General features: G+C 49.8%; 2 protein-coding genes and 1 long non-coding RNA gene across 4 annotated transcripts; 2 read left to right on the forward strand and 1 right to left on the reverse strand.

Moving 5' to 3' along the window:
* Positions 1-17,718: 17,718 nt before the first annotated feature.
* smim8 (small integral membrane protein 8) lies at positions 17,719-24,144 on the reverse strand. Of its 2 annotated transcripts, none has more exons than XM_072499797.1 (3): positions 24,029-24,144; positions 21,323-21,480; positions 17,719-19,345 (listed from the first exon to the last, which is right to left on the reverse strand). In XM_072499797.1, the coding sequence occupies exons 2-3, from the start codon at positions 21,452-21,454 to the stop codon at positions 19,187-19,189; spliced, it is 291 nt and encodes a 96-aa protein (XP_072355898.1). In that variant the 5' UTR covers positions 21,455-21,480; positions 24,029-24,144; the 3' UTR covers positions 17,719-19,186. The 2 variants fall into 2 exon arrangements, with proteins under 2 accessions (XP_072355898.1, XP_072355899.1); XM_072499798.1 differs by having other exon boundaries at positions 23,930-24,054.
* A 25,358-nt stretch (positions 24,145-49,502) lies between these two features.
* Positions 49,503-54,072, forward strand: LOC140411730 (uncharacterized). Its single transcript, XR_011940971.1, has 3 exons — positions 49,503-49,582; positions 52,458-52,599; positions 52,742-54,072. It is a non-coding gene; the product is annotated as an uncharacterized lncRNA (long non-coding RNA).
* Positions 54,073-63,846: 9,774 nt separating this feature from the next.
* On the forward strand, positions 63,847-109,625 carry gjb7 (gap junction protein beta 7). Its single transcript, XM_072499799.1, has 2 exons — positions 63,847-64,005; positions 105,515-109,625. The coding sequence occupies exon 2, from the start codon at positions 105,541-105,543 to the stop codon at positions 106,297-106,299; it is 759 nt and encodes a 252-aa protein (XP_072355900.1). The 5' UTR covers positions 63,847-64,005; positions 105,515-105,540; the 3' UTR covers positions 106,300-109,625.
* Positions 109,626-144,179: the final 34,554 nt, after the last annotated feature.

Genomic DNA, 144,179 nt, shown 5'->3' on the forward strand with positions numbered 1-144,179 from the left:
TTTACAGCTTTAACAGATTTTTGTTTTTTTGATTTAGGACGTTTCCCTTTTAAATTGGATTTGGGACGTTTCCCTTTTAAATTGGTGCAGTCTGGGGCCTCTGACATCCTGACGCTCGGTATGTAGCACGTAGGAAGCGACTGCGCATGCTCAGATCGCTGTTCCTTTACCGATGGCCGTTTTCTGGACTGCGCATGCGCAGCATCTCGCGCATGCGCAAACGAAACTTCCGGTTCTGCGCACTGCTCGCGCAACTGTGCTAGCGTGATACCTTTAGCAAGATGGCCGCCGACCTCGACCCAGCCTTCTCTCAGGCCCGGGATTTCGGCCTCTGGGAATTCGGGCTCCGGGATCCCAGCCACGAGGTGAGTACTGCAGCTTTTCTTACCTTTATGTGCCGATTGGATTGCGTTTTCTTCACAGTACTTGGAGAATTTGTCCAGGACTGCCTGGTAATCGTACCTTTGCTGCCTCCTGAAGAACCTGAACCTTCTGAATATTTCTCTTGCCCTTGCACCGGCGATGGTGAGGAGAAATTCAATTTTTTCGCTATCATCCAGGTCTTTGAGTTCAGCTGCCACCAGGAACAATTCGAACATTTGTCGGAATCGCCGCCAGTTTTCGCGGAGATCGCCGTAGCACTGGAGCGCCTGCGGAACCGGGAGCTCGTACATCATGCCTGGGCACTGCTGGTTGTCTGTGTACACTGAGGTATGCCGGCAGGTATCGATCCACTCCTGTACCATGTGGTGTTGGGTGCTCTGGTGCACAGATGAGCCAACACAGTTGTATGTGGTACAACTCTATTTTATTATAACTCTTATAATACAGTTCGTTCTGGATACTCTGCACGTGCTGTCTCCCTGAGTGTGTTTGGCAATAGATGTGTCCTGGTTCTCCTCTGCAGCTAATACTGACCACCGGGGGTCGTGTCTGTGCTTTTATATCTTTCTGTCATTGGTTGTGGTGTTGTGTGTTCTGATTTGTCTGTTGGTGTGTCTATCATGATGTGTGTGTTTGAATATCATGACACCTGGGAGGGTGGATGAGCAAGAGATAACATGAAGGGTTGGGGAAACTGGCACGTACGGGTGAGGGCCAGTGTACAAAGCTGTGTAAATATATCATTTTGCCATGTAAATATCTTGCTCTGCGCGATTTCTCTTTTTTTTGTTTTGGGGGGGAGGGGGGTTATTGTTTGTAAGGGAGAAAAATTGTGTTAAAAAACTTTAATAAATATATATTTTTTAAAAACCAATTAATTTTAAAAGTCAAAGTCTGAAAATGAAATCTGAAAAAGAGAAAGAGAGAGAGAGAGCTAATCTTCAGCTTCAAACCAACAAAACAAAAACTAACAAACTACCCACAAAATCCGACCCTACCAATCTACCTAAACCTAATCTACAACAAAAACTTCAAACTAAAAAACTCAAACTCAAAACCTTGAAAACACTCCAAAATGGCGGGCCGAAACTTCTTCAGTTATACCCTTTCATATCTGTCTTAAGTCATCTAATCACACCCCAATACAATCCTAATTGGTTTGGGTTAGACTCAAACACATTGACGGCAAGCCAACCATCTTCAATATGTCACATTACTTCTAATTATTGCGTATCTGCATACTTGTGCACGTTAAGGAATGCGATGGTTTTATGCTGGCTTGGCTATTGTAACAATGGAGACTTCATGTAATCTCTTCATGCATTGCTGGACAATGATTTGCAAAATGTCGAGAAAGTTGGAATCAAATATATATTTGATTCAATGTTTTATAAACTGTCCATTAAAATGTTTCAACCTTATAAGTTATGGAATGTGGTTCACGCTGTAATCACTAATGACCCGAAAAGAGAACAATAGAGCTTTTAAGTTACTGGACTCTTGTCACCTCGTTGCCATGGGATTCAGCCCTTGTCCCTGAGTTAAAAGTGTTTGTTTTACCAGACTTCGGTGTTACTTTAAAACTATGTAAAATGAATTTTCAGAATATGTGTCTCTTCAATCCTTAATTTAAAACTGGGGCTTAATCTTTATGCTTAAACATATCTTTTACCTATATTATTTGTATTAGAAATACCTGGCTTCTACACCCCCCCCCCGCTGATGATTAATTCTCTGCGAAGAAGTCGATGAATGGTTGCCACTTCCGGGTGAACCCTAACAGTGACCCTCTCAAGGCGAACTTAATCTTCTCTAGGCCGAGAAAGCTCGCTATGCCAGTTAGCCAGGTCTTCGACTTCGGGGGCTTTGAGTCCCTCCCAGCTAGCAGTATCCGCCTCCGGGCTGCCAGGGAAGCAAAGGCCAAGACGTCAGCCACTTGGGTCCTCCGAAACCACCAAAATCGCCACCTCTGGACTCATTGCCACCCTTGTTTTCAATACTCTGGACATGACGTCCGCAAACCCGTGCTTAGGACACGCCCAGAACATGTGAACATGGTTCGCTGGTCCTCCCGCACATTTTACACACCTGTTCTCCACCCCAAAGAATCTACTCATCCGGGCTACTGTCATGTGGGCCCAGTGGACCACCTTGAATTTGATCAGGCTGAGCCTGGCTTATGTTGCGGCCGCGTTGACCCATAAGCCATCCTCCATCTCACCACCAAGCTCCTCCTCCCACTTACGCTTCAGCTCCTCGGTCTGCGTCTCCTCCGCCCCCATGAGTTCTTTGTAGATGTCCGAGATGCTCCCCTCCCCCACCTGACCTCTAGACACTACCCTATCCTGGATCCCCCTTAGTGGCAGGAGTGGGAAAGGTGGTACCTGCCTCCGCAGAAAGTCCCGCACCTGTAAATATCTAAAGTCGTTCACCCTTGCCAACCCAAACTTCTCCTCCAGCGCGGTCAAGCTAGGGAAGCTCCTCTCTAAAAGCAAGTCCCCCATCTTCTCAATTCCCACCCTTCGCCAGACTCGAAACCCCCCATCCAAGCTCCCTGGGGCAAACCGGTGATTGTCACATATTGGGGACCAGACCGATGCTCCCAATGCTCCAGTGTACCTCCTCTACTGACCCCAGATTCTCAGGGCCGCCACCAGTACGCGGCTGGTGGAGTACCATGCCGGCGGGAATGGCAGAGGTGCCATAACCAATGCCCCAGACTGCTGCCCCTACACGAAGCTGCCTCCATCCGCTCCCAAACCGACTCCGCCCCCACCATCCACTTCCTTATCATGGCTGTGTTGGCCACCCAGTAATAATTGCTAAAATTCGACAGCGCAAGCCCACCCTCCCCCCGGTTCCGCTTAAGTATCACCTTCTTCACTCGCGGGGACTTACCCGCCCACACAAAGCCCAGGATGATTTTATTGACCCTCTTAAAATAGTACCGCGGAATGAAAATTGGGAGACACTGAAATACGAACATAAATCTCGGTAGGACTGTCATTTTGACCGTCTGCACTCTCACAGCTAACGATAGCGGGAGCGCATCCCATCTCCAAAACTCACCCCTCATCTGTTCAACCAACCGGGACAAGTTCAACTTGTGTGACCGGCCCCAGTCGCGCGCCACTTGTATCCCTAAGCACCTGAAACTGTCCCCTACTAACCTAAACGGCAGCTCCCTCAGCTGACTCTCCTGCCCCTCGCCAGAACTACAAACATCTCACTCTTTGCCATATTCAGTTTATACCCCGAAAACCGGCCAAATTCCCCTAAAATCGCCATAATTTCACCCATCCCTGCCCCTGGATCCAATACGTATAAGAGCAGGTCGTCCGCGTACAGCGAGACTCTATGTTCCACCCCCCCCCCCCCCCCCCCCCCGAACCAGCCCTTTCCAGCCCCTTGAAGCTCTCACAGCAATTGCAAGCAGCTCTCTAGCTAACGTGAACAACAGTGGGGAGAGGGGGCACCCCTGTCTTGTCCCCCGGTACAGTCTAAAATAGTCTGAAGTCATCCTATTTGTCCTTACACTAGCCACTGGTACAACAGCCTGAGCCAGTCGGTAAAGCCCTTACAGAACCCAAATCGTCCCAGCACCTCCCATAAATAGTCCCACTTCACCCTGTCGAAAGCCTTTTCCGCATCCATGGCCACAACTACCTCAACCTCCCCACTCTCCGGGGGCATCATAATCACGTTGAGCAGCCTTCTTATATACTGTCTGCCCTTGACAAACTCGGTTTGATCCTCCATAATCACATCCGGCACACAATCTTCAATCCTGGAGGCCAAACCTTTGGCCAGCAACTTGGCATCCACATTAAACAGGGAGATCGGCCTATATGACCCGCATAGCTCCGGGCTCTTGTCCCGCTTCAATATCAATGAAATAGTGGCCTGTGACATCGTCGGGGGCAGCATCCCTCTGTCCCTTGCCTCATTGAAAGCCTTGACCAGCAATGGCCCTAATATCCCTGAGAACCTTTTATAGAACTCCACCGGGTGCCCGTCCGGCCCCGGGGCTTTACCCGACTGCATTGCCTTCAAGCCCTCAAATATTTCTTCGGCCCTAATCGGGGTCCTTAGCCCATCTACCAGCTCCCTACCCACTCATGGGAAGGTCAGTCCATCCAAAAAGCGTCTCATACCCACCGGCCCCGTGGGGGGTTCCGAGAAATAGAGCTTACTGTAAAAGTCCCTGAATGCCCTGTCGACTCCCCTACCAAGTTCCCATCCCCATCAACCACCTTCGCTATTTCCCTGGCCGCATCCCTCTTCCTAAGCTGCTGTACAAGCATTCTGCTGGCCTTCTCCCCATGTTCGTAAAATGCACCCCTTGCCTTTCTAAGCTGCTCCACTGCCTGACCTGTGGACAACACCCCGAACTCCGTCTGCAGCCTCCGACGTTCCCTTAAGAGCTCCACCACAGGGTCACCGCATACCTCCTGTCTATCTGCAAGATCTCCTTTACCAGTCGGTCCGTTTCTGCCCTATCCGTCCTGTTCCTATGAGCCCGGATCGAGATCAGCTCCCCTCTCACCACTGCCTTCAGCGCCTCCCAGACCACCGCTGCTGAGACTTCCCCCATGTCAAACGGCCACAGGATCAGCAATTCTGGCCCTTAAAGGGGGGCAGCACAGCACTGGAGAGGCCCACACCACTCTAGCTGCTGACCCTGGCGTGAACTGGGCAGCGCGGGGTCTGCGCATGCGCAGTGGCACTGGCGCCAACGTGCAAATGCTCAGTGGCTCCCTTCTCCGCGCCGGCCCCGACGCAACATTGCGTAGGGCTTCAGAGGCCGGCACAAAGGAGGCCCCCCACCCGAGAGTCCGGTCCTTCGATCGGTGGGCCCCGATCATGGGCCAGGCCATAATGGAGTTACGATCCCCCCTCCCCCCTCACAGGCCGCCCCCGGACCCTTCCACGCCGAGGTCCCTGCCGGCTAAGAGCAGATTAGAAAGGCGCCGGCGGGACTCGGGTGTCTTGCAACGGCCGCTCGGCCCATCACGGGCCGAGAATCGGCGGGGCGGCCTCAATTCATGCCAGGCACGAGGGTTCTACGGCCCGGCCCCGGGCTGAGAGAATCCCGCACACTACATCTAGTTATGCGCTCAGAAACGCTAGGTTTGCCAAGGAAGATTTCCCTTAAAGAAACTATGGTGTCGCTGCAAGGGCAGGAGGGGGAAGAGAGGGAGGAATGGAAGGAGAGGGAAGATCACAATCTGTGTTATAGATAAATGTGCAGCTGGGAGGATTGGATAGGTTGGGGCTATTTTCCTTGGAACAGAGAAGGCTGCGAGGTGAGTTAATTGAGATGTACAAGATTATGAGGGAAAGAGAATGAGTGGACAGAATAAAATTGTTTCCTTTTGATGGAGAACCATAGAACCAGGGGACATAACTTCAAGATAAGAAGGTGTAGAGGAGGCATGAGGAAGAATGTTTGTACGCAGAGGGATTGGGAGTCTGGAATTTGCTGTCCAAGTGGTGGTGGAGGCAGAGACCGTAAACTCTTTTAAAACTAAGGATCTACACCTTAAGTGCTCTAAGATATAGTATGGACCAGGTGCAGGAAGGTGGGATTAGAAAGGGCACCTGGTGACCTCAGGCTGGCATGGACACGATGGGCCGAATGGCCTCCTTCTGTGCTGTAACTTTTCTCTGATTCGATGTCAGGCCGATTGTTGAAGATGAAGCATTTTCCATTATGTACTGGAATGCCAATGTTTATAATATCAGAAAACAATCAACAGGTCAGTAAGTGCCTGTGAAAGAGCAAAATTAATGAAATATTAATCATTCATACATTAATAGAGCCATCAACTTCAAATGGTATATACAAAGTATTTACACTTTTGACTGGACGCCCAGGCAGTGCACGGTTCCCAGTCACTGCTGTGTGCAATCAGCATGCCCCTCACTTCACATGCCTTTCCTCACGTGCGTATCACTTTAGTCATACGGTAGGAAGACAATTATGCAAATGGAACCAGCAGAACCTGGCAACTCTGTGCATGGGCAAGTCAAAAAAAGTCTTGTGGGCCGTACTCTGAACCCTGATGGGCCGTAGGTTGCCCACTTTAAAACATTCAGGTTGAAGCTTCACACTGGTACTGGTGCAGATATTGTATGTAGCTATGAACACATCTGCTCTTAGCTCAATGGGTAAAACCACCAACGTTTGTGGTACTGAGTCAGAGATGTGAAAGACTCCTGATTGAAGCCCTAGTTGGCATTGAGTTCAGCCAAGATAGTCGGGGGTCCTCCTGAGGGGCGTGATGCTACCATTATATTAACAGTATCTTTGGCCGTATGTATGTGAAGCTCCAATACTTTGCTATCAAAGCCGCTTTAATAATTGGATCATTTGTTGCAGTAATGTTCGTCAGAGGAGGAACTTTGGCTTGGAAATGAGGGAAACTCCCTAATAGGACCATGAATTTAAAAAAAAATCTTATAGTGCAGAAGGTGGCCAATAGGCTCATCGAGGCTGCACCAACACTTCGAAAGACCACCCTACCTAGGTACAATCCCCCACCCTATTCCTGTAACTCCACCCTGAGGGGCAATTTAGCATGGCCAATTCACCTAACCTGCACCTGCACCTGGGCAGCACATTAGCACAAGTGGTTAGCACTGTGGCTTCACAGTGGTTCGATTCCCTGCTGGGTCACTGTCTGTGCGGAGTCTGCACGGTCTCCCCATGTCTGCGTGAGTTTCCTCCGGGTGCTCCGGTTTCCTCCCACAGTCCAAAGAAGTGCAGGTTAAGTGGATTGGCCATGATAAATTGCCCCTAGTGTCCAAAAAGGTTAGGAGGGGTTGTTGGGTTACGGGGATAGGGTGGAAGTGAGGGCTTAAGTGGGTCGGTGCAGACTCGATGGGCCAAATGGCCTCCTTCTGCACTGAATGTTCTATGTTCTGTCTTTGGACTGCGGGAGGAAACCGGAGCACCTGGAGGAAACCCACGCAGACACGGGGAGAAAGTGCAACACACAGACAGTTACCCAAGTTTGGAATCGAACCTGGATCCCCGGCGCTGTGAGGCTGCAGTACTAACCACTGTTTGGACATTTTGTATTAATAACAGCACCTCAACAGTATGGCACAACATCTTCACAACTGAAGTATCAGTCTGTCTAATTTATAGGCGCAAACTAAAAGCTGACATATCCCCTAGACCTCATCGCCTATATCCTGAAGATTTAAAAGAGGTGACGAATGAGATAATGGGTGCAATGGTTTTGATTTTCTAGAATTTCCTCGATTTTGGAACAATCCCCATGGATTGGTCGCAAACTGGAGGAAGAGAGGAAACTGGGAATTATTGGTTAGTTAGTCTGACATCAGGAGCAAGCAATTATTAGGGATGTGGTAACAAGGGTACTTAGAAAATTCCTAATATGGTTTGGTGAGTCAACACAGATTTTATGAAAGGGAAATAGTGTTTGGCAAATCTGTTAAAAAGATTTTTGAGGATGTAATCAGTAAGGTGGATATGGGAGAAGAAGTGGATTCGGATTTTCAAAAAGCATTCACAAAGGTGTTGTACAAGTGGCTATTACACAAAATGAAGACTCATGGGATAATATATTAGGATTATTTGAGGACTGGTGAATGGCAGAAAACAGTAAGAATTCACAGATCAGTTTGAGGATGGCAGTGCATAATTAGAGAGGTCCTATAAAGATGAATGCTTAGGCCTCAGTTATTTCCAATCTATATCAATAACTTAGAGATGAGAGGACTGAGTTGTTGCTAATTGGCTGCTGTCTCTTAATTTGGCACTGTTTAATTACGTTTGCTCAAGAGTCGCCAGGTATCTTTCGACACCGCTACAAGGTTCAAAACCGAATAATGATCAAAGACTCGATACACCAGTTAGTAAGTTCAAAACCAATGCTAATTTATTTACACACAGTCAAATCTACTCATGCATAAACTACAAACTAAAAAACCACTATTACTAAAGCCTATACTTAGCTTCGGGTGCCCACTCAGTCAGAGGAACAATGGCCGTTGCTTGGTTCTGAGGCTGCTGGGTTGAGCTGTTTACAGGATAGCAACTAGGAGCATCTATCTCGTAGTGTGCGTTGGCTTGGAACTTACTTGGTCTGATGCAGTAACTCGGTGGGTCTCTCTTCGTTGAGAGCCAAGGCCAAAGAAGCAAGATTCTCCCTTGGGGAATACCTTTTATACTAAAAAGGGCTTTGCGCGCTTTTGGGCAGGCCTTGAACTTGGCCTCAATTAATTGGGTCTTTCCCAATCATTCGTATCGATCTTCCTCCAATAGAGGGGTGGTTCCCTGATTGCTGGGCGTGTCCTGGTGACCGTTGGTCTGCTTTGTTTTAGTCTCTTCTGGCGCCGGGATTCTGCCTTAACATTGTGTATCTAAATGTTTCCCTTTTGTCCGCGGAGATGGCTCATTAGTATGTAGATTGTGTAGCAGTTACTGTCCTGTCTGAGAGCTTCAGGTTCTAATCAACAAACAGGCCTTGCACCCGCTTGTTTCTTAGTATTGTCCAATTTTCCCTGCATTCTTTGCGAGTGACCATTTTGAAACCGGGACGTGGCCATCCCAGATGGCTACACTCCCTCCTTGTGTTCCTCAACGCGAAGCGTGAAGGATCACACTACCACGTCGTCTTCATCCTCTGACCAACCGGGGCACCCATACTTAGGCTCTACACTGTCCTATCCTATGCAACACAAGTTTACCTAAACCATTTTAAATACATTCATTATCATAAAACTCTACGGGGCGCTATGACAATATATGCATTACTGAAAAATAAAAAAACTGGAACCGCTAACTATTCTCGATAAACTATCCTCATTCAAACAATCCAAAAAATCTATACATCTTAACCTGTACAAAATAGCAGCACACAAATTTCTCTGGCCTGGCAGTCAGACACAGAGGTTTACATCTCTTTATTCCGCAGACTACATAAAGAAAAATGGATGCACTTTAATCCGTCCCAATGGGTTCGAGGGTCTGGTGAAATCCGAAAATGGGGGACCTAAACCTGTATACTGGGGTGCGAGAGCGATATGCTCTCTTTTGCCATTTCCTAACTCTAAACGTCTGCACGACACTGCAAAATATCGCCAGCACTAAGAGGGCTTCGACTACATATGAGAGTGAGTGCCAGGTGATAAACGTATCACACCAGGTCGGGGTCGGGGTATTGTTAGCTCTCGCTGGGCTAGTTATCTTGGGGTTCCATGTATTGCAGGGGTGGGAATCATTTACGGTTTGTGTGGTAGGGGTTGTGGGGGTAGCGTCCGAGCGCAACTGAAGGGATCCCGCTAAGATCCATGTGAACACGAAGGCTGTCTTCATTTTTGTCGGACTTCTTCTTTGTCTTCCTCTGGGGTTCCTGGGTTTCCGGAGTTCTGTGAACACAAGCATAATTTCTGTTATTATCTTGTTTAAGATCTCGTATGTCTGTCAGTCTGTCTTTTATTGCCAATTTCCCATTATAATTGGTCACCATCTGTGACTCCCTCATTTAAAAAAAAACCCTGAATATTTGGACTAGGCATCTAAGAAAAATACTGCCGTACTGCGAGCCGTCTCGCAGCCTGTGTGATTTACCATCCCAGTGTTTGAGGATGTAAATAGCATAAGGAAGCAACCTGAGCGTTGCCAAAACCAAACAAAAGAATTTTGAACGTAATGAGCCAAAATGGCGTGCGTATGGGCCGCGGCGGGTAAGAAATGGGTGGAGTCCTCGGGTAGGATGGTGATCAATGCCGTATGTGCTCTACCCGAGCATAGCTGACCAGAGGGGGGGTCCTCAGGCAGGGCGGGGACCAATGCCTTTTGTCCACTGCCTGAGCAAATGGCAAGAACGGGTAAGAATGTGGTCGTCGTGGGGGCTTCCTCTCGAATCAGGAGAGTACTATGAGTCGTGTTCTGTCGACAAATTAGTTCCTCTGAACTATTGTCTGGGGACAAACTTGTTCCATAACAGGCGTTGGGCATCAAAGGAGTGGTGATGTGGGGCCATGAAAACTTTTGGGTTTACGAACAACACTTAACGTTAACACTAACGAACAAACATACAACAAAAATGGTGCAGGTTCCATCAGAAAGGACACCGTATCTCTCCATCGGTTCCTTTTTTCTCCATCATCTGGACACCTCACTGCTCAATAGCGAACAGGGTCGCAAAGGGATTTGTTTGGTGGGAGTCAGACTCTAAGTTATCATCTTCTCTCGGCTGCCAAACTCTTGACTGTAGTAACCGTGCTAAAGCTGCTTGGGGCGAATTGGGGTCCATCTCATCATTTCGGATGAGCCTGAACGAATTGTCTCGGTGCCAGAATCGTGTGTCGAGGTTGGAGCTACTATGCTTCAATCCGTAATCGTCGGGCGGTGGGTCTGGGTCTGGGGCTTTGATATAAGTGATCTCAAATGGGTCAGTAGAATCATGCTTGGATTCATTGGGAGTGGGGCCTGGTGCAGGGGTGTAGTCGTAACGTGGTGTGCTGTGGCTATAGTCATCGTGATCGCTATCACTGTTGCTGTCGCTGCTGGTTGAAGGAAGGGAGAGGCGGAGTCGAGCCTCTGGGGGCGGAGTTGAAGTCGTGTCAGAGGGCTGGCTGGAGTGGTTGGGGGAGGGTAGGAATACGTCATCTGTGGGCGGGGCATGATCGTCTGCTGCTGTGTGTGTGGTTCTTCTGCGAGCCGTAAGCCTTGAGTTGGTTTATATGAAACCACGCAGACTTACCATTTGGATAAGTTATTTTGTATACTGAGGGGCTGACTTTGTCCAAAATGGAGTACGGTCCGGAATATTTTGGGGAAAGGAATGAACTGGGGTTGTAAAGGGAAAGCATAACTTGTTCCCCTACTGTAAACTCAGTGGCGTGTACTGTTTTGGTCGAAACAAGTCTTGCTCTGTTTCTTCCTGGTTCCAAGTCTCACTGCTGCTGCAAGTTGGGCTGCCTTTATGTTCTGTATAAGTTGTCTAACCGCATTTTCATGTGTGAGGGCTGTAACTGCGGGGCTGGCCAAATCCAGTCCTAATAAATACTCAGTGCCTTTCATAGGGCGTCCGGTCACGAGGGTGCGGGGGGTGTATCCTGTGGACGTGGATACCGTGTTTCTTAAAAACATTAAAGCAAATGGGAGTACTGAATCCCAGGTGCTGTTATTCTGCTGTACCATTTTCCTGAGGGTGGCTTTCAATGTCCTATTCATTCGTTCTACTTGACTGGGAGTGGTTTGCAATGTGAAACTTTTGTCGAATGCCGAAAATCGTGAGGACGTTTTTCATTACACGTCTGGTGAAATAGGAGCCTTGATCGGACTCTATACTGCGTGGGAGGCCCCATCTTGTAAAGATGTGGTGTGTTAATATTTTAGCCATTGTCTTGGACTTATTAGTTCATGATGGAAATGCTTCCACCCATTTTGTGAAGGTGCCTATGACCACCAACACATACTTGTAACCATTTCTGCAAGGGGGTAGGGGTCCTATATAATCTATCTTGAGATTTGTCCAGGGTCCATTAATGGGGCGGGTATGACTAAGTTGAGCCTTTTTCACATATCTGTCCGGATTGTTCTGGGCACAGATTAAGCAATTCTCAATGTAGTGCGTTACATCGATTTTTAAATCAGGCCACCAACAAAGCGGTCTGAGGTGGGCTAGGGTGGGTTCAATTCCTTGGTGTCCATGATTGTCATGGAACTGACAAATGATCTGGTTCCTGTCCTGGCTGGGAACTATATAAATGCCATCCTTTAAAATCACACCGTCGTGTGTGGTGAATGCGTTTCTGTATTTATCATATGGGGCTGGGAAGGTTCCCTTTAAAACTTCCCTGAGTTTCTTGTCCTCTTTCTGTGACTTCGCTAAATCCTGAATATTGGTCTGTGAGACCTGAACTGCGTGTACTGGGGTGCTTTCGGGGGGGTTCCAAAAATAACCATGCCTGGAGCCTGCCTTCACTAGGGCATCTGCTTTAACGTTACCAGGGGGTGATGACTGCGAACCTTAATTATTCCGTATTTCCTATCCTTTGCTGTCTCTAACATATGGCGGAGTAATGGGGCTGAGGGTTTACCGTAGGTGGAAGCAAATCCTCTTGTTTCCCACAGGGGTAGGAATTCCGTCAAACTATTACATACATATAAGCTATCTGAATAGATGTCTGCTGGGGTCGGGAACGAGTCGGGGTGGTCTACAATGTATGCAATCGCTGCCAGCTCTGCTGCCTGCGAGCCTAAGTGTCCTGGCAACTTTAATGAAATTTCACCTAGGGCGCATCCCTGCACGTCCTCTACGTATATACCGCAGCCGGTAATTCTCTTTCCACTTAACACTGTGGAGGAGCCATCCACATAAATCTTCAGGGGTGCGCACGTGTCTGTGGGCTGGGGCCTCTGGGGTGTACTACCTGTTTTCCTGGGAGGTGTTTTGGGAATAAATGGGCCTGTGTTCTGTTTAGTGGTGATGATCTCTCATTCATGAGGGGTGCCTGCATACTGTAAATTATCGGCAAGGAAGGTGTGGGTCTTGGTTCTTTTTACTGTGATGTCCTGTCCCTGTAAAAGGGTCCAACGGGCTGCGTGAATTTGGCTGACTGTGCCATCTTTAAGTCGGCCGTCGAACAATAGTTGTGTCGGTGTGTGTTCTGTGAGGATGGTGATGGGGTTGACTCCTGTAATGTAGGCAAAGTATTGTACTGCCCAAAAAACTGCGAGCAGTGCCTTTTACAGGCAGCAAATCCTTGCTCTACGGGGTCTAACACGCGTGAGGTGTATGCTACATGAAAATGCGGTTAGACAACTAATTGGTCATGGCGTTCCTGGAGGAGCACGGCCGAAAGGTTTCGGTCGGTGCTTGCAACTTCGATTGCGTATGGGGAAAGGGGATCTGGGACCTGTAGTGCGAGGGCTGTTCTGAGGGCTCTTTTTAAAGTGTCCACGGCATCTGTATGCTGTGGAAGCCATTCCCAATGTGCCTGCTTCTTGAGAAGTTCAGATAGGGGCGCTGCTTTAGTGGCGAAACCGTCAATATGGTTTCGGCAGTAGCCAACCAGTCCTAAAAATGACCGGAGGGCTGAGACATTGTGGGGAAGGGGAAATTTGACGATCGAGTCAATTCTCTTTTGCTCGATCTTGCGTTTACCATGAGTGATCACTGTTCCCAAGTAAATCACTTTTTCTTTCAGAATCTGGGCCTTCTTGGGGTTGACTTTACAACCAATTTCTTTTAGGAGTCCTAGGAGTTCGGCGAGAAGCGAAATGTGCTCTCCCTTTGTGTCTGTCTGTAGTAACAAGTCGTCTACATACTGGACCAGACAATCGGGACAGGAAAATTTTGCTAATCCATCTGCCAGCTGTTGGTGGAAAATGGAGTTGTGGAAGCCTTGTGGAAGGCACGTCCACGTGTATTGTTGCCCTGGGAATGTAAAGGCGAATTTGTACTGCAAGCTTTAGCCAATGGAATGGACCAAAAGCCATTACTAATGTCCAAAACCGAAATTTCTTTTGACTGGAGTCCCTGTTTGAGCATGGTCTCGGGACTCGTGGCTACGGTGGGGGCTGCTGCTGCGGTTACTTTGTTCAGTTCCCGGTAATCAATGGCCATGATCCATCCGGTTTCCTGATGGGCCAAATCGGTGCGTTGTTTGTGGAGGCTACTGATCTGAGTATGCCTTGATCCAACAAACTCTCTATTACTTGGAGATTTCTCCCTCTGCTTCCTGGGGAAATCCGTACTGCTTCTGGGGTTTAGGGTCGGGACCTGTAATGTTCACAAAGCCAGCCAAATTGCCACAGTCGTGTTTGTGCTGTGCAAATGCTGCTTTATGTTCCTGCAGGGCTGCCCTAACCCGCTTGTCTACATTAATGGCTCAAGGGTCGAACCCGAAGTCTCCCACTGAGCTAATCCTGTTTACATACTCTCCTACTGTGAGCGTGGCGGGGGCTCGTGCTGCCTTTGCCATTTTCCAAACACACTTGTTAACTGGGTCAAAAGAAAGGTTATGGGAACTCATGAAATCGATCCCAATGATATGTTCTGCTGTCTGCGGCAGATCAACCAAAACTACGGGGTGCTCAGTTGTGATGTTCCCTATCTGTATTGCTACAGGGGCTATGATGTGTCCCTGTTGTAAATGGCCTGTAAAACTGCTGAGTGTGAGGGTGTCTGTTGTGGGCCACGTGTCTCGCTGAAACATCGTGGAGGAATTGAGTGTGGTGCGGGACCCTCCTGTGTCCCAAAGAAATTCCACGGGCTGTCCCCGGACTTTGCCTGCTACTACCAGTCTATCGGACTTGTCACAGACCCAAGTTGGGGAGCCCGAACACCGTCAGTCGGTGCCGTTCATGTCTGCATTCTTTGAACGGGCACTAACGCTATGGATTGGCTTTGCCCTATTCCTGTTTAGGGTGCCATCTGTTGGTTTCTCTGCTGCTTCTGGGGCGCGTTGCACTCTCGTGCAAAGTGTCTTAGCTGTCCACAGTTGTAGCATTCCTGAGCTTTGGGCTGGGGTTGGCTGTTCCTGCCCTCATTTACCCATGCGGGGTACTGGTGTGCTTTAACTGGGTTCATCTCTGCCTGCTCTTCATCGGGAGTTATACATGCGGTTTTGCCTGCAATTGATTGTTCCCAAGCGCGGGACAATCTGTTCAAAACCTCTTTTTCATTGTGGGTCTCATCTGAGGGGCCATAATTTGCGCAGGCTTTTCGACCTGCTTCTGTGGCGTGGGAAACTAGAATTTGGGTCCATTTGGTGATATTATCTGGGAACAAATGGGCGCGGGCTAACTCTCCAAAACCTGCGGTGAAGTGAATCCACAAGCGTCCAGCAAACGCTGTAGGGTGCTCTGTCTTCTTTTGCCTACACTTATTTAGGCCTTCTACGGGGTCTCCTCTGTTAAAGCCGATCGCATCAAGGATCGCTGTGTGCATGTCTTGGAGTGTGCCTCCTCCTACATTCTGTAGGTTGGGAAGGGCTGCCATGACTGAAGGGTCAAGGCTTGAAACTGGGAGCTTCACTTGCTCCTTTTCGTCCAGGCCGTACATGGTAGCCTGTAGATGGTAGACTTTCGCAAACAATTGGTGGGGGGTGTGAAGTGGGAAGGAACAGTGTAAACTTTCCACACGCGTCCCGTAATTGGGTCATGTTTAACGGGGTTGTGTAAAGGAAATCTGCTTCTCCTTCTGCTGTGGCCCTGCGGTGTGTGGTTACAGGGTTCATGGGGGTGTGTTCTGCCTGTTCGGTTGGGGGTTGGGCCGCTTTCCTTTTCTGGGGTTTTTCCTGCGTACATGTCCCATGTACGTATCTTTGGGCAGTCTTGTTCAACTCCTGCCACGATTGCCATCGGCTTGCGAGCTTTCCCCAAGCTCTTCTTGTGGATCTCTGACAGGTTCTCCCACCAAGTATGTCCTATACTCCCGGGTCCTGTTTCCTCATTATTGCAGAATTCACTCCAAAGGGGCCATCCTTTCCCTTTGAGATATTTCCTGATCACATCTTCCCAAACGGGACACTGTTTTACTCTACTGATTGCTGCGACCTCGAATTCCTGGGGGTTCATAAGGCATTCCATTGCCTTCATTGCCATTTTCTCTATCTAGGTTCTCTACTGAATTTGGAACAGGGGGAGATAAAAATGGTGATGTAAACACGGGTACGGCTTATGTTAATTTCCGGCCTAGAAAACTCCCGACAGTTTTACGCAACAAAATCTCTCAGGTTGACCTTATATCCCTGTTAGTACGCATGCATTTACACACTTCCGAATCTCAGAGGCTTGGTCAGTACTGTTCTTACGCTTGTGGTCTTTCTGTTTCCAATTGGATTCTCAATTCAAATTTGAGTTCTCTCAGAGTGGTTAAGTCACTTCTAAGTTGAGTCCCGTCAGATGTCCCCTATAATGTTGCTAATTGGCTGTTGTCTCTTAATTTGGCTTGATTTAATTACATTTGCTCAAGAGTCGCCAGGTATCTTTCGACGCCACCACAAGGTTCAGAACCGAATACTGATCAATGACTCGATACACCAGTTAGTAAGTTCAAAAGCAATGCTCATTTATTTACAGTCAAATCTACTCATGCACAAATTCTACAAACTAAACTACCACTTACTAAAGCCTATACTTAGCTTCGGGTGCCCACTCAGTCAGAGGAACAATGGCCGTAAGTCGTTTCTGAGGCTGCTGGGTTGAGCTGTTTACAGGATAGCAACTAGGAGTGTCTATCTCGTAGTGTGCGTTGGCTTGGAACTTGGTTTGATGCAGCAACTCGGCGGGTCTCTCTTCGCTGAGAGCCAAGGCCAAAGAAGCAAGATTCTCCCTTGGGGAATACCTTTTATACTAAGGGCTTCGCGCACTTTTAGGTGGGCCTTGAACTTGGCCTCAATTAATTGGGTCTTTCCCAATTATTCGTATCGATCTTCCTCCAATAGAGGGGTGGTTCCCTGATTCCTGGGCGTGTCCTGGTGACCGTTGGGTCGGCTTTGTTTTAGTCTCTTCTGGCGCCGGGGATTCTGCCTTAACATTGTGTATCTAAATGTTTCCCTTTTGTCTGCGGAGATGGCTCATTAGTATGTAGATTGCTTCGCAGTTTCTGTCCTGTCTGAGAGCTTAAGGTTCTAATCAACAGACAGGCCTAACACCCGCTTGTTTCTTAGTATTGTCCAATTTTCCCTGCATTCTTTACCAGTGTCCATTTTGTAACTGGGACGTGGCCATCCCAGATGGCTACAGAGTGTAATATCTCCAAAATAGCTGATGGCACAGCATTAAATGGGAAAGTGAGTGTGATAGTGATACAAAATATAGACAGGATAAGAGAGTGAACAACACTATGGTTGATGGAATATTGTGAGAATAAGTGTGAAGTTATCCACTTTGGTCGGTACATTAGAAAAGCAGAATATATTTTAAATGAAGATTGGAAAATGTCTGTGTTCAAACGGATCGGGGTTCCCCGGAGCATGAGTCGCAGAAAGTAATTTTGGAATTGGATGCCCTCAAAGAATAATCAACCTGTCACCCAATAGAAATTCTTTTGTGGCTTCGTCGTAAACCCTTCAGGCCTATTGATCACCATTCTGAAACTCCCACTGGGCAAAGTCCAATGCCAGGAGTGAAAATTTGTATGAATTGCCTGTATAATACCTGTTGTGAAAGAACCAACAAGTGAATTTAAGCCCTGCTCCCAGTCACGTGGAAATCCAAGTGAGTCAGTACTGGATAATGTGCTCCGAGTGTATCCTTCTCCATATTCACAATTTTACATAGTTCTTTGTAATAGCACAACAGCATTTTCAAGAAATCCTGAACTTTGAAAGAAACCAGAATTATGAAACAAAATGTAACTTTTATTTTACACTATCTTGAGCATAAATAGCCCAAACCAAGCAGCTTCAGCTTGTTCAGAACTTGGCCAGGTCTCACACAGCAGGTCTAGCTGAAGTGGTGAACCACATTTTCTCCCTTCAGATGCTAATTGACCTGGTTTGCATTTTCATAATTTTGTGTTTATTAGCAGCAAGTGAGAAATTCTTGATTGGAACCCGACTATACCCCTCTTTATTGTTATATCAGACACAGCAAACATGGACTTATACAACAGGAAAAAAAAAAAGACTGTCAACAAATTTCACAGAGAATATAAAAAGGCAGAAGCCTCAGAAAAGTACTGGATGGAAATTGGGAGGTAGCCTAAAAATGTCATTATTACTGGATGACCATCCAGGAGCAAATCTTTACCAGTTTGTCTCCCACCTGTTAGATTTTTTTTGTTTTGTTTTTAAATTTAGAGCACTCAAGTAATTTTTTTTACCAATTAAGGAGCAATTTAGCATGGCGAGTCCACCTACCCTGCACATCTTTGGGTTATGAAGGTGAGCCCCACACAGATACGGGGAGAATGTGCAAACTCCACACGGGGCCGGGATCAAACCCGGGTCCTCGGCATGAAGGCAGTGCTAACCACTGCGCCGCCCCCCGCTGTCTATTAAATTAAAAAAAAAAGTTATTCCTTTCTCAAAGTCAAATTGAATCCAATTCGTCGTCCCCACAAGAGGGACATACAAGATCCAAGCTGACAAGAACAGGCATTGCAATAAGGGGATTTGGGATTTTGGGAAGGCAGGAGAATGAGGATGAGAAAATATCAGCCGTGATTGAATGACGGAGCAGACTCGATGGGCCGAGTGGCCTAATTCTGCTCCTATGTCTCATGATGGTCTTGAACCTACGCTTAATCTTGTAGCTTTTCATAATGGCCGGAGTGAGGTAGTCTGCTCAATTACTAGAAACACCACCCCTGTTTGATCAGAGTGGCACAGACTATAAAACAGTTGTTACTCCCTGTGGTAAACCTCTTACGTATCCAAACCTTCTCCATAAAATAATGACACATTCTACTACTTTGATGACAGGGAAAAGGGATTCGCACACTGGGTAGAAGGCACATAGGGTAAGTGGCGTCATAGGAGGAAGCTTATTTAAATACTATTCAAATGCTCTTTTTGTGCCACATAGTAATTTGTACATGGCTCCCTAGGTGGATGCTGCAGCTGAATGTTGAATTAGTCATGCATTCCTAGGGAAGGCAAATATATATTTGGGAATCTGAGTACTCAAAGAGTTAACTTTCAAGGTAAATTATGCTCACCATCATGGAGATATTGAGGTCTCTCATCTCACTCCATACATTCTCAGAAATGTTTCGTAGCTACATAATATTAATAACAAAAATTGCTGCAAATACTTTTGCAGTTTCATGATTGCAGTATTGCTTGTCATGATTCATCTGGTATTTCATTCCCACTTTGATGTTTTCCGTCTTGTGTATCTTGTTCCTTCACTGTCGATTGCTTCATACAACTCTGCCTTGTTTTCTGATGTGGCGTTCAAATAAGCAATGTAACCCACACACAGTGTTATGGTCAGTAGTCCAAAAGCCATCACAGGTTTATTCTGTCGCAAGAACACAAAGACAGAAATTAAATTTGACAAATAAAGTTGATTTCTCTTCTGTTGTGTGAAGAAACAATATTTTGACTCCTTTCCCTTATTGGAGCGTTTTATAGGATGATTCGCAAAATGCGATGTCTCAAAATCCAATGTCTTGTTTCCAAACTGACAAATCTGTGCTCATAAAACTGTAAGAAAGTAGAACATTCCTGGCACCCAGGGCTGGATTCACGATTCAGGAGATAGGAATGGAAACAGTTTCTGGGTCCCGAACTTTCCCCCACCGGTAGGAAACAGTCAGTCTTCATGATCGTCATGGAGGTGCCCCCTTAACTGGCATGGAGACAGGTTACCTGTCCAATTAAAGGCAATGTGTGGGTTCTCAAAGTTGCAGGGCTAATCAGAAGGCTTCCGACATGAGAGGAAAAGCAGGCTGCAGTAAAGGGTAAGTAACTGGGAGGGGGCTTCAAGATGGAAGCACCCTCTCAGCAACATCTTTCAAAGTTTAAATAAAAAACAGAAAAAGTAGCCAGACCACCACTATGCAAGATCCCAGTCAGCCTCCTTTAGCCGTGGTTAACAAGGATGTGGAGATGCCGGCATTGGACAGGGCTGAGCATAGTAAGAAGTCTTACAACACCAGGTTAAAGTCCAACAGGTTTGTTTCAAACATTAGATTTCAGAGCACTGCTCCTTAGGTGAAAGGAGCTGTGCTCCGAAAGCTAGTGTTTGAAACAAACCTGTTGGACTTTAACCTGGTGTTGCAAGACTTCTTACTGTGGTTAACAAGGTTCTTAATGAGCCAAATTTGCTACCTGCCTCCTTTAATCACATTTTGGTTTGATATTTGTAAGTTTAATCTGTGATTCACTTTTTGTTTAAGGCAGTTTCCCTTTAAGGGACTGTCCCTTTACCTTGTCCCTCAGTTTATTTGATTTAGTTTACTTGGTTATTTGTACTCATCAAAATATTTGGAGGAGGGGAGCCCTGCTTATTCCAAACCCACTTCCACAAAATGGTAGGCACTGGGATTCATCTGTCTCCATTCCCAACCTTGGTGGGATCCAAAGATTCAGTCTCCCGTGTCAGAAATAGCGCAAGTTAGTTACAAGATCTTTCTTCTCTGCAACAACAATGTCCCTCAATCCCTAAATTAGAAGACTCATTTCTATATCAAAGAGGATTTTTCTACTTCCAATATCAGGTATCAACAAATAGCAAGTGGCTTCATACTGTGAAGCTGTAATCATCAAGGAATGGTTTACATTTTCTCATACTCATTTTATGCTGTCTCTTACAAACACTGCGAGGAGATCTACACATATCATTTGTTTAGATTGGGTTCCAAGAAACAGAGGTGAAATGGTAATGTGTCAACCTGTCAGGTCGGCGCAACATCGAGGGCCGATGGGCCTGTACTGCGTTGTAATGTTCTCTGTTCTATTAAGGGAATAGTGTAGATGGGCTTTAGAGTGGTTTCACAGGTCGGCGCAACATCGAGGGCCAAAGGGCCTGTACTGCGCTGTAATGTTCTATGTTACACTCTTTCATTTAAGCTTGTATACAGGCCATACTCCCTGCCTATGCCGTTTTGATTAGCAACAGGAGATATAATTGCAATAGAGGATAACCATGTTCACTGCCTAACAGCGCAGAAAGAGGCTGAAACTGGACAAAGTGCCACGTGTTCTGGTGCTGGAGTAGGGTTAGGAAGAAGGTTGCAAATAGAGAAGCCTCTGCTTCAAACTTCCTTGAACCCACAATGCGAGAGCCAGGAGTTCGATTGACTTTGCTTCTCTGCCATTCCTCCAGAATATTACAGAAACATAGAAAATAGGAGGAGGCCATTCAGCCCTTTGAGCCTGCTCCGCCATTCAATATGATCATGGCTGATCATCCAACTTAATAGCCTAATCTCGCTTTCCCCCCCATAACTGTTTAAAAACAGCACTGTTCAAATCTAAGTGGCAATTCCCTTACAGGTTTAATGAAGAGCTCGGGGTTAACTGCACGAAAAAGGCTGGTGGTTCGGATTCCTCTCAGTCCGGGACTTTTGTAACCAGCACTCTTTGGAGGCTCCGCCTTTGCATCAGTCGTGTCGGGTGAAGACATAGCTGACCACTGTCCAATTTACGAACCTGTGCACAATAGAGTAAACACCATTTAACAACTTACTTTTATATAGCGCCTTTAATATTATAAAACATCCCAAGGTGCTTCAAAAGAGCATTATAAAACAAAATATGATAGAGCCACATTAAAGGGTAGATGACCATAAGCTGGGTGAAAGGGGAAGATTTTAAGGAGTATTTGAAAGGAGGACAGCAAGGCAGTAAGGCACGGAGAGGGAATTCCAAAACTTAGGGCCAAGATAGCTGAAGGTGCAGCCTCCATTGGTGGAGCGATTAAAATCAGGGATGCACAAAGACCAGAATTAGAGGAGCGCAGATATCTCAGTCGGTTATAGGACAACAGGAGATAATAATCTTTATTATTGTCACAAGTAGGCTTACATTAACACTGCAATGAAGTTACTGTGAAAATCCCCTAGTCGCCACACTCTGGCGCCTGTCCGGGAACACTGAGGGAGTATTCAGAATGTCCAATTCACCTAACAAGCACGTCTTTCGGGACTTGTGGGAGGAAACCGGAGCACCCGGAGGAAATCCATGCAGACATGGGGAAAACGTGTTGACTCCGCACTGTGCTAACCACTGTGCTATTGGCAAGGTCATGGAGAGGTAAAAACAAGGTTGAGATTTTAAAATCAAGGTGTTGCATGACTGCCAGCCAATGTAGGTCAGCGAGCACAGGGATGATAGAAGGGGGCTTGGTTTGAATTAAGACACAGTCAGCAGAGTTTTGGATGACCTCGTTCATAGAGGGTAGAATATGGAAGGCCTGTCAGGGGTGCTTGGAATAGCCGAGTCTTGACGTAACAAAGGCATGGAATGAGGGTTTTAGGAACATATAAACTGAGACTGGGGCAAAGTTAGCTGATGTCACGGAGGTCGAAATCTGTGGTCTTAAGTGATGGTGCGAATGTGAGGTCAGAAGCTCATATCGGGGTCAAATATGACCAAAGGTTGCAAACAGACTGGTTTAATCTCAGACTGTAGACAGGGAGAGGGATGAAGTTAGTAGCTACGGAACAGAGTTTTAAGCAGGCACCCAAGATGATGGCTTCAGTCTTTCTAAAAAATGATAGCTTCAATCTTTCCAATGATTAATTGGAGGAAATTTCAGCTCACTCAGAATTGGATGTCAGATAAGCAGCCTGATAATTTAGCAACACTGGGGGAATCTATAGAGGTAGTGCTAAAAAAGAACAGAGTGTAGTCAGTATATACTAAAACTAACACTCTGCCTTCAGTCGACGATGCCAAGGAGCAGCATGTGGATGAGAAACAGGGGGGGGGGGGGGGGGGAATGACCAAGGGTCAGTCCTTGGGGGACACCTTAATAGGTATAACATTTTGCGCATATTGTGACAATTTTCAGCAATACCCTTTGTAACTAAAGCTTTTTGGCATAGTGGTTAGCATTGCTGCCTCACAGCGTCAGTGACCCCAGTTCGATTCCGGCCTTGGGTGACTGTGTGGTTTGCACGTTCTCCCAGTGTCTGCGCGAGTTTCCTCTGGGTGCTCGGGTTTCCTCCCACAGTGCAAAGATGTGCAGGTTAGGTGGATGGGCCATGCTAAATTGCCCCTTAGTGTTCCAAGGTTAGGCGGGGCTGCGGGGGAGTGAGCCTCGGTCGGGTGCTCTTTCAGAGGGTCGGCACAGACTCGAGCCGAATGACCTCCTTCTGCACTGTAGGAATTCTGTGATTTCCTAATCGCTTGTGATACCTTTACGTTAACTTTGTGATTCATACACAAAGGGCACCCAGATTTCTCTGAACAACATTTCCCAGTCCCTCACCATTTAAAAAATATTTGAGTATTGCTGATGACAAACATTGCCTTGCACTTCATCAGAACAATTCACAAGAATACCAAATGTCAAATTTGCACTGCGTGAGAAGAGGATGCTGATTGGTTGGCAAGTGGGCCCCTATTGGTAGGGGCATTATGCTGAAGACTATCAAACAACTAAGAATAATATTTGGTTTCTCTATTTAAGAGAAAGGAAAAGCGCAAAGAATTGAACGGATGGAAAAAGAAAGTAGTGTAGAGGAAGAAAGGCAAACAAGAGAATGAAGTGCATGGAAGGAGAGGAGAAAATAAAAAAAGTGAAGAGTAGAAATCACAGGGAAAAGAAAAGTGATGGGCCAAGACGAACTGAAGGAAAACTTTTAAAAAAAATAACGGGAGGAGAGAAGAGTTCAATTCCTTCCAGATGGGGTTAGGGAAGGGTAACACCAGCATTTTGGAAAAGGAAGCACAACTGGCTTTTTCTGTTCTGAAGTGCCTGGCCTGCCCCAAACATTCAAATAAGGGGCAAACCAATAATACAAACAGAAATGGCTGGAAACACTTTGTAAAGTCAACATCTCGTGGGGATAATAACTGGATAAAGAGCCCTTCAAAAGTCATGTATTGTCAAGAGACGGTATAAAAGTGCTTTTGAAGATAAATCTGTTTTCACCTCACATCCACAGTAATCAAGTGAGTAAAATAAAGCGCTTCCTTAGGATTTCTTTAGGGTTCTGCGATGTTTAAAAAAAATCACAACCGAATAATTAACCTGTATATTTTCAGGATCAAAGCTGTCTATAATGTTTATTCCCGCAAGCTTCACTCGTCCTCAACGGGTCTCAGCAGCAACAACACAATCCAACGTCTCTCCAGACCTACCTTCCTTCCTGCTAACAAGCTCTCGGAAATCCAAGCTGAACCCGCACTCTGCAACTCCAGACACGCATCCAGCGCCACCATATGGCTGGCGGTCAACACAACTCTCTTCACCACTCAGAGAAGAAACAGGACATCACTTCACCCTCAAGACCTCTGCAATCTGAGAGAAATCTCTTTCTGGGTGGGCTTTCCCTTCACATTCTGGTGCTGAAAAAAGATTAGTTGTCACAGTAGTCCGGCTATTTAAACACTGCAACAGAAACAGTTGAAATGATCACTGAAACAATTTTCGCCACAGATAGTCATAGTCATAGATGTTTACAGCATGGAAACAGACCCTTCGGCCCAGCTTGTCCATGCCGCCCAATTTCTATCACTAAGCTAGTCCCACTTACCCGCATTTGGCCCATATCCCTCTATACCCACCCTGCCCATGTAACTGTCTAACTGCTTTTTAAAGAAAAACATTGTACCTCTACAACTGCCTCTGGCAGCCTGTTCCAGATGCTCACCGCCATCTGTGTGAAGAAATTTCCCCTCTGTCCTCTTTTGTATCTCTCCCCTCTCACCTTAAACCTATGCTCTCTAATTCTAGACTCCTCTACCTTTGGGAAAAGATGTTGACTATCTACCTTCTCGATGCTCCTCATTATTTTATAGACCTCTGTGAGATCACCTCTAGGCCTCCTACACTGTTATGCCACAACTTTCAGGTTGATCTGAAACTATTTCAGGTTGGTCTGTGTGCATTAATGTCGTATTACACAAGCTATCACTACTCAAGCTGGTAGATCTGAAATCCAGGAGATCATCCCACCACAGTTTGGATTCACGCATAGTAAAATGTGAAAATAAAAATTCAAACATTTGGTTTATTTCAACCAGCTAGGGGCTGGATTAGGACAGGGCTAAATCGCTGGCTTTTAAAGCAGACCAAGGCAGGCCAGCAGCACGGTTCAATTCCCGTACCAGCCTCCCCGAACAGGTGCTGGAATGTGGCGACTAGGGGCTTTTCACAGTAACTTCATTTGAAGCCTACTTGTGCCAATAAGCGATTTTCATTTTATTTTACATTTCATTTCATTTCATCATATCACCCAGTTTTCCCCTCAATTCCTCTTCAAATTCTAAAAAGAATACTGACGCAATTTTTTCTATCCACTCCGATCCTATTTTATCTTTCCTTATTCTTTTCTCTGTTAAACATACAAACATATACATTAGGATCAGGGATAGACTACTTCACTCCCTCAAACCTGCTCCACTATTCAATAAGATCATGGTTAATCTCATTGTAACCTCAATTTCAAATTCCCGCCAATAACCGATAACCGTTCACTCCCTTGCTTATCAATAAGCTATCCACCTCCGCCTTAAAAATACTCAAAGACTCTGCATCCACCATCTTTTGAGGAAGAAAGTTCCAAAGACTCACGATCCTCTGAGAGAAACAAAACCATCCCACCTGTCTCTAATGAGTGACCCCTTATTTGTAAACAATAATCCCTAGTTCTAGATTCTCCGACAAGAGGAAATATCTGCTCCATATCCACCCTGTCAACATCTCTCAGGATCTTAAAAGTTTCAATCAAGTAACCTCTTACTCTTCTAAACTCCAACGGGTCCAAGCCTAGCCTGTCTAATCGTTTCTCAGATGACAACCCTCCCATTCCAGTTTAGTAAACCTTCTCTGAACTGCTTCCAATGTATTTACATCCATCCTTAAATAAGGAGACAAATACTGTACCCAGTACCCCAGATGTGGACTCACCAGTGCCCTATACAACTGAAGCAGAACCTCCCTACTTTTGTAAACAATTTCCCTCATAATAAACAATAACATTCTATTAGCTTTCCTAATTACGTACTGTATCTGCATACGAGCCTGTTGTGACCCATGCACCAGGACATCAAGATTCCTCTGAATCTCAAAGTTCTGCAATCTCTCATCATTACCATCAGGAGCATAGAGACACAGAGAGATCTGGGCCTGCAGGTCCACAGATCCTTAAAAGTGGCAGCAGAGACTTCCAGTTGTGGCTATGCAGAGTTAAGTCGCATGTTCGGCAGCTCCCGCTAGAAACGGACTTTTGGGCTCTTTTTAGGGCCCCCAATGGTACTTTTTCGATGATTCCCAGTATGGGAAGGGGACAGCAATATTCCCCCAGCACTGTATGGATTGGACCAGGAGTGGAGCAGTGAAAAAAGTGGAATTGGAACAGAGAAAGATGCGAGGGAGGAAGACCAAGATGGCGGCGGGCGGAGAGCAGGCAGCGTGGGCGCAGTGGTCACAGGAGCAGCAGGAGTTTCTCCAGCGCTGCTTCACGGAGCTGAAGGCAAGCTGCTTGAGACTCAGACGGCCCAAGGGGCGGCGATCCGGGAGGTCCGGCAAAAGGTCTCGGAGACTGAGGACAAGATCTTGGGCCTGGCGGTGAAGGTGGAGGCGCACGAGGGGCTCCATAAGAAATGGCAGGCGAAGTTCGAGGACATGGAGAACCGGTCGAGAAGAAGGAATCTGCGGAATCTGGGTTTCCCGGAGGGGCTGGAAGGATCGGATGTTGGAACCTACGTGGTCACCATGTTGAACACGCTGATGGGCGCGGGGGCTTTCCAGTGCTGGCGAGGAGGCCCAGGCCCAGCGAGCCGCCGCGGGCGGTGCGGGTGCAGTTTTACCGTTTCGTGGTGTCTTAAGGTGGGCCAAGAAAGAGCGGAGCAGCAGGTGGGAGAACGCAGAGGTCCGGATTTATCAGGACTGGAGCGCGGAGGTGGCTAAGAAGAGGGCCGGATACAATCGGGCTAAGGCGGTGCTACATCGGAGAGGGGTGAAGTTCGGCATGTTGCAGCTGGCGCGACTATGGGTCCTACAGGGACCGTCACCATTACTTTGAGACGCCGGAGGAGGCGTGGACATTTATTCAGGCCGAAAAGCTGGACTCGGATTGAGGGTTGGGAACGAGGGGATGCTGAGGGGGGATGGTTGGGACTGTTGTGTCGTGTTTTGGGGGGATTGTGCGGTTGGTTGGGCAATGTTTCTTCTCTGTCTGTTGGGTGGGTTCGTGGGGGGGGGGCAGGTAAAAGCCTGTGGGCGTCGGTAGCTGGAAATGGAGATGGGGCCCCCTGGAGTGGGGGGGGGGGGGGGTTGCGGGGGGTGGGGGGGGGGAGGCCCGAGCCGGGGGAATTGGGACTGGGCCTGGAAAGGGAGCTGCGCCAGAGGAGGCGGGGCCGGGTGGGTGGAAAGCGTGGGCTTTTTCCCGCGCTAAGGGTAGAAAGGGGTGGGGCCAGTGCTGGAAAGCGCGGGCTTTTTCCCACGCTGAGTGTGGAAGGGGGTTGGGTCGGAGGGGAGGGGAGAGCCCATTGACAGAGAGGAGGGGGGAGGGAAGACTCCCACACCGGGGGTGTCGATCGAGCGGCGGGAGTGGCCGGGGTCAGCAGGACCTGGTTGACTCACGTGAGTGTAATGGGGAGAGCAATGCTGCTAGGGGGAGACCTAGCTGGGGGGAGGGGGGGGAGCGGAACCGGGTTGCTGCTGGAATGGGCAAGGGGGAGCTGGTGTCTGTAGAGGAGGTTGGGGCGGGAGTCTGCCCTGGGGGAACGGGAAGTGCGGGGGGGCGCGGGCACATGGCTGGCCTAGGATTATGGCTAATCGGCGGGGAGGGGTTGGTGGTGGTTGGGGGGGGGGGGCTGTGGGGGGGGGGGGGGGGCAGCCCCCTGATCCGGCTGATAACCTGGAATGTAAGAGGCCTGAACGGGCCGGTCAAACGGGCCCGTGTGTTCGCGCACCTGAAGGGGCTGAAGGCAGATAGAACATAGAACAATACAGCGCAGTACAGGCCCTTCGGCCCACGATGTTGCACCGAAACAAAAGCCATCTAACCTACACTATGCCATTATCATCCATATGTTTATCCAATAAACTTTTAAATGCCCTCAATGTTGGCGAGTTCACTACTGTAGCAGGTAGGGCATTCCACGGCCTCACTACTCTTTGCGTAAAGAACCTACCTCTGACCTCTGTCCTATATCTATTACCCCTCAGTTTAAAGCTATGTCCCCTAGTGCCAGCCATTTCCATCCGCGGGAGAAGGCTCTCACTGTCCACCCTATCCAACCCCCTGATCATTTTGAATGCCTCTATTAAGTCTCCTCTTAACCTTCTTCTCTCCAACGAAAACAACCTCAAGTCCATCAGCCTTTCCTCATAAGATTTTCCCTCCATACCAGGCAACATCCTGGTAAATCTCCTCTGCACCCGCTCCAAAGCCTCCACGTCCTTCCTATAATGCGGTGACCAGAACTGTACGCAATACTCCAAATGGGGCCGTACCAGAGTTCTGTACAGCTGCAACATGACCTCCTGACTCCGGAACTCAATCCCTCTACCAATAAAGGCCAACACTCCATAGGCCTTCTTCACAACCCTATCAACCTGGGTGGCAACTTTCAGGGATCTATGTACATGGACACCTAGATCCCTCTGCTCATCCACACTTTCAAGAACTTTACCATTAGCCAAATATTCCGCATTCCTGTTATTCCTTCCAAAGTGAATCACCTCACACTTCTCTACATTAAACTCCATTTGCCACCTCTCAGCCCAGCTCTGCAGCTTATCTATATCCCTCTGTAACCTGCTACATCCTTCCACACTATCGACAACACCACCGACTTTAGTATCGTCTGCAAATTTACTCACCCACCCTTCTGCGCCTTCCTCTAGGTCATTGATAAAAATGACAAACAGCAACGGCCCCAGAACAGATCCTTGTGGTACTCCACTTGTGACTGAACTCCAATCTGAACATTTCCCATCAACCACCACCCTCTGTCTTCTTTCAGCTAGCCAATTTCTGATCCACATCCCTAAATCACCCTCAATCCCCAGCCTCCGTATTTTCTGCAATAGCCTACCGTGGGGAACCTTATCAAACGCTTTGCTGAAATCCATATACACCACATCAACTGCTCTACCCTCGTCTACCTGTTCAGTCACCTTCTCAAAGAACTCGATAAGGTTTGTGAGGCATGACCTACCCTTCACAAATCCATGCTGACTATCCCTGATCATATTATTCCTATCTAGATGATTATAAATCTTGTCTCTTATAATCCCCTCCAAGACTTTACCCACTACAGACGTGAGGCTCACCGGTCTATAGTTGCCGGGGTTGTCTCTGCTCCCCTTTTTGAACAAAGGGACCACATTTGCTATCCTCCAGTCCTCTGGCACTATTCCTGTAGCCAATGATGACATAAAATTCAAAGCCAAAGGTCCAGCAATCTCTTCCCTGGCCTCCCGGAGAATCCTAGGATAAATCCCATCAGGTCCCGGGGACTTATCTATTTTCAACCTGTCCAGAATTGCCAACACCTCTTCCCTACGTACCTCAATGCCATCTATTCTATTAGCCTGGGGCTCAGCATTCTCCTCCACAACATTATCTTTTTCCTGAGTGAATACTGATGAAAAATATTCATTTAGTATCTCGCCTATCTCTTCAGACTCCACACACAACTTCCCATCCCTGTCCTTGACTGGTCCTACTCTTTCCCTAGTCATTCGCTTATTCCTGACATACCTATAGAAAGCTTTTGGGTTTTCCTTGATCCTTCCTGCCAAATACTTCTCATGTCCCCTCCTTGCTCGTCTCAGCTCTCTCTTTAGATCCTTCCTCGCTACCTTGTAACTATCCATCGCCCCAACTGAAACTTCACACCTCATCTCAGAGGTGTCATGCTCCAGGAAACGCATCTGCGGGTGGCACATCAGGTAAGGCTAAGAAAGGGGTGGGTAGGGCAGGTGTTCCATTTGGGGTTGGATGCAAAAAATCGGCGGGTGGCGATTTTGGTGGGAAAGCGGGTGTCGTTTGACATCGTGGCAGACAACGGAGGTAGATATGTGATGGTGTGTGGTTAGCTGCAGGGGGTGCGGGTGGTCTTGGTAAATGTATACGCCCCGAATTGGGACGATGCGGGGTTCATGCGATGCATGTTGGGTCAGATCCCGGACTTGGAGACAGGGGGCTTGATAATGGGGGGGACTTCAACACGGTGCTGGATCCGGCATTGGATCGCTCCAGGTCTAGGATGGGCAGGAGGCCGGCAGCGGCCAAGGTGCTGAGGGGGTTCATGGACCAGATGGGAGGAGTGGATCTGTGGAGGTTTGCGAGGCCGGGGGCCAGGGAATTCTCATTCTTCTCCCATGTTCATAAGGCCTACTCTCGGATTGACTTTTTTGTAATGAGCAGGGCCCTGATTCCGAGGGTGGAGGACACGGCATATTCGGCGATAGCTATCACTGACCATGCCCCGCATTGGGTGGACCTCGAGCTGGGGGAGGAGAGGGACCAGCGCCCGCTGTGGCGTTTGGAGGTGGGGTTGTTGGTGGATGAGGAAGGGAGCGGGCGGGTCCAGGGGTGTATAGAATGGTATAGAGGCCAATGATAATGGGGAGGTGCAGGTAAGGGTGGTCTGGGAGGCGCTGAAGGCGGTGATCAGGGGTGAGTTGATCTCCATTAGGGCCCACAGAGAGGGGAAGGAGAGGAGAGAGAGGGAGAAGCTAGTGGGGGAGACGGTAAGGGTGGATAGGAGGTATTCAGAGGCCCCGGAGGAGGGACTACTCAAGGAGCGACGAAGCCTCCAGGCCGAGTTCGACCTGTTGACCACCAGGAAGGCGGAGATGCAGTGGAGGAAGGCGTAAGGGGGGTGTACGAGTACGGAGAGAAGGCTAGCCGGATGCTGGGACACCAGCTTCGGAAGCGGGAGGCAGCGAGGGAGATCGGGGGAGTTAGGGATGGAGGGGGGAGCATGGTGCGAAGTGCGGTGGGTATTAATGGGGTCTTCAGGGACTTTTACGAGGGACTGTATCGGTCTGAGCCCCCATCGGAGGAGGGGGGGATGGGTCGCTTTCTGGACCGGCTGAGGTCCCCGAGGGTAGAGGAAGGGCAGGTGGCGGGGCTGGGGGCGCCGGTTGGGTTGGAGGAACTGGTCAAGGGACTGGGGAGTATGCAGGTGAGGAAGGCACCGGGGCCAGATTGGTTCCCGGTGGAATTCTACAGGAAGTACATGGACCTGTTGGGCCCGCTGCTGGTAAGGACTTTCAACGAGGCGAGGGAGGGGGGGTCCTGCCCCCGACAATGTCTAGGGCGCTGATTTCTCTAATTCTGAAGCGGGACAAGGACCCTGTACAGTGCGGATCGTATAGGCCGATTTCACTCCTTAATGCGGATGCGAAACTGCTAGCAAAGGTATTGGCCATGAGGATTGAGGACTGTGATCCGGGGGTCATACACGAGGATCAGACAGGTTTTGTGAAAGGGAGGCAGTTGAATACCAACGTACGTAGGCTCCTGAATGTAATTACGATGCCGGCGATGGAAGGAGAGGTGGAGATAGTGATGGCTATGGACGCGGAGAAGGCCTTTGATAGGGTGGAGTGGGGGTACCTGTGGGAGGTGTTGAGGAGGTTTGGGTTCGGGAAGGGGTTTGTCAGCTGGGTGAGGTTGCTGTACGAGGCCCCGGTGGCGAGTGTGGCCACGAACAGGAGGAGGTCGGAATATTTACGGCTATACCGAGGGACGAGGCAGGGGTGTCCTCTATCCCCCCTGCTCTTTGCGCTGGCGATTGAGCCCCTGGCCATGGCTTTGAGGCCATGGCTTGCGGTCCCGGTGGGGGGAATGCCGGAGGTGATGCGGATCCTTAGGGAGTTTGGGGATTTCTCGGGTATAAGCTCAACATGGGGAAGAGCGAGCTGTTCGTGGTGCACCCGGGAGACCAGGAAAGGGGGATTGGTGAGCTTCTGCTAAAACAGGCAGAAAGAAGTTTTAGAAACCTGTAGGTTCAGGTGACTGGGAGCTGGGGGGCCCTGCATAAGCTCAACTTAACGAGGCTGGTGGAGCAAATGGAGGAGGAGTTCAAAAGGTGGGATATGCTGCCGCTCTCCCTGGTAGGTAAGGTGCAGTCGGTTAAAATGACGGTGCATCTGAGGTTTTTGTTTTTGTTTCAGTGCCTCCCAATCCTGATCCCTAAGGCCTTCTTTCAGCGGGTTAACAGGAGTATTATGGGGTTCGTATGGGCGAAGAAGACCCCGAGGGTGAGAAGGGTGTTCTTGGAGCGGAGCAGGGACATGGGGGGGGGTGGGGGGTGGGGGGGGGGGGGGGTGGGGGGGGGTTAGCGTTGCCAAATTTATGTGGGTATTACTGGGCTGCCAACATGGCGATGATACATAAGTGGGTAATAGAGGGGGAGGGGGCAGCGTGGAAGAGGCTGGAGATGGCGTCCTGTGTGGGCACGAGCCTGGGGGCGCTGGTGACGGCACCACTGCCGCTTCCTCCAACGAGGTACACCAGGAGCCCGGTGGTAGCGGCGACCCTCAAAATCTGGGGGCAATGGAGATGTCACGGGGGGAGGTGGGGGCTTTGGTGTGGTCCCCTCTACGGGAGAACCATCGGTTTGTCCCGGGGAAAATGAATGGGGGGTTCCTGAGTTGGCACAGGGCAGATATTTGGAGGATGGGGGACCTGTTCATAGACATCAGCTGGTGACGACAGCGGTGTCGTCACCAGCACCAGCATGAGCATGGCCTCAAGCTAAACAAATCCAAGTGCTGCTTTGGGACATCCACGCTGAAGTTCCTGGGTGATCAGATATCGAAACACGGTGTACGCCCGGAGGCAATGGAAGTCCCCGAGGACAAGAAAGCAGTACTGCGCTTCCTTAGAGTGGTAAACTTTCTCGGCAAATTCACCCCGAATTTGGCCACACACACAATGTCCCTAAGAAAACTGATCAAGAAATCAACCGCCTTCGAGTGGAAGACGGAACACCAGACAGAGTGTTTGGAGCTGAAGGCCAAACTCACCACTGCACCCGTCCTCGCATTCTTTGACCCAGATCGAGAAACTAAGATCTCGACCGATGCGAGTCAGGATGGCATTGGAGCGGTACTGCTACAGAAAAACGACACATCATCATGGGTCCCAGTAGCATACGCATCACGGGCAATCACACCGACTGAGACCAGGTACGCGCAGATTGAAAAGGAGTGTTTAGGTCTTCTCACCGGCATCCTCAAATTCCATGACTACATCTACGGCCTGCCAACATTTACCGTTGAAACAGATCACGCACCTCTGGTCCACATCATCCAAAAGAACCTGAACGACATGACGCCCCGATTGCAGAGAATTCTGCTCAAACTCAAGAGGTACGATTTCAATCTTGTGTGCATGCCTGGCAAAGAGCTCATCATCGCCGATGCATTGTCCCACTCCGTCACCTCAATGAGTGAGCCACTTGAGATCATCCAGCACATTGAATCGCAGGTACAAAGGTGCGCAAGCAACCTCCCGGCAACAGACGAAAAACTCGTTCTCATCAGAGAAGAGACAGCCAAAGACCCCCTGCTGCAGCGAGTCATCCACAACCTCAACAATGGGTAGCCGAAAGGGCAATGCCCTCAATTCTGTGTTGTTCCTTGTGTCTTAATAACACTCGTGGTCTTGAAGTTGAAGTAGGTGCTTTATTGTGAGTTTGTTTTCTCTTCAGTGCTTAACTTAAATTACATTTGAGCTGCCTGTCTGTGTCTTGCTACCATCTCCCGTTCCTGTGAAGTGTGTCCTGACTTCCTGTTCGTGTGTTTTTATACCTCCTGTGCTCCCTCTAGTGATTGCTCAGTTGTATTGCATCTACATTGACCCCTTGCTTAATATACACAGATATACAGATCACCACATCCCCCCTTTTTTCTTTACATATTTTCTACACAGTGTTAAAGAAAATTGCACAAAACAGTTAGATTACTTATGATATGTATATCTGTACAAGTGATGATGATATTGGATATTTTACAAAGCCAATTAATATTTATGAGTCCAATCTTAATAAAAACATTTATGAGTCCAAACTTGATGAATTTGTTCATTGAGTTTTTTCTTTTTCGTTGTTGACGTGGTGATATTGAGATTGCAACTCAGTTGTGAATGTTGTCGGTGTTCTTGTTTTTTAAGTAACCAACAAGTCATCCCGAGGTGTTTGAGTGGTCGAACCACTGATGTTGAGTGATATGGACGTTTTTCTGTGCTTGTAGTATCGATTTGAAAATGAAAAATCTGCCTTGAAAGCTGGTGTGCTTGCTTGTTCTGGAGCAGATGTGAATTTGTGCGATTCGTTGTCATGCCATGGCATGTTTGTAGTCTCGTCATTGTTTTGCAGTGTGCTGTGGCATTGTCCTTCATGTGCAGCGTTGTACTATTTTGTACAGGTTGTTTCATTGTTGTTGGTTCTGTCGTTTCTGTCTTTGCTGTTTTCATTGTCATTCTTGTTGTTTCTGTTGTTTTTGTCGTTGTTCTTGTCGTATTTCTTGTTGTGCTTGTTGTTTCTGTTTTTGTTGTTTTCGTCATTATTCTTGTCGTGCTTGTTGTTGTCTTTGTTATGCTACTTGTTGTTTTTGTTGTTGTTCTTGTAGTTTTTGTTGTTGTGCTTGCAGTATTTGTTGTTGCTTTTGTTGTTCTTGTTTCTGCAGTGCTTCTTATGGTTTTTGTTGTTCTTGTTGTGCTTCATGTTGTTTTTGTTCTTGCTGTTGTTCTCGTTTCTGCTGTGCTTCTTGTGGTTTTTGTTTTTCTTGTTGCGTTCAATGAGTGTTCCGTGTGGATAATTTTCATAATTGGTGCGAGTGTCCTTTGTGGTATCTGTTACCTTGAGCATTTCGTCTCGAGAATGGTCTGATGTTGCATTGATGTTGGTGACATCAGTCATTTGTGGTCGATTTGATTCCCCTTCTTTGCTCTGTTGGTGCCCCTGTTCTGATGTCATTTCTGGTGGATTTGATTCCTCTTCTTTGCTTTCTTGGTGCTCCTCTTCTGGAGTCAAAATCTTCAGGATTTCTATTGACGTGGTCTCTCTGGACTCATGAGTAGCCCTACTCTGTGCTTCTGTACAGACGAGCTGAGATCTGTCAGTCTCGCTGTGATCCTGCACCTCCTGTGTGTCGAGTGTGATGACATTGTCACTGTTTTCGCATGCAGTGGGTAGACTTACATTGTCTTCTTCTTGATTATGTGAGCTTGGTAGAATTTCATAGTCTGCGTGTGGTTGCTCAGATATGGTGGGTTGACCTTCATGGTTTGTTTGCTTCCAATTTGGAGTCTGTCAACGAGCTGTCCAAGGAGGCTTGCGTCGCTCCACCTGTGGAGTCTTTCATCGCTCTCTCTGTGGAGTCATGCAGTGTTCTCTCTGTGGAGTCAATCTGTGCTCTCTCAACAGAGTCTCTTTGTGCTCTTTGTATGGCGTTGTATTGCTGTCATCCAATGTCTCGACGATAGTATTGAATTCATCTACCCTGAGTAGAGTGGTGTTGAGCTTTGCAAACGTGTTGCTGATCAGCATATCCGAATAATTCAGCGATGTTTGCGTAGTATTGTTCGACAAGCAAATCATCTTTTTTTGTTTCGCATTTGTTATCGTTCTCTTCACTTTGGGTAGTGCAGACTGCTTGTTCCAGGGCGTTATGAAAGTTACCTTCCACTGCTGGTAAACGTTCAGGCATTGTTCTGTCTTTTGAGGTAAGAAAATTCGGTTTTACAGCTTTATGTTTCTTGTTTTCAATTTTCGGACATTTTCCTTTTAAGTGGGCATGGTCAGGTTCCTCTGACGTCATGACGTTCACGTCATGCGTGGGGCTCGATTGCACATGCGCAAATCGATCTTCCTTTACTCTGCAGCTTTTTATACACTGCGCATGCGGGGCTTGTGCATGCGCAGAACCATCTTCGAATGTTGCGGTCTTTTCTTTGCACTGCGCATGCGCAGCTTGCGCATGAGCAGAAGACAAAATGGCTGATTTTAACTGCGCATGCACGGCTTCTGTTTCCTGCGCATGCGTAGACGCAGATTTTCGGCTTTTGTTCCCCGGATTCTGTAAAATGTGTTCAGACGCCATTTTACAGTGGATTTCAGCGAGGTTTCTTTGTAAGAAGTTCAAGTTAAATTTTCCTTTTGATCTGGACTTTTCACTCGCGATTTCTAGACTGAACCCTTTCTGTTCTGGTAGTGATTGTTTGAGTTTTCCATCACTCATTCCCTGTGCAATTTGGTCTCTGAGCATACAGTACTGTTCAAATTCCATACAGTGCTCTTCAAATGTTTTTAGTATTACTTCTAATTTGGTGCTGTCTCCACCTTTCAAGTATTTAAAGCAATTATATATTTCTCTAGCTTCATGTCCTGCGATGAGCAGAGGTATTTTCATTTCTTCTGAGGCTGCTTTTAAATCATTAGCTATGATATATATATCGAACATTTGTTTAAATCTTTTCTAGTCATTACTTAAATTACCGGTTGTGTTCAGCTGAGGTGGGGTTCAAACAGATATCATCGAATTAGGTAAGTCTTCCCACGTCGAATGTCCGGTAGGAATTTACCTTGCCAATTTGGTCTTTTTGTGTCTGCAGCTCGTGTAATCTTATCGCAAGCTTTCTGAAGCCAGTCCTGGTACCATGTGTTGTTCCTTGTGTCTTAATAACCACTCGTAGCCTTGAAGTTGAAGTAGATGCTTTATTGTGAGTTCGTTTTCTCTTCAGTGCTTAACTTTAATTTACATTTGAGCTGCCTGTCTGTGTCTTGCTACCAGCTCCCGTTCCTGTGAAGTGTGTCCTGACTTCCTGTTTGTGTGTTTTTATACCTCCCGTGCTCCCTTTAGTGATTGCTCAGTTGTATTGCATCTACATTGACCCCTTGCTTAATATACACACATATACAGATCACCACAAGTTCTACAATGTCAAAGATGACCTAACGCTGATCAACGGAATCCTGCTGAAGGCGGACAGAATAGTGATTCCGCTGTGTCTCCAGCACATGGTACTGCGGCAGATTTACGAGGGACATCTGGGCATAGGAAAATGTAGACGCAGGGCCCGACAAGCCGTCTACTGGCCCGGCATCAATCAGGAGATCACAGACATGGTCCTGAACTGCGAGACCTGTCAGAAGGTCCAACCAGCACAGGGCAAGGAGTCACTCCAACAACACGATCTGGAAACCTCTCCATGGTCCAAGCATTGACTTATTCCACGCGAATGGTCGTGACTACATCCCAGTCATTGATTACTTCTCAAACTATCCTGAGGTGCTGAAGCTATCCAACCTCACCTCAAAGACCGTCATCAAAACGTGCAAAGAGACTTTCTCGCGGCATGGCATCCCAAATACTGTCATGAGTGACAATGCCCCGTGTTTCCACAGTCACGAATAGACCACGTGCTAAAAGCTACAACTTCAAACACATTTTCAAACACAAACAGGCTTTTCCCCAGGGTAGAGGGGTCAATTACTAGGGGGCATAGGTTTATGGTGAGAGGGGCAAGGTTTAGAGTAGATGTACGAGGCAAGTTTTTTACGCAGAGGGTAGTGGGTGCCTGGAACTCGCTACCAGAGGAGGTAGTGGAAGCAGGGACGATAGGGACATTTAAGGGGCATCTTGACAAATGTATGAATAGGATGGGAATAGAAGGATACGGACCCAGGAAGTGTAGAAGATTGTAGTTTAGTCGGGCAGCATGGTCGGCACGGGCTTGGAGGGCCGAAGGGCCTGTTCCTGTGCTGTACATTTCTTTATTCTTTGTTCTTTGTTATTACCTCCAGTCCACACTACCCGCAGTCCAACGGCAAAGTTGAAAAGGGGGTGCACATCGTCAAGCAACTTATCCACAAAGCCTCGGACTCCGCCTCCGACATACACCTTGCACTACTAGCGTACCAGGCGACTCCCTTATCAACTGGCATGTCACCAGCTCAACTGCTGATGACCATGGACCTGAGGACAGCACTTCCAGCCCTACACCTGCTCAACCCAGATCACCTACCGGTACTACAAAAGATGCAACAGCTTCGTGACAGTCAGAAACATAACTACGACGCACATGCCACCGATCTGGACGCGCTATCCCAAGCAGACACCGTCAGGATCAAAACACCTGATGGTGGGTGGTCATCATTCGACAGGCCGCGCCCAGATCCTATGTGATAGAAACGGCTGACGGCACCATCATTCGACGAAATCAAAGGGCACTTCGGAAAATCATACGCCCACAACCGATTCCCCCTCCACTTCCGTCTGTTGAAGCGCCACCTCAAGACACCACAAACCATGATTCCACCAGTCGTGACTCCCACACACTTATCAAGAACACCGACATCCCCTCCGCCACCTCTCCGGAGGTCATCAAGGATAAGACGGCGACCCCAGAGACTGGTCTTATGAACATTTACCTTCTTATGTCCACTGTATATACAAGTCATGCATATCAGGTTGTTTTCTTTAATACTGTCAACCATAGCTACCATTACCACATTAGACAGGGATATTAAAAAAAAGGGGTGATGTAATGATATGCAGACACATAACCAATGGGTCATCAGAACAGGACACAACCAATGGGTAATCAGGACACCCAGAGGTGGCATCACCACAGGAGGGCACCACACGACCACTATAAAAAGGACAAGGCACACAGGTTCTGCCTCTTCCACCAGCAGAAACCTAGAGAGCAAGACGTGTGTGGTTAACAGCACCGTCACACCATAGCACGTGGTCTAGAGCAAGCTCATATAGTTAGAAGAGTATACTGTGTTACTAGAGTCAGATTAGTAGAGTGTAGAACTCATTTAGGAACTTTGTTAATCGCTCAATAAATACGTTCAACTTACCTCAAGGTCTGGAGTGTCCTTCAGCAACGCCTACATCAAGTAGCGGCAACAACACAACCTTCAGTCCCTTAATCTAAGTCATTTATATAAATTGGAAAATGTTGAGGTCCCAGCACTGGTCCTTGGGGCACACCATCTATTATATCTTACCATTTAATGTTTCTATGCGTGGAAGGGTAAAACCTATAGTTAGACTCTAATTCTAACTGCTGGACAAAGGTGTTTGTATGTGTGGGGGTTGGTTAAGTTCCAGCTGTGTTAAAGAGGGCTACAGCATGAAGAATAAATAAGTCAGTAGTGGTTGCTTCACAACTGGGCCTTGTAAGGTAGAGAAGTGTTTAAGTTTTAGTTTAGCTAACTTGATTGCAGTTGAGGATAGGTAGTGAGAGAGGAGGCAGCTCTCACAGCTCTGTTAGAAGCTAAATAGGGAACATCTCTTAGCTGTGCTGGAAGAAAAGCCACACTGTGGATTAATGGTTAAGAAAACACGTGCAGAGATCAAAAAGCAGCTCGTTAAGGAAACTAGAGCAATGAATAAAAGTTTCTAGGAAGTCTGAGGTTAACGGTTCTAGAACGAACACTGTTCAGTAAAGACAGACAGAACTGAGAATATGCCAGAAAGATATCTGAAGTGATTTTCAGATTTGTGAGATTTTACTGCAGCATGTGGAACGTGAGTTGAAATAACTACGGAAATCGGTGATGGATGTTGGAGTTTGCATAAAAGCAGCAAAGACAAAGGTGGGAGATGCTCCTTTGCTTTTTGTAACTTTTTCACCCTGTATGATTCGGTTCTTGCTCTACTACAGGGGAAACAACAGGGCTGTTTGGAGAGTCCCTGGTGAGTACTTAAATCTATATTATTCCTAAGGTCAAAATATTACAGGAATTTTTGGTAAGATTAGTAAAATACATAAACGAAAATAAATAATTAATTCAAATAATTAAGTAGTTAATTAAAACATATAAGGATGGCAGGACAGGTGATGTGGCATGGCTGCAGCCTGTGGAAGCTCCTGAATACCAATACGATCCAGGGCAAACACTTCTGCGTCTTGAGGAGCTTCAGCTCAGGGTCATTGAGCTGGAGGCTGAGCTGCGGACACTGCCACACATCAGGGAAAGGGTAAGTTACCTGGATGCATTGTACCAGGAAGTGGTCACACTCTTTAAGATAAGGTCTTTTGATTTGGAAGGTGTTTGGGGACATGAGGATGTGACTGCAGCTGAGGCAGGTGAGGGGATCCAAAGTCCAGGAGTGAGGGTGTGTCAGCCTCTGCAAATATCTGAGCTCCTTTCAGCTTGTTTGGATTTTATGGACAGCACGGTAGCACAAGTGGATAGCTCTGTGGCTTCACAGCACCATGGTCCCAGGTTCGATTCCCTGCTGGGTCACTGTCTGTGCGGAGTCTGCACGTTCTCCCTGTGTCTGCGTGGGTTTCCTCCGGGTGCTCCGGTTTTCACCCACAGTCCGAAGACGTGCAGGTTTGGTGGATTGGCCATGATAAATTGCCCTTAGTGACCAAAAAAAAGGTTAGGAGGGGTTATTGGGTTATGGGGATGGGGTGGAGGTGAGGGCTTAGGTGGGTTGGTGCAGACTCGATGGACCAAATGGCCTCCTTCTGCATTGTATGTTCGATGTTCAAGTGTAGGGGCTGCACAGTAGATGAGCTGACTGATCTTGCTATTTGAGTGTGGGGGGGGGGGCGGTAAGAAGGAATGTAGTGGATGAGAAGACAATATAGTGATGGAGATTGATTCTATACAGGAGCAAAATTCAGGACACTTGCTCACAGCTGGAGAGGGTCTGACACTGAGAGGAGAGGATCCAGTTGTCATGGTCAATGTCGGTACCAACAATATAGGCAGGATGAGGAAGGAGGTTCTGCATAGTCTATATGAGGAGGTTGGCATTAAATGAAGAAGCAGAACCTCAAAGGTAATAATATCCAGTTTATAGGGAAGGTGGTGGCCTCGTCGGAGGTCCTGCGGCGGTTTGGGTTTGGGCAGGGATTTGTGGTTTGGGTCCGGTTGCTGTACCAGCAACTGGTGGCGAGTGTGCGGACGAATCGGGTGAGATCAGATTACTTCAGATTGCACTGGGCGATGAGGCAGGGATGTTCACTTTCCCCACTGTTGTTTACCTTGGCTATAGAGCCACTGGCATTGGCATTGAGAGCGTCGAGGGTCTGGCAGGGGATAGTACAGGGGAGGGGGGCGGGGAAGGTGGAGCACAGGGTCTCGCTCTACGCGGACAATCTACTTCTGTACGTATCGGACCAGCTTGGGGGGGGGGGGGGGGGGATTGGAGGGAATATGGGGATATTCGAGGAGTTCAGCTGGTTTTCGGGATACAAATTGAATAGGGGTAAGAGTGAGGTCTTTGCGATCCAGGCGAGGGGGCAGGAGAAGAGATTGGGTGAGATGCCGTTCAATGTGGTGGGAGGGAGCTTTCAATATTTGGGTGTCCAGGTGGCATGGGAGTGGGAGCAGCTGCACAAACTGAATTTGGGGAAGGGTCGTAGAACAAATGACGGGGAATATTCGGAGGTGGGATGCGCTCCCGTTGTCATTGGCGAGGAGGGTTCAGACAGTTAAAATATCGGTCCTCCAGAGGGTTTTGTTTGTTTTTCAGAGCCTCCCAATTTTTATCCACAAGGCATTCTTCAAAAAAGTGAATGCAGAGATCTCGGGACTTGTTTGGGCAGGTAAAACCCCGCGGATGGAAAAGGTGCTGCTGGAGCGGGGGTTGAGGGGGGGCTGGCTGTTCCGAATTTCATTAATTACTACTGGGTGGAGAATATCCCGATGGTCAGGAAGTGGGTAGTGGGGGAGGGGTCGGTATGGGAACGGGTGGAGGTGGCATCATGTAAGGACACGAGTCTGGGGGCATTGTTAACGGCAACTCTACCGTTCTTGCCGGCTCAGTACTCCACAAGCCCGGTAGTAGTGGCAGCCCTGAGGGTGTGGGGACAGTGGAGGCAGCACATAGGGTTCGATGGGGCGTCAGTGTGGGCACCGCTATGTGATAACCACCAGTTCGCTCCGGGGACCGGACGGGGGGTTTCGGAGGTGGCAGCGGGTAGGGAGAACAGTGACCACGACACCATACCACCCTACCATGGCAACCTCTGCAAGACGTGCCAGATCATCGACATGAATACCACCATTACACGTGAGAACATCACCCATCAGGTACGCGGTACATACTCGTGCGACTTGGCCAACATTGTCTACCTCATATGTTGCAGAAAATGATGTCCCGAAGCATGGTACATTGGCGACACCAAGCAGACACTGCGACAACGGATGAATGGACATCGCGCGACAATCGCCAGACAGGAATGTTCTCTTCCAGTCGAGGAACACTTAAGCAGTCGAGGGCATTAAACCTCTGATCTTCGGGTAAGCGTTCTCCAAGGCAGCCTTCAGGTCGTGTGACAGCGCAGAATCGCCGATCAGAAAATTATAGCCATGTTCCGCACGCATGAGTACGGCCTCAACCGGGGCCTTGGATTCATGTCGCATTACATTCACCCACCACCAGCTGGCCTGGGCTTGCAAAATCCTACCAACTGTCCCGGCTTGAGACAATTCACACCTCTTTAACCTGTGATTATCCCTCTCTCCAGTCGCTCCGTCTTGACCTGTAAAGACTTAATTACCTGCAAAGACTCGCCTTCAAAGTATCATCTTGCATCATTGACTTTGTCTATATGTTTCTGGAACCCACCTCTTCATTCACCTGATGAAGGAGCTGCGCTCCGAAAGCTATGATTCAAAATAAACCTGTTGGACTTTAACCTGGTGTTGTAAGACTTCTTACTGCGCCTACCCCCGTCCAATGCCGGCATCTCTGCATCATGGCTCCTTAAAACATACAGTGCTGGATTGTCCTTCGGCGGGATCCTCCATTTCGCTGGCAGCACACTCACGCCCGCGGATTTCCCGACGACATTGGGGTGCCCACAATAGGAAACCCCCAGAAAACAGGTGGCACAGGGCGGAGAATCCCGCTTCCGGCTGGGACGTGCCACACCAGAAAACAAGTGCCGGGGGATGGAGAATCCCGCCCACAAAGTTTTGGCCACAACTGCTTCCTCCCCAAAGCCTGTCCACAATCTACAAGGCACAATTCAGGTGCTTGATGAAATACTCTCCACTTGCCTGGATAAGTGCAACTCCCAGAACACACAAGAAGCCCGGCACCATCCAGGACAAAGCAGCCTGCTTGATTGTCACCCCATGCACAAGCATTCACTCTTTCCTTCACTGATGCACAGTGGCAGCAGTGTGTACCATCTACAAGATACACTGCTGGAACTCACCAAGTCTCCTTCAACAGAACCTTACAAACCCACAACCTTTACCATCTAGAAGAACAAGGGCAGCAGACACATGGGAACACCACCCACCAAGCCACCCACCATCCTGACTTGGAAATATATCAGCCGTTCCTTAATGCATGGCATTAAGGGGAAAGTAGTAACATGGATAGAGGATTGGTTAATTAAGAGAAAGCAAACAGTGGGGATTAATGGGTGTTTCTCTGGTTGGCAATCAGTAGCTAGTGGTGTCCCTCAGGGATCAGTGTTGGACCCACAACTGTTCACAATTTACATAAGTGATTTGCAGTTGGGGACCAAGGGCAATGTGTCCAAATTTGCAGACGACACTAAGATAAGTGGTAAAGCAAAAAGTGCAGAGGATACTGGAAGTCTGCAGAGGGATTTGGATAGGCTAAGTGAATGGGCTGGGGCCCAGCAGATGGAATACAATGTTAACAAATGTGAAGTTATCCATTCTGGTAGGAATAACAGCAAAAGGGATTATTATTTAAATGATAAAATATTGAAACATGCTGCTGTGCAGAGAGACCTGGGCGTGCTAGTGCATGAGTCGCAAAAAGTTGGTTTTCAGGTGCAACAGGTGATTAAGAAGGCAAATGGAATTTTGGCCTTCATTGCTAGAGGGATGGAGTTTAAGACTAGGGAGGTTCTGCTGCAATTGTATAAGGTGTTAGTGAGGCCACACCTGGAGTATTGTGTTCAGTTTTGGTCTCCTTACTTGAGAAAGGACGTACTGGCACTGGAGTGTGCAGAGGAGATTCACGAGGTTAATCCCAGAACTGAAGGGGTTGGATTACGAGATGAGGTTGAGTAGACTGGGACTGTACTCATTGGAATTTAGAAGGATGAGGGGGGATCTAATAGGAACATAGAAGATTATGAAGGGAATAGATAGGATAGATGCGGGCAGGTTATTTCCACTGGCTAAGATCCAGGATGTACAGAAAAGAGTCAGTCAGAACGAGGACGAGCTCGTGGGCCTGGCGGTGAGAGTGGAGCAGAACGAGGCGCTACACAAGAGGTGGGCAGGAAGACTCGAAGACCTGGAGAACAGGTCGAGGAGAAAGAATCTGCGAATCTTGGGTCTCCCTGAGGGAGTGGAGGGGGCTGATGCCGGGGCATACGCGAGCACGATGCTCGAGGCGATGGTGGGCACGAAGACCCCTTCGAGGCCGCTGGAGTTGGACGGGGCACATCGGATGCTGGCGAAGAAGCCCCAGGCAAATGAGCCGCCAAGGGCGATGGTGGTGAGGTTCCACCAGTTCACGGACAGAGAGTGGGTCCTGAGATGGGCCAAGAAGGAGCGGAGCAGTAAGTGGGACAATGCAGAGATCCGAATATACCCGGACTGGAGCATGGAGGTTGCAAAGCGGAGAGCGGGTTTCAACCGGGCCAAAGCGGCGTTGTACCGGAAAGAAGTGAAATTCGGAATGTTGCAGCCAGCGCGACTGTGGGTCACATACAAGGGCCAACACTATTACTTCGAAACGCCTGAAGAGGCGTGGACCTTTGTACAAGCCGAAAAGTTGGACTCTAACTGAGGGTTTGTGAGGGTGGGGGGGATGTTTTGGGGTTTGATGTGTGATGGTTGTTGTATATAGGGGGTCAATCATGCGCAGGAAATGTTACATGGGCTGGGGGAGAGAGACAAGGCCGCGACAGGAGCTGCGCCAGAGGGGGCGGAGCGGGCTTTGGAAAGCGCGGGGTTTTTGACATAGGGGGAGCAAAAAAGCTAGACAGGGGTCTAGCGGGGGGGAGGGGAGGGGGGAAGGGGGGGGAAAAGGGTTGTTGCTGCACTGGCCGAAAGGGAATGGGACACAGAAGAGGTGGTCGGGACGGGGGTCCCCCCTCTGGGGAACTGGAGGGTGAGGGAGGCATGGATACGGGACTGGCCCAGAAAAGGAGATGGCTAGTCGGCGGGGCGTGGGGGGGGGGGGGGGGGGGGGGGGCCGTGAGAGCCCCTCCAATCCGGCTGATAACGTGGAATGTGAGGGGCCTGAATGGGCTGGTGAAGAGGGCTCGAGTGTTCGCGCACTTAGAGGGACTGAAGGCGGACGTCGCCATGCTCCAAGAGACACACCTGAAAGTGGCGGACCTGGTCAGGCTAAGAAAGGGATGGGTAGGACAGGTATTCCACTCGGGACTGGACGCGAAGAATAGAGGGGTGGCAATATTGGTGGGGAAGCGGGTGTCATTTGAGGCCAAGACTATTGTAGCGGACAATGGAGGGCGATATGTAATGGTGAGCGGTAGGCTGCAAGGGACGTGGGTGGTGTTGGTAAACGTATACGCCCCGAACTGGGATGATGCAGGATTCATGAAGCGCATGTTGGGGCGCATTCCGGACCTGGAGATAAGAGGCCTGATAATGGGAGGGGACTTCAATACAGTGTTGGATCCAGCACTGGACCGCTCCAAATCAAGGACTGGAAAGAGGCCGGCGGCGGCCAAGGTACTTAGGGGGTTTATGGATCAGATGGGGGGAGTGGACCCATGGTGGTTTGCAAGGCCGCAGGCCAGGGAATTTTCTTTCTTCTCCCATGTACACAAAGCCTACTCCCGGATAGATTTCTTTGTTCTGGGTAGGGCGCTCATCCCGAGGGTGGAGGAGACGGAGTATTCGGCTATAGCCGTTTTGGACCATGCCCCGCACTGGGTGGAACTGGAGCTGGGAGAGGAGAGGGACCAACGCCCGTTGTGGTGGCTGGATGTGGGACTGCTGGCGGACGAGGTGGTGTGTGGGAAGGTGAGGGGGTGTATCGAAAGGTACTTGGAGGGCAACGACAACGGGGAGGTACGGGTGGGGGTGGTATGGGAGGCGTTGAAGGCGATGATCAGGGGAGAGCTAATTTCCATTAGGGCTCATAGGGAGAAGACAGAGGGTATGGAAAGGGAGAGGTTAGTGGGGGAGACTTTGAGAGTGGACAGGAGATACGCAGAGGCCCCGGAGGAAAGATTACTTGGGGAAAGACGACGGCTCCAGACGGAGTTTGACCTTTTGACCACAGGGAAGGCGGAGGCACAGTGGAGGAAAGCGCAGGGGGCGACCTACGAGTATGGGGAAAAGGCTAGTCGGATGCTGGCACACCAACTCCGTAAGAGGATGGCAGCGAGGGAAATAGGGGGAGTCAAAGATGGAAGGGGAGCCACGGTTCGGAGTGCGACGAAAATAAACGAGGTATTCAAGGCCTTTTATGAAGAGCTGTACAGATCCCAGCCCCCAGCGGGGGAAGAGGGGATGAGACGATTCCTAGATCAGCTGAGATTCCCGAGGGCGGAGGAGCAAGAGGTGGCTAGTTTGGGGGCACCAATTGGGTTGGAGGAGCTGAGCAAGGGTTTGGGGAGCATGCAGGCGGGGAAGGCCCCGGGACCGGACGGATTCCCGGTGAAGTTCTACAGGACGTACGCAGACCTGTTGGCCCCGCTACTGGTGAGGACCTTTAATGAGGCAAGAGAGGAGGGGACCCTGCCCCTGACAATGTCGGAAGCGACAATTTCTTTGATCCTAAAGCGGGACAAGGACCCACTGCAATGTGGATCGTACAGGCCGATCTCGCTCCTCAATGTGGATGCAAAGTTGCTGGCAAAAGTGCTGGCCACGAGGATCGAGGACTGTGTCCCGGGGGTAATCCACGAGGACCAGACGGGATTTGTAAAGGGCAGGCCACTAAACACCAATGTGCGGCGGCTCTTAAACGTGATAATGATGCCATCGGAGGAGGGAGAGGCGGAGATAGTGGCAGCTATGGACGCGGAGAAGGCCTTTGACCGAGTAGAGTGGGAGTACCTCTGGGAGGTGCTGCGTAGTTTTGGGTTCGGGGTAGGGTTTACCAATTGGGTTAAGCTCCTTTACAGAGCCCCGATGGCGAGTGTAGTGACGATCCGGCGGAGGTCGGAGTACTTTCGACTGTACCGAGGGAAGAGGCAGGGGTGCCCCCTGTCGCCCCTGTTGTTCGCATTGGCGATCGAACCATTGGCCATGTCATTGAGGGAGTCTAATAAATGGAGGGGGGTGGTCCGAGGGGGAGAAGAGCATCGGTTGTCGCTATATGCGGATGACCTGTTGCTGTACGTGGCGGATCCAATGGAGGGCATGGTGGAGGTCATGCAGACTCTATGGGAGTTTGGGGAGTTTTCGGGCTATAAGCTCAATGTAGGGAAGAGTGAGCTCTTTGTATTACAGGCGGGGGACCAAGGAAGAGGGATAGGGGACCTACCGCTGAGGAGGGCGGAGGGGAGCTTTCGGTATCTGGGGATCCAGATAGCCAGGAGTTGGGGGACCCTACATAAACTGAATCTGACGAGGTTGGTGGAGCAAATGGAGGAGGATTTCAAAAGATGGGACATGTTACCGCTCTCGCTGGCGGGTAGTGTGCAGTCGGTTAAAATGGTGGTCCTTCCGAGGTTTCTGTTTGTGTTTCAGTGCCTTCCCATCGTGATCACTAAGGCCTTTTTTAAGAGAGTAGGCAGGAGTATTATGGGGTTTGTGTGGGCGAATAAGACCCCGAGAGTAAGGAGAGGGTTCCTGGAACGCAGTCGGGACCGAGGAGGGTTGGCGCTGCCAAACCTGGGGAGCTACTACTGGGCAGCAAATGTGGCGATGATGCGCAAGTGGGTTATGGAGGGAGAGGGGGCGGCATGGAAGAGGATGGAGATGGCGTCCTGTAAAGGAACGAGCCTGGGTGCGTTGGTGACAGCACCGCTGCCGCTCTCGCCGACAAAGTATACCACGAGCCCGGTGGTGGCGGCACGCTAAGGATCTGGGGCCAGTGGAGACGGCACCGGGGTGCAATGGGAGCATCGGTGTGGTCCCCGATCAGGGGTAACCACCGGTTTGTCCCAGGGAAGATGGACGGGGGGGACATCCTGGGAGGGGGGTGGGGGAAAGGGGGGACTGCCTGGGAGGGTGTTTGAGCAAGCGATATCATGAAGGGTTGGGGAAACTGGCACGTACGGGTGAGGGCCAGTGTACAAAGCTGTGTAAATACATCATTTTGCCATGTATATATCTTGCTCTGCGCAATTTCTCGTTTTTTTTTGTTAGGGGGGGGGGTTATTGTTTGTAAGGGAGAAAAATTGTGTTAAAAAACTTTAATAAATATATTTTTTAAAAAAAGAAAGCAAATGGAATTTTGTCCTTCATTGCTAGAGGGATGGAATTTAAGACTAGGCAGTTTATGCTGCAATTGTATCAGGTGTTAGTGAGTCCACAACTGGACTATTGTGTTCAGTTTTGGTCTCCTTACTTGAGAAAGGAAGTACTGGCACTGGAGGGTGTGCAGAGGAGATTCACTAGGTTAATCCCAGAGCTGAAGGGGTTGGATTACGAGGAGAGGTTGAGTAGACTGGGACTGTACTCATTGGAATTTAGAAGGATGAGGGGGGATCTTATAGAAACATATAAAATGATGAAGGGAATAGATAGGATAGATGCGGGCAGGTTGTTTCCACTGGTGGGTGAAAGCAGAACTAGGGGGCATAGCCTCAAAATAAGGGGAAGTAGATTTAGGACTGAGTTTAGGAGGAACTTCTTCACCCAAAGGGTTGTGAATCTCTGGAATTCCTTGCCCAGTGAAGCAGTAGAGGCTCCTTCATTAAATGTTTTTAAGATAAAGATAGATAGTTTTTTGAAGAATAAAAGGATTAAGGGTTATGGTGTTCGGGCCGGAAAGTGGAGCTGAGTCCACAAAAGATCAGCCATGATCTCATTGAATGGTGGAGCAGGCTCGAGGGGCCAGATGGCCTACTCCTGCTCCTAGTTCTTAATGTAGATGGGTCAAAATCCTGGAACTCCCTCTCTAACAGCACCGTGGGTGCACCTATACCACCTGGACTGCAGCGGTGTTAGAAGGCAGCTCACCATCGCATTCTCATGGACAATTAGGGATGGACAATAAATACTTACCTATCTAACAAAGCCCATCTCCCATGAACAAATAAAAAAATGGCAGAATCAAAGGACACAGAAAGGTATTTGGCAAAAGAACCAGAGACAAAATGAGGAGAATCCTTTTTAATGCAGAGTGTGGTTAAGATCTGTAATGCACTGCCTCCATTTCGCAACACTGAATCTTACATTTCATCTTGTAATTTTATTAACTAACAGGAGGTTTGTAGCTTAAGGGCTGACAGTCTGTCAAATAATTACACCTTTTTAGCTACAAACTGCTTTTCTCTTATTATGCATCAGCAGTCTGAGAATGTAATGGTCAATACAAAGTAAGTCTTTGTGTGTTGCTAGGATGTGTGAGTAAGTGGGGAGAAATTTCAGGTTAGCCCTATCCTGGGTGAGTCACTCAAGGAAGGAACATTCTTGGAATCCATGTTCCGGAAGACTGCACAGCGATTTTATCATCTGAACCAGTTTGTGCTGTTTGTATGCCGGCACTGAGGTATAATATTAAGTTTACTTTTGACTATAGTGTGAAATTAGAGGAAAGTTTTCAGCACTAGTAAAATAAAAATGAACAGTTTGAAACAGTATTAATATGGACAATAATATCAGTAGCCAAGAAATGTAAAATGCAATTTAAAAATGGAACCTTTAGGAACACAGTGATCAATGAAGACAAGATTGTCATACTACAATTTCTACATGCCACTCGTGGTGGTAATTTCCTGCCTGATGTCAGTAAAAAAATCCCCAAACCAGTGAAAATGCCATTTTCCATTCTGTTAGTCTACAACTCTGCCATTTGCTGACCAAGTAGCTTTTAGGGAAGCTCCAATCAATGAGTTTTTGTTTTGTTTTGTTATTTGCAGCAGAGAATAATAATAATCATAATAATCTTTATTAGTACCACATGTAGGCTTACATTAACACTGCAATGAAGTTACTGTGAAAATCCCCTAGTCACCACATTCCGGCGCCCGTTCGGGTACACGGAGGGAGAATTCAGAATGTCCAATTCACTTAACAAGCACGTCTTTTGGGACTTATGGGATGCCATTTGGCCCATCGTGTCCGTACAGGCTCCCAAAAGAGCTACCCATTGGTCCCATTCTCCAGCCCGATCCCCGGAGTCCTCTAAATGATCCCTTTCAAATATATATCCAGCTCTCTTTCGAAACCTCCTATGGAATCCACCTCCACTACTCTCCCAGACCACGCATTCCAACTCTCTGAGTAAAGAAGTTTCTCCTCACCTCAGAGTTAGTGAAGAATTTCTAAGATACAGCTTCCCCAATAGATAAATATGGAACCTGACATTATACTGAACCATACAGACCAAATTTCAGTTTCAATTCTTGGTCTGCTGGAAGTTACTTTATGTCAGCCAACATTTCTATACTCCAGTCCAATGATGCAAAGTGTGTGAGTGTGAATGTTGGACAAGAGGTGGATCAGCAAGCTGCAATAGTTAGGAAGCACACTGTCACTTATAGGCTTACGCGTGGAAACTGACCACTTGAGTAGTCTAAGTAATTCTTTCTTAATGCCATCATTCATTATATTATGGAATGTGTGATTACAAGATAATTGGGGGTGGGAAAAGTGCATTAAAATTTATTTGTATTTCGAGATCCACCCTGAGTGAAACTATTAGTTTCCTGAAATGTCTTTCTGCGAATGCCATGCAAGGCCGCTATCTTCCCATCATGTTCCAATCATGGACAATGATGCTGAAGACCCGTGATGGTCAATTCATACTTAATTTGTATTGGATTGGATTGGATTTGTTTATTGTCACGTGTACCGAGGTACAGTGAAAAGTATTTTTCTGCGAGCAGCTCAACAGATCATTAAGTACATGAGAAGAAAAGGGAATAAAAGAAAATACATAATAGGGCAACACAAGGTATACAATGTAACTACATAAGCACTGGCATCGGATGAAGCATACAGGGGTGTAGTGTTAATGAGGTCAGTCCATAAGAGGGTCATTTAGGAGTCTGGTGACAGTGGGGAAGAAGCTGTTTTTGAGTCTGTTCGTGCGTGTTCTCGGACTTCTGTATCTCCTGCCCGATGGAAGAAGTTGGAAGAGTGAATAAGCCGGGTGGGAGGGATCTTTGATTATGCTGCCTGCTTTCCCCAGGCAGCGGGACGTGTAGATGGAGTCAATGGATGGGAGGCAGGTTTGTGTGATGGACTGGGCGGGCGTTCACGACTCTCTGAAGTTTCTTGCGGTCCTGGGCCGAGCAGTTGCCATACCAGGCTGTGATGCAGCCCGATAGGATGCTTTCTATGGTGCATCTGTAAAAGTTGGTAAGAGTCAATGTGGACATGCCGAATTTCCTTAGTTTCCTGAGGAAGTATAGGCGCTGTTGTGCTTTCTTGGTGGTAGCGTCGACGTGGGTGGACCAGGACAGATTTTTGGAGATGTGCACCCCTAGGAATTTGAAACTGCTAACCATCTCCACCTCGGCCCCGTTGATGCTGACAGGGGTGTGTACAGTACTTTGCTTCCTGAAGTCAATTACCAGCTCTATTTCCCCCATTGACAGAATTTATTTTCATTTTAAAGATTGAAAACTGAGTCATTACTGTATGAGTAAATGGTTCATGTGTGTCTTAAAATGAAAAGGAATGTAATTGACACACATCATTGCACCATTATATCGGCCATTAAACTTACCATTTGCCTTTTGGATAAGCATTCACAAAGGATGAAGCTAAACAGTTTATTATTGTAAATTTGGAAAAATTGAGAACAACAACATGTGAGGCAAGTGCTTTTTAGATTTTTCAATTATTGCGACTGGAACACAATGCAACGTATTGAAAATATAATGGGTATATTAACGCTCTTTTACTGCCATGAGTGAGTATTGAATAAAGCCATTATATTTGCTTCTTCGGACGCTTTGATGCCAGTACGTAAATAGGGACTTTAGAGCAATAATCTCGGGCGTGGCATCCTCAAAGTCATTTAATATCTACAAGTTATGGGGCCCCTTCCTTTGCAAGTTTGCTCCCTTCTGTAATGATAGGTAGGCTATCATCTGTATATGATATGAGTAGATCATCATCATCTGTATGTGTATTATAAATTATATGTTTTACTGTTGTAGTTCTAGCATCTGACCAGCAGGTGATGCGAGTATTCTGGCACGTAACCCAGATGCATCATGTGTTACAGAAGAAGGTGCTAGTCACGAGTTGATAGTAGTCACATATTAGAGTAGCTCTGAAGTACCTTATTGTAAGTTAGTGTTAGACGATTATTTCCAACTGTATTAATCTTAGATATTATAGTAATCTTTTAGAGTAGTGTTAGTAATAAATAGTTTTGTTGTAAAACAAAGTCTAATGTTCTTTGTTAACAGTACCACATCAAGATTCAACAACAGCATAATCGAAGAACATTACACCTTCTATTATGTGCAGCCCTCTTTTACAAGCACCAGAGGTGAGATTGTCGGGAAGACAGATGATCACACATAAATGGTACAGTGCCCCCTACAATAGGTATGATTTAATGTGTACCACATTTTGTACATTAAAGCAGTGACTACATCTTAAATGTACTTCATTAGCTGTAAAGTGCTGTGGGATAGCCTGAGGTTGCGATAGGAGCTATATAAACGCAAGTTGTTTTTTCCTTCGATAGATCATGTAGCTACAATCAGAAGGAAAAATGAAACAGAGGTGATGTACAAGTGGTGAGGGGAGGATGTACCCTGATGTATAATTGCTGTGCAGGACAATCGGTCAAGCGTGCAAGATCATGTGAGCATGAGGAGATGTTTATAGGCTGACAATACAATGGTGCACGCAGAGATTTAAGACATATCGGTCCACAGCAGACGCCATCTCCTTGACCCCACTCTCATCCATGGAGCATTTCGACACCAAGGACTCCTACGTCAGACTCCTATGTATTGACTACAGCTCCACCTTCAACACCATAATCCCAGCCAAGCTCATTTCAAAGCTTCAAAACCTAGCACTTGGCTCCTCACTCTGCAACCGGATCTCGGCTTTCTGACCCATAGACCACAATCAGTAAGGATAAACAACAACACCTCCTCTACGATAGTCCTCAATACCGGGGCCCCACAAGGCTACATACATATCCCCCTATATACTTCCTATACACACACGACTGCGTGGCAAAATTTGACTCCAACTCAAACTACAGGTTTGCTGACGACACAACCATAGTGGGTCGGATCTTGAACATCAACGAGTCAGAATACAGGAGGGAGATAAAGAACCTAGAGGAGTGGTGTAACGACAACAATCTCTCGCTCAGTGCCAGCAAAACTAAAGAGTTGGTCATTGACTTCAGAAAGCAAAGTACACACTCCTTGGCATCAACAGGGCCAAGGTAGAGATGAACGACAACTTCAAATTCCTAGGTGAGCACATCACCAAAAATATGTCCTGGTCCACCCACGTCAATGCTACGGCCAAGAAAGCACAACAGCGCCGCTAAGCCCTCAGGAAACTAAGGAAATTTGGCATGTCCACATTGACTCTTATTGACTTTTACAGGTGCACCATAGAAAGCATCCTATCGGGCTGCATCACAGCCTGGTATGTCAACTGCTCGGCCCAGGACCGCAAGAAACTTCAGAGTCCTGAACACCGCCCAGCCCATCACACAAACCCGCCTCCCATCCACTGACTCTATCTATACGTTCCGCTGCCTGGGGAAAGCGGGCAGCATAATCAAAGATCCCTCTCACCTGGCTTACTCACTCTTCCAACTTCTTCTATCGGGCAGGAGATACAGAAGTCTGAGAACACGCACAAACAGACTCAAAAACAGCTTATTCCCCGCTGCTACCAGACTCCTAAATGACCCTCTTATGGACTGATCTGATTAATACTACACCCTGTATGCTTCACCCGATGCCGTTGTCTATGTATTTACATTGTGTACCTTGTGTTGCCCTATTACATATTTTCTTTTCATGTATAAACGATCTGTTTGAGCTGCACGTCAAATATCACAGGCTGAATTCTCCACCGTTGTCTCCTTTTTGCGGGCAGCCCGGGGGTTTCCCGACCGCGTGGGGCTGCCCCACAATGGGAAACCCCATTGACCAGCCGGCGAAACGGAGAATCCCGACGGTATGGCGCACCAGGGGCGTCATTCTCCGACCCCCCATAGGGTCGGAGAATGGCCGTTGGCCGCCGTGAATCCCGCCCCCGCCGGTTGCCGAAGTCTCCGAAGGGAGAAAAGTCGGCGGGGCGTTAATGTCGCCGCTGCCGCGGAGAATGTCACGGGTCTGCGCAAGGCAGCCGATTTTCGGCCTGCCGATTTCGGCCTGCCGATATTCTCCAATCCGGATGGGCCGAAGTCCCGTCGACGAGATGACCGTTCACGTCGACGTGAATCAAACCTCCTTTTCATCGGCGTGACCCTGTGCTCCAGGTTCACGCCGACCAGCGTGGAGGTGAGTGACGGCCTGGGGGGGTTGGCTCTGGGCAGGCGATGGCGTGGCCGCAGTCTGAATGCGTGAGGAGAGGTGTGTCTCGGCTTGTGTGTGTGTGTGTGTGTGCGGCGGGGGGGGGTGGTTAGAATAGGCTGGGCTCCGGGGGAGTGCCGGGAGGGGGTCCGTGCCGGGGTGGAGGTTGGGGGGGGGGGGTCCGTGCCGGGGAGGGGGAGGGGGATGGGGTGGTCCGTGCCGGGGTGGAAGTTGGGGGGGGGTCCGTGCCGGGGTGGAGGTTGGGGGGGGGATCCGTGCCGGGGGGGGGGGGTCCGTGCTGGGGAGGGGGATGGGGGGGTCCGTGCCGGGGTGGAGGTTGGGGGGGGGGTCCGTGCCGGGGTGGAGGTTGGGGGGGAGGGCCCTGCTGGGGAGGGGGATGGGGGGGTCCGTGCCGGGGTGGAGGTTGGGGGGGGTCCGTGCCGGGGTGGAGGTTGGGGGGGGGGGTCCCTGCTGGGGAGGGGGATGGGGGGTCCGTGCCGGGGTGGATGTTGGGGGGGGTCCGTGCCGGGGTGGAGGTTGGGGGGGGGTCCATGCCGGGGAGGGGGATGGGGGTTCCGTGCCGGGGTGGAGGTTGGGGGGGGGGGTCCGTGCCGGGGGGGGGGGTCCATGCTGGGGAGGGGGATGGGGGGGTCCGTGCCGGGGTGGAGGTTGGGGGGGGGTCCGTGCCGGGGTGGAGGTTGGGGGGGGGGGTCCCTGCTGGGGAGGGGGATGGGGGGGTCCATGCCAGGGTGGAGGTTGGGGGGGTACATGCCGGGGGGGGGGTCCGTGCTGGGGAGGGGGATGGGGGTGTCCGTGCCGGGGAGGAGGTTGGGGGGGGGGTCTGTGCCGGGGTGGAGGTTGGGGGGGGGGGTCCCTGCTGGGGAGGGGGATGGGGGGGTCCGTGCCGGGGTGGAGGTTGGGGGGGGGGGGTCCGTGCCGGGGTGGAGGTTGGGGGGGGTCCATGCCGGGGGGGGGGGTCCGTGCTGGGGAGGGGGATGGGGGGTCCGTGCCGGGGAGGAGGTTGGGGGGGGGTCCGTGCCGGGGTGGAGGTTGGGGTCCCTACTGGGGAGGGGGATGGGGGGTCCGTGCCGCGGTGGAGGTTGGGGGGGGGGGTCTGTGCCGGGGTGGAGGTTGGGGGGGGGTCCCTGCTGGGGAGGGGGATGGGGGGGTCCGTGCCGGGGTGGAGCTTGGGGGGGGGGGTCTGTGCCGGGGTGGAGGTTGGGGGAGGGGTCCCTGCTGGGGAGGGGGATGGGGGGGTCCGTGCCGGGGTGGAGGTTGGGGGGGGGTCCGTGCCGGGGAGGGGGATGGGGGGTCCGTGCCGGGGTGGAGGTTGGGGGGGTTCCGTGCCGGGGGGGGGGGGGAGGTCCGTGCTGGGGAGGGGGATGGGGGGTCCGTGCCGGGGTGGAGGTTGGGGGGGGTCCGTGCCGGGGTGGAGGTTGGGGGGGGGTCCCTGCTGGGGAGGGGGACGGGGGGGGGGGGGTCCGTGCCGGGGTGGAGGTTGGGGGGGGGGGGTCCGTGCCGGGGTGGAAGTGTGGGGGGGGATCCGTGCCGGGGGGGAGGGGGGTCCCTGATGGGGAGGGGGATGGGAGGGCAAGTGAGTTGGTCCACCTGGCCAGGTGCCAGCCTCCAACAGTTGGACCCATGCGGTCCATGCCACCTGGCTGGGGGGAGGAGGGGATATGGGCAATGATGACATGTCGTCGTTCCCCTCCCCCCATCAGGCCGTCATGTTTTCAGATCATCCAGCGATGTTGGCCGCCGTGGCGGCAGCCGCTCATGTCTATGTTGCCCTGGATGAGGAGGAGGAGGAGGAGCGTGCCAGAGAGGCGGCGCAGGCTGCTGCAGAGGGGCAGGCGGCAGCCGCCCAGGCTGGAGGGACACCCGACCGACAGGACGAGGAGGGGGGGAGGAGGACGTCGCGGCCCCACGGCAACGGAGGCACCCGAGGGCGCCCCGTGTGTACCGGCCCAGGCAGTCATACCAGGACCTCACGGACCGGGAATGCAGGAGGGAGACTCCGGATGAGCCGGGGAAACCGTGGCACACATCTGCCACCTGCTGGCACACCTGTCACCGCGTGGCACTGGCGGGGGACACCCTCTCCCCGTGTCCGTCAAGGTTACGGTGGCCCTGAACCTTTATGCAACGGGGTCATTCCAGGCACCGAGTGGGGGACCTGTCCGGCATATCGCAGACATCGGTGCACCGGTGCATCCGGGCAGTGACAGATGCCCTATATGCCATGGCGCACCGCTACATCCGCTTCCCCGTGGACCGGGCCAGCCAAGATGCCGGGCCGTGGGCTTCTCTGCCGTGGCCGGGTTCCCATGGTCCAGGGCGCGATTGATGGGATGCACCGGGACCTCCCCTACAGAGGGAGCCGGGACGGACCACACCACTCCTCCTCCCTCGGGGTGCCCGATGGCCCCCAGGCCTCTACATGGGTGGGGGATGCGAACGGACTGGCCATCCGACGCCCCCCCGACATCTGGCGCTGCCAGTCCTGGAGGCCCGTGCTGGTATCGACAGGGGTCTGCAGGTTTGCAGCCATGGAGCCCAGGGGGTTGGCAAACCCTGTCCTGCGGGCGGTCTGCATCTGCGGGGATGGGTGCCTGGACGTTTGGTCCTGCGATACACAATGAAGCATGCATGGTTAGACATCAGGCAGTGATCAGGTGATACGGGGGAGGGGGATATAGGGGAGGGGGGATATGGAGACGGGCTGTCGGTGGCTCACTCGCTAGTACGCCCCCGACCTCTGCATCAGCAACCTCCCGGTCCACAGGTCCGCCAGCCAGTTCAAGGGACCTTTCCTCGTGCTCGGTCAGTGGCCTCTCATCAGCGGGGCCTCCTCCAGTCCTCACATGCTCCCTATTGTTGTGTGCGCGCTTCTCCTGTTGGGGGGGGGGTGGCAGGGGTAAAAGGCAACACTGTTAGGCAGGTATATGAATGCACGCCATCGCTTGCGCGTGCATTGCAGAGGTTAAGGTTGGGGCTGGATTCACTTGGGGATATGGGGGAGGGGGGATATGGGGGAGGGGGGATATGGGGGAGGGGGGGATATGGGGGAGGGGGGATATGGAGGAGGGGGGATATGGGGAGGGGGGATATGATCGGGGGAGGGGGATATGGGGGAGGGGGGATATGGGGGAGGGGGCTACGGGGAGGGGGATATGGGGGAGGGGGGATATGGGGAGGGGGGATATGGGGGGATATGGCGGAGGGGGATATGGGGGGAGGGGGGATATGGGGAGGGGGATATGGGGGTGGGGGGATATGGGGGAGGGGGATATGGTGGGAGGGGGGGATATGGGGGAGGGGGGTATATGGGGGAGGGCTCACCCTGCCTGCTCTGACGAGGTCGTTCACCTTCTTGTGGCACTGGGGTGCCTGTCCGTGGTGTCAGGGCCACAGCGGGTGACGGCCTCTGCCACTTCCCTCCACAGACGCCGGCTGTGGCGTGGGGCAACTCTGCGGCCGTGCCCGGGATACAGGGCGTCCCTCCTCTGCTCCACCGCGTCCAGGAGCGCCTCCACATCACGTGACTCGAATCTCGGGGCTGAGCGGCGGCCAGCCATCCAGTCGGGTGTTGCGGTCGGGTGTTGCGGTCGGGTGGGGGGGAGCAGCGCGGCCTTATGAGCCGTCACGCCGTGCAGCGCGTATGACGCTGCACGGCTGTGAACCACTGCGCAAGCGCGGATCCCGTTACGTCGCTGCTAGCCCATTTTGGGCCGGAGGACTATCGACCCATTTTTCCGACGTGACGCAAGTCAGATTTGCGCCGTTTTTTGCGCCGATCGGCGGACTTTCCGCCGATAACGGAGTATTTCGCCCCTGAAATCCGTGAATCCCGCCCCCGCCGAAGTCTCCGGTACCGGAGATTGGGCGGGGGCGGGAATCGGGCCGCGCCGGTTGGCGGGACCCCCCCCCCTTCAATTCCCCGGCCCGGATGGGCCGAAGTCCCGCCCAGAAATTGCCTGTCCCGCCGGCGTAAATCAAAAGCTGGTATTTACCGGCGGACCAGGCGGCGTGGGCGGGCTCCGGGGTCCTTGGGGGGGGCGCGGGGCGATCTGACCCCAGGGGGTGCCCCCACGGTGGCCTGGCCCGCGATCGGGGCACACCGATCCGCGGGCAGGCCTGTGCCGTGGGGGCACTCTTTCCCTTCCGCCTCCACCATGGCGGAGGCGGAAGAGACTCTCCCCACTGCGCATGCGCGGGAAACTTTCAGCGGCCGCTGACGCTCCCGCCGCATGCGCCGGGATACTGTCAGGGCCGCTGACGCTCCCGCGCATGCGCCGCATTTCCGCGCCAGCTGGTGGGGCAACAAACGCCATTTCCGCCAGCTGGCGGGGCGGAAATCCCTCCGGCGCCGGCCTAGCCCCTCAATGTTGGGGCTAGGCCGCCAAAGATGCGGAGCATTCCGCACCTTTGGGCCGGCGCGATGCCCGTCTGATTGGCGACGTTTTTGGCGCAGTCGGCGGACATCGCGCCGTTGGGGGAGAATTTCGCCCCTGGTGTGGTGGGACAGGGAAACCCGCCCCCCCCCCAATGCCAGGTGTGTCATGTGCTTTTGACTGCAAGAATTCTAGAAACATTGTGCAAGGTTTGTTATTGTCCAAATATTATAACCAGCAGTTAGAGTCCATTATACATTCTCCATAATGTGTCTAGATCATTATAGCAGAGCTACAGTTGCACAGACCTTTCCTTCTTCATTTGCATCTACAATAGCCAAAAAGAAAAAGGGCATAATGGAACAAATGCCTGAAACAGTAGAAAGCAGTAAGTTGACTGTCGCATAGAACTATTAAAATTATTTTTATTTGTCATGTCTGCATGTGCCTTTTAGCTGTAATCATTCAACTCCTGAAGCCACACATGAGTTTTCCCCACATTGTGCGCAAAATGGGAAGGGTAAGCATCCCATCTAAAAGATATTAATGATACAGGAGGGAAACACCTCGGTGTCAGCTTTGGGTCAGTCTGATGAATAGAAGTCCTGCCCTTTAACATTCCCATTGCATTCCAATGAAGCTGAGGATCTTTAGCTCCCTGTGCCTGCCTGTTTCCAATTAAACTAATGAATTATGCTTAATCATTAGTTATTCATAAATTGCCAGTGTAAGCTCTCTCAGCACAGTGACTTCACGTTATAGTCACAGGCCATTATGTCTGCTGGCGGGTTTTGGTCTCTTTACAACAAATAACATGAACAATTGCAAATTGAAAACCAGCCCAGCGATTGACTAATCCCACAGCACTTTCTGTATTCTGCCAATCGCAAGTGATTTATTTCTATCATTTGTGTTGCTGTGAGAAAGAAGAAACAATAATATTTAATATTGTTGCTAAGACGGTGTCAGACTGAAGAATAACTGATTGAGAGTAGATAATTGAAAGCAGAGCTCATTACCTCTCAGTAATGTATTCTATCCCTTGGTATATAAAAATGATTAACTTACCAATGGATTTAAAACTTCCAGGAGCGATATTACAAGGAAAGGATTTGTCTTTTACTGAAATAGTTTTTTTTTAATAAATATTTTATTGAAAATTTTTGGTCAACCAACACAGTACATTGTGCATCCTTTACACAACATTGTAACAATACAGATAATAATGACCTTTTTTATATAAACAAAAAACAACAAATAAATAAATATTAAATAACAAAAATGAAAACTAGCCCTAATTGGCAACTGCCTTGTCACAGGCTATACCCCCCCCACCCACCCCCCCCCCCCCCATCCCTCCCCCCCCCCCCCCCACCCCCCCCCCCCCCCCCCCCCCAAGTCCTGGGCTGCTGCTGCTGCCTTCTTTTTTCCCCCATCTATCTTTCTGCAAGATATTCGACGAACGGTTGCCACCGCCTGGTGAACCCTTGAGCCGACCCCCTTAGGACGAACTTAATCCGCTCTAACTTTATGAACCCCGCCATATCATTTATCCAGGTCTCCACCCCCGGGGGCTTGGCTTCTTTCCACATTAGCAATATCCTGCGCCGGGCTACTAGGGACGCAAAGGCCAAAACATCGGCCTCTCTCGCCTCCTGCACTCCCGGCTCTTGTGCAACCCCAAATATAGCCAACCCCCAGCTTGGTTCGACCCGGACTCCTACTACTTTCGAAAGCACCTTTGTCACCCCCATCCAAAACCCCTGTAGTGCCGGGCATGACCAGAACATATGGGTATGATTCGCTGGGCTTCTCGAGCACCTCGCACACCTATCCTCCACCCCAAAAAATTTATTGAGCCGTGTTCCAGTCATATGTGCCCTGTGTAATACCTTAAACTGAATCAGGCTTAGCCTGGCGCACGAGGACGACGAGTTCACCCTGTTTAGGGCATCTGCCCACAGCCCCTCCTCAATCTCCTCCCCTAGCTCTTCTTCCCATTTCCCTTTTAGTTCGTCCACCATAGTCTCCCCTTCGTCCCTCATTTCCCTATATATATCCGACACCTTACCATCCCCCACCCATTTCTTTGAGATGACTCTGTCCTGCACCTCTTGTGTCGGGAGCTGCGGGAATTCCCTCACCTGTTGCCTCGCAAAAGCCCTCAATTGCATGTACCTAAATGCATTCCCTTGGGGCAACCCATATTTCTCAGTCAGCGCTCCCAGACTCGCAAACTTCCCATCCACAAATAGATCTTTCAATTGCGTTATTCCTACTCTTTGCCACATTCCATATCCCCCATCCATTCCCCCCGGGGCAAACCTATGGTTGTTTCTTATCGGGGACCCCCCCAATGCTCCGGTCTTTCCCCTATGTCGTCTCCACTGTCCCCAAATCTTCAGTGTAGCTACCACCACCGGACTCGTGGTATAGTTCCTTGGTGAGAATGGCAATGGGGCTGTCACCATAGCCTGCAGGCTGGTCCCCCTACAGGACGCCCTCTCTAATCTCTTCCACGCCGCTCCTTCCTCCTCTCCCATCCACTTATTCACCATTGAAATATTAGCGGCCCAATAATACTCACTTAGGCTCGGTAGTGCCAGCCCCCCCCTATCCCTACTACGCTGTAAGAATCCCTTCCTCACTCGCGGAGTCTTCCCGGCTCAAACAAAACCCATGATACTCTTTTCTATCCTTTTGAAAAAAGCCTTCGTGATCACCACCGGGAGGCACTGAAACACAAAGAGGAATCTCGGGAGGACCACCATCTTAACCGCCTGCACCCTCCCTGCCATTGACAATGCTACCATATCCCATCTCTTGAAATCTTCCTCCATCTGTTCCACCAACCGCGTCAAATTTAGCCTGTGCAATGTGCCCCATACTGAAATAGTTTTAATTATTACCATTAGGCATCATGAGGTAAGATTTTCTTTGGTCACAATGTGTAGCAGCATCACGTGTTTCTTCAAAGAATTCTTTTGTTTCACTTAGTGAAACAGTAAACAAGTTGTAACTTTGATTATACTAGAAATGTCAAACAGAGGGAGGCTGAAAATCTGGGGACAGTGTTGTCAATATGATCCTCTGCACTCAGAATTTGGGAGCTCAGCCTGACTGATGTGCAGGAGATCAAGTGCTATCCTTAGCACACTGGGTGCTGACAAGCATCTGTGGTTGAAGGTCATTGCTCATCCATCCTGTGTTTCTACCTGGGAGGAGTTAACATTTTCACGACAAATTTGGGAATAGGAAAGTGAAGGGGAAGAAGGGGAAGTGAAATAAACCTAAAACCGAAGAAAAAGTACTGAGGAAACTAATAGGGCTGAATGCCGATAGGTCCCCTGGACCTGATGGTATATTAAGGTAAATAGCTACAGAGATAATAATAATGATCTTTATAATTGTCACAAGTATGTTTACATTAACACTGCAATGAAGATAGTGAATGCACTGCTAGTAATCTTAAATTAGAATCCTTAAATTCTGGAGAAACCCCAGAGAATTGGAAAACTGCCAACAGAACACCCTTATTCAAAAAGGGAAGGAGAGAAAAAAGTAATTATAAGCTTAACATCTGCCATAGGGAAACTGTTAGAGTCCATTATAAAGGATGTAATAGCAGAACATTTAGAAATGTATAATATAATCAGGCAGAATCAGTATGGCCTCATGAAGGGGAAATCATGCCTGACAAATTTATTAGAACCAGCTTTGGGTTGTGGGGGTGAAACCCACGCAGAGACGGGGAGAATGTGCAAACTCCACAGGCACAGTGACCCAGGGCCGGGATTCGAACCCAGCTCCTCAGCGCTGTAGGCAGCAGTGCTAACCACTCTGCCACATGCAGCCCCTGTCAGTGCTGCGCTGAGCAGGGGGCCTGGCCTGGTCCACTCAGGCCTTGTTCTGATACTGGCAGCCGTGACCAACAGTAAGATTTTGTTTAAGTTGCCATCCTATCCTACTGGGAGGAATAGAGGAATGCCTTGTGGCTCAGCAGTTCTCAGGAGTTAAACTGCTACCCTGAACATACAGCCCCCCCCACTCCTGCCTCCACCATCTTCACCTGCGTTTTACCTCAGGGCTGCTGCTTACAAGGTAGACAGACAACACTGTAGAACTGCTAATAAGCAGATTGCCCCTGGAGCTGCTGGTAGCTCAATTCAATTAGCACAAGACCCCAGGCCCCCCTGGACGCAGCCTGATACCTCGAGGTTTGGGTGCTGCTGTCACTGGTCTGCCAGCAGATACCACATTTGTACCCCTTACTCATAAGGCAGTCACATAAAGAACAGATATCAGCGAATTAATGGAGGGTCATTTCCACGCATGAAGCTGCAGCTCAGTGTTAGTCACTCCTTCAGGGGAAAGTGCAAAAAGAATACAGGTGACGTATCCTTTATCCGAAACCGACTCGATTTTGTATTCCTGATGATTTTAGTTTTCAGATACTGATATAAACATACATTATAGCAGTCTGAGCCTAGGCTAGTTATAGTCGAAGGCAAACAAAATGGCTAGAAAAGTAATATGTAACACTGAATAATAAATACAGGTTACCTGAAAAACATTATACCTTCACCACAAAAATCGTAAGGTTAACAGTGCAGGCAAACAACTAGATTTCCACCCTAAAGATCGAACGGTTCAAATAAACTGCGGGGTTTGGATGTGTTTGGTTTGGGGATTTACGGATAAAGGATATTCGTCCTGTATTTATTTTATTTAGCCACTTCTATTGTATGGGGGGAATTGTATGAGGATATAGCCAGTGTTTGCGCAGACAAGTGATTCGAGAAACAGAAGCTGGCAGTTAAGGGTGGTTCTAATATGAATGATTGGAGGTGGTTACATTGCAAGCTTGGGTTACACCTTATGAGATCACAGTGGGGGAAGGACAAACAGATCATTTTACTTTCAATATATAACGAAACAGAGCTTATTGTGAGTACATCTAGTTTGCTTTATATCTGGAGAAAATCATTTTTCAGTTCACATCATTTGACGTAAACCTGCTGGAGGGGTAATCCGGAGAAGACTAAGTTTTCAGCAATTGCAAGGTAAATCCTCTCACCTGTTCTGTGTGTTTTAATTCAGAGGAATAACGAGAGTTCAGAGTGCAATGGCTTATTTGTGGCTGAGGTACATTTCGAACCTTCCGGCCAGGTGCTGGAAATGGGGTGAACATTTGTTTCTTAATTTATTTCATGTTTTCATCAAGCTAAAATCTGTTAGCGATTCCGCCTAATCTTACATAACCGAGTGTCATTAATATAAAGAGCTGCACAAGCCACAAAGATTCCTACTTCTTCAAACTTTTAACCTCTTTGTGCCTGTACCTCCCTTTCAGAGTTTCTGATATTTTGGCCATTTTCTAGGTAACAGTTTGCACAGTAACTGCAGAAAAAATGACCTGAGTAAATGGTAGCTCATTTCTGCAAAACTAGAAGTGCAACATGAATTGAATTATTCACAGGGTGAAATGATGTCCTGTTTTCCCTGCTGCCACATTGTGAGTGGGCTGTACCTGGGCCTTCAACACAGTGTCACTGAGGGTCCACTTTTAACTCATTCGAATATCAATCACTTACATGGAGTTAATAATCATAATCTTTATTGTCACAAGGAGGCTTACAATGAAGTTACTGTTAACGCTGCAATGAAGTTACTGTGAAAATCCCCTCGTTGCCACATTCCGGCACCTGTTCGGGGACACAGGGGGAGAATTCAGAATGTCCGAATTACCTAACAGCACATCTTGCGGAACTTGTGGGAGGAAACCGGAGCACCCGGAGGAAACCCACGCAGACACGGGGAGAACGTGCAGATTCCGCACAGACAGTGACCCAAGCCGGGAATCGAACCTGGGCACCTGGTGCTGTGAAGCAATAGTGCTAACCACTGCTAAAACAGCATGGGTCCAAAATATTTGTCATAAATATTTCTCATTTTATCCTCTCATGACTCATAGTTCTGGGGGCACTGGTCGTCCATTATTCTTTTACCAAGTGTTCTTTCTTTTGATGTTTGAACCCACCCAGTGGCTGGAGCAAGTGATTTAATTATTATAGGTATCATTGTGGAGCATAATGCTGTCCTCATTCAGGGTCCACAGATGTGCCCTTTCCTCAACAGATGCAAATCAGGAGCTCTGCTGGACGTTCTGCCCCACACCCTGCTATGAACATTGCCGCCACCCCCCCACCCACCCCCCCCTCCCCCCCACCTCGCCCCAACCCGCATCCCACCACCTCCCCCATCTCAGCCCAAAGGTTCGAAGATCCATTATAGCACAGGTCACAGACCCAGGATCAAACCTGGAGCCCTATTGATATGCATGGCTCATTTAGACACCTTAAGGCAATTTTACTGAGGCATTTGGTGGTGGTGGAGGGTAGGGTGTGGTTGTGGTGGTGGTGGCAGGTGTTGCCTGGCAACCTCAAATAGAGTTGGTGTATGCTGCAGCCAAACAGCACGGCAAGATCATCTCAACTTTTCTTGATAAATCCGACAAATTAGACATCCACATGGAAATCTGCGCAGGAGCACACATTTGTAAATTCAGGCTAGAGAGCCCAGTCACAGTGCGTTTATTTGGAATCACAATATTTTATTCTTAGGCACTGAGTTAAATTTGAGGGAGGGTGCGTGGGTGATCTGTGAGCCAGCAACTCAGTGGATGGATCAAATGCTGTAACATGATCTGATCTCGCTGTCAACAATGTTTGCTTACAAAGTTTGAACCACACCCTGAAAAACTGACAGGAACTGTTCTCAGGCAGTATCGCAACATCAGTGCAGTCCACAATAGAAGCCTCATATCACTCGGTACACTGTCCCCATCAGACACATGCCGTCAGGTGGCTAGCAAGCCTCACTATGTGGACAGGAAACTAACCTGCATGGTTGTCATCAGCAACAACTTGTAGCTTCAGATGAACCTTCCATTTTTTCCAACTACTGGCTAGTCCCTGGAACTACATGCCAGGTTGTCCAATGATGGGCATGATTTACCGGCCGCATTGCACCCACCGCGGATCCTTGCGAGCCGGTTAAATTGTGTGAGAGGCTGAAATTGGAATCCGCGCCGGGTGCTGATCAGTTTGCGATCTAAACGTCACGCTCCTGTTGGCAGGTGCCGGATCCTGCCTGGGCGTAGCGAGAAATTAATAATCACCAATTAAGGGCAATCTCTATCTCATTAACGAGATGGACGCCCAGCCTAACGGCCTCCCAGGATTTAACTGGCTCCCCAGCGAGAGGTTATGCGGGTGACATTTAGCACACCTATTTAAAAAACGTGAACCTAGTGAGATGGCTGCTGATGGGATCGGAGGAGGTGAGTAGCCATTTTAGTTTTTGGACATGCAGCTCAAGGGCACTCAGTGATGCTCCTCAGTGACTGGGCCATGCCCTACAGTGCCCTGCCAATGTCCACATGCATCTGGTACACGCTCCCCATTGACTGGGGTATGATGTTGAGGCCCTCAGCCATGGTCTTCACAGACTGAGCCATGCCTTGGATACCAGCACTCAAGGTGCTGATGTCATGCAACAGGCTTTCCCTGTGGTTGCCACCCTAGCAGTGTTGGCCTTGGTGCCACGCATTGTTGGCATCATCTCCTGCGCCCGTAGCCTTTGGGACACCTCCAATCGGCTAAGCACAAGATGAAGTGTTGACGACATCCTCTCCTGACTGTCATGGCCAAGCACTTGCGTCTGCATCAGCTCAGGGATAACCTTATCCAGAGGCTCGGCATCTGACTGCGACTCAGCACTGTCCTGGATCCGGCAGACCTCCGGCTGCAGACTCCCTTGGATGCCCCTGCCTCCACCTGATATGCATCAGCAACTGTGTGGTATCCACTAATGTCACCTACCGAGGTGTGTGTCTCTGCCCTGGAGGAAGGTGGTGGTGAGTGCTGTGGCGCCTCGATGGTGGTCTCTTTGGAGCTCTCCTCCGAGGTGTTCTCTTGGTGGTGGAGGTGGGGGGAGGGGGATGAAGGGGCCACCCTGGATGGCCTGGCCTCATAAGATGGAGATCCTGCGAGGGAATGGACATGTGGTCAGTGTGAAGCGGCAGTGGATCCTCACCTCTGCGACGTAGACCAACCTCGCTGTTGGTGACTGCTCTCCCCTCGGCCAACCCCACGATCTCCAGGGCACGTTCCTCATAAATGGTGAGGACTCTGATGTCCGGCACCCCGCTGCGTGTCTGGGCCCTCTCCCACCTATGGGCTAGCTTCTCCTGTCGGGGCACGGAGAGGCATTGTGAGCAGCATGCCTTATGCATCAGGGGGCGTCTACGGCAGGTGACAAGAGTGAGCACCATCTCTGGGAATGGATGGTTGGTGCTGGTGGGTGCTACGGTGTGCTGAGCACAACCGAGGTGCTATGCTGTGGGTGGGGAGTGGGGTGAGCTGCGGGATGCCATCTGCCGACCCGTTTGAGGGGGGGAGGGGGGGGAAACAAGGTCAGTGTGGTGGCAGATGGAACTGATGCCAGGGGGCCGGTGTCAACTCACTCTTGCGGCCCGGTGGAGGTTATTGGTCTTCTTGCCACACTGTCAAGCTGTCAAGTCCTTCTGGTCAAGCCGTCTGCACTGATGGCCGCTGCCACTGCCCCCCGGGCAGCATTGTTTTTTTCTTTTTAAAACATATTTTATTACAAACATGTATCAAAGCAGGTTACAGCAAATAAACACCCCGGGAGACATACTTCCCAACAATCAACTATACAGTCTGTACAGATTTGTCCCCTTTTTCACCCCCAACCCCCCTCCCCCCATCACCCCACTCCCCTGCGACGAATAGGTCCTCAAATATGGTCACAAATATCCCCCACATTTTCTCAAACTCCCCTGCTGAGCCCCTTAACTCATACTTTCCCTTCTCTAACTGCAGGAAGTCGTACAGGTCACCCAACCATGCTGCTACCCCCGGTGGCGATGCCGACCGCCACTCCAGTAAAATTTGCTGCCGTGCAATCAGAGGGGCGAAGGCCACGACATCGACCTTCCTCCTTTCCATGAGCACCGGCTTCTGAAACCCCAAATATCACCACCAGTGGGTCTGGGTCCACCTCTTCCTCCACTATCCTAGCTAAGACCGCAAACACTCCCGCCCAGAATCTTCCAAATTTTCTGCAACCCCAAAACACGTGCGAGTGATTCGCTGGCCCCCGCCCACACCACTCACACTCATCTGCTACCCCCTGAAAGGACCCACTCATTCTCGCTCGAGTCATATGCACCCTGTGCACCACCTTAAACTGTATCAGGCGCATCCTTGCACAAGAGGAAGTCCCATAATGCAGATGATACAAAGATCTGCAGAGGGGCAGGCAGTATTGAGGAAGCAAGGGGCTGCAGAAGAATTTGGCCAAGCTAGGAGAGTGGGCAGTGAAGTGGCAAATGAAATACAATGTGGAAAAGTGTGAGGTTATGCACTTTGGAAGGAGGAATTTAGGCATAGACTATTTTCTAAATGGCGAAATGCTTAGGAAATCAGAAGCACAAAGGAGTGGGAATCCTTGTTCACGATTCTAACTCAAAGTGACAAACCAAATCCAGATGACTGTGAATTTGACATACCTCAAATTAAATTGGAAAATGAGTATGTTCTTAAAAATTGGGATAAACTGTTGAGTTACCTTCCAGAGGAAAAACGGACTGACTTGAAAGAGTGATTGATATCACGTGGGCAAGTTTGTAGAGATAAATTGGGAAGTACTAAAATGGCTATACATGATGTAGATGTGGGAAATGCTGTTCCAATCAAACAACATCCATATAGACTTAACCCTTTAAAATTGGCACAGGTTAATAAAGAGATTGAGAGTATGCTTAAAAATGGCATAATTGAAGTGGGTTGCAGCCAATTGAGCTCACCCATAGTGATGGTACCAAAATCAGACGGTATCCAACGGTTGTGTGTAGACTATAGAAAGGTTAATGCAGTTACAAGAATGGACTCTTATCCTATCCCACGTTTGGAGGATTGCATTGAGAAAGTGGGACAATCAGCTTTTATTTCCAAACTGGATTTACTTAAAGGTTACTGGCAGGGACTTTTTTCCGAAAGGGCGAAGGTGATTTCAGCTTTTGTGACTCCAGATGGTATATACCAATTCAAAGTTATGCCATTTGGCATGAAAAACACCCCAGCCCCATTTCAACGGTTAACTAACAAAGTCGTCCAGTTGTGCGGTATACATTGACGATCTGGTAATTTTAGCCAGACATGGACAGAACATTTGAACATCTAATGGAGTTATTCGATTGACTTCAGGAGGCGGGTTTGGTGATAAACCTAGCCAAAAGTGAATTTGGAAAGGCCCAAGTCACTTTCCTTGGCCATACAATTGGACAGGGTTGACTGTTCACACGGGATGTGAAAACAAAAGTTATTGGGGAGTTTCCGACACCCTCGACAAGACGAGAAATAATGCGATTTCTTGGTATGAGTGGATTTTACCGGAAGTTTGTACCCAATTTTAGCAGTGTGGTCGCTCCACCGACAGACTTGCTCAATAAGCGTAACAAATTCCAGTGGACAGCGGAGTGTCAACAGCCTTTTGACGGCCTGAAGGCTGTGTTAACCACTGCTCCTGTGTTAGCCATGCCAAATTATACCAAACCATTCACAGTGGCTGTTGTTGCGAGTGATGTGGGTGTAGGAGCGATGCTTCTACAAGACGACGACGAAGGGCGAGAGCGGCCTATTGGTTATTTTTCAAAGAAATTGAACTCTCACCAGAAAAAGTATTCCACGATTGAGAAGGAGACTTTGAGTTTGGTGCTGGCTTTGCAACATTTTCACATTTATGTGACAAGCAATCCATCTGGCACCATTCTATATACTGATCATAATCCTTTGACGTTTTTGGTGCGATTCTGGAATAACAATGCACGGATGTTTCGCTGGAGTTTATTGTTGCAGTCATTTCATTTAAAAATAGTACATGTGGCAGGAAGATGAAAACGTGATAGCCGATGCTGTGTCACGAATATGATGAACGGAAGCAATTTCAGTTGGAGGAAGAAAAAAAAATGGACTATATTATTATACCTGTTTGCGTGTTGTTTTTTGAAACAAAAATGTATATTTACTGTGTGCATTTCTTAAAGGATAGTGAAAAGGTGAAAAATGAAACCATCTTGAACTTGATGGTTTATTTTTTTCTTGGGGGGAGGTGTCACGTCGGAGTTCCTTTAAGAAATGGGTGTTTATAAATGGGTATGTGTATAAATATCTGTAGGGAGAGTACCTTTAGGAAATGGGTGTTTACTACTGCAGTGATGTCAGAGAGTGGGTGGAGCTGGGCTGTCTGTTAGCTTTTTACTTTCATTTTTGAGCAGGCTGCAGGGTGTATTTTAGTTTCGTTTTCAGAGCTGGATAGCTGCAGTCACAGCCAGAAGGTGTATGAATCTCTCTCTGTAATCAAAAGACTGTAAATCGATCCTGGTGATTTAAAACTAATAACAGCAGTGATGCAACCATCAATTCACACAAAACAAGGAGTAGAAGTAAACTGTGGCTTTAATCGACTAGAACTGTGCCTGCCTGCGACTGCTCTGCTACTGGGAGCTGCCTACAGGGCTACTGCTCTTTATACATCCCCTCAAGGGGAGGAGCCAGGGGCGGAGCCCACAAAGGCACCAACATGATACATCACAGGTAATACCTTACAATGGTCCATAGGTGAAGCCCTCATGGGCAACAGTGTAATACAGATGCACATGGTGAATTGTTACAGCAATATATTCACCACATTTACTCCCTGTTAAAAAATGAAGTCCGGCGGGGGTGAAGGGTTCACAAGTTCAGCCTGTCCGGCGCACGGATCGTGCGCTGTGATCGCCGGAGCTCTCGTATCGCAGCTGGCCCGGGTATCAAACTCATCTGTGTGGGCGTGGGTAATGACGTTGCCGGTGCGGGTACAAACGTAGACTCCGGGAGCGTGTCTTCCGGAGCTTCGTTCCTGTGGGTCGGTGAAGAGGGAATGGGGGGTGGGAAGGGGTGCGGGTGCCATGTAGGGGTGGGGGCACTGGTCAGCATAGGTTGGGTGGGGTAAGTTGGGGTGGCAGTGGTAGTGGAGCCTGCGGGTGCCAGGTCCCAGAGGGAAATCGTATCCTGTCGGCCGTCGGGGTGTTCAATGTATATGTACTGGGGGTTGGTGTGAAGGAGCTGGACCCTCTCAACCAGGGGGTCGGACTTATGGCTCCTGACGCATTTGCGGAGTAGGCCGGGCCCCGGTGTCTTCAGCCAGGATGGAAGCGAGGCCCCGGAGGTGGATTTCCTGGGGAAAACGAACAAGCGGTCATGAGAGGTCCTGTTTGTGGCCGTGCAAAGGAGGACCTAATGCAGTGGAGCATGTCGGGGAGGACCTCCTGCCAGTGGGAAACTGGGAGATTCCTAGACCATAGGGCCAGGAGGACAGTCTTCCAGACCGTCGTGTTCTCCCTCTCCACCTGCCCGTTTCCTCTGGGTTTATAACTAGTAGTCTTGCTCGAGGCGATGCCCTTACTGAGCAGGTACTGACGCAATTCGTCGCTCATGAACGACGAGCCCCGGTCACTGTGAACATATGTGGGGAAACCAAACAGGGTGAAAACACTATGTAGGGCTTTAATGACGGTGGCGGCGGTCATGTCGGGGCAGGGGATTGCAAAGGGGAAGTGGGAGAATTCATCAATGATGTTGAGGAAATATGTGTTGCGGTGGTAGAGGGGAGGGGCCCTTTGAAATCGATACTGAGGCGCTCAAAAGGACGGGATGCCTTTACCAGGTGGGCCTTATCCGGTCGATAGAAGTGCGGCTTGCACTCCGCGCAGATCGGGCAGTCCCTGGTCATGGCTCTGACCTCCTCAGTGGAGTAGGGAAGGTTCCGGGCCTTGATGTATTGGAGAAGCCGGGTGAACCCTGGGTGGCAGAGGTCAGCGTGGATAGCCCGGAGTCGGTCCTCTTGCGCGCTGGCGCATGTGCCGCGGGACAGGGCATATGGGGGCTCGTTGAGCTTCCCAGGACGATATACTTGATGCACGATCAATTAAACTCAAAGACGAGGCTGTAACATAACTGAAGGCTTTAATTGACTAGATCTGTTCCCCAGCAGCTTCGGTATCGAATGAGGGCTGCTGGGATGGCACCGGTTCTTATATCCTGCCTGTCAGGGCGGAGCTACATACCAAACAGCCAATGGTAAACTCCTGGGTTTACCCAATGGTCTACAATCTCTCGGTTACTGCAATACCTGATAATACCATAATACTATGTCGTAATTATAGGTGGCGAGTTCGATCCTCCACCTCAAGATCTTATCGTTCTTGATTTTGCCCCGCTGCGTATTATCGAACATGAAGGCTACTGATCTTTGGTCAGTGACGAGGGTAAACCTCCTACCTGCGAGGTAGTGCCTCCAGTGCCACACGGCTTCCACGATGGCTTGGGCTTCTTTTTCGACCGAGGAGTGTCGAATTTCAGAGGCGGTGAGGGTGCGTGAAAAAATGCTACTGGCCTGGCTGCCTCTGACGCGTCGCTCTCCACCTGGAAGGGGGGGGGACTCGTCCACTGCACGCATCGCGGCTTTGGCGATATCCGCCATGATGCAGCTGAAGGCCTGACGGGCCTCGGCCGCCAGTGGGAAGGTGGTGGCTTTGATTAGTGGGCGGGCTTTGTCCGCATAGTTGGGGACCCACTGGGCGTAATAGCAAAAGAACCCGAGGCACCTCTTCAGGGCCTTGGGGCAGTGGGGAAGGGGGAGTTGCAGGAGGGGGCGCATACAGTCAGGGTCGGGTCCTAGAACTCCATAGCCGAGGATGGCTCGCTTGGTTGTGCGGAAAACGCATTTCTCCTTGTTGTAAGTGAGGTTAAGGGTTTGGGTGGTCTGGAGAAATCTCTGGAGGTTGGCATTGTGGTCCTGCTGATCATAGCCGCAGATGGTGACATTGTCCAAGTACGGAAACGTAGCCCGCAGCCCGTACATTCGGTCCATGGTTCTTTGAAAGACGCCAAAGGGGACCTGGAGGAAGTGGAAAAGACGGCCGTCTGCCTCAAAGGCCGTGTAGTGGCGGTCCCCCGGGCGGATTGGGAGCTGGTGGTACGCAGACTTCAGATCCACTTTGGAGAACACCCGGTAGTGCGCAATCTGGTTAACCATGTCTGCAATCCGGGGAAGGGGTGCGCATCGAGGTGCGTGTACCGGTTTATGGTTTGGCTGTAATCTACAATCATCCGGTGCTTTTCCCCGGTCCTGACGACCACCACCTGAGCTCTCCAGGGGCTATTGCTGGCCTCGATGATCCCCTTCCGCAATAGTCATTGTACCTTGGACCTGATAAAAGTCCTGTCCTGAATGCTATACCGCCTGCTTCTGGTGGTGACTGGCTTACAGTTGGCGGTGAGGTTTGCGAAGAGCGGGGGAGGGTCGGCTTTTGGTGTTGCGAGGCTACATACGGTGAGTGGGGGTAGGGGCCCGCTGAATTTCAGTGTCAGGCTCTTGAGGTTACACTGGAAATCCACTCCCAACAGGAGAGGAGCGCAGAGGTCAGGGAGTACATATAGCTTAAAATCGGCGTACTCGGCGCCCTGTATTGCTAGGGTTGCGGTGGTGCACCCCCGGATCTGCACCGAGCGCGACCCAGAAGCGAGGGAGATGGTTTGGTGTGCCGGGAAGATTGGGAGCGAGCAGCATCTTACCATGTCTGGGTGAATAAAGCTCTCCGTGCACCCGGAGTCGAACAGGCAAGGTGTCTCATGTCCATTTACCCGGATGGTCATCATGGAGCTCCGGAGGGGTTTGGGTCGCGACTGGTCCAGGGTGACTGCGCTGAGTTGCGGGTAGCCGGTGTGGTCGGAAGTGCTGGGGTGGTCCCAAGATGGCTGCCCCCATCAGTCGCACGTGTCGGGCGGCGAGGAAGATGCCGTCCAAGATGGCAGCCCCCACGAGTTGCACGTGGCAGGCCGCGTGGGCGAGGATGGCCAAGATGGCGGCCCCCGTGATTCGCACATGTTGCGCGGGCTTGAAGATGGCTGCCCCCACGGACAGCGCAAGGCCGATGACGCGTCCGGGGGCATAGCCGGCAGGAAAGCGGGATCTGCGGACCTGAGAGTCTGAGGGCCGGGCCTGCGATTTTGAGGGTTTGGACCTGGTCAGGCAAACCTTAGCAAAATGTCCTTTTTTTCCCGCAGTCGCTGCAGTTCGCGTTCCGGGCCTGAGGTGTCTGGGGTGCTGATGCTGGCCGCAGAAGTAGCAGGGTAGCCCCCCGTGTTGGGCAGGCAGCCGCGCGGCACAGGCCTGGGGTACTCTTTGGTCTGGGGTCCACGAGGAGGTCGCATGATCAGAATGGAACGTGTTGAGGCTTTGGAACGCTACTTCTAGGTAGGAGGCTAGCTTTACCGTCTCTTCCAGGTCTAGGGCACTCCTCTCGAGTAGGCGCTGTCTCACGTAGTTGGACCGGACTCCAGCCACGTAGGCATCCCGGGCTACGAGGTCCATATGTTGAGTAGCCGTAACGGCCTGGTAAGTTGCAACTTCGCGCAAGGATTTTGAGGTCGCATAGGTCTCCTCCAGCGATTCCTCGGGGTGTTGGCGGCGCGTAGTGAGGAGATGCCGCGCTTGTTCACTGGCCTTACATATAGGCGCTTCAACATCACGAGCGCGTCTGCGTAGGTGGAAGCTTCCTCGTGTGGAACAGAGATTCGATGGCTCACCTGGGCGTGGAGGAGGCTCAGCTTCTGATCGTCGGAGACGGAAGGCGAGGAGGAGGCTGCGAGGTAGGCCTCGAAACAGCGGAGCCAGTTCCAAAAAATTCCTTCCGCCTCAGCGGCTTGCGGGTCGAGTTCCAGTCGGTCAGGTTTGAGGGCCGATTCCATTGTGGTGTTGTAGTCGATTAAATTGATGCGACCATCAATTCACACGAAACAAGGAGTAGAAGTAAACCGTGGCTTTAATCGACTAGAACAGTGCATGCCTGCGACTGCTTTGCTACTGCGAGCCGCCTACAGGGCTACTGCTCTTTATACCTCCCCTCAAGGGGAGGAGCCAGGGGCGGAGTCCACAAAGGCACCAACATGATACATCACAGGTAATACCTTACAATGGACCATAGGTGGAGCCCGCATGAGCAACAGCATGATACAGTTACAAACATAGTGAATGGTTAATGCATTTCGGCGGATGATTTAAATTGCATACTTGACGCAAAGTTGGATCGTTCTAGGCCGAAGTCGTTCTTTTCTCCAGTCCACAAGGTTCATTCCAGATCGACTTTTTCTGGTGGGTAGATATCTGGTGTGGTTCTGTGGGCACATGTCATTGATGAGTATGTAGAATTTAAAAGGTATCAGTCTGTCTCGCCCTCCACGCTTTGAGAAGCCTTGAAAGCGGTTATTAGAAGAGAGATTGTATCATATAAGGTACATTTGGATAGGGAGGTAATGGCAGAATGGCCGTGGTTGGTGGATGATATCTTGGAGGTGGACCGCAGGTATTGTGTGACCCTACCCCAGAGCTTCTGGTGAGCAGGAAAACGCTGCAGAGGCAGTTCGATCTGTTGTCGACAGGCCAGGCAGTGAGGCAGTTTGCGACGGTCGAGGGGGATCTTTTATGAGTATGGGGAGAAGGCTAAGTCGTCTGTTAGCTAATCAGCTGAGGTGGCAGACGGCCTCCCGGGGGATTATTCTGGTTAGCGACTCAAGTGGCAGCTTGGTTTCCATCCCAGATAAAGTTAACGTGGTGTTTGAGGCTTTTTACAAGAGTCTTTATAGGTCAGAGCCCTCAGTGGAAGGGTTGGACATGTCGACATTTTTAGATAGGTTAGAGTTTCCATGCTTCAGATTTTCCACTGCAGTCTCCAACCTAGCAGTGTTGGCTATATTAATCCTCCCACTATTTTCCAGAATGGCAGAAAATGCTGGGGCCACTAAATATATAAATGATTTAGCTATGGAAATTTGAGATGCCACCTTTTTCTGCTTGAAGTATGTGACAGTTTTATACTCTAGGTGAGTTCTGACTAGTGTCTTGTTCAGCATAACCGGCCTGCTCTTGTACTCCATACCCCATTTAATAAAGCCCAGAATAATATATGCTTTATTAATTGCTCTCTCTGCACATACTTATGGACTCAATCATGATGCTGTCTGATGGTTAATGTCGCAGCTTCCATTTCAGCACAAACAGCAGCCACTCTGCTTTACATTGGGCTGCTTGGTGGCACAGTGATTAGCACTGCTGCCTCACAGCACCAGGGACACATGTTCAATTCCAGCCATGGGTGACTGTCGGTGTGGACTTTGCACATTCTCCCCGTGTCTGCGTGGGTTTCCTCCGGTTTCCTCCCACAGTCCAAAGATGTGCAGGTAGGTGGATTGGCCATGCTAAGTTGCCAGTGTCCAAAGATGTGCAGATTAGGTGGGTTGCTGGGATAGGCTGCGGGAGTGGGCCTAGGTAGGGTGGTCCTTCAGAGGGTGGGTGCTGACCCAATGGGCCGAATGGCCTTCTTATGCACTATCGGAATTCTATGAATCGCTCTGAATAAGTATAATTTCTAAGCCTATTAACTTTGTTGTGTTGCTGAGTTAAATTTCCAGTTTAGTACTCATTTGTGCCATGATTACACACCTATTCAGAAATAGGGTCATAGCGATTAAACTGAATTCCTGCAGCAATTTCATCCAAGTTGGTTCCAAACCCAGGTACCAGGAGTTAAATGAGAATGCACGAATTTACTAATCAACACCTTTGGAAAATGTTGGTTTCTGTCTAATGCACATGGATGACAGAAATTGACACACGAATTGGAGAACACGTCTGGTCTCTGGGGAACGAGTAGGGAATTGGGACAGTAATTTCAAAGAACCAACACAGGCACGATGGGCTGAATGACCTATTTGAAGTAAAATTCCACGATTCTATTAAACAAATCTAAATGACATACATGCACATACACAGGCATACGTTTTGTGCTCGCAAGTTAAAACCAGTCTCAATTATTGCTTGCAACAGGATGATTATTTTTGCTGCTGAAAGAGCAAAGGAATGAAAGTTATGAAGAGAATGTGGTACTTTGCTCTTGAGTTTGAAAACAGTGAGAACAATAACCAACCGCTCATTACTATAATTGTTGTTAATTGAACGGGTTTGTGAGATGTGTCATTGTCTCTGGAGGAGAGCAAGAACCTGTTCTGGTATTTTTAGCCGAGACAGTAACTGCCTCATTTGTTTTGCTGATAGCAAAACACACCTTGGACAGAATTTTACTGCTTCGACGTGGCCAGTGTAGGGCCGGAAAACGCAGCGAGCAGTCCTAAACGCCAATGCATTTGGCCGGAACGGAAACTCCCACCGGCGAGAGGTGTTGTAAAATTCTGCCCATTCATTTGTCCTTATCGGTTTGTTCTTGTTCAATTTGGTATTAATACATTTAGAAAGCTGAGTGTTTGTTTATGACAAGATACTTTGAAATACATCTATAGGTGTCTTCTTCTGAGCACAGTGACACAGTGGTTAGCACTGCTGCCTCACAGCACCAGGAACCCGGGTTCAATTCTGGCCTCGGGTGACTGTGTGGAGTTTGGACTTTCTCTCCATGTCCGGGTGCTCCGGATGTCCAAAGATGTGTAGGTTAGGTGGATTGTCCATGCTTAATCGCCCCTTAGTGTCCTGGGATGTGCAGGTTAGGTTACGGGGTTCTGAGGATAGGGCCGGGTAATAGTCATGGGTAGAGTACTCTTTCGGAGGGTTGATGCAGACTCGATGGGCCAAATGGCTTCCTTCTGCATATTGGGATCCTGTGATTCCAAGATAACATCTGAAGGAAAGGAATATATATCTTTACCAAGGCAGGTTGCGACCAGAGGAAAAGAAGAGGGGGTGCCACCAAAGTAACACACAGCAGCAGAACCTCATTTTCATTATTCCCAATGGAAAGTAACTGAACTGACAAACTTTTTATCTCACAGTTCACAACTTAATTGATGAGGTTTAATAATATTTTCGACATATAGGCACAATTCTCTGGGTCCACTCATCGTGTGCGCAAATCCATTATGGCCACAAAATCCCACGAGAGGGCCATAATGGGATCTACGTAGCGAGATTTACCGGCGCCCCGGCCCTCCCCAATGATACAATTGGGTTCACACCCAGAAAGGGTGTGAACCTGATTTCCATGAATTTGAATGGATTTAAATGTCATTAACTGGCTTGATGCTGTATCTTCGGGCAATGTCAGATTTTCCCTCCCCAGTGTGATGTCATGCCAGCGGGTCTTCAAAAACAGAAATCAATTGTGATGACCGTGGCGGGGGCATGGAGGTGAGTATAGCCTCTTGGTGGTGAAGACGTAGGCAGGACACTGCCCCATGGCACTGCCAACCTGGCAGTGCTAACCTGGCACTTTGTGGACAGTGCCAGGGTGGGGCCAGGGGCGGGGCCTCTAGTGCAAACCGCTTGGAGGGGGGGGGTCCATAATGTGGGGGGAGGGTGTGATGGTGGAGGTGGGTTATGCCTGCATGGCAGTGGGGGAGGTTGGGACAAACACTGAGAATGGGGGTCGGGGGTGCCCTGATGCCAGTGAATATGGGGGGGGTCAGTTCACCCTGATGCCTGCATCTGGAGAGAGGGGTAACCCAACCATTGAGTAGCGGGGGTGAGGTTGGCCCTCTGAGTTCAAGTGTTGGAGGTGTCCCACTCAACTGTCGGGGATCCAGATGTCTGGGGAACGGGGGCCTTCAACTCCACTTAAAGCTTTTGCTGGTGAGTTTAGGGCCCCTCCCCCCCAGGTTTGCTGTGTGATCCTCGCCAACACTTTGAAAATTCACTGGAATTGGGAAAATCCCACCCACAATCAATCACTCAAAGGGTGGAGGTTTTCTTCAACATTATTATTAAAGAAGTTGCATTGTTACTTAAAGGTCAATGTGTTATTTCAACAGCATGGTTGGTATGAATGTGTGACAGAATGGTACGCTGCACAAATACAGATTTATAAAGTAATAATGATCTCCTCCCCAGTGTTCAATTCTGAAATCAACTATAATCATTGACCCCCAACAAGATAGCCTTGCTATAATAAAAGTTGTGGCGGGTTTTGCAGGGAGTTTCCCGCCGGACCTGTCGGCGAGTTCACACTGCTAACTGACCGCATTTGACCCCGATTGAGGAATATTTTCAAAGGTGGTCAGATTCCACCCTCAATGGGAGAAGTTAAATGTGCATTCCATGTCTGTTGAACAAAAGGAATCACACCCTGTCCAGGTAATGGCTTTCAGCATTAAACCGATTTACAATAATCCACCTCATGATATGAAAAGCTAACAGTTGGATCTGCCAAGTCATTCAATTGGAATTTGAAACAAATGGGAGGTAAAGAAGGCACAAAAACACATACTTAATTAGATTTCATGATGAAAAGATGCAAAATATTCTTTGAGGGAAGGGCCCAAGGATATACTGTGACGAAGGTAGGATTGTAGATATATTGAGTTATAAACATTTGGCAATTTGTGGGTTGGAAGCCTGGGTTAGAGTGTGTTTGACTGCAGTGGTCATGTTTTCAAAAGAGTCTTGTTTTGCAAGACCAGAAAGTGTTTAGGAGCCAGAGGTGAAATTGACCAGAGTCAAGAGATTGGGCTAATGCAATGTCGTTTGATTTGGCAGAGTCCCAGGGGAGTTAATGTGTTTCCAGCTTGGGGAGTTAATGGGCCCGATCTAACCAATGGGATCAGAGCCCTCTAGCGAGCACATTTAGCCAGTGTTTCCCAGTACTCACTTCTCCGCAAAACACCCTGTTATCTAACACCCATCTGGTTAGTTACCCCAGCAGGGAACAATCACCCCAGGCCGCAGTCAGCCCCGTCATCTGCACTGAGGAGCTCCGCTCGCCGGAACTCCTCAGTGCAGCGAGAGATTGAGACTCCATTTTCAAATGGCGTCCTGATCGCTTGAGCTCCCGACGCGATGCCCAAACCCCCCCAACTCACTATAAGGGGGTCTCTGGGCACCCACGCACCACCCACAGCCGCGCAGTGCACCCCTCGGCCTTATCACCACTGCACGAATAATGTCAGCTTGGCACCAGCCTGGCATGCTGCGAGCACTGGAAACACATGACTAAATGCACTTGCTAATAATAATCTTTATTAGTGTCACAAGTAGGCTTACATTAGCACTGCAATGAAGATACTGTGCAAATCCCCTAGTCGCCACACTACGGTGTCTGTTCAGGTACACAGAGGGAGAATTCAGAATGTCCACTTCACCTAACAGCACGTCTTTCTGAAAGTCCTTGTACACCACATGAACAGTAATAATAATCTTTATTGTCACAAAAGTAGGCTTACATTAACACTGCAATGAAGTCACTGTGAAAATCCCAGAGTCTCCACACTCCGGTGCCTGTTCGGGTACACTGAGGGAGATTTCAGAATGTCTGATTCACCTAACAAGCTTTCGGGACTTGTGGGAGGAAACCGGAGCGCCCGGAGGAAATTCACATAGACACGGGGAGAACGTGCAGACTCTGCGCAGACAGTGACCCTGGCGCTGTAAAGCAATAGTACTAACCACTGTGCTACTGTGCCGCCCTCTGTTCCTATTTGCTTAGATTAGGATCTAAATGTGGTCAGATAGTGGTCGGGAACTCGCCAACAGAGCCAACGGGAAGCTACCAGCAAAACCCGCCACAAACGACACTAAGAAACTTAGATCGCGCCCAGATTTTTTGACTCAGTTAATATTATTCAACTGAAAATATACTTATTGACGTAAAAATGTATTGGCATGAATATTGCAAGTGGTAGGTTTTATTGTTCAGTTAACTCTTCAATGTGTGCAATATCACGCTTTAACAGTGATATGCACACATACTTTTCCTTATTCGGCACATTTCAAGTTTCTGTAATCCCTGATGCTAGTTTTAAAATAATCATCCTGGAAGTAGGCCCTGAGCATAAAATTGGCCACTGCCCCAGAGTAGGTTAATCATCACTGGGAGTTTCCGCTAAAGGCTTTCGATTGTAGAAATTGGAAGATTCTTTAAAAATTAAGCTGGAACTTTTGGTTGCAAGGGTACTAAGGGGTATGTTTTAAATGGTTTTGAATGTTACTGAATAAATCATTACTGTATCTCAGTCTAACTACAAAATAGTGTTGCTTTTAAAAAAAAGCCATTTTCAGCTATTAGAATCAGGTTACTTAGTGACAAATCTATTTTCAAATATTTCCAACATGTGTTCAAGTTACTATTCCTAAATACATTGAGGAAGGAATATTTTTTATTCCTTTATTTTTTTAAGTATTTTAAAAAAAAAACGTTTTCAAACATTGCCCTATTAAGCTGATTCAAGGCACATTTTGCATGTGTCGGTATGCAAATACATTTGCATGGAAATGTGTGGGAAAAGAGGCACTTTTCAAAATGGCTGCACTTTTCTTTGCCTGTTCACACTTAAAGCAAAACTCTGCAACCTTTGCTTTGGAAACTATACACGCATCACAACTGCTAACCATTCACCGCTCTCAGTTCTCATTGTGCTGCTTGCTGGAAAATTCAGGGAACCAAAATTAACTATAATAAGAACTGAAAATGCTGGCTAACTCAGCAGGTCTGGCAGTACCTGTGAAGAGAGAAACACAGGTAACGTTTTGAGTCCATATGACCCTTCTACAGAACTGAAACAATTGCTGCGTTTATCCAGCATTTTCGGTTTTCATTTCAGGTTTCCAGCCAAACAAAACCCCTTTTAAAATCATGATCACTGCAGCCACACACTATACACCAGGCTTTTAACTCTTAACGTCCCAATATTTAGAAGCCATTATGTAGCTCCAGCAGGATTGGGCGCCGCCCAGGGCGGAGAACGTCTACCCGGGACCCCCAAAGAATGATACCGTCCTCAACACTAAGTTCATCTTCCTTGGTCAGATAAGGTTTCATGTTATCGGACAGTTGTCCTCAGACCCCGCAGTTCAGAATCATGTGCTCCAATTCTGACAGTGTTGGGGCCTTTTGTGTCGAGATCTTGATTTGTTTTGCAGACACTGGTAATGTCTCCAAAAAATTCAGGGTCATTGTGGCTTTTTCCAGTGCCAGCAATGGAACTAGGCTTGTGGGCAGCGGGAGGCAACTCAAGGCACTAGCATTGTGTTCTAAGAGATATACATGAGCTGCAAGTAACAGCATCCAGCATCCAAAGCTGTATTCAGGCGGAGGTAATAGGGTGATCGCCCTAGTCCACTTAAAAAGTCCCAATAAGGGCTTGTGGTCAGTTACCATCACAAAACACCTGCCATAAATGAACTGGTAATTTTATTTTATACCAATCACAACTGCCAAGCCCTCCTTCTCGATTCGAGAGTACCTCTATACAGTGTCCGAGAGAGCCCTGCAAGTTTTGGTGATGGGTCTTTCAGTTCTGTCTTTCCAGTGGTGTGAGAGTTTTTTCTCGTACTTTCAACAGTAGTTTTGTGTAGTGGAGACAGCAAGGAGGCTAAATTTTGGATTAACATCCCATAATAATTAACTAATCCCGAGAAATATTTCAATTGCACAATGTTTCTTGGAGTTGCCGCTTCCTGAATGACCCTGACCTTGTCCTCCACTGGATGTAGCCCTTTTTTGTCCACCGGATAGCCCTAATAGGTCACTTTGCTCGCTTGGAAAATGCATTTCTCCCTTTTGAGATGCACCCCTGCTTTCCAATATCATCACGTGACCACATCTAGGTTTGCCAGGTGCACTTGTTCTAAACTCCGTGTGATCAAAACGCCATCCAAGTACAGTGCCACTTTGGGAAACCCTTGGAGTGTGTTCTCCATGACCCTTTGGAATATGGCGACACTGACAAGACGCCAATGGATAAGCGAGTATACTCATACAGGCCATTATGCGTGTTGATCATGACGTATTTGCGGGAAGGCTTGTCTAATTCGAGTTGAAGATAGGCAAGGCTCATATTTAACTTTGTGAACATCGGGCCATCTGCTCATTTGGCATATCGGTCTTCTATTCTCGGCATGGGGTACCTATCCAATTTGAAAACCTGATTGACCATAAGCTTATAATCCCCGCAAAGGTGGACTGATTTGTCCGGTTTAAGGACAGAGCCAACAGGCGCCATCCACTCTGCAAACTGCAGGTGTTTTCCTATACTTAGACTTTCCAGCCTATTACAATCCCGGACCAGACCCAGACTTTCCGGGCTATTACAATCCCGGACCAGACCCAAACATTTACAAGGATATCAGACAGAAACCCCAACATTTTAATTTAATTTGTAAGACTATGAGGAATGGATACTTCGCTCCAGGGGTGATTCCATGCACAAATAGGGAAATGGTAAAATAAATCAAACTATTATTAACACAGTATTAAACTAACTTTAACATCATAAAATAAATAGCTTACAATTACCAGTTAAACAATGCTTAACAATACAATTAAACACTTTACATGGGCAGGGTGGGTATAGAGGGATATGGGCCTAATGCAGGCAAATGGGACTAGCTTAGTGATAGAAACTTGGCAGCATAGACCTGCTGGGCCTATGGGCCTGTTTCCATGCTATAAACACCTATGACTCTATGACTCTAACTCCTAACTGCTATCTTTTTTATCTCAAATCAAGCAAAACTTGTCTCGGGTCAAAATCCACTTTTACATACAGTTGGCAAACAGGAATGCTTGCTGTACAGAGAAACTGCTTTGAGAGAGAGATCCTTCAGGAAACAGCCTGCATATTCCTGCCTGTGTCAAACCACTGTTTAACCTCCCAGCATTTTGCAAAAAGCTCCTGTTCTGTTCACAGCAAGATCTAAATTGGAACTCAACACATGATTGCTTCAGCCCATGGCTGTTCCCATTAACTGCCTCATCTCTATCCCACTAACTGAGTTCTGACCATTTTGCTAAGGCTAACCACAATCCCTCAATTCTCGAAACCCCAGGGAACTTTATTTCTACAAACAAATTTCCATTAGCCCTATTTAGGTGAACACTATACATGGTTGTAATGAATGATGATCTTACTTTTACGATACTTTAATTACCCCACCTGTAGCCCCAGTGCCTGCCTGCCTTTTAAACCAGAATTTTTCAAACCCTTGCTACAGTAGATACATACACACATTAACACAGGCTTTTAACCATTTCTGCACCAGATACCCATAATACAATATATATCTGAAGTTCTAACATTCATCACAAGGCGCCCAAGTTCATTCTCGACCTTCTCCGACAGGGAATATGGAACCGGTCTTGCTCTGAACTATTTATGCATAGGACCATGGTCGACATAGATTTTGGCTCTGGCACCTCTTATCCAAGTCCCTGATGAATCCATAGAATCCCTACAGTGCAGAAGGAGGCCATTCGACCCATCTAGTCTGCACCGACCCTCCGAAAGAGCACCCCACCCAGGCCCTATCCCTGTAACCCCAGCTAACCTGCACATCTTTGAACACAAAGGGGCAATTTTATCATGCCAATCACCTAACCTGCACATCTTTGGACTATGCTGTCTGTAGATTCACTTTCTGCTTATCATCTTCTACAATGTCAATAGCCCAGAAAAGTAATGCATGAGCTCAGTGCATTGGGCCCAGTCTTCTCCCTTCATGTCATAAGGTTTGGGTTGGACAGCATGGTGGCGCAGTGGTTAGCACTACTGCCTCACACCGCCGAGGATACGGGTGCGATCCCGGCCCCGGGTCACTGTCCGTGTGGAGTTTGGACATTCTCCCCGTGTCTGCGTGGGTCTCACCCCCACAACCCAAAGATGTGCTGCATACAAAGAACAATACAGCACAGGAACAGGCCCTTTGGCCTCCAAGCCTGCGCCGACCACGTGTCCTATCTAGACCAACCGCCTGTATCCTTCAATACCCCATCTTTTCATTTGCCTATCCAGATAAGTCTTAAAGATCGCTAACGTATTTGCCTCAACCACCTCACTTGGCAGTGCATTCCAGGCCACCACCATCCACTGTGTAAAAACCTTGCCCCGCACATCTCCATTGAACCTCTCCCACCTCACCTTGAACTTGTGACCCCTTGTAATTTTCAATTTCGCCCTGGGAAAAAGCCTCCAACCCTATCTATACCCCTAATAATTTTATAAACTTCCATCAGCTCGCCCCTCAGCCTCCATCTAGGGAGAACAATCCCAGTTTATGCAATCTCTCCTCATAGCTAATACCCTCCATACCAGGTAGATGGATTTTCCAAGCTAAATTGCCCCTTAATTGGAAAAAAAAAAGAATTGAGCACTCTAAACTCAAAAAAAAAAAATGTTTTTAAATAAGTTTTGAGTTTTTTGAAAACAGGCATTTTGTTTCTTACCGGATTTCCTACCGGAGATGTTGCTCGCAATCAACTCTGAAGGCTGCTTGGGAAAGCTTGCTTTCATTCCTCGTCGTCAAATGTAATAGCTCCACCAAGGCCAATTTCCTAATGATAACTCCTTTTGACACAGAGTGTCAAAACTCCACTGTTTTTTGACACTGACAAAATGGGCATTGCTGCAGCATACAACACTCGTGTTCCAGCCCGGGGAACCGACGGAGATGCCGCCCAGGTCAAAACTGTGCGTTTTAAACTCACGCCATGCATCTCCTGTTGAGCAAGCCTCCGCCAGCTCAATAGGGTAATTCGTATTTCCAGAAACCCACAGGCTTGATGATCCCCCATGTCCTTCATAACACCTGGGATGAATTCACTGGCAAATGAAATGAAAAGTTAATGTTTGGGAATAAATGACACCAGGGTATTAAGGATGACACTTCTTTTGCTGTTGGCAGTTGCTTCTTGGGTCTCTATGATGCTGCCCTCTAGATCTATGCACACCAACAAAGATTTTTCCTTTTATCTCTCGCTCAGGGTTGCCTGGCAATGGCAACAGGTGCAAAAAGTGAAAGGTTGATCCATTTTCCAGTATTGATATCCTCACCTTGAGCAGTCCAGATAATCACCTTAGAAAGAAAAACAAATGTCTTAGCCTGCACTAAATCAGACAGGAGGCCAGACTAATATTCGTAATATTAATTAAATATAAATGCAAAATTCAATATTGTATATGCTAACTTAGAAATTAAAACAAATAAAAAATGAAATATTTTACAAACCCATGCTAAATAAATATTAATACCGAAATTAGTTGAACTCACGTAGTTACTGACAGATCACCATTGCTCAGGAACCTGGAGCTTTGAGGCCAGTGACAATTGTTTAATTAATGAGATTATGAAAATTGACAAAGTCACAGTGTTATTGCTGACAGAGTGAGACAGGTGTAATATCGAAAAAAGAATATCTGAATATGTTGCTTATGATGAATTAACTCCTTGTCAAAACAGAGAGATATGCACAAAGCCAGTTTTGACGTTAGTTACAAAGTACATAATAAATAATCTAATCCCATAGAATCCCTACAGTGCAGAAGGAAGCCCATCAGGTCTGCATCGATCCTCTGCAAGGACACCCCACCTAGGCCCACTCCCTGCCCCATCCACAAAACCCCACCTAACCTGCATATGTGGACACTAAGGGGTAATTTTCGCATGGCAAATCCACCCAACCTGTGGACTGTGGGAGGAACCCCATGCAGACACTGGGAGAACATACAAATTCCACACAGTCACCCAAGGCCGGAATTAAACACGGGTCACTGGCGCTGTGAGGCAGTAGTGTTAACCATTGTACCACTGTGCTGCCCACACTTAAAATAAGTAATCATCCCAGAAAAGTAACAATTTGTTTCTGATTTGTTTCTTTATTCTACTAATTAAATTTGTGAGTAAGAGAATGCACTGAAATTTGATGGTATATTTGTTAAAGATTATTTAGTTTGCTAACAAATTTTCCAAGCAAATTATCTTTTGAAAACCAAAGCCAGCTGTTACTATTTACATAGCGCCAGCAAAACAGCTTTGATGCTAATCTATAGCTGGACTCAGCTGTGAAGTTACCTCATTCAAAATGTGGCATCAATTTACAAAAACAACGTTGAAATGTCAGATCAATTTAAAGGTATTTTGATTCTCCACCCCGGGATGCCCGGATCGCGTTCCCTAATGGAATGGAGAATCGGAGGTTGGGGTAAAATCAGGATGGACGCTGGGCGCTGACCCGATTGCAATGCTCCGACCTCTCGCTGGTGGCGAGAACGAGGCCCACAACTGCTTGCCGACGGAGGGATGTAATTGAATGCAAGTGGGTATCCATTTGCATCCATGTAGCAGGCCCGGCATCCTATTCTCCGGCCCTCCGTGATTTTCTGGTCCCCGGGACTGGGAATTAAGTGGGCGCGGATCACTTGTGGTCTCTACCAGCGTGGCCCTGACGTGGTGGACCTCGTGGTGGGCCAAGGGGGCAACTCCTCCTAGGAGTGCTGCATGTGAACCTGGAGACTGGTTTTTTGGGGTGTCAGACCGGCCCGAGTTGCAGGCGTTTGAGCGGGGGCAGACGTTTGAGCCTTTGCCTCGCTGATTGCTTGTAGGCGGGTCCTGCTGGGGTGGAGGTCAGCTTTTCCGCCCTGTGCCTCGGCCTGGCGCGGGGACCTGCTGGAATTCCTGACCCTGGAGAGGGTGAAATTTGAGCTAAGGGGTACGAAGGAGGAGTTCTACAATTCATGGGGGTTGTTTATCATGCACTTTCGGGAAATTGTTGCCATTGAATACTAAGGGGGGGGATTTGTTTTTTTTTTTCTGTTCTCTTAACTTAATTTTTGCATTTGCGTGTCGATAATTCAGGCTGTATATTGGTGGGGTCGCTTTTGTTGTTGTTTCTTTGTTTTTCTTTTGTTGTTTGTATGATGAAAATGATGAAAATGTGGTGAATAAAAAGATTTACAAAAAGAAAATTGATGAATTAATGACAGGACTGAATGCATTTGCGATTCCCTTAGCAATTGACACAGGAAAATAATCTATCCTATGACAGCCCAAATGGTTTCCGTGGTAAACAACTGTAGTATATATGTGTATTGTGGTAAACTGCTACTGTATTACGTGTAATGTGGTAAACCACTGCCTGATGGCTCCACCTCCCCTCGGGCTCGGTATAAAGGTGGCTGGTCTCCACCTCTGCCCCAGTTCGGGATCTGAGGCCAGGAGGCTTTCTGTTTAGCTTATTAAAGCTACAGTTATGTTCACTACTTGTCTTGTGTTCATTGATGGCACATCAATTTAATAAGCTAAACTTCTAAGACGAATTCATCGCTCAAGCCTGATCGCCTGGAGCTGGACCCACAGGCAACCGACGCCACTGCAACATTCGAGCACTGGCTAAGCTGCTTTGAAGCGTACCTCGGATCCTCCACCGAAGACTTCAACGACCTCCAAAAGCAGCAGATACTCAACGCACGGATGAGCCCGCAAGTTTTCCTTCTCATCAGGGACGCCCCTCGTTCACGGAGGCGATAATGCTGCTGAAGGGACAATACGTAAAGTCAGTAAACGAGGTGTATGCTAGGCACTTCCTTGCCAAGAGGCGACAATGCCCTGGGGAATCACAAGCCAAATTCCTGCGTGCCTTGCGGGTACTCGGCCGGAACTGTGCTTGCCAGGCGGTATCGGCCACCCAACACACGGAGCTGTTGATCAGGGACACCTATGTCGCAGGCATGAAATCAAACTACATCCGCCAGCGATTGCTAGAAGGGGGTACACTCGGCCTCCCAGAGACAGTGCAGCTCTCAAACTCACTGGAGGTGGTCTTCCAGAACATGGAGGCCGACACCTCCGACCACGCGGCACCCTTGTGGACCTCGTGGGCGCCGCCATCATCCAACTTGAGTGCGGCGCAAGCCTGTGCCGCGCAACAGCCCGCCAACGCCGGAAGCCCGAAGTGCTACTTTTGCGGCCAGGGTAAGCATCCCGGACAACGCTGCCCTGCACGGAACGCGACTTGCAACGGGTGTGGGAGGAAGGGCCACTTTGCGAAAGCCTTCCAAGCCCGATCGCTCCCTAAAACTCCTAGGCCCAGCAGCGCTGCCTGCTGCCTGTCGGGGCCGCCCCCAGCTGCCGCGCCACTCGCCATGTGCGACCCATGGGCGCTGCCATCTTCGATGTCGCCCGCCACGTGCGACCCATGGGGGCCGCCATCTTTGATGCCATCTTGTACTCCACCCGCCACGCGTGACCCATGGGGGCTGCCATCTTGGGACCACTCCGCAGCCTCCTGAGAGCCCTGCTCACCCGGTCGTACGCTGGCCACCGCTACCTCCGACCGGCTCCATCACGCCCGACCAGTCCCGGCTTCATCACCTCACAGAATCTACGATGACCGTCTGGATCAACGGGCACGAGACTGCCTGCCTTTTCGACTCCGGGAGCACAGACAGCTTCATTCACCCAGATACGGTAAGGCGCTGCTCCCTCCCAATTTTACCCGCGACCCAGAAAATCTCCCTGGCTTCCGGATCACATTCAGTAGAAGTCCGGGGGTACTATGTCGCGACCTTACCGTACAAGGCGGAGAATACGCTAACTTTAAACTCTACGTCCTTCCCCATCTCTGCGCTGCCCTATTACTGGGGCTCGACTTCCAGTGCCACCTCCAAAGCCTTACTTTAAAGTTCGGCAGACCCCTGCCCCCCCCCCCCCCCCCGCCCCCCCCTCACTGTCTGTAGCCTCGCGACCCTTAAGGTCGCCCCAGCCTCGCTCTTCGCTAACCTCACCCCGGACTGTAAGCCCGTCGCTACTAGGAGCAGACGATACAATGCCCGGGACAGGGCCGTTATCAGGTCAGAGGTCCAGCGACTCCTACGAGAGGGGATCATTGAGGCTAGTACCAGCCCCTGGAGAGCCCAAGTGGTGGTCGTCAAGACTGGGAAGAAGCATCAGATGGTCATCGACTACAGTCAGACCATCAACCGGTACATGCAGCTCGATGCGACCCATTCCCCCGCATAGCTGACATGGTCAATCAGATTGCGCAGTATCAAGTCTTCTCCACAGTTTTTTAAAAGATATGTTTTTTTATTGGATTTTTGCACAGAGTATATTTTGCCGTTAAGTACACAGGATATGATATATATATATATGTAAATAGGCATCCGTTCGTGCCGGCGAGGCACTTCCGGAGGGCAATCCTCGAGTGGGTCTGGTGCCAGTGTTGCCCCTCGCTTCTCCTGATCGTATTTCGCCGCTGTTGTCTTCTCGTGCACGCTGCCGCTTCATCAGGCCCTCCCGTCCTCCACCTGTGTTCTCCTTTTTCTCTGTTCCTGTGGATGCCAGGTCAGGTTGGATAACATTTCCCTGCCTCCCCCCCCAACTCCACCTCCACCCCCACCCCCACCCCCACCTCCACCTCCACCCCCTCACCTCCACCTCCCCCCACCCACGCCTCGACCTCCCCCCACTCCCACCTCCACCTCCACCCCCCCCACCCCCACCTCCACCTCCACCCCCCACCCCCACCTCCACCTCCACCCCCCAACCTCCACCTCCCCCCTCCCACCCCCACCTCCCCCCTACACCCCACCTCCAACCCCCGACCTCCACCCCCCCAACCCCCACCTCCACCTCCACCCCCCTACCCCCACCTCCACCTCCACCCCCCACCTCCACTTCCCCCCCACACACACCTCAACCTCCCGCACACCCGACCTCCACCCCCCCAACCCCCACCTCCACCTCCACCCCCCCACCTCCACCTCCACCCCCACCTCCACCTCCCCCCACACACACCTCCACCTCCCCCACCCCCACCTCCACCTCCACCCCCCCACCTCCACCTCCACCCCCCCACCTCCACCTCCCTCTCCCACCCCCACCTCCCCCCAACACCCCACCTCCACACCCCCATCTCCACCTCCCCCTCCCATCCCCACCTCCCCCCACACCCCACCTCCACCCCCCCACCCCCACCTCCACCTCCCCCTCCCCCCCTCCTACCCCCACCTCCCCCCCAGACCCCACCTCCCCCCACACCTCACCTCCCCCCACCTCCACCTCCTCCCTTCCCCCACCTCCACCTCCATCCCCCCACCTCCACCTCCCCCTCCCCCTCCCCACCTCCACCTCCCCCCTCCCACCCCCACCACCCCCCACCCCCCACACCCCACCTCCCCCCCACCTTCACCTCCTCCCCACCCCCACCTCCACCTCCCCTCCCACTCCCACCTCCCCCACACCCCACCTCCCCCACCTCCACTTCCCCCTCCCACACCTCCACCTCCCCCTCCCCCCACCTCCCCCTCACACCCCACCTCCCCCCCTCCACCTCCCCCCTCCACACCTCCACCTCCACCCCCCCACCTCCACCTCTCCCTCCCACCCACCTCCTCCCCACCCCACCTCCCCCACCCCCACCTCCACCTCCCCCCACCCGCACCTCCCCTCCACCCCCACCTCCACCTCCCCCCACCCCACTTCCCCTCCCACCTCCACCTCCTCCCATCCCACCCCCACCTCCCCCCCACACCCCACCTCCACCCCCCCACCCCCACCTCCACCTCCCCCTCCCACCCCCACCTCCCCCCAAACCCCACCTCCCCCACCTCCACCTCTCCTTCCCACCCCCACCTCCCCCCACACCCCACCTCCCCCCCACCTTCACCTCCCCCTCCCACACCTCCACCTCCCCCCCACCTCCCCCACACCCCACCTCCCCCACCTCCACCTCCCCCTCCCCCCCAACCTCCTCCCCCACCCCACCTCCCCCACCCCCACCCCATCCCCCCACCCCCACCTCCACCTCCCCCACACCCACCTCCACCTCCCCCCACCCCCACTTCCCCCCCACCTCCACCTCCTCCCATCCCACCCCCACCTCCCACACACCCCACCTCCACCCCCCACCCCCACCTCCCCCTCCCACCCCCACCTCCCCCCACACCCCACCTCCCCTCCACCTCCCCCTCCCACACCTCCACCTCCCCCACCTCCCCCTCACACCCCACCTCCCCCCACCTCCACCTCCTCCTCCCCACCTCCACTTCCACCTCCACCCCCCCACCTCCACCTCCCCCTCCCCCACCCCCGCCCCCACCCCACCTCCCCCACCCCCACCTCCACCTCCTCCCACACCTACCTCCACCTCCCCCACCCCCACTTCCCTCCCCCACCTCCACCTCCCCCCCCACCTCCACCTCCCCCACCCCCAGCTCCACCCCCCACCCCTCCCACCCCCACACCCCCAACTCCACCTCCCCCACACCTCCACCTCCCTCCCCACCCCCACCTTCACCTCCCCCCCACACCCCCACCTCCATCTCCCCCACCCCCACCTCCCTCCCCACCCCACCTCCCCCACCCCCACCTCCACCTCCCCCCCACCTCTACCTCCCCCCCCCCCCCCCCCACCCCCACCTCCACCTCTACCTCTCTGGCTCTCCTCTATTGTTCCCTGTCTCTTCCCTCCTCTCCCCCCTCCCCCATGGTTTGCCTTTCCTCCCTCTTAGACTGAGTTGTGTCCCCCCCCCCCCCACCCCTCGTCTATCTCCCCCTCTCATGCTTTGGCTACTTTCCCCTGATTCTTGGCTACCTGGCTATTCTGCTTGTTTGTTGGCCACAAACAGGTCCCGGAACAATTGGGTGAATGGCTCCCACGTTCTGTGGAAGCCGTCGTCTGACCCTCGGATGGCGAATTTGATTTTCTCCATTTGGAGAGATTCCGAGAGGTCGGACAGCCAGTCTGCAAGCTTTGGGTGGTGCTGCTGACCGCCAGCCGAACAGGATTCTACGGCAGGCGATCATGGAGGCAAAGGCAAGAGCGTCTTCCCTCCTCCCCAGGAATAGATCTGGCTGGTCTGAAACCCCGAAGACCGCCACTTTCGGGCATGGCTCCACCCTCACCCCCATCACTTTGGACATTGCCTCGAAGAAGGCTGTCCAGTACTCCACAAGTCTGGGGCAGGACCAGAACATGTGGGCGTGGTTGGCTGGGCCTTCTTGGCACCGCTCACATCTGTCCTCCGCCTCCGGGAAGAACCTACTCATATGGGTTCTTGTTAAGTGGGCTCTATGTGCCACTTTTAGTTGCGTCAGGCTGAGCCTTGCGCAGGTGGAGGTGGAGCTGACCCTATGCAGTGCTTCGCTCCAGAGTCCCCACCCTATCTCGATCCCCAAGTCCTCCTCCCATTTCCTTCTTGTTGCATTCAGTACGGTGTCGGCCCCTTCTACAAGTCGGTCGTACATATCGCTACAATTTCCTCTCTCTAATATGCTTGTGTCCGGTAACTTTTCCAGTAGTGTCTGTTGTGGCGGTTGTGGGTAAGTCTTTGTCTCCTTTCGTAGGAAGTTTCTGAGCTGCAGGTACCTTAGCTCATTCCCCCTGGTCAGTGGAATTTCTCCATCAGTCCGTCCAGTGTCGCAACCGTGCCTCCGGTGGTCTTCTCCACAGTTGACTTGAAGTCTGCGTACCACCAGCTCCCTATCGGCCCGGAGGACCGCCAATACACTGCCTTCGAGGCAGATGGCCGCCTCTACCACTTCCTCAGGGTTCCCTTTGGCGTCACCAATGGGTCTTGGTCTTCCAACGAGAAATGGACCGAATGGTTGACCAGTACGGGCTGCGGGCCACGTTCCCGTATCTGGATAATGTCACCATCTGCGGCCATGACCAGCAGGACCATGACGCAAACCTTCGGCACTTCCTCCACACCGCTAACCTCCTTAACCTCACATATAATAAGGAAAAATGCGTTTACCGCACAACCCGCCTAGCCATCCTCGGCTACGTTGTGGAAAATGGAGTCCAAGGGCCCGACCCCAACCGCGTGCGCCCCTTCCTGGAATTCCCCCTCCCCCACTGCCCCAAGGCCCTGAAGAGGTGCCTGGGGTTCTTCTCTTACTATGCCCAATTATGTGGAGAAGGCCCGTCCACTTATTAAATCCAGCATTTTTCCCCTAATGACTGAGGCCCGCCTGGCCTTCAACTGCATCAAGGCAGATATTGCCAAAGCTGCGATGCACGCTGTGGATGAGTCCATTCCATTCCAGGTGGAGAGCGATGCGTCGGACTTTGCTCTGGCCGCTACCCTCAATCAGTCGGGCAGGCCCGTGGCTTTCTTCTCCCATACCCTCCATACCTCCGAAATTCGACACTCCTCCGTCGAAAAGGAAGCCCAAGCCATTGTAGAGGCTGTCTGATATTCATTATCTGGCCGGCAGGCGATTCACTCTCCTCACTGACCAACGGTCGGTTGCCTTCATGTTTAACAATACACAGCGGGGCAAAATCAAGAACAACAAGATTCTGAGGTGGAGGATCGAGCTCTCCACCTTCAATTATGATATCTTGTATCGACCTGGGAAGCTCAATGAGCCCCCAGATGCCCTATCCCACTTCGGGCCCTCCACAATGACCTCTGTCACCCGGGGGTCACCCGTTGTTTCCACTTTATCAAGGCTCGCAACCTGCCCTACTCCATCGAGGAGATCAGGACTGTGACCAGGGACTGCAAGGTCTGCGCGGAGTGCAAACCGCACTTCTATCGGCCAGACAGAGAGCACCTGGTAAAGGCCTCTTGCCCCTTTGAGTGCCTCAGCATCGACTTCAAAGGGCCCCTACCCTCCACTGACCGTAACGTGTACTTCTTCAACATTGTTGACGAATACTCAAGATTCCCCTTTGCTATCCCATGCCCTGACATGACCTCTGCCACCGCCATCAAGGCTCTGCACAGTCTTTTCACCCTGTTCGTGTTCCCGACCTACATCCATAGCGATCGGGGTTCCTCCTTCATGAGCGACGAGTTGTGTCAGTTCCTGCTTAGCAAGGGCATCGTCTCCTGCAGGACGACCAGCTACAACCCCCGGGGCAACGGGCAGGTGGAGTGGGCGAACGCGACCGCCTGGAAGGCCGTCCTCCTGGCTCTATGGTCTAGAAGTCTCCCAGTCTCCCGCTGGCAGGAGGTCCTCCCTGATGCGCTCCACTCCATCCAGTCGCTCCTGTGCACTGCCACCAACCAGACCCCTCACGAACGCTTGCCTTCCCCAGGAAGTCCACCTCCGGGGTCTCACTCCCGTCCTGGCTGACAGTCCCAGGGCCCGTCCTCCTCCGGAAGCATGCGAGGAGTCATAAATCAGATCCCCTCATCGAGAAGGTCCTGCTCCTCCATGCCAATCCACCATACACCTACGTGGCACATCATGACGGGCGGCTGGACACAGTCTCCCTTCGGGATTTGGCACCTGCAGGTTCCCCAGCGACCATCACCACCACCCCGACCCTACACCGTCTCCCTCCACCACTACCCAGCTACTTCAAGATCCGGCACCCGCAGGCCCACCGGTGACCATCACCACCACCCCCGCCCACACACCGCCCCCCCTCCACCGACTCAACTACTGGGTGAAGAAGAGGACAACACGCTCCCAGACGCACAGGTCTCGACACCGGTGCCCACACCACAGCCGGGACTAAGGCGATCACGGCGGAAGGTCAAGGCCCCCGACAGACTTGATCTTTAAGTCCACTTCACCCCCGCTGGACTCTTTTTTTAACAGGGGGTGAATGTGGCAAACCACTGTAGTATATAATATGTGTATTGTGGTAAACTGCTACCGTATTACATGTAATGTGGTAAACCACTGCCTGATGGCTCCGCCTCCCCTCGGGCTCGGTATAAAGGTCGCTGCTCTCCGCCTCTGCCCCAGTTCGGGATCAGAGGCCAGGCGGCTTTCTGTTTAGCTTATTAAAGCCTCAGTTACGTTCACTACTTGTCTTGTGTTCATTGATGGCACATCAGTTTCAGAACCAATATAGTTTCCTGAAGCATCTCCGAGCTTTTCTTTTGAAAGAAAAAAGGTTCCAGTTGCACCTCGGCACCTAGAAATACTCTGATGTGACATATTGGGGGCAGACAAGGGAAAACAACTACAGACCAGCTGACAGCTGCTGATTCCTTTTTCCTGGATCTCTCTTGAGCCTCCGGCAACTGTAACGTGCTCTCCATTAAACCTGCACCATTTTACTTGGAATACAAGATTCCTCACTGTCAAGCAAACATCTAATTCCTGCACCGTCATACGGCACACCCAATATCGCTTTTCCTGTTCTTCCACCGATAATTTGTCACAACAGTGCTGACTCCTTTACATACGCCCTCTACGATGATTGTAGGATTGCTGGACTGCAGCTGTCATCCGCCCCATGGCAACGCAGCACAAATCCAGTCACAGAGGGCACAACTTTTAAATACAGAAAAAAGTCCACCGACATGTAACTCCTGGCACAGTCAATCCAGTGGGCGCCCTACATGCCCCTTCTCCACCCACCTCTGCCGTGACTACAATTATAATAGTGGGTGGGGGAAGGATCGAGGGGGCCTCTCTGCCAATGGGCTAATTGAGACCCTTAAGTGGGGAATTAATTTCCAAGAGTCTCATCCTGCTGCTGCCAGGAGGGGCCCCCACAGAGTGATAAGCCCGGCAGGATGTCCTGTGGCTGGTGATGGACAGGTGGGGTGGGATGGGGGTAATCCTTTTGTGGCCGACTTACAACGTCCATCGGGGGGGCCACCTCCTCCAAAGTGTTACCCGGCACCGCCCCCCCCCCCCATCACCACAGGTTCAGCTCCACGATCATTGGCCCTGTTCCCCCACTGCTCCCCTCCACACCTACCTCTCTGCAAGGATCCAGCAATGATCCCTGGTGAAGGCCTCGTGCAGTGCCAGAAATGCCCGTCAGTCTTGGTAGCACTTACCGTTACTCTAGCAGAGGCCAGCAACTCTCTGAGGCGTGACTTTCTGTTCCAGTCTATTGACTGGTAAATGGCTATTGGGCAGCATTTCCTCCATAGAATCCCTGCAGTGCAGAAGGAGGGCATTTGGCCCATCGAGCCTACACTGACCCTCTGAAAGAGCACCCCACCTAATCCCACTCCTCCGCCTTATCCCCGTAACCCCATCAAATCTGCACATCTTTGGGCTGTGTGAGGCAGCAGTGCTAACTACTGTGCCACCGTGCCACCCTTCTTCTGGATGGGCTCCCTCTACATTTTTACCTGTGGGTTGGAAGAGGGGGGGGGCGGTGGGGGGGGGGTGCGCTGTTGGTGTGGTTGTGGGAACTCCAGCTAAATAAAGCCCCACCTATTGAACCTATTCTTAAATGTCATCATGTCTTACAACTCTGTGTAAGAATGCATCTAATAATCTTTATTGTCACAAGTAAGCTTACATTAACACTTCAATGAAGTTACTGTGAAAAGCTCCTAGTCGCCACATCCCGATACCTGTTCGAGTACAGGGAGGGAGTATTCGGAATGCCCAAATTACTTTTCAGAACGTCTTTCGGGACTTGTGAGAGGAAACCAGAACACTCGGATGAAACCCACGCAGACACAGGGAGAATGTGCAGACTCCGCACAGACAGTGACCCAAGCCGGGAATCGTACCTGGGTCCCTGGAGCTGTGAAGCAATAGTGCTAACCATTTTGCTATCAGTTTTCTCTCCTTGTCTCCTCATTCTAGATCCCTCAAGCATTGGACACTGCTCCCTCATTCATTTAATATTTCTTTTTTTTGAAAAATATGTTTTATTAAAAATTTTTTCCCAAACAACAATTTTTCCCCTCTTACAAAGCAAACGCAACAATAGCAATACAGAAATTTTTAACAATACACAAGTAACAAAACCCCTTTATCTTTGACCTAAACTAAACTAAACCCCCCCCTCCCCCCTCCCCCCCCCCCTTCCCCCTGGGTTGCTGCTGCTGGTCATCTGTCTTCCCTCTAACGTTCCCCTAGGTAGTCGAGAAATGGCTGCCACCGCCTGGTGAACCCTTGAGCCGATCCTCTCAGGGTAAACTTTATCTGCTCCAGTTTAATGAACCCCGCCATATCATTTACCCAGGCCTCCAGTCCGGGGGGTTTCGCCTCCTTCCACATGAGTAGGATCCTGCGCCGGGCTACTAGGGACGCATAGGCCACAACGTCGGCCTCTTTCGCCTCCTGCACTCCCGGCTCTTCCGCAACTCCAAATAGAGCTAACCCCCAGCCTGGTTTGACCTGGGCCTTCACCACCCGCGAAATCACTCCCGTCACTCCTTTCCAATACCCTTCCAGTGCCGGGCACGCCCAAAACATATGTGTGTGGTTTGTCGGGCTCCCGCCACACCTCCCACATTTGTCCTCCACTCCAAAGAACCTGCTCAATCTTGCTCCCGTTATGTGTGCTCTATGTAGCACCTTAAATTGAATCAGGCTAAGCCTGGCGCATGAGGAAGAGGAATTTACCCTGCTTAGGGCATCAGCCCACATACCCTCCTCTAACTCCTCCCCTAGTTCTTCTTCCCACTTTCCTTTTAGTTCGCCCACCGACTCCTTCCCCTCTTCCCTCATCTCTCGGTAAATCTCTGACACCTTGCCCTCTCCGACCCACACCCCTGAAAGCACCCTGTCCTGTATCCCCTGTGTCGGGAGCAACGGAAATTCCCTCACCTGTTGTCTAGTAAACGCCCTCACCTGCATATATCTCAAGAAATTTCCCCGGGGCAACTTATACTTTTCCTCCAATGCTCCCAAGCTCGCAAAAGTCCCATCTATAAATAAATCTCCCACCCTCCTAATTCCCAACTGGTACCAGCTCTGAAATCCTCCATCCATTCTTCCTGGGGCGAACCTATGGTTGTTCCTGATTGGGGACCCCACCAGGGCTCCCCGCACCCCTCTCTGTCGCCTCCACTGTCCCCAGATATTCAATGTTGCTGCCACCACCGGGTTCGTGGTAAACTTTTTAGGTGAGATCGGTAGCGGCGCCGTCACCAGCGCCTCTAAACTCGTCCCTTTACAGGACTTTCTCTCCAGTCTTTTCCACGCCGCTCCCTCACCCTCCATCATCCATTTACGTATCATTGCCACATTGGCGGCCCAGTAGTAATCGCCCAAGTTCGGTAGTGCCAATCCTCCTCTGTCCCTACTACGCTGAAGGAACCCCCTTCTTACTCTCGGAACTTTCCCTGCCCACACGAAGCTCGTGATGCTCCTGTCTATTTTATTAAAAAAGGTCTTGATGATTAGTATAGGGAGACATTGAAATACAAATAAGAACCTCGGGAGGACCATCATCTTAATTGCTTGCACCCTGCCCGCCAGCGATAGAGGCTGCATGTCCCACCTCTTGAAGTCCTCCTCCATTTGTTCTACCAACCGTGTCAGATTAAGTCTGTGCAAGGTTCCCCAGCTCCTAGCGATCTGAATCCCCAGGTATCGGAAGTTTCTTTCCACTTTCCTTAGAGGCAAGCCTTCTATCTCTCTACTCTGGTCCCCTGGATGTATCACAAATAATTCACTCTTCCCCATGTTTAGCCTATACCCCGAGAAATCCCCGAACCCCCTCAAAATTTGCATAACCTCTATCATCCCCCCCGCTGGGTCCGACACATATAACAATAGGTCATCCGCGTATAACGAGACTCGGTGTTCTTCTCCCCCTCTAATCACCCCTCTCCATTTCCTGGAGTCTCTCAACGCCATGGCCAGAGGTTCAATTGCCAACGCGAACAACAATGGAGACAGCGGGCATCCCTGTCTTGTTCCCCTATATAGTCGGAAATACTCCGATCTATGTCGACCTGTAACTACGCTTGCCGTTGGAGCCCCATAAAGAAGTCTAACCCAGCTAATAAACCCGTTCCCAAACCCAAACCTCCTTAACACGTCCCATAAATACTCCCACTCCACCCTATCAAATGCCTTCTCTGCGTCCATTGCCGCCACTATCTCTGCCTCCCCCTCCACTGGGGGCATCATTATCACCCCTAATAGTCGTCGCACGTTAACATTCAGTTGTCTCCCTTTTACAAACCCTGTCTGGTCTTCGTGCACCACCCCCGGGACACAGTCCTCTATCCTCGATGCCAGTACCTTTGCCAACAATTTGGCGTCCACGTTCAATAATGAAATGGGTCTATAGGACCCGCACTGCAACGGATCTTTATCCCTCTTCAAAATTAACGATATCGTCGCCTCCGACATCGTCGGGGGTAGAGTCCCCCCTTTCCTGGCCTCATTGAACGTCCTCACCATCAACGGGGCCAACAAGTCCACATATTTTCTGTAATACTCCACCGGGAACCCGTCTGGTCCTGGGGCCTTCCCTGCTTGCATGCTTCCCAGTCCCTTAATAACCTCGTCCACCCCAATCGGTGCCCCCAGGCCTACCACCCCCCGCTCCTCCACTTTCGGGAACCTCAATTGGTCCAGGAACTGCCGCATCCCCTCCTCTCCCTCTGGGGGTTGAGACCTATACAGTTCCTCATAGAAGGTCTTGAACACCTCATTTATCTTTCCTGCCTTTCGCACCGTGTCTCCCCTTTCGTCTCTAATTCCTCCTATCTCCCTCGCTGCTGCCCTCTTTCGCAATTGATGAGCCAACAGGCGACTAGCCTTTTCCCCATATTCATACCTCCTCCCCTGTGCCTTCCTCCACAGTACCTCCGCCTTTCTGGTGGTCAGAAGGTCAAATTCCGTCTGGAGTCGTCTCCTCTCCCTGTACAATTCCTCCTCCGGGGTCTCTGCAAATTCCCTATCCACCCTTAAAATCTCCCCCAGTAATCTTTCCCTTTCCTTGGCCTCTGTTATCCTTTTGTGGGCCCCAATGGAGATCAGCTCTCCTCTGACCACCGCTTTTAGTGCTTCCCATACCACTCCCACAGGGACCTCGCCGTCGTCATTGACCTCCAGGTATCTCTCAATACACCCCCGCATTCTTGCACACACTCCCTCATCCGCCATCAGTCCCACATCTAATCGCCAGAGTGTTCTCTGCTCCCTTTCCTCTCCTAATTCCAGGTCCACCCAATGTGGGGCATGATCCGAAACCGCTATGGCTGAGTACTCAGCTTCTTCCACCCTAGAGATCAACGACCTTCCCAAAACAAAAAAATCTATCCGGAAGTACATTTTATGGACATGGGAGAAGAAGGAAAACTCCCTAGCCCTAGATCTAAGAAATCGCCATGGATCCACTCCCCCCATTTGGTCCATAAACCCCTTAAGTAACTTGGCCGCTGCCGGCCTTCTTCCGGTCCTTGAGCTGGACTATCTAGCCCCGGGTCCAGCACCGTATTAAAGTCCCCTCCTAAAATCAAGTTTCCCCCCTCCCCGCTAGATCTCTTTCTAGCATGATTGCTCCCTCCATATTACTTCCGTAAGTCAGCTGACTTCAACTGACCCCGGCTATCCTGCTCACTCCTCGACCCCCCCGTGTGGGGAACTCCCATCCGCCTTGCGCCTGTCTTCCCACCTTATTCTTTCTGGCGCGGGAACGTCCCTTTACCTGACCCACCTCTTATGGCGCAGCTCCCTTTCCCCTCCCCCTCTCCTTCCCCATTCTCCAACTATGTCCCGTCTTTCCCCCCTCACCGGCGCCCACATTTCCCCAATGTCTCCCCCCTTCCCAATTTACTTCTCAATTAACTTCAACCATAACATTAACAATAACATTTCCTGCAGCATCAGTCCCTCAGTTCCGATCCAATTTCTCTTCTTTGATGAAGGTCCATGCTTCCTCCGCTGTCTCGAAATAATGGTGTCTCCCCTGATACGTGACCCATAGTCTTGCCGGCTGCAGCATCCCGAACTTCACCTTCCTTTTATGCAACACCTCTTTGGCTCGGTTGAAGCTCGCCCTCCTTCTCGCCACCTCCGCACTCCAATCCTGGTATACCCGTACCACTGCATTCTCCCATCTGCTACTCCGCACCTTTTTAGCCCATCTCAGGACCTCTTCTCTATCCTTAAGGCGGTAAAATCGCACGATTATCGCCCTGGGTGGCTCTCCCGCTTTTGGTCTTCTCGCCGGAATCCGATTTGCCCACTCCACCTCCAAGGGGCCCGTAGGGGCCTCAGCATCCATCAGTGAGCTCAGCATCGTACTTGCGTACGCTCCACAGTCCACTCCTTCCACAACCTCAGGGAGACCCAGTATCCGAAGGTTCTTCCTTCGCGCTCCATTTTCTAGGGCTTCGATCCTTTCAGTACACTTTTTATGAAGTGCCTCGTGCGTCTGTGTCTTAACCGCCAGGCCCAGGATCTCATCCTCAATATCTGTCACCTTCTGCTCCACCACGCGGAGCTCTGTCTCCTGGGTCTTTAATGTCTCCTTGAGCCCCTCAATTGCCTGTAGCAACGCGGTCAGCACCTCCCTCTTCAGCAGCTGCACGCACCGTCTCACAATTTCATCCTGCTCAGGACCCCATGTCGCCTGCGCTTTCTCCGCCGCCATCTTGTACTTCTCTCTTTCTGACCCTTTGGTCGACGATTCCTCGCGCTGCAGCCGCCGCCGCCGTTTTTTTCCCTCCTTCGTTTGGGGGGGACTCCCTTCTCACACACCCCACACCGGGTTGCGTCGTCGAAAAATTCCCCGTTGGGGCTCTTAAAAGAGCCCGAGGGTCCGTCGGAGCTGGAGCCGCCGAAGCGTGCGGCTAGCTAGGCATCACCGCAACCGGAAGTCCCTTCAGTGGCCTTGATGAGGCCTTTTCACAGTTGTTCCCTCTGCTGCTAGAATTCACCTTTGATACAGGCCCTCAGGTCGGCTTGCAGCTTTATGCGACCTAGCTCTGCATAGCCGCACCCGGAAGTCCCTTTAATATTTCTGACATTTAAAAAAAAAATTAGAGTACCCAATTCATTTTTACCAATTAAGGGGCAATATAGCGTGTTAAATCCCCCTACCCTGCACATCTTTGGGTTGTGGGGGCAAAACCTACGCAAACACGGGGAGAATGTGCAAACTCCACACGGACAGTGACCCAGAGCTGGGATCGAACCTGGGACCTCGGCGCCGTGAGAATGTAGTGCTAACCACTGCGCCACCGTGCTGCCCTATTCTGACACTTCGATTCAATCATTTCTTCTGTTATAAAGGAACCAACCACCATTTCCCAAGTTAGTGTTTTAAAATTTGCATTTCCTCACGCAAGAAAGCATCCTGGTGAATCAGTACTGGACTATCTCTATTAGCTTCACATTCTTCCTGCAGCTTGTAGACAAGATTTTACATGTCAACTTTATTCTAAATCTACCTAAAAATAAACTGGCCCTTACATCTGGGAAAGCAGTGAAAAGGATCTGGAAAATATCTGGAAGTCATCAGGACTATGTTAGGTGAAGCTGAATACAGATAAGTGCAAAATGTTTGCTCGAAAATAAATGGGCAGGTAGAATTGCTCAGTCATGGAGAAGGTTCAAAAGGGTCAGGGAGTGATGGCAAAATCAGTGGGTGTGATTTTCTGGCATCCCCATGGCATGTTTTCTAGCAGTGAAGGCAGATCCCAGATGTCGGCAGGATCTTCCGTGGCTCGCCTGTCCCGCTGTTGGGGAACCCACCGCAGGGGGTTGCTTTTGGCGGGACTGGATGGTCCCACCGGCAAGAAAGACGGGAAATCCCTGCCCAATGCTTTTCAAAATGGGCAGCACGGCAGCATAGTGGTTAGCACAATTGCTTCACAGCTCCAGGGTCCCAGGTTCAATTCCCGGCTTGGGTCACTGTCTGTGCGGAGTCTGCACATCCTCCCCGTGTGTGCGTGGGTTTCCTCCGGGTGCTCCGGTTTCCTCCCACAGTCCAAAGATGTGCAGGTTAGGTGGATTGGCCATGATAAATTGCCCTTAGTGTCCAAAATTGCCCTTAGTGTTGTGTGGGGTTACTGGGTTATGGGGATGGGGTGGAGGTGTGGGCTTGGGTAGGGTGCTCTTTCCAAGTGCCGGTGCAGACTCGATGGGCCGAATGGCCTCCTTCAGCACTGTAAATTCTATGAAATTCCATGAAAAAAGGCAAACAGAATAAGCAGGTACATTGCCGAATTACTGCAGCACCTCATGAATTTTCAGAATTTCAGCTCCTAACTTTAAATTGGCCACCAGGGTTGTGTAAGGGAAAACGCCCTCACAATTTTCGATGGAAAAACGTAATTAGTGGTTCATACCTCTGGTGGGCATGGGCGGCATGGGTCGCACAGTGGTTAGCACTGTTGCTTCACAGTGCCAGGGACCTGGGTTCGAATCCTGGTTGGTTTGGGTCACTGTCTGTGCGGAGTCTACACACTCTCCCTGTGTCTGCTTGGGTTTCCTCTGGGTGCTCCGGTTTCCTCCCACAGGTCCCGACAGACCTGCATGTTAGGTGAATTGGACATTCTGAATTCTCCCTCAGTGTATCCTAACAGGCGCCAGAGTGTGGCGACTAGGGGATTTTCACAGTAACCTTATTGCAGTAAGCCTACTTGTGACAATAATAAAGATTATTATTAAGATGTATTTATGCAATTTTAAAATATACGCGGAACACCATCACACTGAAGATGTAATGCTCTGCTCCCTGGTTAATCTCTTCACCACTGTCTAAGCTCATCTGATGTAGAAATCCTCATTCAAACCATTCATTACTTCTTTACTTGACTCTTCCAACACACTCCTGGCTGCCCTCCCACATTCGACCCTCTGTAAACCTGAGGTCATCCAATATTCTGCTGTCTCAACTCGCATCAAGTCTCATTTCTCATACCTGTGCTCATTGACCTACAGTGGCTCCCAATCCACAACAAATGGGTTCTCAAATTCTCATCCTGTATTCTAATCCCTCCATGGCCTCCTCCATCTCTTTCCCTGTAATCTTCTCCAACCCTGTGAGTTATCTACACTCCTCTAATTCTTGTGCATTCCCGGTTTTAACCACATTGTCATGTGTGGCTGCACCCCTTCAGTTGCCTAGGTCCCAAGCTCTGGAATACTGTGCCTACATTCTCTGTCTTTCTACTTTGCTTTCCTACTTTGAAACACCTCCTAACATCTGTCTCTTCAACCAACATTTTTGGTCCTCTCACCTAATCATAGGTCAAAGATCATAGAATTTACAGTGCAGAATGAGACCATTTGGCCTATCGACTCTGCACCGGCCCATGGAAAGAGCACCCTACCTAAGTCCACACCTCCATCTATCCCCGCAACCCAGTAACCCCATCTAATCTTTTTGGACACTTAAGGGCAATTTAGCATGGCAAGCCACCTAACCAGCACATCTTTGGACTGTGGGAGGAAACCGGAGCACCCAGAGGAAACCCATGCAGACACGGGGAGAAAGTGCAAACTCCACACAGACAGTGACCCAAGCCGGTAATCGAACCAGTGACCCTGGAGCTATCAAGCAACTGTGCTAACCACTGTGCTACCGTGCCCCCCGTAATATCTCATTACACAATGTACTTTGTTTTATAGTGCTTGCGTGAAGCACCTTGGGTGTTTTATTAGGTTAAAAACGTTAATGTAGGTTGTTGTTAGTCTACGAGACAATAAGAAACTTTCAAGTCTTTGTAATGATGCAGCAAAGAGATTGTTTCGCATTGTTTGTTTGTAGATAAATCGCAACTGGAATTTCCTCTCTGAACCTCTTCACCACTCTACCTCATTTTCCTCCATTAAAACCCTCTTTAAAATCCACCCCTTTGGCAAAGCTTTTGATCAGCTGGCCTTATTTGAGTATTATAAAGCTCCTGTGAAGGTCCTTGGAAATTTGATTACATTAAAAGCTCAATATAAATGCAAGTCATTGTTTAAATATGTCATAAGAATATTCAATAAACAGCAGAGTGTGTTATTTCTGAATTTCTTTTCTCTATTCCACAGATCCTTCATCAAATAATTAAGGAACCATGAGCTGGAATTTACTCCGCGATGTTTTAAGTGGAGTGAATCAATACTCTACCATTGTGGGGAGAATCTGGTTGAGTGTTATGTTCATATTCCGAGTCCTTATCTATGTGGTGGCAGCAGAACGTGTTTGGAACGATGAGCAGAAGGAATTTACTTGCAACTCAAGGCAAACCGGTTGTGAAAATGTGTGTTTTGACTACTTCTTTCCAGTGTCCCATGCAAGACTTTGGGCACTGCAACTTATCTTGGTTTCCACCCCTTCTCTTTTGGTTGTCTTGCATGTAGGTTACAGGGAACACAGAGAGAAGAAGTACAAAAAGAAACTGTATGAAGACAAAGGGAGCATAGATGGGGGTCTTTGGTGGACCTATTTCTTTAGTCTCCTATTCAAGACAGGAGTTGAAATAAGTTTCTTGTTCATTATAGTGTGGATGTACAACGGGTTGACTATTCCTCGCCTTGTGAAGTGTGAGGTCAAGCCTTGCCCCAATGTGGTGGATTGTTTTGTTGGCCGGCCAACTGAAAAGACCATCTTCCTCTATTTCATGATTGCCTCCTCAATTTTATGCATAATGCTAAACATCTGCGAGATGAGTTACCTAATCATAAAGCACTGCAGAGCGCAATGTGCAGAGAGATCTGTCAGAAAAGCAAGAAGTTCGAAATGTGGATGTGACTCATTGCAGAGGGATCAAGCTCGTCTAAAAGCACTTCAAAATGGTACTTTGAGATCTACCATGAGCGTTCAGACGATGTGAAACTCGAAGAAGATCCACACAATTTCTTATATTGCTGATTGAAAGCTGCTTTTAGAACAGAGGCACCATCTATTTTTTTAATGAAGTAGACAAACATCAATCAAGTTACTGCCTGGGATTTTTCACAGTATCTTTGAAGAAGTGTTTATTATTTTCCTGAAGCGATGGTAGATGTTATGTTTGTCACAGTTCAATTACACGTAAACTAGAACTAAGCTTTGTCGCAATTGAGTAAAGGACATCTGGGAAGTTTGAGCAAATGATGATCATTTTCATCACAAAAGTAATGATATTTTTAGCGGATGCTGTGTTTAGCAGGCTGTGTTTGCTGTCAATGCCATGTATGCATGGCTCTATTGTTTCTCCATGTTTACTGTTTTACAGACTCGCGCAGCCATAAGCACATTGTATCAGACTGACAGTGGAACATCATAGGCCTGACACTGCTAGACTAAAATTCATTCAGTGTCAAAGAGGACAAAAAGCACCATATGCAAAAGTAAAGTCAATAACTTAAAACAGCAAACTAATGAACAGAAAATCTTGGAGATGCTCAGGCAGCATCTTGCATTGAATGCCACTGGAGTTTTCTATTTCTATTTCTGAGTTGCATCATCAGCAATATTATCCTTACCTCTTTTATGAATCGTTAATGGTGACTCTTTGGCAATTATTCTATATAATTGGGAGCCGATCCAGTTGCGGTGAGAGTGCAGCTATCGAGACCAGCATACATTTCCTGCCTAAAAAAACATGTGTTTTGTGTGCAGCAGAGTGACATCTGTGCAGACCAGTACATGTGCGCAGATGGCCATTTGTAAACTTAAACCTTATTTGTAAAGTATTCCCTTAATGATGAAAAAATGGCTGTTGTGTTTTCGATAACCATAAAGGTGGCAGCCTAGGAAGCCATTACGTGGATTCAAGAGCTATTGCACACAGTACCTGATGGCCATTTGTGTTGCCCTGTTACGTATTTTCTTTTCATGTACTGACTGATCTGTTTGAGCTGCACGCAGAATCACTTTTCACTGTACCTCGGTACACATGACAATAAACAAATCCAAATCCAAATCCAAATGTCAGCCATGCAAAGTTATGCAAACATTTTAGATGCTCTGGCATAAATATTTTTTAAAATAGATTTAGAGTACCCTATTATTTTTTTTTTCCAATTAAAGGGCAATTTAGCGTGGCCAATCCACCTAACCTGCACATCTTCATGCGGGTGTGACCCGTGCAGACACGGGGTGACTGTGCAAACTCCACATGGACAGTGACCCGGGGCCAGGATCGAACCCTGGTCCACAGCGCTGTGAGGCAGCAGTGCTAACCAGTGCGCCACCGTACCACCCCGCTCTGGCATAAAACAATGTGGATGTTGCAAGTTCTGAATGCAATTTGAATTGTTTAATGTAGACTGCAAAAATTAGTTAGCAAAGGTTTCTGATTTTTTTTGTAGTAACTATGAAATATCAGCTAATCAATCATAAACGCTTACTTCACTATCGTTTAAAACATTTCCATTCATAAAAACACATGAAAATCCCTGAAAGTAGAGATGGGATACCTGCGATGTTCACATCCCAGCAAAGGATAAAATAAAAATGTCTTACAAAATCATGTTGGTTCCCACACCCACCCGATTAAAATCAATAAAATATAAACTATCAGGCAATTATCAGTCAAAAAGTTAAACATGGAAAAAGAATTGCAAAATCTTCGGAATAAATTCTAATATCATTAATAATTTTCACCTCATAGCACTCAAGGTACTCAGAGTTCCTTTCTGCCCCTTCAAGTGTTTGAATGATTTGGCTACACTTTGCTTCCCTGTATTTGTTTTGGGAGTGCGTCACATTTGCAACCTTTCAGTCTTCCTCAAGTACATAATCTCAATGCCTTTCCCATGCCACCGCCCCTCCAGTCTCCTGCTTTCTACATTTTCATGTCATCTTTCAGGTCTCTAGGTTTCATTTTACCTTCCCATTTCCTCTTTTTCAATGCCCTTTGCACTGGGTTTTGACATCACTGTCCCAGATGGCTGCACTCCTGCTCCCAGGGGTCTCACACGCTGTTCCCAGGGGTCACACTATTCTGCTTCTAGCAGTCACAGTCTATTTCCAGATCTTACACCATATTCCCAGGGGTCAAACCATGGTCCCAGGAATCACACTTGGTCTTCGCCATCATGCTGTTCTCAGGAATCACACCCTCTGATCCTGGAGGTTACTTGTGTCTCCAGAGAACTCGCACTCTATGCTCCCATGGGCCACAACACTGCCCTCATGGGTCAAACCCCGTTCTCAAGCGTCAGTCTCTGCCCCCGGAATCACATTCTCTGTTCCAGTTGGGAGTCTGTACCTTGCCAATTTGTAGGATTCCCAGGTGCAACCCTCTTCCTTTCCCATCTCATGCCCTGCAAAGCATTCTCAAATCCATCAGGAAAATTGCTCTAAAAGCTCTGTCCCTGGGCATATTAAACTCCAAAAAGCAGCTCCCATTACCCTTGCTCCCAGGAACTCCCATCTCCACATTACAGCTATGTCCAGCTGTATATTTGAGCTCCGGGCGCTTCTACCTTGGTGACTTTCTGAATACTCAGTTGTCTGAAAGTAAAAATGTCTGAGGGCGCAATCTAATGGAAAAGTGTATAAGTGTCATTTCGGGTGGGTTCAGCTGGGAGATTCTCCCCAGCTCTGTTGGGGAGTTCCTCACCACTATCTAACGAGACTTAGGGCGGGATTCTCCGGCCGTGCCCGCCTGGAGACCGGAAATTCCCGCCCGAGGTCAATAAAGCTTTACATGGCCCTCGTTCCACCCGTGATCTTGCGGTGGGCGGGGCGCACCCCCTTTTGAGGACATTCCACGCTGCCTTTCAGGCTTCCCCATTCATAAACCCCACCCTTCAACCCCCAAATATTCCGTAGCCCCTTCATACCTGCTCTTCACCACCACCCCTCCCCCCAACCCCCCACCTATCATACCCCCTCATTCCTCCTTTCATGGGCATGGCCCCCCTCAGGCCCGGCTCTTGCAGTGCCACCCTGACACCATGGCATTGCCACCCTTGTCATGATATTCAAACACACATCACAACACACACATCATGATAGACAGGCCAACAGACCAATTAGCACACATAACACGACAGCCAATCACAGACAAGAGCAGACACAGTATAAGACAAGAAACACGACACCTGCTGGCCAGTCCATCTGGAGACAGGACAAGGCCAGGACCTCATTAACAAGACACTCATACAGTCACCACGTGCTGAGTACCAAGACAGATGTGTAAATTACTAGTTGGAATAAAACTGCGTTGTACCAATCGTAACCGTGTTGGTTCGTCTGTACCTCAGAGCACCCAACACCACATGGTACCAGTGAGTAAATCGGTACTTACCGGCAAATCTGCCATCCTGAGCCATGGACACCCACAACAAACCGCAGCCGCTGCAAGTCGCTGGGAACCTGGGAACCAACTGGAAGCTCTTCAAGCAGTGATTCGAACTGTTCATGCGAGCCAACTAAAAACAGGGCGCCTCGGACGAAACGAAGATTGCCATGCTCCTCACTACCGCAGGTCAGCACGCCATCGATTAATACAACTCCTTGGTGTTCGTGGAAGGCGAGAACAAATCCAAATATGACACGGTCCTCCTCAAGCTCGACCAGCACTTCAACGTTGAGGTCAATGAAAGCTTTGAGAGGTATATATTTCAGCAGCGCCTACAAGGTAAGGATGAGCTCTTTCAGCCCTTCCTGACGCACCTCCGCATACTCGCGCAGTCCTGCGGTTACGGCACCACCTCAGAGTCCATGATCCGGGACCAGATCGTTTTTGCCGTTGCCTCCAGTGGCCTACGCCAGCAGCTTCTCAAAATTAACGGCCTGACCTTAGCATCTGCAGTTGAAGCCTGTGTCCTGCATGAAAATGCGACCAGCCGCTATGCCCAATTTCAGGCTACCGAATCGGCACGGAGGGGGTCCCAAGCGATCGAATCGGCAAGCCAGGCCGCCCACGAGGCCGAACGCATCCAGGCAATCGAGTTTTTCCTGGCCCGCGGCCCGGACGAGGGCGGCCGTTTCGCGCGCTTTTCGAGGCCCCCTGCGTTTGTGCGCACCAAAACCAACGGCAACATTGAGGGACGCACTGCGCAGGCGCGCCCGACGCAAGACCGAACTGCGCATGCGCAGTGGCATAACGAATGCCATGACGTCATGACGTGCGGCAACTGTGGAGCTGCACATTTAAAAGGGCAATGTCCTGCAAAACCCGACAATGCCTACGCTGTGGCAAGATGGGCCACTACGCTGCTTACTGTCGAGCGGCTCAGCCTGTGGATCTTCCACATCTCCGACAACCTCGCAGACACGTGCGGACCATCCAGCCTCCACATCAGGACATCCAAACCGACGACACAGATGACCAAGACGCCTTCCAGGTTGCGGTCATTGATGTGAACCGGGTCAACACCATCAATCCAGCCGATGAATGGTGTGCCACCCTGACGGTCAACCGATCGCCGATCACTTTCCGCCTGGACACTGGCGCATCCGCCAACCTCATAGCATGGTCAGCATTCTATGCCATGAAGGTCAGACCACCAATCCAGCCATCCCGGTGCAAGAGATAGTATGGGCTGAAGTTAGAAACAGGAAAGGAGAGGTCATCCTGTTGGGAGTTTTTTATAGGCCTCCTAATAGTTCTAGGGATGTAGAGGAAAGGATGGCGAAGATGATTCTGGATAAGAGCGAAAGTAACAGGGTAGTTATTATGGGAGACTTTAACTTTCCAAATATTGACTGGAAAAGATATAGTTCGAGTACAATAGATGGGTCATTTTTTGTACAGTGTGTGCAGGAGGGTTTCCTGAAACAATATGTTGACAGGCCAACAAGAGGCGAGGCCACGTTGGATTTGGTTTTGGGTAATGAACCAGGCCAGGTGTTGGATTTGGAGGTAGGAGAGCACTTTGGGGACAGTGACCACAATTCGGTGACGTTTACGTTAATGATGGAAAGGGATAAGTATACACCGCAGGGCAAGAGTTATAGCTGGGGGAAGGGCAATTATGATGCCATTAGACGTGACTTGGGGGGGATAAGGTGGAGAAGTAGGCTGCAAGTGTTGGGCACACTGGATAAGTGGGGCTTGTTCAAGGATCAGCTACTGCGTGTTCTTGATAAGTATGTACCGGTCAGGCAGGGAGGAAGGCGTTGAGCGAGGGAACCGTGGTTTACCAAGGAAGTGGAATCTCTTGTTAAGAGGAAGAAGGAGGCCTATGTGAAGATGAGGTGTGAAGTTTCAGTTGGGGCGATGGTTAGTTACAAGGTAGCGAGGAAGGATCTAAAGAGAGAGCTAAGACGAGCAAGGAGGGGACATGAGAAGTATTTGGCAGGAAGGATCAAAGAAAACCCAAAAGCTTTCTATAGGTATGTCAGGAATAAGCGAATGACTAGGGAAAGAGTAGGACCAGTCAAGGACAGGGATGGGAAATTGTGTGTGGAGTCTGAAGAGATAGGCGAGATGCTAAATGAATATTTTTCGTCAGTATTCACTCAGGAAAAAGATAATGTTGTGGAGGAGAATGCTGAGACCCAGGCTAATAGAATAGATGGCATTGAGGTACGTAGGGAAGAGGTGTTGGCAATTCTGGACAGGCTGAAAATAGATAAGTCCCCGGGACCTGATGGGATTTATCCTAGGATTCTCTGGGAGGCCAGGGAAGAGATTGCTGGACCTTTGGCTTTGATTTTTATGTCATCATTGGCTACAGGAATAGTGCCAGAGGACTGGAGGACAGCAAATGTGGTCCCTTTGTTCAAAAAGGGGAGCAGAGACAACCCTGGCAACTATAGACCGGTGAGCCTCACGTCTGTAGTGGGTAAAGTCTTGGAGGGGATTATAAGAGACAAGATTTATAATCATCTAGATAGTAATAATATGATCAGGGATAGTCAGCATGGCTTTGTGAAGGGTAGGTCATGCCTCACAAACCTTATTGAGTTCTTTGAGAAGGTGACTGAACAGGTAGATGAGGGTAGAGCAGTTGATGTGGTGTATATGGATTTCAGCAAAGCGTTTGATAAGGTTCCCCACGGTAGGCTATTGCAGAAAATACGGAGGCTGGGGATTGAGGGTGATTTAGAGATGTGGATCAGAAATTGGCTAGCTGAAAGAAGACAGAGGGTGGTGGTTGATGGGAAATGTTCAGAATGGAGTACAGTCACAAGTGGAGTACCACAAGGATCTGTTCTGGGGCCGTTGCTGTTTGTCATTTTTATCAATGACCTAGAGGAAGGCGCAGAAGGGTGGGTGAGTAAATTTGCAGACGATACTAAAGTCGGTGGTGTTGTCGATAGTGTGGAAGGATGTAGCAGGTTACAGAGGGATATAGATAAGCTGCAGAGCTGGGCTGAGAGGTGGCAAATGGAGTTTAATGTAGAGAAGTGTGAGGTGATTCACTTTGGAAGGAATAACAGGAATGCGGAATATTTGGCTAATGGTAAAGTTCTTGAAAGTGTGGATGAGCAGAGGGATCTAGGTGTCCATGTACATAGATCCCTGAAAGTTGCCACCCAGGTTGATAGGGTTGTGAAGAAGGCCTATGGCGTGTTGGCCTTTATTGGTAGAGGGATTGAGTTCTGGAGTAGGGAGGTCATGTTGCAGCTGTACAGAACTCTGGTACGGCCGCATTTGGAGTATTGCGTACAGTTCTGGTCACCGCATTACAGGAAGGATGTGGAAGCTTTGGAGCGGGTGCAGAGGAGATTTACCAGGATGTTGCCTGGTATGGAGGGAAAATCTTATGAGGAAAGGCTGATGGACTTGAGGTTGTTTTCGTTGGAGAGAAGAGGGTTAAGAGGAGACTTAATAGAGGCATACAAAATGATCAGGGGGTTGGATAGGGTGGACAGTGAGAGCCTTCTCCCGCGGATGGAAATGGCTGGCACGAGGGGACATAACTTTAAACTGAGGGGTAATAGATATAGGACAGAGGTCAGAGGTAGGTTCTTTACGCAAAGAGTAGTGAGGCCGTGGGATGCCCTACCTGCTACAGTAGTGAACTCGCCAACATTGAGGGCATTTAAAAGTTTATTGGATAAACATATGGATGATAATGGCATAGTGTAGGTTAGATGGCTTTTGTTTTGGTGCAACATCGTGGGCCGAAGGGCCTGTACTGCGCTGTATTGTTCTATGTTCTATGTTCTATGTTCTAAGATGGTCGACTACAACGGGAAGTTATCCCGGCCATGGGATCCTGCCAGCTCCAGGTGACACACAAAACACACATGGCCACACTCTCGTTCGAGATAGTTGGCTCATCGAAGGACTTCCTGCTGGGCGCACAGGCATGTAAGGCTCTCCACCTTGTGCAACAAATTCTTTCTCTCTCTCCAGACGGCACGTCTGACTTCCCGGATGCTGAGTTCAACGCACAGCTCCAATCGCTCCTCGCCCACAACCAGGAGGCATTCGAAGGCATGGGAACACTGCCCTACACCTACCGAATTTGCCTCAAACCGGATGCCATCCCGGTCGTTCACGCACCTCGCAGGGTTCCTGCGCCACTTAAAGACCGCCTCAAGCTGCAGCTGCAGGATCTCCAGGACCAAGGGGTCCTATCCAGGGTCACGGAGCCCACGCCATGGGTCAGCTCCATGGTGTGTGTCAAGAAGCCCTCTGGCGAGCTCCGCATCTGTATAGACCCCAAAGACCTCAATAATAACATTATGCGGGAACATTATCCCATATCCAAACGGGAGGAGATCACCAGTGAAATGGCCCAAGCGAAGATATTCACGAAACTGGATGCTTCTAAAGGATTTTGGCAGATCCAACTGGACCCGTCCAGCCGAAAGCTATGTACCTTCAATACCCCTTTCGGCAGATTCTGCTACAACCGGATGCCATTTGGCATCATCTCGGCATCCGAGGTCTTCCACAGAATCATGGAGCAGCTGATGGAAGGCATCGAAGGGGTGCGCGTATACGTGGACGATGTCATCATCTGGTCCACCACACTGCAGGAGCACATACATCGTCTCCAACGCGTTTTTGCCCGCATACGGGAAAACGGCCTGCGCCTCAACCGAGCCAAGTGCGCCTTTGGCCAGACCGAATTGAAGTTCCTGGGAGACCACATCTCCCGGTCAGGGGTCCGTCCGGATGCAGGCAAGGTGAGCGTCATCACAGCCATGCCGCAGCCGGCCGACAGGAAGGCTGTCCTACGATTCCTTGGCATGGTCAACGTCCAAGGGAAATTCATTCCCAACCTTGCCTCCCACACAACGACTCTGCGCCACCTTGTCAAAAAATCTACAGAGTTCCAGTGGCAACACACACACCAACTAGAATGGGAGGAGCTCAAATGCAAACTCACCACGGCACCAGTGTTGGCGTTCTTCGACATGTCTCGTCCCACCAAAATCTCAACTGATGCCAGCCAGTCCGGCATTGGGGCAGTGCTCCTGCAGAGGGATGACACGTCGTCATGGGCCCCGGTTGCCTATGCATCGTGGGCCATGACCCCCACAGAGCAGCGCTACGCGCAAATCGCAAAAGAATGCCTGGGCTTGCTAACCGGTTTAGACAAGTTCCACGATTATGTCTATGGTCTTCCACGGTTCACGGTCGAAACTGACCACCGCCCCCTGGTCAGCATAATAAACAAGGACCTGAACGAGATGACCCCTCGCCTCCAGCGCATCCTACTTAAACTCAGGAGGTATGACTGCCAACTGGTCTACACTCCAGGGAAGGACCTTATCATTGCGGATGCCCTATCCAGAGCAGTGAGCACGCCGCCAGATGCGGAGGGGTTCGTATGTCAGGTCGAGGCACAGGTGGCCTTGACAGCGGCAAATCTGCCGGCTGACGGCTCCAGTCTGGCCCGTATCCGCCGAGAGACAGCGGCCGACCCCCTTTTACAGCGAGTGATGCGCCACATGACGGGAGGATGGCTCAAAGGGCAGTGCCCGCAGTTCTACAATGTCCGAGACGACCTGGCCGTCATTGATGGGATCCTTCTGAAGCTGGACAGGATTGTCATTCCGCACAGTATGCGCCAGCTGGTTCTCGATCAAATACACGAAGGCCACTTGGGGGTCGAGAAGTGCAGACGGAGGGCCCGAGGGGCGGTATACTGGCCGGGCATCAGTGACGATATTGCCAACATGGTGCTCAACTGTACAACCTGCCAAAGGTTTCAGCCGGCACAACCTCCTGAGACGCTTCTGCCCCATGAGCTGGTAACACCCCCCTGGGCGAAGGTGGGTGTCGACCTATTTCACGCGCTTGGCATGGACTATGTTATCATCATGGACTACTTCTCCAATTACCCAGAAGTCATACGCCTGCACGATCTGACGTCGTCTGCTGTCATCAGGGCCTGCAAAGACACCTTTGTTTGCCACGGCATTCCGATGACTGTCATGTCGGACAATGGGCCCTGTTTTGCCAGCCATGAATGATCGTCCTTTGCAGCCTCGTATGGCTTCACACACGTGACGTCCAGCCCTCTGCATCCCCAGTCCAATGGAAAGGCGGAGAAGGGCGTTCACATTGCCAAGCGGCTCCTCTGCAAGGCTGCTGCTGCCGGATCGGACTTCTACCTCGCCCTGCTGGCCTATCGCTCGGCCCCACTAGCCACGGGTCTCTCGCCAGCACAGCTGCTGATGGGTCGCGCCCTCAGAACCACTGTGCCTTCCATCCTGGCACCAACAATAGACCATGCTCCGGTATTGCATAGGATGCAACTGCAGCGCGATCGCCAGAAGAGATCGTACGACACACGGGCAACTGATCTTCCCTCCCTGTACCCTGGAGACAACGTCCGCATTCATCTACCAGACGGTGGCTGGTCAGCACCTGCCGAAGTTCTCCGACGCGTGGCTCCCCGCTTGTTCCTGGTACGCATGCCGGATGGATCCGTGCGTAGGCGCAATCGGCGAGCCCTTCGCCTCCTTCCACGCTCGCAACGGAACCATACACAGACGCCATGTCCTCCACTGGTTCCTGATAGCGACTTCGTGGAGCTGCCATATACCATGCCCCTTCGGTCGCCGCCCGTGGCCAGGCTCGCACCTCAGCCGGTGGTTCTCGACCCACCCTTGAGGCGGTCAACCCAAATTCATCGCCCACCTACTAGACTGGACTTATGAGACTGTTCACACGTCAAGTTTTAGCAACTACTGTATTGTAACATGTCACTGTTTTATTGTTCCAGGTCTCGTTTGATCGGACCACATTTCAACGTCTTCTTCTTTTGTTATGGTACAACCTCGTTAGCATGCCTCACCTGACATCGCCCCTTGTATATAGTTACGCCACATGTACATGCTGTAAATATCATGCACACACACCTTTAGCTGCACTCAGGACACATTCATATTTATAACCACGTAGGCACATAATCTTGTAAAAAAGGGGGGATGTCATGATATTCAAACACACATCACAACACACACATCATGATAGACAGACCAACAGACCAATTAGCACACATAACACGACAACCAATCACAGACAAGAGCAGACACAGTATAAGACAAGAAACATGACACCTGCTGGCCAGTCCATCTGGAGACAGGACAAGGCCAGGACCTCATTAACAAGACACTCACACAGTCACCACGTGCTGAGTACCAAGTCAGATGTGTAAATCACTAGTTGGAATAAAACTGCGTTGTACAAATCGCAACCGTGTTGATTCGTCTGTACCTCAGAGCACCCAACACCACAACCCTGACAGTGCCACCTGGGCACAGTGCCAGTGCAAAGATGCCAGTCTGGCAATGTCAAGGTGCTTGGGTGCCAGAGGGAGAGATAGGGTGCCACCGTGCCCTGTCCCTGACTACCCAGGGGTCTCTAATGGCCTGGGAGACCCCCAGTGATGCCTGGTCCACATTTGTGTGGACCAGTACTAATCAGAGCCCGCGTGACCTCTCACTGGGGAGCTGGTTAGATCACAGGAGGCGTTAGTTTGGGCTTCCCTCTCGCTAATGAGATGGAGATTGCCCTTAGTTGGTCTCAATTAGCTTCGCACCACATCTAGGTGGGATCCGGATCCTGCCAACAGAACAGGACCGGGCCAGTTAAATTCCAAAGCCCTCGGCGCGGTTCATGATTTGGGCCGCTCCGCAATCTAACAGGTCCGCACAGATCCTCACTGGGCGCAATACAATTGTTAAATCCCACCCTGAACTGATTAATTTTTTGAGTGCTCAATCGCCTTTCAGCCGTGAAAACAGTCACAGGAGCAGTGCACATATTTCTAGAACACCACTGAACATTTAGAAAAATCACAGAATTTGTTAAATAAACCAGAATACAACTAAATCAATGGGTAGACCTTCTGAAAGTTCACACTGAATACTTAATATGCTCCACCCATATTCCAGTATGTGCTAGTTTAATGTGGATTTTAATATGGTTGGTTCATAAATTTGTAAAACGAAATGTAGCGAGGGCTATTTTCATTTGAACATCACCAGCTGGAGGTTCTCCCTTATCATGCAGAAAAATGGTCATCAGAGAGTTATTGCTGTTGATTTAGAACTGCAGTTTAATTCATTGTTGAAAATGGAGGTTCTGAAAGAACACAAAGGAGAGGATGTCAGTGGTATGTGGCAAGATCAATGTTAGGTCGAGGGAGGCATCTATTTTCAGTGCAAGATTAATGCATGACGATGTTACAAATCCGGAAGGGCAGGTTTAACAAGAAATTATGTTCTGTGAACACCCAGCTTAGATATTTATATCTATTTGTGTCTTTGGGTGTGAATTGTCACATAGAACGCATTCTTCTGAAAATTGACTGCCAGGTCAGTGGAACTCAGACAGAGAAGGAGGCAGAGTGAGATCTCCTCTGGTCGTGTTTTAATATAACCTCTGCCATCTGTCATGATATTCAGGCAAACATCATCGTTGTTTGTACATACATACAGATGGACAGATCAACGGACCAATCAATACACACACAACACCACAGCCAATCACAGGCAAGAGCATACACACTATAAAACGGGGAACACAACACTTCCCGTCCATTCCAGCAGGAGACAGCTCAGGGCACAGAGCTCACAACAAGCCACTCAGACATCCACCATGTGCTGAGTGCATCTCCAAGATAGTGATAGGGCTAGGTCCACAGATTCAAGGGTTATGACCGAACCACAGTAACCAGTTTACCATTGTAAATATATGTTAGCAATAAATCTGAGTTGTACCATCCGCAACCGTGTTGGTTCGTCTGTGTAGCAGAGCACCCAACACAACATAGTACCAGGGTTGGAACCTGGTAACTGTGAGACCTACCTACGAATCCTCAGGAATCTGCCATTCTGCACCATGGACACCGTTAGCACGCCGCAGCCGCTACAAATCGCTGGAAATCTTGGCGTCAATTGGAAGCTGTTCAAACAGCGTTTTCAGCTCTTCCTGGAAGCCACCGAAAGGGAGAGCATTTCGGACACCAGGAAAATCGCTCTACTCCTCTCCACGGCAGGGCAACACGCCATCCATGTCTATAACTCCCTGGTGTTCGCGGAAGGTGAGGACAAGACCAAGTACAAAACGGTCCTTCTCAAACTCGACCAACACTTCAACGTCGAGGTCAAGGAGAGTTTCGAGAGGTATCTCTTCCAGCAGCGCCTGCAGGGTAAGGATGAGCCTTTTCAATCTTTCCTTACACACCTCCATATCCTCGCGCATTCCTGCGGTTACGACACCACCTCCGATTCAATGATTCGGGACCAGATTGTTTTTGGGGTCACCTTGGGCGCCCTACGCCAGCAGCTCCTCAAAATTAAAGGCCTCACCCTAGCCTCCGCAATCAAAGTCTGTGTCCTTCATGAAAACGCGACCAGCCTCTACTCCCAATTTCAAGTGGCCGAATCGGCGCGGCAGGGGTCCTACGCGGCCGGATCGGCAAGGCAGGGGTCCTACGTGGCCGGATCGGCAAGACAGGCATCCTACGAGGCCGAACGGGTCCAGGCGATCGAGTTCCTCCCAGCCCGCGGTCCGGACGAGGGCGGCCATTTTGCGCGCTTTCCGCGGCCTCGTTTGTGCGCGCCAAAAAAGACGTCGACGCAGAGGGACGCGGTGCGCAGGCGCACTCGACGCAAGACCGAACTGCGCATGCGCGGTGGCGCAACGAATGCCATGACGTCATGACGTGTGGCAACTGCGGAGCCGCACATTTAAAGCGGCAATGTCCGGCAAAAAAACGACAATGCCTCCGTTGTGGCAAGATGGGCCACTACGCTGCCTGCTGCCGAGCAGCTCAACCTGCCAATGCTCCCCAATTCCGACAACCTTGCAGGGGCGTGCGGACCATTCAGCCTCCTTACTACGAATCGTGCTCAGACGAAATTCAGACCAGTGACACAGACGACCGGGACGCCATCCGTGTTGCGGTCATTGATAGGAACCGGATGTCTCCAGGCAGGACCCACGAGCCGATGCCAGTGAACAGCGTCAATCCGGGTGATGAATGGTGTGCCACCCTAACGGTCAACCGATCACTGATAACATTCCTGGACACTGGCGCCTCCGCCAACCTCATAGCATGGTCAGCCTTCTACGCCATGAACGTCAGACCACCAATTCGGCCATCCTGTTGCAAGATGGTCGACTACAATGGAAACGTTATCCCGGCCATGGGATCCTGCCAGCTCCAGATGACACACAACACATACACGGCCACACTGTCATTCGAAATAGTCGGATCATCAAAGGACTCCCTGCTAGGTGCACAGGCATACAAGGTTCTCCACCTCGTGCAGCGGGTCCACACTCTGTCTCCAGAAGGCACATCAGACTTCCCGGATGCAGAATTTAGGGCACAGCTTCAATCGCTCCTCGCCCACAATCAGGAGGCATTCGAGGGCATGGACACAGAATACGACTCAAATCGGACGCCACCCCGGTCATTCACGCACCTCGCAGGGTCCCAGCGCCACTCAAGGACCGCCCCAAGCAGCAGCTGCAGGATCTCCAGGACCAAGGGGTGCTATCCGGGGTCACGGAGCCCACGCCATGGGTCAGCTCCATGGTGTGTGTCAAGAAGCCCTCTGGCGAGCTCTGGATCTGCATTGATCCAAAAGACCTCAACAACAACATAATGAGGGAACATTACCCCATACCCAAACGGGAAGAGATCACGAGCGAAATGGCCCGGGCTAAAATCTTTACAAAGCTGGATGCCTCGCAGGGTTTTTGGAAGATCCAACTGGACCAGTCCAGCAGGAAGCTGTGCACCTTCAACACTCCTTTCGGCAGGTTCTGCTATAACAGAATGCCGTTTGGCATCATCTCGGCATCCGAGGTCTTTCACAGGATCATGGAACAGATGATGGAGGGCATCGAAGGGGTGCGTGTCTACGTTGACGACGTCATCATCTGGTCCACCACACCACAGGAGCACATCAATCGTCTCCAGCGCGTCTTTGCGCGGATACGGGGAAACGGCCTGCGCCTCAACCGAGCCAAGTGTTCTTTCGGCCAAACCGAGCTGAGGTTTCTGGGGGACCACGTATCCCGGTCAGGGTTCCGTCCGGATGCAGACAAGGTGAGCGCCATTACAGCCATGCCGCAGCCGGCAGACAAGAAAGCAGTGCTACGCTTCCATGGCATGGTCAACTCCCTGGGGAAGTTCATTCCCAATCTTGCCTCCCACACGACGGCTCTTCGCGACCTAGTCAAGAGATCCACGGAGTTCCAGTGGCTGCCCGCACACCAGAAGGAATGGGAGGAGCTCAAAATTAAGCTCACCACAGCCCCGGTATTGGCGTTTTTCGACACATCTCGTGACACTAAAAGTTCGACTGATGCCAGCCAGTCCGGCATTGGGGCGGTACTCCTACAGCGGGATGACACTGCGTCATGGGCCCTGGTCGCCTATGCCTCGCGGGCCATGATCCCCACAGAACAGCGCTACGCGCAGATCGAAAAGGAGTGCCTGGGTTTGCTAACCGAAATAGACAAGTTCCATGACTACGTGTATGGTCTCCCCCAGTTTACCGTTGAGACTGACCATCGCCCCCTGGTCAGCATCATAAATAAGGACCTGAACAAAATGACCCCTCGCCTCCAGCGCATCCTACTCAAACTCAGGAGGTACGACTTCCAACTAGTCCACACCCCGGGAAAGGACCTCACCCATGAGCTGGTGACGTCCCCCTGGGCGAAGGTGGGTGTGGACCTTTTTCACGCGCTTGGCAGGGACTATGTCATCGTCATTGATTACTTTTCAAACTATCCAGAGGTCATACGCCTGCACGATTTGACATCGTCCGCTGTCATAAGGGCCTGCAAAGACACCTTCGCTCGCCACGGCATTCCGATTACTGTCATGTCGGACAATGGGTCCTGTTTTGCCAGCCAGGAATGGTCATCCTTTGCTGCTTCGTATGGCTTCACACATGTGACGTCCAGCCCTCTGCATCCCCAGTCCAATGGAAAGGCGGAGAAGGACGTTCACATCGTCAAGCGGCTCCTCTGCAAGGCTGCTGCTGCCGGACCGGATTTCTGCCTAGCCCTGCTAGCCTATCGCTCGGCCCCACTAGCCACTGGCCTCTCACCAGCCCAGCTGTTGATGGGTCGCGCCCTCAGGATCACTGTGCCATCCATTCTGGTACCCACAACCAACCATGCTCCGGTACTACACAGAATGCAACAGCAGCGCGCTCGCCAGAAGATGGCATATGACACAAGGGCAACTGATCTTCCCGCCCTGGCGCCTGGAGACGACGTCCACATCCAGCTACCAGAAGGTGGCTGGTCAGCAGCTGCCGAAGTTCTCTGACGCGTGGCTCCCCGTTCATTCCTGGTTCGCATGCCTGATGGCTCCATTCGCCGGCGCAATCGGCGGGCCCTTCGGCTGCTTCCACGCTCACTACGGGAACTTACACCGGTGCCATGCCCTCCTGTTGTTTCTGATGTCGACTTCGTGGAGCTTCCTGCCACCATGCCCATTCCGTTGTCGCCCGTGGCCAGGCCCATTCCTCAGCCGGTGGATCCTGACCCACCCTTGAGGCGGTCAACCCGAATTCGTCGCCCACCTACTAGACTGGACTTATGAGCCTGTTTGAACTTTGAACTCACTGATGCATCATACCACTGTGTTAATATGTTTCTATTTTTCCTTGTCGTTACAGGAGTTCGTTTTGACGTTCAACATTTCCACGTCTTTTGTTTCTGGTACAACCTCGTTGCTATGTCGCACCTGACATCGCCCCTTGTCTCTAGTTTAGCCTCATGTACATGTTGTAGATATTGCACACACACACATTCAGCTGCACTCAGTACACATCTCTATTTATAGCCACATAGGCACATGTTCTTGTAAAAAAGGGGCATGTCATGATATTCAGGTAAACATCATGGTGCAAACATACATACATACTGATGGACAGATCAACGGACCAATCAATACAGCCAATCACAGACAAGAGCATACACACTATAAAACGGGGAACATGACAATTCCCGTCCATTCCAGCAGGAGACAGCTCAGGGCACAGAGCTCACAACAAGCCACTCAGACATCCACCATGTGCTGAGTGCAACTCCAAGATAGTGTTAGGGCTAGGTCCACAGATTCAAGGGTTATGATCGAACCACAGTAACCAGTTTACCATTGTAAATATATGTTAGTAATAAATCTGAGTTGTACCATCCGCAACCGTGTTGGTTCATCTGTGTAGCAGAGCACCCAACACAACAACCATCCACGAATAGCTGATTGGTTTATCTAGTGAGCCACATGGGCAAGACAAGTGCCAAGTCTGAACTTTGGTCCACGATGAATGAACTGACCTCAAGTGCCCTCAATTAGAGAGAAGAATATTGAACAGCACCTCTGTCTAGTCAGTCCAGGTATCTGCAGATGTCGGTGAAGGTAGGATTGGCTCACCCTGGAAGCAAAGGATCTGAAGCCACTCACTGTCAAGGCGAGAGATTTGATCCTATCTTGAAACCTACCCCTCTCAAACCCCCAAAGTCGAGTGTGAGGAGATCCCATGGCTTGGAAAACTGACAGCGAAATGTAGAAGGGGTTTGTGGGCTCCGAGAAGAAAAGCTTTATATGGCACTCTATGTGGGCCGATAGGAGCAGCTGCAACCCCCTCCTGCCCCTTGACGAGCCGTTTGTACACCCTCTGCTGATGAAGGAATCTCTCCCTCCCCACCACAACTGCTTACCTTCCCCTGCAACCCCCAACTTGCAGCCTGCTCCAATATCCGGATAACACAGAATGATCCCAAGTATTCCTTGCGGCGGTATTCTGCCTCTGGTTCTCCCCTGAAGACAAGAATTACAAAGAGGTCTTGGAATTGTGACTGAACCTCTGCATCCCCGACTTCATTGGTTTTTGTCCATTCTCCTGTCTTCCCATAAATATCAGGGCAGCTGTACTGGTGGAGTTAACTGGCCCAATCGATACTCTCAGGGCAGCTGTACTAGTGGAGTTAACTGGCCCAATCGATACTCTCAGGGCAGCTGTACTGGTGGAGTTAACTGGCCCAATCGATACTCTCAGGGCAGCTGTACTAGTGGAGTTAACTGGTCCAATCGATATTCTCAGGGCAGCTGTACTGGTGGAGTTAATTGGTCCAATCGATACTCTCAGGGCAGCTGTATTGGTGGAGTTAACTGGCCCAATCGATACTCTCAGGGCAGCTGTACTTGTGGAGTTAATTGGTCCAATTGATACTCACAGGGCAGCTGTACTTGTGGAGTTAACTGGCCCAATCGATACTCTCAGGGCAGCTGTACTAGTGGAGTTAACTGGCCCAATCGATACTCTCAGGGCAGCTGTATTGGTGGAGTTAACTGGCCCAATCGATACTCTCAGGGCAGCTGTATTGGTGGAGTTAACTGGCCCAATCGATACTCTCAGGGCAGCTGTATTGGTGGAGTTAACTGGCCCAATCGATACTCTCAGGGCAGCTGTACTTGTGGAGTTAACTGGCCCAATCGATACTCTCGGGGCAGCTCTACTGGTGGAGTTAACTGGTCCAATCGATACTCTCAGGACCGCTGTACTAGTGGAGTTAACTGGCCCAATCGATACTCTCAGGGCAGCTGTACTAGTGGAGTTAACTGGCCCAATCGATACTCACAGGGCAGCTGTATTGGTGGAGTTAACTGGCCCAATCGATACTCTCAGGGCAGCTGTACTGGTGGAGTTAACTGGTCTAATCGATACTCTCAGGGAAGCAGCACTAGTGGAGTTAACTGGTCCAATCGATACTCTCAGGGCAGCTGTACTAGTGGAGTTAATTGGTCCAATCGATACTCTCAGGGCAGCTGTACTAATGGAGTTAATTGATCCAATCGATACTCTCAGGGCAGCTGTACTGGTGGAGTTAACTGGCCCTATCGATACTCTCAGGACAGCTGTACTAGTGGAGTTAACTGGTCCAATCGATACTCTCAGGGCAGCTGTACTAATGGAGTTAACTGGCCAATCGATACTCTCAGGGCAGCTGTACTGGTGGAGTTAACTGGCCCAATTAATACGCTCAGGGCAGCTGTACTGGTGGAGTTAATTGATCCAATCGATACTCTCAGGGCAGGTGTACTAGTGGAGTTAACTGGCCCAATCGATACTCTCAGGGCAGCTGTACTAGTGGAGTTAACTGGCCCAATCGATACTCTCAGGACAGCTGTACTAGTGGAGTTAACTGGCCAATCGATACGCTCAGGGCAGCTGTACTAGTGGAGTTAACTGGTCCAATCGATATTCTCAGGGCAGCTGTACTAGTGGAGTTAACTGGCCAATCGATACTCTCAGGGCAACTGTACTAGTGGAGTTAATTGGTCCAATCGATACTCTCAGGGCAGCTGTACTAGTGGAGTTAACTGGCCCAATCGATACTCTCAGGGCCGCTGTACTAATGGAGTTAACTGGTCCAATCGATACTCTCAGGGCAGCTGTGCTAGTGGAGTTAATTGGTCCAATTGATACACTCAGGGCAGCTGTACTGGTGGAGTTAACTGGTCCAATCGATACTCTCAGGGCAGCTGTGCTAGTGGAGTTAATTGGTCCAATTGATACTCACAGGGCAGCTGTACTTGTGGAGTTAACTGGCCCAATCGATACTCTCAGGGCAGCTGTACTAGTGGAGTTAACTGGCCCAATCGATACTCTCAGGGCCGCTGTACTAGTGGAGTTAACTGGCCCAATCGATACTCTCAGGGCAGCTGTACTAGTGGAGTTAACTGGCCCAATCGATACTCTCTGGGCAGCTGTATTGGGGGAGTTAACTGGCCCAATCGATACTCTCAGGGCAGCCGTATTGGTGGAGTTAACTGGCCCAATCGATACTCTCAGGGCAGCTGTATTGGTGGAGTTAACTGGCCCAATCGATACTCTCAGGGCAGCTGTACTTGTGGAGTTAACTGGCCCAATCGATACTCTCGGGGCAGTTCTACTGGTGGAGTTAACTGGTCCAATCGATACTCTCAGGGCCGCTGTACTAGTGGAGTTAACTGGCCCAATCGATACCCTCAGGGCAGCTGTACTAGTGGAGTTAACTGGCCCAATCAATACTCTCAGGGCAGCTGTATTGGTGGAGTTAACTGGCCCAATCGATACTCTCAGGGCAGCTGTACTAGTGGAGTTAACTTGCCCAATCGATTCTCTCAGGGAAGCAGCACTAGTGGAGTTAACTGGTCCAATCGATACTCTCAGGGCAGCTGTACTAGTGGAGTTAATTGGTCCAATCAATACTCTCAGGGCAGCTGTACTGGTGGAGTTAACAGGCCCAATCGATACTCTCAGGACAGCTGTACTAGTGGAGTTAACTGGTCCAATCGATACTCTCAGGGCAGCTGTACTAATGGAGTTAATTGATCCAATCGATACTCTCAGGGCAGCTGTACTCGTGGAGTTAACTGGCCCAATCGATACTCTCAGGACAGCTGTACTAGTGGAGTTAACTGGCCAATCGATACTCTCAGGGCAGCTGTACTAGTGGAGTTAACTGGCCCAATCGATATTCTCAAGGCAGCTGTACTAGTGGAGTTAACTGGCCAATCGATACTCTCAGGGCAGCTGTACAAGTGGAGTTAATTGGTCCAATCAATACTCTCAGGGCAGCTGTACTAGTGGAGTTAACTGGCCCAATCGATACTCTCAGGGAAGCTGTACTAATGGAGTAAACTGGCCCAATCGATACTCTTAGGGCAGCTGTACTGGTGGAGTTAACTGGTCCAATCGATACTCTCAGGGCAGCTGTACTGGTGGAGTTAACTGGCCCAATCGATACTCTCAGGGCAGCTGTACTAATGGAGTTAACTGGCCCAATCGATACTCTCAGGGCAGCTGTACTAATGGAGTTAACTGGCCCAATCGATACTCTTAGGGCAGCTGTACTGTTGGAGTTAACTGGCCCAATTGATACTCACAGGGCAGCTGTACTTGTGGAGTTAACTGGCCCAATCGATACTCTCAGGGCAGCTGTACTAGTGGAGTTAACTGGTCCAATTAATACTCCCAGGGCAGCTGTATTAGTGGAGTTAACTGGCCCAATCGATACTCTCAGAGCAGATGTACGAGTGGAGTTAACTGGTCCAATCGATACTCTCAGGGCAGCTGTACTGGTGGAGTTAACTGGCCCAATCGATACTCTCAGGGCAGCTGTACTAATGGAGTTAACTGGCCCAATCGATACTCTCAGGGCAGCTGTACTAATGGAGTTAACTGGCCCAATCGATACTCTTAGGGCAGCTGTACTGGTGGAGTTAACTGGCCCAATTGATACTCACAGGGCAGCTGTACTTGTGGAGTTAACTGGCCCAATCGATACTCTCAGGGGAGCTGTAGTAGTGGAGTTAACTGGTCCAATTAATACTCCCAGGGCAGCTGTATTAGTGGAGTTAACTGGCCCAATCGATACTCTCAGAGCACATGTACGAGTGGAGTTAACTGGCCCAATTGATACTCACAGGGCAGCTGTACTAGTGGAGTTAACTGGCCCAATCGATACTCTCAGGGCCGCTGTACTGGTGGAGTTAACTGCCCCAATTAATACTCTCAGGGCACCTGTACTAGTGGAGTTAACTGGCCCAATCGATACTCTCTGGGCAGCTGTACCAGTGGAGTTAACTGGTCCAATCGATACTCTCAGGGCAGCTGTACTAGTGGAGTTAACTGGCCCAATCGATAGTCTCAGGGCAGCTGTACTGGTGGAGTTAACTGGCCCAATTAATATGCTCAGGGCACCTGTACTAGTGGAGTTAACTGGCCCAATCGATACTCTCAGGGCAGCTGCACTAGTGGAGTTAACTGGTCCAATCGATACTCTCAGGGCAGCTGTATTAGTGGAGTTAACACACCCAATTAATATTCTCAGGGCAGCAGTACTGGTGGAGTTAACTGGTCCAATCGATACTCTCAGGGCAGCTGTAGTAGTGGAGTTAACTGGCCCAATCGATACTCTCAGGGCAGCTGTACTGGTGGAGTTAACTGGCCCAATCGATACTCTCAGGGCAGCTGTACTCGTGGAGTTAACTGGCCCAATCGATACTCTCAGGGCAGCTGGACTATTGGAGTTAACTGGCCCAATCGATACTCTCAGGGCAGCTGTACCAGTGGAGTTAACTGGCCCAATCGATATTCTCAGGGCAGCTGTATTGGTGAAGTTAACTGGCCCAATTAATACTCTCAGGGCAGCTGTACTAGTGGAGTTAACTGGCCCAATCGATAATCTCAGGGAAGCTGAACTAGTGGAGTTAACTGGTCCAATCGATACTCTCATGGAAGCTGTACTAGTGGAGTTAACTGATCCAATTAATACTCTCAGGGCAGCTGTACTAGTGGAGTTAACTGGCCCAATCGATACTCTCAGCGCAGCTGTACTAGTGGAGTTAACTGGCCCAATCGATACACTCCTGGCAGCTGTACTAGTGGAGTTAACTGTTCTAATCGATACTCTCAGGGCAGCTGTACTGGTGGAGTTAACTGGCCCAATTAATATTCTCAGGGCAGCTGGACTAGTGGAGTTAACTGGCCCAATCGATAATCTCAGGGAAGCTGAACTAGTGGAGTTAACAGGTCCAATCGATACTCTCATGGAAGCTCTACTAGTGGAGTTAACTGATCCAATTAATAGTCTCAGGGCAGCTGTACTAGTGGAGTTAACTGGCCCAATCGATACTCTCAGGGCAGCTGTACTAGTGGAGTTAACTGGCCCAATCGATACACTCCGGGCAGCTGTACTAGTGGAGTTAACTGTTCTAATCGATACTCTCAGGCCAGCTGTACTGGTGGAGTTAACTGGCCCAATTAATATTCTCAGGGAAGCTGTACTAGTAGAGTTAACTGGTCCAATCGATACTCTCAGGGCAGCTGTACTGGTGGAGTTAACTGGCCCAATTAATACGCTCAGGGCAGCTGTACTAATGGAGTTAACTGGTCCAATCGATACTCTCAGGGCAGCTGCACTAGTGGAGTTAACTGGTCCAATCGATACTCTCAGGGCAGCTGTATTAGTGGAGTTAACTCACCCAATTAATACTCTCAGGGCAGCTGTACTAGTGGAGTTAACTGGTCCAATCGATACTCTCAGGGCAGCTGTACTAGTGGAGTTAACTGGCCCAATCGATACTCTCAGGGCAGCTGTACTGGTGGAGTTAACTGGCCCAATCGATACTCTCAGGGCAGCTGTACTAGTGGAGTTAACTGGCCCAATCGATACTCTCAGGGCAGCTGAACTGGTGAAGTTAACTGGCCCAATTAATACTCTCAGGGCAGCTGTACTAGTGGAGTTAACTGGCCCAATCGATACTCTCAGGGCAGCTGCACTAGTGGAGTTAACTGTTCCAATTAATACTCTCAGGGCAGCTGTACTGGTGGAGCTAACTGGCCCAATCGATACTCTCAGGGCAGCTGTACTGGTGGAGTTAACTGGCCCAATTAATACTCTGAGGACATCTGTACTACTGGAGTTAACTGGCCCAATCGATACTCTCAGGGCAGCTGTACTAGTGGAGTTAACTGGCCCAATCGATACTCTCAGGGCAACTGTACTAGTGGAGTTAACTGGCCCAATCGATACTCTCAGAGCAGCTGTACTAGTGGAGTTAACTGGCCCAATCGATACTCTCGGGTCAGCTGTACTGGTGGAGCTAACTGTTCCAATCGATACTCTCAGGGCAGCTGTACTGGTGGAGTTAACTGGCCCAATTAATACTCTCAGGACATCTGTACTACTGGAGTTAACTGGCCCAATCGATACCCTCTGGGCAGCTGTACTGGTGCAGTTAACTGGCCCAATCGATACTCTCAGGGCAGCTGTACTGGTGCAGTTAACTGGCCCAATTAATACTCTCAGGGCAGCTGTACTGGTGGAGTTAACTGGTCTAATCGATACTCTCAGGGAAGCTGCACTAGTGGAGTTAACTGGTCCAATCGATACTCTCAGGGCAGCTGTGCTAGTGGAGTTAATTGGTCCAATCGATACTCTCAGGGCAGCTGTACTGGTGGAGTTAACTGGCCCAATCGATACTCTCAGGGCAGCTGTACCAGTGGAGTTAATTGATCCAATCGATACTCTCAGGGCAGCTGTACTAGTGGAGTTAACTGGCCCAATCGATACTCTCAGGGCAGCTGTACTAGTGGAGTTAACTGGCCCAATCGATACTCTCAGGGCAGCTGTATTGGTGGAGTTAACTGGCCCAATCGATACTCACAGGGCAGCTGTACTGGTGGAGTTAACAGGTCTAATCGATACTCTCAGGGAAGCAGCACTAGTGGAGTTAACTGGTCCAATCGATACTCTCAGGGCAGCTGTACTAGTGGAGTTAATTGGTCCAATCGATACTCTCAGGGCAGCTGTACTAATGGAGTTAATTGACCCAATCGATACTCTCAGGGCAGCTGTACTGGTGGAGTTAACTGGCCCAATCGATACTCTCAGGACAGCTGTACTAGTGGAGTTAACTGGTCCAATCGATACTCTCAGGGCAGCTGTACTGGTGGAGTTAACTGGCCCAATTAATATTCTCAGGGCAGCTGTACTAGTGGAGTTAAATGGCCCAATCGATAATCTCAGGGAAGCTGAACTAGTGGAGTTAACTGGTCCAATCGATACTCTCATGGAAGCTCTACTAGTGGAGTTAACTGATCCAATTAATAGTCTCAGGGCAGCTGTACTAGTGGAGTTAACTGGCCCAATCGATACTCTCAGGGCAGCTGTACTAGTGGAGTTAACTGGCCCAATCGATACACTCCGGGCAGCTGTACTAGTGGAGTTAACTGTTCTAATCGATACTCTCAGGCCAGCTGTACTGGTGGAGTTAACTGGCCCAATTAATATTCTCAGGGAAGCTGTACTAGTAGAGTTAACCGGTCCAATCGATACTCTCAGGGCAGCTGTACTGGTGGAGTTAACTGGTTCAATCGATACTCTCAGGGCAGCTGTACTGGTGGAGTTAACTGGCCCAATCGATACTCTCAGGGCAGCTGCACTAGTGGAGTTAACTGGTCCAATCGATACTCTCAGGGAAGCTGTACTAGTGGAGTTAACTGGTCCAATTAATACTCTCAGGGCAGCTGTACTAGTGGAGTTAACTGGCCCAATCGATACTCTCAGTGAAGCTGTACTATTGAAATTAACTGGTCCAATTAATACTCTCAGGGCATCTGTACTAGTGGAGTTAACTGGCCCAATCGATACTCTCAGGGCAGCTGTACCAGTGGAGTTAACTGGTCCAATCGATACTCTCAGGGCAGCTGTACAGTGGCGTTAGCTGGTCCAATCGATACTCTCAGGGCAGCTGTACTAGTGGAGTTAACTGGTCCAATCGATCCTCTCAGGGCAGCTGTACTAGTGGAGTTAATTGGCCCAATCGATACTCTCAGGGCAGCTGTAATGGTGGAGTTAACTGGCCCAATTAATACGCTCAGGGCAGCTGTACTAGTGGAGTTAACTGGTCCAAACTATACTCTCAGGGCAGCTGCACTAGTGGAGTTAACTGGTCCAATCGATACTCTCAGGGCAGCTGTATTAGTGGAGTTAACTCACCCAATTAATACTCTCAGGGCAGCTGTACTAGTGGAGTTAACTGGTCCAATCGATACTCTCAGGGCAGCTGTACTAGTGGAGTTAACTGGCCCAATCGATACTCTCAGGGCAGCTGTACTGGTGGAGTTAACTGGCCCAATCGATACTCTCAGGGCAGCTGTACTAGTGGAGTTAACTGGCCCAATCGATACTCTCAGGGCAGCTGAACTGGTGAAGTTAACTGGCCCAATTAATACTCTCAGGGCAGCTGTACTAGTGGAGTTAACTGGCCCAATCGATACTCTCAGGGCAGCTGCACTAGTGGAGTTAACTGGTCCAATTAATACTCTCAGGGCAGCTGTACTAGTGGAGCAAACTGGCCCAATCGATACTCTCAGGGCAGCTGTACTGGTGGAGTTAACTGGCCCAATTTATACTCTGAGGACATCTGTACTACTGGAGTTAACTGGCCCAATCGATACTCTCAGGGCAGCTGTACTAGTGGAGTTAACTGGCCCAATCGATACTCTCAGGGCAACTGTACTAGTGGAGTTAACTGGCCAAATCGATACTCTCAGAGCAGCTGTACTAGTGGAGTTAACTGGCCCAATCGATACTCTCAGGGCAGCTGTACTAGTGGAGTTAACTGGCCCAATCGATACTCTCAGGGCAGCTGAACTGGTGAAGTTAACTGGCCCAATTAATACTCTCAGGGCAGCTGTACTAGTGGAGTTAACTGGCCCAATCGATACTCTCAGGGCAGCTGCACTAGTGGAGTTAACTGGTCCAATTAATACTCTCAGGGCAGCTGTACTGGTGGAGCAAACTGGCCCAATCGATACTCTCAGGGCAGCTGTACTGGTGGAGTTAACTGGCCCAATTAATACTCTGAGGACATCTGTACTACTGGAGTTAACTGGCCCAATCGATACTCTCAGGGCAGCTGTACTAGTGGAGTTAACTGGCCCAATCGATACTCTCAGGGCAACTGTACTAGTGGAGTTAACTGGCCAAATCGATACTCTCAGAGCAGCTGTACTAGTGGAGTTAACTGGCCCAATCGATACTCTCGGGGCAGCTGTACTGGTGGAGCTAACTGTTCCAATCGATACTCTCAGGGCAGCTGTACTGGTGGAGTTAACTGGCCCAATTAATACTCTCAGGACATCTGTACTACTGGAGTTAACTGGCCCAATCGATACTCTCAGGGCAGCTGTACGTGCAGTTAACTGGCCCAATTAATACTCTCAGGGCAGCTGTACTGGTGTAGTTAACTGGTCTAATCGATACTCTCAGGGAAGTTGCACTAGTGGAGTTAACTGGTCCAATCGATACTCTCAGGGCAGCTGTACTAGTGGAGTTAATTGGTCCAATCGATACTCTCAGGGCAGCTGTACTGGTGGAGTTAACTGGCCCAATCGATACTCTCAGGGCAGCTGTACTAGTGGAGTTAATTGATCCAATCGATACTCTCAGGGCAGCTGTACTAGTGGAGTTAACTGGCCCAATCGATACTCTCAGGGCAGCTGTACTAGTGAAGTTAACTGGTCCAATCGATATTCTCAGGGCAGCTGTACTAGTGGAGTTAACTGGCCAATCGATACTCTCAGGGCAACTGTACTAGTGGAGTTAATTGGTCCAATCGATACTCTCAGGGCAGCTGTACTAGTGGAGTTAATTGGTCCAATCGATACTCTCAGGGCAGCTGTACTAATGGAGTTAATTGATCCAATCGATACTCTCAGGGCAGCTTTACTGGTGGAGTTAACTGGCCCAATCGATACTCTCAGGACAGCTGTACTAGTGGAGTTAACTGGTCCAATCGATACTCTCAGGGCAGCTGTACTAATGGAGTTAATTGATCCAATCGATACTCTCAGGGCAGCTGTACTAGTGGAGTTAACTGGCCCAATCGATACTCTCAGGACAGCTGTACTAGTGGAGTTAACTGGCCAATCGATACTCTCAGGGCAGCTGTACTAGTGGAGTTAACTGGTCCAATCGATATTCTCAGGGCAGCTGTACTAGTGGAGTTAACTGGCCAATCGATACTCTCAGGGCAACTGTACTAGTGGAGTTAATTGGTCCAATCGATACTCTCAGGGCAGCTGTACTAGTGGAGTTAACTGGTCTAATCGATACTCTCAGGGAAGCTGCACTAGTGGAGTTAACTGGTCCAATCGATACTCTCAGGGCAGCTGTACTAGTGGAGTTAATTGGTCCAATCGATACTCCCAGGGCAGCTGTACTGGTGGAGTTAACTGGCCCAATCGATACTCTCAGGGCAGCTGTACTAGTGGAGTTAATTGATCCAATCGATACTCTCAGGGCAGCTGTACTAGTGGAGTTAACTGGCCCAATCGATACTCTCAGGGCAGCTGTACTAGTGGAGTTAACTGGTCCAATCGATATTCTCAGGGCAGCTGTACTAGTGGAGTTAACTGGCCAATCGATACTCTCAGGGCAACTGTACTAGTGGAGTTAATTGGTCCAATCGATACTCTCAGGGCAGCTGTACTAGTGGAGTTAATTGGTCCAATCGATACTCTCAGGGCAGCTGTACTAATGGAGTTAATTGATCCAATCGATACTCTCAGGGCAGCTGTACTGGTGGAGTTAACTGGCCCAATCGATACTCTCAGGACAGCTGTACTAGTGGAGTTAACTGGTCCAATCGATACTCTCAGGGCAGCTGTACTAATGGAGTTAATTGATCCAATCGATACTCTCAGGGCAGCTGTACTAGTGGAGTTAACTGGCCCAATCGATACTCTCAGGACAGCTGTACTAGTGGAGTTAACTGGCCAATCGATACTCTCAGGGCAGCTGTACTAGTGGAGTTAACTGGTCCAATCGATATTCTCAGGGCAGCTGTACTAGTGGAGTTAACTGGCCAATCGATACTCTCAGGGCAACTGTACTAGTGGAGTTAATTGGTCCAATCGATACTCTCAGGGCAGCTGTACTAGTGGAGTTAACTGGCCCAATCGATACTCTCAGGGCAGCTGTACTAATGGAGTTAACTGGTCCAATCGATACTCTCATAGCAGCTGTGCTAGTGGAGTTAATTGGTCCAATCGATACTCTCAGGGCAGCTGTACTGGTGGAGTTAACTGGTCCAATCGATACTCTCAGGGCAGCTGTGCTAGTGGAGTTAATTGGTCCAATTGATACTCACAGGGCAGCTGTACTTGTGGAGTTAACTGGCCCAATCGATACTCTCAGGGCAGCTGTACTAGTGGAGTTAACTGGCCCAATCGATACTCTCAGGGCCGCTGTACTAGTGGAGTTAACTGGCCCAATCGATACTCTCAGGGCAGCTGTACTAGTGGAGTTAACTGGCCCAATCGATACTCTCAGGGCAGCTGTATTGGTGGAGTTAAGTGGTCCAATCGATACTCTCAGGGCAGCTGTATTGGTGGAGTTAACTGGCCCAATCGATACTCTCAGGGCAGCTGTATTGGTGGAGTTAACTGGCCCAATCGATACTCTCAGGGCAGCTGTACTTGTGGAGTTAACTGGCCCAATCGATACTCTCGGGGCAGCTCTACTGGTGGAGTTAACTGGTCCAATCGATACTCTCAGGGCCGCTGTACTAGTGGAGTTAACTGGCCCAATCGATACTCTCAGGGCAGCTGTACTAGTGGAGTTAACTGGCCCAATCGATACTCTCAGGGCAGCTGTATTGGTGGAGTTAACTGGCCCAATCGATACTCTCAGGGCAGCTGTACTGGTGGAGTTAACTGGTCTAATCGATACTCTCAGGGAAGCAGCACTAGTGGAGTTAACTGGTCCAATCGATACTCTCAGGGCAGCTGTACTAGTGGAGTTAATTGGTCCAATCGATACTCTCAGGGCAGCTGTACTGGTGGAGTTAACTGGCCCAATCGATACTCTCAGGACAGCTGTACTAGTGGAGTTAACTGGTCCAATCGATACTCTCAGGGCAGCTGTACTAATGGAGTTATTTGATCCAATCGAGACTCTCAGGGCAGCTGTACTAGTGGAGTTAACTGGCCCAATCGATACTCTCAGCACAGCTGTACTAGTGGAGTTAACTGGCCAATCGATACTCTCAGGGCAGCTGTACTAGTGGAGTTAACTGGTCGAATCGATATTCTCAGGGCAGCTGTACTAGTGGAGTTAACTGGCCAATCGATACTCTCAGGGCAGCTGTACAAGTGGAGTTAATTGGTCCAATCGATACTCTCAGGGCAGCTGTACTAGTGGAGTTAACTGGCCCAATCGATACTCTTGGGGCAGCTGTACTGGTGGAGTTAACTGGTCCAATCGATACTCTCAGGGCAGCTGTACTGGTGGAGTTAACTGGCCCAATTAATACTCTCAGGACATCTGTACTAATGGAGTTAACTGGCCCAATCGATACTCTCAGGGCATCTGAACTAATGGAGTTAACTGGCCCAATCGATACACTTAGGGCAGCTGTACTGGTGGAGTTAACTGGCCCAATTGATACTCACAGGGCAGCTGTACTTGTGGAGTTAACTGGCCCAATCGATACTCTCAGGGCAGCTGTACTGGTGGAGTGAACTGGCCCAATCGATACTCTCAGGGCAGCTGTACTAGTGGAGTTAACTGGTCCAATTAATACTCCCAGGGTAGCTGTATTAGTGGAGTTAACTGGCCCAATCGATACTCTCAGGGCAGATGTACGAGTGGAGTTAACTGGTCCAATTGATACTCTCAGGGCAGCTGTACTAGTGGAGTTAACTGGTCCAATTAATACTCTCAAGGAAGCAGTACTAGTAGAGTTAACTGGTCCAATCGATACTCTCAGGGCAGCTCTACTGGAGGAGTTAACTGGTCCAATCGATACTCTCAGGGCAGCTGTACTAGTGGAGTTAACTGGCCCAATCGATACTCACAGGGCCGCTGTACTGGTGGAGTTAACTGCCCCAATTAATACTCTCAGGGCACCTGTACTAGTGGAGTTAACTGGCCCAATCGATACTCTCAGGGCAGCTGCCCTAGTGGAGTTAACTGGTCCAATCGATACTCTCAGGGCAGCTGTATTAGTGGAGTTAACTCACCCAATTAATACTCTCAGGGCAGCTGTACTGGTGGAGTTAACTGGTCCAATCGATACTCTCAGGGCAGCTGTACTAGTGGAGTTAACTGGCCCAATCGATACTCTCAGGGCAGCTGTACTGGTGGAGTTAACTGGCCCAATCGATACTCTCAGGGCAGCTGTACTCGTGTGGAGTTAACTGGCCCAATCGATACTCTCAGGGCAGCTGGACTATTGGAGTTAACTGGCCCAATCGATACTCTCAGGGCAGCTGTACCAGTGGAGTTAACTGGCCCAATCGATACTCTCAGGGCAGCTGTACTTGTGAAGTTAACTGGTCCAATCGATACTCTCATGGAAGCTGTACGAGTGGAGTTAACTGATCCAATTAATACTCTCAGGGCAGCTGTACTAGTGGAGTTAACTGGCCCAATCGATACTCTCAGGGCAGCTGTACTAGTGGAGTTAACTGGCCCAATCGATACACTCCTGGCAGCTGTACTAGTGGAGTTAACTGTTCTAATCGATACTCTCAGGGCAGCTGTACTGGTGGAGTTAAATGGCCCAATTAATATTCTCAGGGCAGCTGTACTAGTGGAGTTAACTGGCCCAATCGATAATCTCAGGGAAGCTGAACTAGTGGAGTTAACTGGTCCAATCGATACTCTCATGGAAGCTGTACTAGTGGAGTTAACTGATCCAATTAATAGTCCCAGGGCAGCTGTACTAGTGGAGTTAACTGGCCCAATCGATACTCTCAGGGCAGCTGTACTAGTGGAGTTAACTGGCCCAATCGATACACTCTGGGCAGCTGTACTAGTGGAGTTAACTGTTCTAATCGATACTCTCAGGGCAGCTGTACTTGTGAAGTTAACTGGCCCAATTAATACTCTCAGGGCAGCTGTACTAGTGGAGTTAACTGGCCCAATCGATAATCTCAGGGAAGCTGAACTAGTGGAGTTAACTGGTTCAATCGATACTCTCATGGAAGCTGTACTAGTGGAGTTAACTGATCCAATTAATACTCTCAGGGCAGCTGTACTAGTGGAGTTAACTGGCCCAATCTATACTCTCAGGGCAGCTGTACTAGTGGAGTTAACTGGCCCAATCGATACACTCCTGGCAGCTGTACTAGTGGAGTTAACTGTTCTAATCGATACTCTCAGGGCAGCTGTACTGGTGGAGTTAACTGGCCCAATTAATATTCTCAGGGCAGCTGTACTAGTGGAGTTAACTGGCCTAATCGATAATCTCAGGGAAGCTGAACTAGGGGAGTTAACTGGTCCAATCGATACTCTCATGGAAGCTGTACTAGTGGAGTTAACTGATCCAATTAATAGTCTCAGGGCAGCTGTACTAGTGGAGTTAAGTGGCCCAATCGATACTCTCAGGACAGCTGTACAAGTGGAGTTAATTGGTCCAATCGATACTCTCAGGGCAGCTGTACTAGTGGAGTTAACTGGCCCAATCGATACTCTCAGGGCAGCTGTACTAATGGAGTTAACTGGCCCAATCGATACTCTTGGGGCAGCTGTACTGGTGGAGTTAACTGGTCCAATCGATACTCTCAGGGCAGCTGTACTAATGGAGTTAAGTGGCCCAATCGATACTCTCAGGACAGCTGTACTAGTGGAGTTAACTGGCCAATCGATACTCTCAGGGCAGCTGTACTAGTGGAGTTAACTGGTCCAATCGATATTCTCAGGGCAGCTGTACTAGTGGAGGTAACTGGCCAATCGATACTCTCAGGGCAGCTGTACAAGTGGAGTTAATTGGTCCAATCGATACTCTCAGGGCAGCTGTACTAGTGGAGTTAACTGGCCCAATCGATACTCTCAGGGCAGCTGTACTAATGGAGTTAACTGGCCCAATCGATACTCTTGGGGCAGCTGTACTGGTGGAGTTAACTGGCCCAATCGATACTCTCAGGGCAGCTGTACTGGTGGAGTTAACTGGCCCAATCGATACTCTCAGGACAGCTGTACTAGTGGAGTTAACTGGTCCAATCGATACTCTCAGGGCAGCTGTACTAATGGAGTTAGTTGATCCAATCGAGACTCTCAGGGCAGCTGTACTAGTGGAGTTAACTGGCCCAATCGATACTCTCAGGACAGCTGTACTAGTGGAGTTAACTGGACAATCGATACTCTCAGGGCAGCTGTACTAATGGAGTTAACTGGCCAATCGATACTCTCAGGGCAGCTGTACTGGTGGAGTTAACTGGCCCAATCGATACTCTCAGGACAGCTGTACTAGTGGAGTTAACTGGCCCAATCGATACACTCCTGGCAGCTGTACTAGTGGAGTTAACAGTTCTAATCGATACTCTCAGGGCAGCTGTACTGGTGGAGTTAAATGGCCCAATTTATATTCTCAGGGCAGCTGTACTAGTGGAGTTAACTGGCCCAATCGATAATCTCAGGGAAGCTGAACTAGTGGAGTTAACTGGTCCAATCGATACTCTCATGGAAGCTGTACTAGTGGAGTTAACTGATCCAATTAATAGTCTCAGGGCAGCTGTACTAGTGGAGTTAACTGGCCCAATCGATACTCTCAGGACAGCTGTACTAGTGGAGTTAACTGGTCCAATCGATACTCTCAGGGCAGCTGTACTAATGGAGTTATTTGATCCAATCGAGACTCTCAGGGCAGCTGTACTAGTGTAGTTAACTGGCCCAATCGATACTCTCAGGACAGCTGTACTAGTGGAGTTAACTGGCCAATCCATACTCTCAGGGCAGCTGTACTGGTGGAGTTAACTGGTCCAATCGATACTCTCAGGACAGCTGTACTAATGGAGTTAACTGGTCCAATCGATACTCTCAGGGCAGCTGTACTAGTGGAGTTAAGTGGCCCAATCGATACTCTCAGGACAGCTGTACTAGTGGAGTTAACTGGCCAATCGATACTCTCAGGGCAGCTGTACTAGTGGAGTTAACTGGTCCAATCGATATTCTCAGGGCAGCTGTACTAGTGGAGTTAACTGGCCAATCGATACTCTCAGGGCAGCTGTACAAGTGGAGTTAATTGGTCCAATCGATACTCTCAGGGCAGCTGTACTAGTGGAGTTAACTGGCCCAATCGATACTCTCAGGGCAGCTGTACTAATGGAGTTAACTGGCCCAATCGATACTCTTGGGGCAGCTGTACTGGTGGAGTTAACTGGCCCAATCGATACTCTCAGGGCAGCTGTACTGGTGGAGTTAACTGGCCCAATCGATACTCTCAGGACAGCTGTACTAGTGGAGTTAACTGGTCCAATCGATACTCTCAGGGCAGCTGTACTAATGGAGTTATTTGATCCAATCGAGACTCTCAGGGCAGCTGTACTAGTGGAGTTAACTGGCCCAATCGATACTCTCAGGACAGCTGTACTAGTGGAGTTAACTGGACAATCGATACTCTCAGGGCAGCTGTACTAATGGAGTTAATTGACCCAATCGATACTCTCAGGGCAGCTGTACTGGTGGAGTTAACTGGCCCAATCGATACTCTCAGGACAGCTGTACTAGTGGAGTTAACTGGCCCAATCGATACACTCCTGGCAGCTGTACTAGTGGAGTTAACAGTTCTAATCGATACTCTCAGGGCAGCTGTACTGGTGGAGTTAAATGGCCCAATTAATATTCTCAGGGCAGCTGTACTAGTGGAGTTAACTGGCCCAATCGATAATCTCAGGGATGCTGAACTAGTGGAGTTAATTGGTCCAATCGATACTCTCATGGAAGCTGTACTAGTGGAGTTAACTGATCCAATTAATAGTCTCAGGGCAGCTGTACTAGTGGAGTTAACTGGCCCAATCGATACTCTCAGGACAGCTGTACTAGTGGAGTTAACTGGTCCAATCGATACTCTCAGGGCAGCTGTACTAATGGAGTTATTTGATCCAATCGAGACTCTCAGGGCAGCTGTACTAGTGTAGTTAACTGGCCCAATCGATACTCTCAGGACAGCTGTACTAGTGGAGTTAACTGGCCAATCCATACTCTCAGGGCAGCTGTACTAGTGGAGTTAACTGGTCCAATCGATATTCTCAGGGCAGCTGTACTAGTGGAGTTAACTGGCCAATCGATACTCTCAGGGCAGCTGTACAAGTGGAGTTAATTGGTCCAATCGATACTCTCAGGGCAGCTGTACTAGTGGAGTTAACTGGCCCAATCGATACTCTCAGGGCAGCTGTACTAATGGAGTTAACTGGCCCAATCGATACTCTTGGGGCAGCTGTACTGGTGGAGTTAACTGGTCCAATCGATACTCTCAGGGCAGCTGTACTGGTGGAGTTAACTGGCCCAATCGATACTCTTAGGGCAGCTGTACTAATGGAGTTAACTGGCCCAATCGATACTCTCAGGGCATCTGTATTGGTGGAGTTAACTGGCCCAATGGATACTCTCAGGGCAGCTGTACTAGTGGAGTTAACTGGCCCAATCGATACTCTCAGGGCAGCTGTATTGGTGGAGTTAACTGGCCCAATCAATACTCTCAGGGCAGCTGTACTAATGGAGTTAACTGGCCCAATCGATACTCTTGGGGCAGCTGTACTGGTGGAGTTAACTGGTCCAATCGATACTCTCAGGGCAGCTGTACTGGTGGAGTTAACTGGCCCAATCGATACTCTCAGGCAGCTGTACTAATGGAGTTAACTGGCCCAATCGATACTCTCAGGGCATCTGTACTAATGGAGTTAACTGGCCCAATCGATACACTTAGGGCAGCTGTACTGGTGGAGTTAACTGGCCCAATTGATACTCACAGGGCAGCTGTACTTGTGGAGTTAACTGGCCCAATCGATACTCTCAGGGCAGCTGTACTGGTGGAGTTAACTGGTCCAATCGATACTCTCAGGGCAGCTGTACTAGTGGAGTTAACTGGCCCAATCGATACTCTCAGGGCCGCTGTACTGGTGGAGTTAACTGCCCCAATTAATACTCTCAGGGCACCTGTACTAGTGGAGTTAACTGGCCCAATCGATACTCTCAGGGCAGCTGCCCTAGTGGAGTTAACTGGTCCAGTCGATACTCTCAGGGCAGCTGTATTAGTGGAGTTAACTCACCCAATTAATACTCTCAGGGCAGCTGTACTGGTGGAGTTAACTGGTCCAATCGATACTCTCAGGGCTGCTGTACTAGTGGAGTTAACTGGCCCAATCGATACTCTCAGGGCAGCTGTACTGGTGGAGTTAACTGGCCCAATCGATACTCTCAGGCCAGCTGTACTCGTGTGGAGTTAACTGGCCCAATCGATACTCTCAGGGCAGCTGGACTATTGGAGTTAACTGGCCCAATCGATACTCTCAAGGCAGCTGTACCAGTGGAGTTAACTGGCCCAATCGATAGTCTCAGGGCAGCGGTACTTGTGAAGTTAACTGGCCCAATTAATACTCTCAGGGCAGCTGTACTAGTGGAGTTAACTGGCCCAATCGATAATCTCAGGGAAGCTGAACTAGTGGAGTTAACTGGTCCAATCAATACTCTCATGGAAGCTGTACTAGTGGAGTTAACTGATCCAATTAATACTCTCAGGGCAGCTGTACTAGTGGAGTTAACTGGCCCAATCGATAATCTCAGGGAAGCTGAACTAGTGGAGTTAACTGGTCCAATCGATACTCTCATGGAAGCTGTACTAGTGGAGTTAACTGATCCAATTAATAGTCTCAGGGCAGCTGTACTAGTGGAGTTAACTGGCCCAATCGATACTCTCAGGGCAGCTGTACTAGTGGAGTTAACTGGCCCAATCGATACACTCTGGGCAGCTGTACTAGTGGAGTTAACTGTTCTAATCGATACTCTCAGGGCAGCTGTACTTGTGAAGTTAACTGGCCCAATTAATACTCTCAGGGCAGCTGTACTAGTGGAGTTAACTGGCCCAATCGATAATCTCAGGGAAGCTGAACTAGTGGAGTTAACTGGTGCAATAGATACTCTCATGGAAGCTGTACTAGTGGAGTTAACTGATCCAATTAATACTCTCAGGGCAGCTGTACTAGTGGAGTTAACTGGCCCAATCGATACTCTCAGGGCAGCTGTACTAGTGGAGTTAACTGGCCCAATCGATACACTCCTGGCAGCTGTACTAGTGGAGTTAACTGTTCTAATCGATACTCTCAGGGCAGCTGTACTGGTGGAGTTAACTGGCCCAATTAATATTCTCAGGGCAGCTGTACTAGTGGAGTTAACTGGCCCAATCGATAATCTCAGGGAAGCTGAACTAGTGGAGTTAACTGGTCCAATCGATACTCTCATGGAAGCTGTACTAGTGGAGTTAACTGATCCAATTAATAGTCTCAGGGCAGCTGTACTAGTGGAGTTAACTGGCCCAATCGATACTCTCAGGACAGCTGTACTAGTGGAGTTAACTGGTCCAATCGATACTCTCAGGGCAGCTGTACGAATGGAGTTATTTGATCCAGTCGAGACTCTCAGGGCAGCTGTACTAGTGGAGTTAACTGGCCCAATCGATACTCTCAGGACAGCTGTACTAGTGGAGTTAACTGGCCAATCGATACTCTCAGGGCAGCTGTACTAGTGGAGTTAACTGGTCCAATCGATATTCTCAGGGCAGCTGTACTAGTGGAGTTAACTGGCCAATCGATACTCTCAGGGCAGCTGTACAAGTGGAGTTAATTGGTCCAATCGATACTCTCAGGGCAGCTGTACTAGTGGAGTTAACTGGCCCAATCGATACTCTCAGGGCAGCTGTACGAATGGAGTTAACTGGCCCAATCGATACTCTTGGGGCAGCTGTACTGGTGGAGTTAACTGGTCCAATCGATACTCTCAGGGCAGCTGTACTGGTGGAGTTAACTGGCCCAATCGATACTCTTAGGGCAGCTGTACTAATGGAGTTAACTGGCCCAATCGATACTCTCAGGGCATCTGTACTAATGGAGTTAACTGGCCCAATCGATACACTTAGGGCAGCTGTACTGGTGGAGTTAACTGGCCCAATTGATACACACAGGGCAGCTGTACTTGTGGAGTTAACTGGCCCAATCGATACTCTCAGGGCAGCTGTACTGGTGGAGTGAACTGGCCCAATCGATACTCTCAGGGCAGCTGTACTAGTGGAGTTAACTGGTCCAATTAATACTCCCAGGGGAGCTGTATTAGTGGAGTTAACTGGCCCAATCGATACTCTCAGGGCAGATGTACGAGTGGAGTTAACTGGTCCAATTGATACTCTCAGGGCAGCTGTACTAGTGGAGTTAACTGGTCCAATTAATACTCTCAAGGAAGCAGTACTAGTAGAGTTAACTGGTCCAATTAATACTCTCAGGGCACCTGTACTAGTGGACTTAACTGGCCCAATCGATACTCTCAGGGCAGCTGCACTAGTGGAGTTAACTGGTCCAATCGATACTCTCAGGGCAGCTGTATTAGTGGAGTTAACTCACCCAATTAATACTCTCAGGGCAGCTGTACTGGTGGAGTTAACTGGTCCAATCGATACTCTCAGGGCAGCTGTACTAGTGGAGTTTACTGGCCCAATCGATACTCTCAGGGCAGCTGTACTGGTGGAGTTAACTGGCCCAATCGATACTCTTAGGGCAGCTGTACTCGTGGAGTTAACTGGCCCAATCGATACTCTCAGGGCAGCTGGACTATTGGAGTTAACTGGCCCAATCGATACTCTCAGGGCAGCTGTACCAGTGGAGTTAACTGGCCCAATCGATACTCTCAGGCCAGCTGTACTTGTGAAGTTAACTGGCCCAATTAATACTCTCAGGGCAGCTGTACTAGTGGAGTTAACTGGCCCAATCGATAATCTCAGGGAAGCTGAACTAGTGGAGTTAACTGGTCCAATCGATACTCTCATGGAAGCTGGA

This window comes from Scyliorhinus torazame, chromosome 4 (assembly GCF_047496885.1).
Source record: "Scyliorhinus torazame isolate Kashiwa2021f chromosome 4, sScyTor2.1, whole genome shotgun sequence".
NCBI lineage: Eukaryota > Metazoa > Chordata > Chondrichthyes > Carcharhiniformes > Scyliorhinidae > Scyliorhinus > Scyliorhinus torazame.

What these genes read in the sequence shown, in the direction of transcription:
- smim8 (XM_072499797.1), bottom strand. Translation starts at nt 21,454, where the DNA reads ATGTCTTCACCCGACACGACTGATGCAAAGGCGGAGCCTCCAAAGAGT. An exon ending in CCGAGCTCTTCATTAAACCT is followed by an intron (nt 19,346 to 21,322) that starts GTAAGGGAATTG and finishes TTCTTGCGACAG; the next exon opens with AATAAACCTGTGATGGCTTT.
- gjb7 (XM_072499799.1), top strand. Translation starts at nt 105,541, where the DNA reads ATGAGCTGGAATTTACTCCGCGATGTTTTAAGTGGAGTGAATCAATAC.